The following is a 144179-nucleotide window of genomic DNA, read 5'->3' on the forward strand; positions in this document are numbered from 1 at the left end:
GGTGTGTGCAAGAATGTTTGTGTTCTTCCTGTGTTTTGGGGGGGGGGGTTGTTTTTTTATTAATTAGTTATATGTAAATATTAAGCTAATAAATGATTGATTTGTCATTAATGCAGTTTTATATTTCTTATATTGGTGGGTAGTTTGGTCAATGTCGTATCTTCATCTGCCTGCAAGCATCCGTTGTGGCTTAAAACAATGCCTCCCTTTTACTACATTTTTTATTTTTTTGTAAACTGCAAATAAAGGTAACGGCACAGGCAAAGCTTCAGCATCAGTATATACGGGTACCACAATAAGCTTGCCACTTATACATGCAGAGCACCAAGAATATCAATTCTCTACTCCAGATAAGAGGTGCAGCCAGGATACAGCCTAAAGGCGCGTACACGCGGCGTACTTTTTCAAGGGCAGTCGTTCTGCCGACAGTTGCACGTGTGTATAAGCTGTCGGCAAACTGATAATACTGTTGTTGACTAAGCCACTTTGACTTATCAGTCTGCCGACAGCTTGTACAGTCGCGTGCAACTGTCAGCAGAAAGACCGCCCCGCAGGAAGGTCTGATGGGCTCGTCGTTTGAAAAAGTATGGCATGTGTACGTGCCTTTAAGGTTGAAAAGCCACACACCTAAGGCCCAGCTACCTTTTACCAAATCCAATTAAGCCAGGGATGCCAATGTTTCTCACATTCAGCAGGATTTCCTCTATGGGCAGAAATCTTTCTTCATCCTAACTGTAACTAAGATGAAAGGACAAGATGATTTTTACTTACCTGGAGCTTCATTCAGCCCCCTGTATTGCATCGTTCTGGTCCCCTCCGTTGTGCAACTGTCCACGGCTGAGACGCAAACTACTGCACATGTGCAGTCCTGACCACATGCTCCACTCCATCGCTCTCCCATGGCTTGTAGCATTCTGTTTAGTCTTTAACTACACTTGTGCAGAATTTTCCCTGCCACAAAACAGTCAAGTGTCGCGCACAGCTGGCTACCACACATACCTATTAGTCCGCGACTCGGCTTGTTTGCTGGTGGGGTTGGTCGGCTGAGAGTAAATTGATTGGTTGGATGAGTGTAGTGTGATTGTTCAGGTGACTCAGTGTGATTGGTCAGGTGACAAGCTGTGGCACATACCCTAGCACAGAAGTTGGTTCATTCCTTTTTATGTGAATCTTGCAAACATGGTCTAAAAAAGTCTACAATAGTTTTCCAATATCTATATACCGTATTTTTCGGACTACAAGATGCACCTGACCATACGAAGCAACTAGGTGTAGAGGACAAAAACCAGGGGAAAAAAAATATAAACTAAACCTGGTGCATCTATGGTGAAGGGGCATCTTGTGGATTATGCCCCTTTTGTACCTCTTCTGTCTCCCTGTGTCCTCCTCTGTCCCCCTTGTGTCCTCCTCTATGCCCCTTTGTCCCCCTGTGTCCTCCTCTGTCCCCCTTGTGTCCTCATCTGTCCCCCCCCTTGTGTCCTCCTCTGCATGGGCACAGTACAGGGATTCCCCGACATTGCGGTGGGTTGGAAATTCATATTGGCAGCGTTCACAAGTCAGGAACTCCCTGCATTTGGACTATAAGACACAGTGACTGTTTCCCCCCCTTTTGGGGGAGAAAAGGTGAGTCTTATGGTGGCCATACATGGTACAATTTTTTTCATACAATCTTACCATTTCTATGTAATACAAGGGAACTTCCTATATTATCCTTTCAGTATATTCACTTAATTTACCCTTATACTACATAGAAATGGTAAGATTGTATGAAAAAATTGTACCATGTATGGCCACCCTTATAGTCCAAAAAATACAGTAACTTGGGGCACTTCCAAAGCATTTCATTTTACCTAACAGTGATTTATTTCCCTCACTTTCAGTCTGTAGCCTAAATAATATTTTTACAAGACCTACAAATTTAAATTTTATTTTGAAAAACTAAGAGTCCATAAAGACCTGTTTTGTCACGTTCTGGAGGTGGTCTAGGAGCCCCCAATATCAGATAATACTATGAAGCAGCTCAACTTCACCTCCCCAGCTTTTCATTTCCCTGCAATTTTTGTACCAAAAGCAGTACAATTTTTTTTTTAAGCGTTTCTTTATATTGTAAGCATTTTAGCAAACTGCTTGCAAGTTGCGGTTTTGCAAGCTGCCCGCAAGCATGCGTACAATATAAAAAAAAATAATATATATATATATATTTATTATTATCATTTTTATTAATTTTTTTTTATTTTAGTATAGGTGGCAGATTCATATTTTTGTATTGAATCCAAAACAACCATCTGTATTGGATTCAATATGAAAAATTGTGCTGAAGTTTCCCGGGCTCCACCCCAATCGTGGGCCTTCTGGCTGGGTCTCGGCTGCACAGTACCACCAGGCTCCAGACACCAACGTTGCCTCACTTCTGCATTCCACATTCGCACATCCCAGCCCTACTGGTTTCGTCACTTTCTATGACTCATCAGGGGCATGATGGATACTTCTCCTCACAGCTGCCAATGTGTCTATGCTGCCCCCTCTGGCTCCTGATTACATGACATGCATCTGGTCACCTTCTCCTCCTCCAAGCCGCCATTTGCTCTATGCTGCTTCCTCTGGCTCCTGATTACATGACATGCATATGATCACTTCCTCCTCCAAGCAGCCATTTGCTCTATGCTGCCCCCTCTGGCTGCTGATTACATGACATGCATCTGATCACCTCCTCCCAGAAGTCATTTGCTCTATGCTGCCCCCTCTGGCTGCTGATTACATTACATGACATGCATCTGGTCACCACCTCCTTCTCCAAGCAGCCATTTGCTCTATGCTGCCCCCTCTGGCTCTTGATTACATGAAATGCATCTGGTCTATTCCTCCTCCTAGCAGCCATTTGCTCTATGCTCCCCCCTCTTGCTCTTGATTACATGACATGCATCTGGTCTATCCTTCCTACCAGCAGCCACTTGCTCTATGCTGCCCCCTCTGGCTCCTGATTACATGACATGCATAGGGAGTTGGGCACGCAGCAGAGCAAAACTGTCAGAACTCCAGAGGAGACCCGATTGGAATGGTGCAGGCAAATCTTTTTACACGGCACCCCATTGCGCTCACTCTGCCTCTGCAAGGGAAGAGGAGCGACCTCCCCCCCCCATCCCCCGGCGTGTGGGAGTTCTGCAGGAGGCTTCATGATGTTCTCTTAGCTTGGGGGCCCAGCAAAGTGTTGTTACACCCCTGGAAATGTGGCTTGTGAAAAAAGGGGTCTAAGAAACTGTCACTATCAAAGTTACTCCCTGTGCACCGCTATAGCTGAAATTCCTATTACGGCCTATGGTGGCGCCGGCTGCGCCCAAATCTCCTGCGCTGTTATTACAGCGCTCAACGCAGATGCGCTCAGGGAATCAGCTGTAACATTTCTATTCAGAGACTTAAAGAAAAACCGTGACCAAGAATGTAACTTTATCCCAATCAGTAGCTGATGCCCCCTTTTACATGAGAAATCTATTCCTTTTCACAAACAGACCATCAGGGGGCGCTGTATGACTGATATTGTGGTGAAACCCCTCCCACAAGAAACTCTGAGGACCATGGTACGCCTGACAGTTTCCTGTCTGTGAACCTTGTTGCATTGTGGGAAATAGCTGTTTACAGCTGTTTCCAACTGCCAAAACAGCAAGCAGCAGCTACATCACCTGCCAACAGTAAAAATGTCACCATGTAATAAATGTCAGAATGTAAATTAGGGATTTAAAAGATTTTACAATGGGCAAACACTGACTAAATCATTTATACATAATTATTGTAAAAATGAAGCACTTTTTTTATTACATTATTTTCACTGGAGTTCCTCTTTAATTGCCTCATATCGCTGGAACTGCTGAGATCAGACTTGTTTTTTATTAGTGTGGAGATTTACAGCAATTGTAACAGCTGTGGGTGACAGCTCTGTGACAGGCAGATTGGCAGATTGTGTTTATTTTTGTAGTGAGGGAAAGTGGCATAGCAATAGGGAATGGAGAGATTGCAACTGCACCAGGGCCCCTAAAACTCTTCATTGTTGCTATGTTCATAATAATCACCTCCATATGTGCCCGTGATATTAAGAAAAAAAAAATCACTTTTTTTTTAGTTCTCCCATAAAAACTAACAGTTATTGGGAAAAAAAATTGTTAGCTGATTTTTCTGGTCCATTTTCAAAATATTGAATACTATAGGATAGATTGTCTTTTTTTTTTTTTTAATACACTTAGTGACCCACAGCAAATTTTTTTTTTCGGGGGGGGGGGGGAAGTTGCAGTTTCAGCCACGTGTTTGGCTTGGAACCCACTAGCAGCACTTTTCTGAGCGCTTTGTGATTGAAAAGCTCTTGCTAATGTAATGCTATGGGTGTGATCCCACTTGAGTGATGTGATTTTATAAAAATCCCCCATAGCATTGCATTAGCATGAGCTTCTCAAATCACTAGTGCATAGAAAAGGCTGCTAGTGGGTTTGAGCCCTTAGGCTAATGCAAGTCGAAGGAGAGGATTCTACAGGAGTGATTGCAATCTCCTCAGTATTTTCTACATTTCAGCTTTGAGGAAGCCGTTTACAGCGAATCGCGATAGCAGCAGGTAAGGGCACCCACGGGCTCGCCTTGAGGGTCTTTTTACACCTTTATCTCTACCCTTTCACTCCTATTGTTCCCCGTTGTGGAACATACTTATATTTTACTATATTGTGCGGCTCTAGTTTACTCCTTATCTATTGCACATGGACTTATTGTTTTGCACTGCACTTTAATTTTCTATTCACACGGTCTTTGTGGTGGTCCTTGCCCCACTTTCACTATTGATAACTTTTTGTATTTTTGTACTGTATTGTTTACAGTTCTATTGTAACAGGTAATCTGGTTTGCACTGTGCACTTTATACTATTGACACTTTGTTCCCTCTTATTGAGCTCTGTATATATAATATTGTTATTGGATAATATTTAGTTATTTTTTTTCCCTACCTCTATGATATGTGATTTTAAATGTTTTTATAGTAGTTTCAGGTAGTTTCAAATAAAGATGTGACATATATATTTGGCATAAAACAGTTTGGTGCGGTTTTTTTTAGGAGGTCTTTTTCCCAATTGTTGCAGCATTTTATGTGCGACTGCGCTCCAATACCCAATTAGCCCTTTTGGAACTAAGTGGACCATGCCTTGTAAGGATTTTTCGCCTTCCTCTGGATCAGCAGGGATATGTGAGGGAGCGGGCTGGTGTTGTGCCTTCCTCTGGATCAGCAGGGATATGTGAGGGTGCAGGCTGGTGTTGTACCTTCCTCTGGATCAGCAGGGATATGTGAGGGTGCAGGCTGGTGTTGTGCCTTCCTCTGGATCAGCAGGGATATGTGAGGGAGCAGGCTGGTGTTGTGCCTTCCTCTGGATCAGCAGGGATATGTGAGGGAGCAGGCTGGTGTTGTGCCTTCCTCTGGATCAGCAGGGATATATGAGGGAGCAGGCTGGTGTTGTGCCTTCCTCTGGATCAGCAGGGATATATGAGGGAGCAGGCTGGTGTTGTGCCTTCCTCTGGATCAGCAGGGATATGTGAGGGAGCGGGCTGGTGTTGTGCCTTCCTCTGGATCAGCAGGGATATATGAGGGAGCAGGCTGGTGTTGTGCCTTCCTCTGGATCAGCAGGGATATGTGAGGGAGCAGGCTGGTGTTGTGCCTTCCTCTGGATCAGCAGGGATATGTGAGAAAGCAGGCTGGTGTTGTGCCTTCCTCTGGATCAGCAGGGATATGTGAGGGTGCAGGCTGGTGTTGTGCCTTCCTCTGGATCAGCAGGGATATGTGAGGGAGCAGGCTGGTGTTGTGCCTTCCTCTGGATCAGCAGGGATATGTGAGGGAGCAGGCTGGTGTTGTACTTTCCTCTGGATCAGCAGGGGTATGTGAGGGAGCAGGCTGGTGTTGTGCCTTCCTCTGGATCAGCAGGGGTATGTGAGGGAGCAGGCTGGTGTTGTGCCTTCCTCTGGATCAGCAGGGATATGTGAGGGTGCAGGCTGGTGTTGTACCTTCCTCTGGATCAGCAGGGACATGTGAGGGAGCAGGCTGGAGTCGTGCCTTCCTCTGGATCAGCAGGGATATATGAGGGAGCAGGCTGGTGTTGTGCCTTCCTCTGGATCAGCAGGGATATGTGAGGGAGCAGGCTGGTGTTGTACCTTCCTCTGGATCAGCAGGGATATGTGAGGGTGCAGGCTGGTGTTGTGCCTTCCTCTGGATCAGCAGGGATATGTGAGGGAGCAGGCTGGTGTTGTGCCTTCCTCTGGATCAGCAGGGATATGTGAGGGAGCGGGCTGGTGTTGTGCCTTCCTCTGGATCAGCAGGGATATGTGAGGGAGCGGGCTGGTGTTGTACCTTCCTCTGGATCAGCAGGGATATGTGAGGGAGCAGGCTGGTGTTGCGCCTTCCTCTGGATCAGCAGGGATATGTGAGGGTGCAGGCTGGTGTTGCGCCTTCCTCTGGATCAGCAGGGATATGTGAGGGAGCAGGCTGGTGTTGTGCCTTCCTCTGGATCAGCAGGGATATGTGAGGGAGCAGGCTGGTGTTGTGCCTTCCTCTGGATCAGCAGGGATATGTGAGGGAGCAGGCTGGTGTTGTACTTTCCTCTGGATCAGCAGGGGTATGTGAGGGAGCAGGCTGGTGTTGCGCCTTCCTCTGGATCAGCAGAGATATGTGAGGGAGCAGGCTGGTGTTGTACTTTCCTCTGGATCAGCAGGGATATGTGAGGGAGCAGGCTGGTGTTGTACCTTCCTCTGGATCAGCAGGGATATGTGAGGGTGCAGGCTGGTGTTGTGCCTTCCTCTGGATCAGCAGGGATATGTGAGGGAGCGGGCTGGTGTTGTGCCTTCCTCTGGATCAGCAGGGATATGTGAGGGAGCGGGCTGGTGTTGTGCCTTCCTCTGGATCAGCAGGGATATGTGAGGAAGCGGGCTGGTGTTGTACCTTCCTCTGGATCAGCAGGGATATGTGAGGGAGCGGGCTGGTGTTGTGCCTTCCTCTGGATCAGCAGGGATATGTGAGGGAGCAGGCTGGTGTTGCGCCTTCCTCTGGATCAGCAGGGATATGTGAGGGTGCAGGCTGGTGTTGCGCCTTCCTCTGGATCAGCAGGGATATGTGAGGGAGCAGGCTGGTGTTGTGCCTTCCTCTGGATCAGCAGGGATATGTGAGGGAGCAGGCTGGTGTTGTGCCTTCCTCTGGATCAGCAGGGATATGTGAGGGAGCAGGCTGGTGTTGTACTTTCCTCTGGATCAGCAGGGGTATGTGAGGGAGCAGGCTGGTGTTGCGCCTTCCTCTGGATCAGCAGGGATATGTGAGGGAGCAGGCTGGTGTTGCGCCTTCCTCTGGATCAGCAGGGATATGTGAGGGTGCAGGCTGGTGTTGCGCCTTCCTCTGGATCAGCAGGGATATGTGAGGGAGCAGGCTGGTGTTGTGCCTTCCTCTGGATCAGCAGGGATATGTGAGGGAGCAGGCTGGTGTTGTGCCTTCCTCTGGATCAGCAGGGATATGTGAGGGAGCAGGCTGGTGTTGTACTTTCCTCTGGATCAGCAGGGGTATGTGAAGGAAGCAGGCTGGTGTTGCGCCTTCCTCTGGATCAGCAGGGATATGTGAGGGAGCAGGCTGGTGTTGTACTTTCCTCTGGATCAGCAGGGATATGTGAGGGAGCAGGCTGGTTTTGTACCTTCCTCTGGATCAGCAGGGATATGTGAGGGTGCAGGCTGGTGTTGTGCCTTCCTCTGGATCAGCAGGGATATGTGAGGGAGCAGGCTGGTGTTGTGCCTTCCTCTGGATCAGCAGGGATATGTGAGGGAGCGGGCTGGTGTTGTGCCTTCCTCTGGATCAGCAGGGATATGTGAGGGAGCGGGCTGGTGTTGTACCTTCCTCTGGATCAGCAGGGATATGTGAGGGAGCGGGCTGGTGTTGTACCTTCCTCTGGATCAGCAGGGATATGTGATGGAGCAGGCTGGTGTTGCGCCTTCCTCTGGATCAGCAGGGATATGTGAGGGTGCAGGCTGGTGTTGCGCCTTCCTCTGGATCAGCAGGGATATGTGAGGGAGCAGGCTGGTGTTGTGCCTTCCTCTGGATCAGCAGGGATATGTGAGGGAGCAGGCTGGTGTTGTGCCTTCCTCTGGATCAGCAGGGATATGTGAGGGAGCAGGCTGGTGTTGTACTTTCCTCTGGATCAGCAGGGGTATGTGAGGGAGCAGGCTGGTGTTGCGCCTTCCTCTGGATCAGCAGGGATATGTGAGGGAGCAGGCTGGTGTTGTACTTTCCTCTGGATCAGCAGGGGTATGTGAGGGAGCAGGCTGGTGTTGCGCCTTCCTCTGGATCAGCAGGGATATGTGAGGGTGCAGGCTGGTTTTGTGCCTTCCTCTGGATCAGCAGGAGTATGTGAGGGAGCAGGCTGGTGTTGTGCCTTCCTCTGGATCAGTAGGGATATGTGAGGGAGCAGGCTGGTGTTGTACCTTCCTCTGGATCAGCAGGGATATGTGAGGGAGCAGGCTGGTGTTGTACCTTCCTCTGGATCAGCAGAGATGTGAGGGTGCAGGCTGGTGTTGTGGCTTCCTCTGGATCAGCAGGGATAGGTGAGGGTGCAGGCTGGTGTTGTACCTTCCTCTGGATCAGCAGGAGTATGTGAGGGAGCAGGCTGGTGTTGTGCCTTCCTCTGGATCAGCAGGGATATGTGAGGGTGCAGGCTGGTGTTGTGCCTTCCTCTGGATCAGCAGGGATATGTGAGGGTGCAGGCTGGTGTTGTGCCTTCCTCTGGATCAGCAGGGATAGGTGAGGGTGCAGGCTGGTGTTGTGCCTTCCTCTGGATCAGCAGGGATATGTGAGGGTGCAGGCTGGTGTTGTGCCTTCCTCTGGATCAGCAGGGATATGTGAGGGAGCAGGCTGGTGTTGTACTTTCCTCTGGATCAGCAAGGGTATGTGAGGGAGCAGGCTGGTGTTGCGCCTTCCTCTGGATCAGCAGGAGTATGTGAGGGAGCAGGCTGGTGTTGTGCCTTCCTCTGGATCAGTAGGGATATGTGAGGGAGCAGGCTGGTGTTGTACCTTCCTCTGGATCAGCAGGGATATGTGAGGGAGCAGGCTGGTGTTGTACCTTCCTCTGGATCAGCAGAGATGTGAGGGTGCAGGCTGGTGTTGTGGCTTCCTCTGGATCAGCAGGGATAGGTGAGGGTGCAGGCTGGTGTTGTACCTTCCTCTGGATCAGCAGGAGTATGTGAGGGAGCAGGCTGGTGTTGTACCTTCCTCTGGATCAGCAGGGATATGTGAGGGTGCAGGCTGGTGTTGTGCCTTCCTCTGGATCAGCAGGGATATGTGAGGGTGCAGGCTGGTGTTGTGCCTTCCTCTGGATCAGCAGGGATATGTGAGGGTGCAGGCTGGTGTTGTGCCTTCCTCTGGATCAGCAGAGATATGTGAGGGTGCAGGCTGGTGTTGTGCCTTCCTCTGGATCAGCAGGAGTATGTGAGGGAGCAGGCTGGTGTTGTGCCTTCCTCTGGATCAGCAGGGATAGGTGAGGGTGCAGGTTGGTGTTGTGCCTTCCTCTGGATCAGCAGGAGTATGTGAGGGAGCAGGCTGGTGTTGTGCATTCCTCTGGATCAGCAGGGATATGTGAGGGTGCAGGCTGGTGTTGTGCCTTCCTCTGGATCAGCAGGGATATGTGAGGGAGCAGGCTGGTGTTGTGCCTTCCTCTGGATCAGCAGGGGTATGTGAGGGAGCAGGTTGGTGTTGTGCCTTCCTCTGGATCAGCAGGGATATGTGAGGGTGCAGGCTGGTGTTGTGCCTTCCTCTGGATCAGCAGGGATATGTGAGGGAGCAGGCTGGTGTTGTGCCTTCCTCTGGATCAGCAGGGATATATGAGGGAGCAGGCTGGTGTTGTGCCTTCCTCTGGATCAGCAGGGATATGTGAGGGAGCAGGCTGGAGTCGTGCCTTCCTCTGGATCAGCAGGGATATATGAGGGAGCAGGCTGGTGTTGTGCCTTCCTCTGGATCAGCAGGGATATGTGAGGGTGCATGCTGGTGTTGTGCCTTCCTCTGGATCAACAGGGATATGTGAGGGAGCAGACTGGTGTTGTGCCTTCCTCTGGATCAGCAGGGATATGTGAGGGAGCAGGCTGGTGGTGTGCCTTCCCCTGGATCAGCAGGGATATGTGAGGGAGCAGACTGGTGTTGTGCCTTCCTCTGGATCAGCAGGGATATGTGAGGGAGCAGGCTGGTGTTGTGCCTTCCTCTGGATCAGCAGGGATATGTGAGGGAGCAGGCTGGTGTTGTGCCTTCCTCTGGATCAGCAGGGATACGTGAGGGTGCAGGCTGGTGTTGTGCCTTCCTCTGGATCAGCAGGGATATGTGAGGGTGCAGGCTGGTGTTGTGCCTTTCTCTGGATCAGCAGGGATACGTGAGGGTGCAGGCTGGTGTTGTGCCTTCCTCTGGATCAGCAGGGATATGTGAGGGTGCAGGCTGGTGTTGTGCCTTTCTCTGGATCAGCAGGGATATGTGAGGGTGCAGGCTGGTGTTGTGCCTTCCTCTGGATCAGCAGAGATATGTGAGGGTGCAGGCTGGTGTTGTGCCTTTCTCTGGATCAGCAGGGATATGTGAGGGAGCAGGCTGGTGTTGTGCCTTCCTCTGGATCAGCAGGGATATGTGAGGGTGCAGGCTGGTGTTGTGCCTTCCTCTGGATCAGCAGAGATATGTGAGGGTGCAGGCTGGTGTTGTGCCTTCCTCTGGATCAGCAGAGATATGTGAGGGTGCAGGCTGGTGTTGTGCCTTCCTCTGGATCAGCAGGGATATGTGAGGGAGCAGGTTGGTGTTGTGCCTTCCTCTGGATCAGCAGGGATATGTGAGGGAGCAGGCTGGTGTTGTGCCTTCCTCTGGATCAGCAGGGATATGTGAGGGTTCAGGCTGGTGTTGTGCCTTCCTCTGGATCAGCAGGGATATGTGAGGGAGCAGGCTGGTGTTGTGCCATCCTCTGGATCAGCAGGGATATGTGAGGGAGCAGGCTGGTGTTGTGCCTTCCTCTGGATCAGCAGGGATATGTGAGGGTGCAGGTTGGTGTTGTGCCTTCCTCTGGATCAGCAGGGATATGTGAGGGTGCAGGCTGGTGTTGTGCCTTCCTCTGGATCAGCAGGGATATGTGAGGGTGCAGGCTGGTGTTGTGCCTTCCTCTGGATCAGCAGGGATATGTGAGGGAGCAGGCTGGTGTTGTGCCTTCCTCTGGATCAGCAGGGATATGTGAGGGTTCAGGCTGGTGTTGTGCCTTCCTCTGGATCAGCAGGGATATGTGAGGGAGCAGGCTGGTGTTGTGCCATCCTCTGGATCAGCAGGGATATGTGAGGGAGCAGGCTGGTGTTGTGCCTTCCTCTGGATCAGCAGGGATATGTGAGGGTGCAGGTTGGTGTTGTGCCTTCCTCTGGATCAGCAGGGAGATGTGAGGGAGCAGGCTGGTGTTGTGCCTTCCTCTGGATCAGCAGGGATATGTGAGGGTGCAGGCTGGTGTTGTGCTTTCCTCTGGATCAGCAGGGTTATGTGAGGGAGCAGGCTGGTGTTGTGCCTTCCTCTGGATCAGCAGGGATATGTGAGGGAGCAGGCTGGTGTTGTGCCTTCCTCTGGATCAGCAGGGATATGTGAGGGAGCAGGCTGGTGTTGTGCCTTCCTCTGGATCAGCAGGGATATGTGAGGGTGCAGGCTGGTGTTGTGCCTTCCTCTGGATCAGCAGGGATATGTGAGGGAGCAGGCTGGTGTTGTGCCTTCCTCTGGATCAGCAGGGATATGTGAGGGAGCAGGCTGGTGTTGTGCCTTCCTCTGGATCAGCAGGGATATGTGAGGGTGCAGGCTGGTGTTGTGCCTTCCTCTGGATCAGCAGGGATATGTGAGGGTGCAGGCTGGTGCTGTACCTTCCTCTGGATCAGCAGGGATATGTGAGGGTGCAGGCTGGTGTTGTGCCTTCCTCTGGATCAGCAGGGATATGTGAGGGTGTAGGCTGGTGTTGTGCCTTCCTCTGGATCAGCAAGGATATGTGAGGGTGCAGGCTGGTGTTGTGCCTTCCTCTGGATCAGCAGGGATATGTGAGGGAGCAGGCTGGTGTTGTGCCTTCCTCTGGATCAGCAGGGATATGTGAGGGTGCAGGCTGGTGTTGTGCCTTCCTCTGGATCAGCAGGGATATGTGAGGGTGCAGGCTGGTGTTGTGCCTTCCTCTGGATCAGCAGGGATATGTGAGGGAGCAGGCTAGTGTTGTGCCTTCCTCTGGATCAGCAAGGATATGTGAGGGAGCAGGCTGGTATTGTGCCTTCCTCTGGATCAGCAGGGATATGTGAGGGTGCAGGCTGGTGTTGTGCCTTCCTCTGGATCATCAGGGATATGTGAGGGTGCAGGCTGGTGCTGTACCTTCCTCTGGATCAGCAGGGATATGTGAGGGTGCAGGCTGGTGTTGTGCCTTCCTCTGGATCAGCAGGGATATGTGAGGGTGTAGGCTGGTGTTGTGCCTTCCTCTGGATCAGCAAGGATATGTGAGGGTGCAGGCTGGTGTTGTGCCTTCCTCTGGATCAGCAGGGATATGTGAGGGTGCAGGCTGGTGCTGTACCTTCCTCTGGATCAGCAGGGATATGTGAGGGTGCAGGCTGGTGTTGTGCCTTCCTCTGGATCAGCAGGGATATGTGAGGGTGCAGGCTGGTGTTGTGCCTTCCTCTGGATCAGCAGGGATATGTGAGGGAGCAGGCTAGTGTTGTGCCTTCCTCTGGATCAGCAAGGATATGTGAGGGAGCAGGCTGGTGTTGTGCCTTCCTCTGGATCAGCAGGGATATGTGAGGGTGCAGGCTGGTGTTGTGCCTTCCTCTGGATCATCAGGGATATGTGAGGGTGCAGGCTGGTGCTGTACCTTCCTCTGGATCAGCAGGGATATGTGAGGGAGCAGGCTGGTGGTGTACTTTATTTTCTGGTTGAACTCTTCTGGTTGAACTTATGTCTTTTTTTTCAACCCAAATAACTATGTAACTATGTAATACCAAGTACAGGATTGCGGTAAAGTCGCTTTTCAGTTGTACAAAGCGATTTTGTGGCGATTTTACTACCCAGAGCAGTGACTGGCAGGTTTTAGTGCTCCATATACATTGTTATGTATAGAGTGCTTGAGGTGGCCCCGCATCTACAATTCGCACTGGGGCCCAGATCTCCTTCGCTACACCGCTGCTGGGGGGGGGGGGGGGGGGGGGGACTTGAGATTTTTAATGATTGAGAATTTTATCAGTTTGGATTTTAAATTTGTGATCTGTACAGCGCTACGGATGATGTTGGCGCTATATAAATAAAAAATAATAATAATCTGTATATCTGTGCTCCTTAGCAGTGATACACACTAAGCTGCTCTCTGATGGTTTTCAGCATTTACATTATTTAGATTTCCATGCCAGCCAGACGCATGCTGCCTACTTAAAGGTGTGCTGGCATAATGGTGCTCCCTTTAATATATGCGCATTATAATTCGCCTTATCCTTTCTGGAAGAGATGTATTACCATTTCAAACAATCCCGAGTGATCCCGCGCCTCTGTATTCCCAGGTGCCGGACCGCAATGCAAATCATCTACACAGGTCCAAGGAGGGTTCAAACAACTGTAATCCAGGAAACATCCATGTGCTGCATCACTACATACAGAAGCATCTCTAACCAATCTCCAATGAATGGTTCAGGGCTGCTTAACCCCTTCAGTACCAGCGGTCACTGGCCCCTTATAGCCATTTAAAACCCTGACATAATATTCAATAAAAACGTTTTCCTACTTTTTATATGCCATACGGTTATCATATTTGCATTTGTGCATAAGTATTATTATTCATTTAAATGTTATAGGTTCCCAAAAGTACATTTTTTTGCTTTGTGAGCTGACTTTGCATTTTATTAATAACTGGTTTTAATCATTATGTATTGAAGGCAGACATGCTTTGACTCTCTGTCTGTGTTGAGCAGCTTCTCCACAGTCAGAGAATGTGTCACATTCCTCACTTGATACATTTAAGTAAACACAAGATAACATTATCTAAAGTTTGGATGCGTCCACATTTTACTGCACTGAAATTTCAAGCTCTGTGTGTAAACTTTCCAATGCTGGTCTAGTAAAAAAAAAATGCTGGTTGCATATAATATGCTGTAAATTATGTTTTAGAGCAAAGATGAAATGCAGGGTTATATTCCGCTTTAAAGGAAGCATCAGCCAAAATAAGATTTACCTCGGATCTACTTAACTGGGGCTTCCTCCAACCCCTTGCCACCGATACGTCCAGCGCAGCAGCTCTGCTCTCAGCCACTGACTCACGGTCCCTGTGCACTACATTCCGGACACCGCGGACTTGATTGACAGCGGCGCTCGCGCAGTAGAGGACGACCTCGAGGTTGGCCTCTGCACTGGCGGGGACCCCGGGCCAGCAGCTGGGAGCAGAGCTGCGGCGCTGGACGTATCGGCAGCAAGGGGCTGGAGGAAGCCCCAGGTAAGTAGGCGGGGTGGGAAGCTTATTTTGGCTAATGCTTCCTTTAACTGGCACCCCCCCCTTACAGTTGTCTTTTAACATTTAAAAATAAGAAATATATCAATTTGAAGGATGAGAATACAGTTTAGAATCAATTAAACACATTTATTTTAGTAGAAAAATGACTATATTTAGTAGATCTGTACATCAGTCCTGAAAAAGGGACAAATGAGGGACAGGTGTCCCAAACACATGAATACTCTGTGTATTGGCTCTGATTCCCTGCGCTGCTCCGCTATCAGGAGGCAGGGATCAGGTTCTTGTGCGTATTATTCCCTGGCTGGGTGTGGTAACATGGCCACTAGTGTGGGAGTAGTAAGATGGCCGCCAGTACGGGTCCCGGGCGGGGTCAGCTCCTCCTCGCGTCACGCAGCCTGTCATCAGGCGATCCCTTTACCAGAAGCGTCGACGGGAGACGCGGAGTGCGCATGCGCAGTGTCTTCACACGCAGGACGAATACCGGCTGCGGCGGCAAGGAGGGCCTGTGACCGGCAGCGGAGAGGACAACGGGGGACAGCGACACACCGGCCACACGGACAGCACTGCGGGGACACACCGAGCAAAGCCAGCCAGGTGAGAGGAGGCGGAGCTATTCCCGGGGGGAGGGGGCGACCTATCACTGTGTGTATATATTGGATGTGTGACCCACCTAACATGGCGGCCCCGTGTGTACCGGGGAGACCCCATATCACCAGTGCGGCTGTATCCGTGCATATATCATCCACCCTCCGACACAGGACCGGGTACAGCGCTGGGGAGACCCTTCATCAGCTGATCAGTGCAGGGGAGACCCCCCCCCCCCCCAGACACCCCCAATCAGCTGATCAATGCAGGGGAGACCCCCAGACACCCCCAATCAGCTGATCAGTGCAGGGGAGACCCAACAGTGCACTCCCCCATCACCTGTACAGAACAGGGGAGACCCCCCATCAGCTGATCAACACAGGGGAGAACTTCAGACTCCTTATCAGCTGATTAAGGCCTCTTGCACACTGCACGCGATTCCGATTCAGATTCCGCTTTTTAATCAGTTTTTACATCCGATTCAGATTCCGATTTGCAGTGTGCAGGGAGCAAACTGCAAATCGGAATCTGAATCGGATGTAAAAACTGATTAAAAAGCGGAATCTGAATCGGAATCGCTTGCAGTGTGCAAGAGGCCTAATGCAGGTGAGACTCAGATTCCCTCATCAGCTGATCAATGCAGGAGAGACCCTCCATCAGCTGATTAATGCAGGAGAGACCCTCAGACCCCCTATCAGCTGATCAACATGGGGAGACCAACAGTGCACTCCCCCATCAGCTGTACAGCACAGGGGAGACCCCCAGACACCCCCAATCAGTGCAGGGGAGACCCCCCCCCCCATCAGCTGTACAGCACAGGGAAGCCCCTCAGACCCCCCCATCAGCTGATCAACACAGGGGAACCCCTCAGACCCCCCCATCAGGTGATTAACACAGGGGAGCCCCTCACCCCCCCCCCATCAGCCGTACAGCACAGGGGAGACCCTCTGACCCCCCCATCAGCTGATTAACACAGGGGAGCCCCTCTGACCCCCCCATCAGCTGATTAACACAGGGGAGCCCCTCTGACCCCCCCATCAGCTGATTAACACAGGGGAGCCCCTCTGACCCCCCCCCCCCCATCAGCTGATCAACACAGGGGAGACCCTCAGACCCCCATCAGCCGTACAGCACGGGAGACCCTCACAACACCCCCCCCCCCCCCCCATCAGCATGTAATATCTTGTGCCTGTGTGTATATACAGCATATGTCCTGTTATTATTTACCTTTTCCTTCAGACCCCCTCCCCCAGCTGTACAGAAGGATATACTGTCCCCTCAATCACTGTCACCCCCACAGGGAAATATGTGACCTCATAATTTATGTGCAGCTGACTATCCTGGCTGCATGAACAGGACACTGAGTATTTATATTGCACGTTTCTCCGGGCGGATTCAAAGCACTTCAGGGCTCCAGCTCTCCTTGGCCAAAGACTCCTTACTGTTTTATGTATTGGCTTGAGTTGGGATTCATACCCTGGTCAAAGGCTTACATCCCACATCAAAGGCAGCAACCTTACCGATACACTATCCAGCTGTATAGGATATTGTGTACATTATTAGCTATACACATACAGGTGATTTGTACCCTCCACTGTGCCTCCTCTGCAGCATTTATAGGTCATGGAGTCATCTCATACACTTAAAGAGACACTGAAGCGAAAAAAAAATGATGATATTATGATTTGTATGTGTAGTACAGCTAAGAAATAAAACATTAAGATCAGATATATCAGTCTAATTGTTTCCAGTACAGGAAGAGTTAAGAAACTCTAGTTGTTATCTCTATGCAAAAAAGCCATAAGCTCTACGACTTTCAAAGTCGTGGAGAGGGCTGTTATCTGACTTTTATTATCTCAACTGTAAGTAAACAAATGTCTTTTTCTCTGCCAGAGGAGAGGATCATTAGTTCACAGACTGCTCTGAAAGACTCATTTTGAATGCTGAGTGTTGTGTAATCTGCACATATTATAGAATGATGCAATGTTAGAAAAAACACTGTATACCTGAAAATAAAAATACGAGAATATTTTCTTTGCTGCTATTCTTCTAGTAATTATTCATAGTACACAACCAATTCACTATATCATATATTTTTTTTCGTTTCAGTGTCTCTTTAAAGGGTTACTTAAAGTGAACCTGAACTCTTGCACAGGACACAATGAGAACATAACAGAAATGCACCCTGTATATACTTAACAGAGTTTAGAATGTGTAATTCCCCCCTCATTTGTGTCTATTTATTGTTATTATTGATTTATAAAGCGCCAACATATTCTGTGGCGCTGTACAAAGTAAGAAACAAACATGGGGTACATAATAATACAATAGACAATGATGTACACCAAAATACAAGATGCATAATTAGTGACAAAAATGATACAAAATATAGAATTGGTAATGACAGTGATAAAAGTAACATGATAAATAAAATGTATAATGATTTCCAAGACACAAAAGGGGGAGAGAGGCCTGCCCTTGCGAGCTTACAATCTAAAGGGAATGGGGGAAACAAGAGGAAGGGTAGTATGCAACAAATATATAGAGGCTGTGTGTTTTAGGATACCTTGTAGGAGTGCAATTTGGTCTCAGGACAAAGGAAAGAGGCTTAAGGTAGCTCATATGCTTGTCGGAACAAATGAGGTTTTAGAGAGTGTTTAACCACTTCAGCCTACAGCTTCGAAAATCTTATGCATCCAAGCAATGTTCACCTCCCATTCATTCGCTAATAACTTTATCGCTACTTATCAAAATTAATTGATCTATATCTCGTTTTTTCCGCCACTAATTAGGCTTTCTTTAGGTAGTACATTTTGCTAAGAGCCACTTTACTGTAAATACATTTTAACAGGAAGATTAAGATAGAAATGGAAAAAAAACATTATTTCTCAGTTTTTAGCCATTATAGTTTAAAATTAATACATGCTACAGTAATTAAAACCCATGTATTTTATGTGCCCATTTGTCCCGCTTATTACACCATTTAAATTACGTCCCTATCACAATTTATGGCGCCGATATTTTATTTAGAAATAAAGGTGCATTTTTTCAATTTGCGTCGATCACTATTTACAAGCTTATAATTTTAAAAAATGTAATAAGATACTCTCTTGACATGTATATTTAAAAAGTTCAGACCCTTAGGTAACTATTTATGTAGTTTTTTTTTTTTTAATTGTAATTTTTTTTATTATTTTTTTTAATACAAAAATGTATTTGGGTAATTTTAGTTTGGGAGGTAAATAGCCAATTTTAGATGTAAAATAATGTATTTTTTATTCAATACAGGTATGTGGGTGCAGTTTACTATTTGGCCACAAGATGGCCACATTCAAAAAGTTCCTAGATGCGAACGATGTCGCATCTAGGAACTAAAATGAAGAGAAGTTGTTTCCTGGGGGCAGAAATACCACGCTCTCTGATGAGAAAGCGTCGGTATTTCTGCCGGGGACTTGGATCGGTGAATGGGAATTATATTCCAATTCACTGATCGGGGGGGCAGCGGGAGGCAGCGGGGGCGCGCGCCCGATCGCGCGCACCACACGGCTGCAGCACCACTGCCTATCTGGACGGATATATGCGTCCAGATATGGCGAAGTGGTTAAAGGTAACAAAGGTTGGTGAGTGACGGATGTGTTGTGGGAGGGGATTCCAGAGGAAGGGTAAAGCGCGTGCAAAATCTTCTAAACGTGAATGTGAGGATGTAATTCTAGAGGACAACAGAAGATCATGTGCAGATCTGAGCTTGCGATTGGGTTTGTATCATCTGGAAATTAGTGAGGATATGTACCGTCTAATCACTAGTTGTAATTTGATCCCCTGTGGCAGATCAGCCCATTTGAAAGTACAGGCTGTAAACAATATGTCTGCTTCCATTAACCAGCCTGGCGTTCTATTAAGATCGTTAGGCTGGCGACCGGACGTTAGTTTTCTTTTTATTAATAAAAAAAAAAAAACTATCGTATGCAGCCAACTACAAGTTGGCTGCATGAAAGCCCACTAGGGGGCGCTCCTGTCGCGTACTTCTGATCGCCGGAGGCGATCAGAAGTAACAAGAAAGGCCGCGATGGGCGGCCTCTCTTGTTTTGCTTTCGAGCGAAGTGACGTCAGCCGACGTCCTGACGTCAGCCGCCTCCGATCCAGCTCTTAGCGCTGGCCGGAACTATTTGCTCCGGCTGCTCTGGGCTTGGGCGGCTGGAGGGACCCTCTTTCGCCGCTGCACGCTGCGGCTGCACCTTTTTATTTGACAAAAATTGTCCCAGCAGGGCCTGAGCGGCAGCCTCCGGCGGTAATGGACGAGCTGAGCTCGTCCATACCGCCAGGCTGGTTAATCAAGAAGTAAAAACTGAGATTTATTTTAGGATTTGTATCAGCTGTAGCAAAGAAATGTTTTTTGTTCAAAGGTTATTATGCTGTTGAGTATCTTTTAGAGCAGAGAGGATGTTCTGAGTTCTGGTCCACTTTAAAGAGGAACTCCAGTGAAAATAATGTTATAAACATTTTTTTTACAATAATTATGTATAAATGATTTAGTCAGTGTTTGCTCATTGTAAAATCTTTCCTCTCCCCGATTTACATTCTGACATTTATTACATGGTGACATTTTTTACTGTGGGCAGGTTATGTAGCTGCTCCTAGCTGTTTTGGCTGTTAGAGACAGCTGTAAACAGCTAATTCCTGTCTGTGAACCTTGTTACATTGTGGCAGTTTGCCCAGAGTACCGCGGTCCCAGAGCTTCTTGCGGGAGGGGTTTCAGCACAAAATCAGTCATACAGCGCCCCCTGATGGTCTGTTTGTGAAAAGCATTATATTTCTCATGTAAAAGGGGGTATCAGCTACTGATTGGGATAAAGTTCAATTCTAGGTTGGAGTTTCTCTTTAAGTGGGAAAAAAACAGTTTAACCTCCCTGGAGCTTCTTGCATCCCCCTGCAGTCATTTTGTGCCCGCGCTGTCCTTCTGCGTCGCTCCAGTCATCAGCGGCAAACCCCTCAAAATTGGCTGTTCGCGGCCAGTTGGGGGCTACTGTACATGCGTGGCCCTGAGCCGCACACCCTGGTTGTGCTCACGTTTACAGGAGTGTTCTGTGCATGCGCAGCAGTGATTCCCGTACTGAGCATGCACAGGATGCTGCCATGCATGGAGGTGCGACGAGGGGGTGTGTGGCTGGCTAGCTTTGCAGGGGTCGCTGCTACTGAGCAGAGGGTCTCACAAGGACAGCACGGTCACTGCATGACTGCAGGGTGCTACAAGGAGCTCCAGGCAAGTAAGGGCCTGTACACACTGCTGCGCTTTTAAAATCACGTGTTTTTTAATCGCAAGGTCATTGGAAAATACATGAAAACCGTTAAGACCTGTACACACTGAGCGATGCATTTTTTTTTTTCTATTTTCATGAAGGCTTTGCGATTTTAAAAATCACATGCCATTTTAAAAGCACAGCAGCGCAAGTGCAGCAGTGTGTACAGGCCCTTAACTACCTTTGGTCGGGTGTGACATTATTGTCAGATCTGACAAGACTAGCTGCATGCTTGTTCCTGGTGTGATTCAGACACTACTGCAGCCAAATAGAGCAGCAGGGCTGGTATTGTTTAAAAGGAAATAAATATTGCAGCCTCCACGTGTCTCTCGCTACAATTATCTTTTAAAGAGGAACTTAAAGAGGAACTCCAGTGAAAATAATGTAATAAAGTGCTTCATTTTTACAATAATTATGTATAAATGATTTAGTCAGTGTTTGCTCATTGAAAAATCTTTCCTCTCCCCGATTTACATTCTGACATTTATTACATGGTGATATTTTTACTGTGGGCAGGTTATGTAGCTGCTGCTAGCTGTTTTGGCAGCTATTTCCTGTCTGTGAACTTGTTACATTGTAACAAACTGCCAAAAGTACCACGGTCCCAGAGCTTCTTGTGGGAGGGGTACAACACAAAATCAGTCATACAGCGCCCCCTGATGGTCTGTTTGTGAAAAGGAATAGATTTCTCATGTAAAAGGGGGTATCAGCTACTGATTGGGATAAAGTTCAATTCTTGGTTGGAGTTTCTCTTTAACCTGTTTTGGTTCCTGGACGTAGAAACTACGTCCAGGAACCATGCGCGCTACCGCGCACTCCCGCGGCCGGTCGCGCACGCGCACTCCCGGCCGCGGATTCGGTAGCCAGGCAATCAGTGTATCGGGCTATGGTGCCCGATCACTGATTCCTCTCCCCCGCTGAAAAAGCGACAGCTTCTCTCGGAAGCTGTGCTTTTTCTGGCCGTTCCCTCCCCGATGAGTCACTCTAAGCGTGTGTTACGCTTAGAGTGACGTCATGTAAACAAACTCATGGCCGCCATCTTGTGGCCAAAAAGTAAAACTACAACTAAAATTAAAAAAAAAATTAAACATAACATACAATTACATTATAAATCTATACTTTACATCCCACCCTCCCAAAAATACCCACATAAAATGTTTAATATAAAAAAAATTACAATAAAAAAAAAAACATGTAAATATTTACCTAAGGGTCTAAACTTTTTAAATATCAATGTAAAGGTGAAATATTTCTATATTTTTTTTTTTTTTATTTTAAACTTGTAAATAGTGATGGATGCAAAACGGAAAAAATGCACCTTTATTTCCAAATAAAATATTGTCGCCATACATTGTGATAGGGACATAATTTTAATGGTGTAATAACCGGGACATATGGGCAAATACAATACGTGAGTTTTAATTATGGAGGCATGTATTATTTTAAAACTATAATGGCTGAAAACTGAGAAATAATGATTTTTTCCGTTTTTTTCTTATTCTTCCTGTTAAAATGCATTTACAGTAAAGTGGCTCTTAGCAAAATGTACCCCCCAAAGAAAGCCTAATTGGTGGCGGGAAAAAACAAGATATAGATCAGTTCATTGTGATAAGTAGTGATAAAGTTATAGGCTAATGAATGGGAGGTGAACATTTTTCAAGTGAAAACGACGGAACCTGAATGGGTTAAGTGAAAAAAATGTAATGAATACAATAATTTTTTTTATTTTTTTTTTTACAATAATGATGTATAAATGATTTAGTCAGTGTTTGCCCGTTGCAAAATCTTTCCTCACCTGATTTACAATCTGACATTTATCACAGGTGGCAATATCTTTATGCCTGGTACACACCATGCAATTTCCCGTTAGTTTTCAGGTCGAATAGATCATGTACGACAGGTCCTTTTTAATCGATATTCTGATGACGTCTGTACAAAATTGATCTGAAAAACGATCGGAAATCAGATCAGACCTGTCGGAAATTATAGATTTGACCCGAAATCTGACAGGAAATTATGCTGTGTACACCATGCAATCTTTTGACAGATTTACTGTCAGATCGATTATTTTCAACTTGCTGATCAATTTTTTTTCTTTTTTTTAATCGAATTTCACTTCTATGAAAAATCGTTAGAATCAGATCGGACGTGTTGGAAATAATGGATCTGACAGTAAATCTGTCAGAACACTGCATTGTGTGAACCCAGCATTAGTCCTGTCAGTTTGTCTGTGCATAGAACTCTCAGTAAGCGAACATTCCGCAGAGCGAGATTGGCAGTTGTAAACAGATAATTGCCACAATGCAACAAGCCTGCACAGTAAACTGTCAAGACCATTGTGATGACATCACACTGTGGGAGGGGTTTCACAGCAATATCAGCCATACAGACTCCCCCTAACCCCCATAAATCTGCACCGTTTCTACCAGGGCTGTGGAGTCGGTCCAAAAATCCACAGACTCCGACTCCTCAGTTTAGGATTCCACCGACTCCGACTCCACGACTCCGACTCCTCTAATTTGCATATTACAATTTTGTTGATTAAAAGTATGTAACATGAAATTCGTCTCTTAACTGCCAACGCTTAGGAATTTTACAAGACAACTGAAGTGAGAAGGATATGTAGACTACTATATTTATTCCCTTTAGACTAAAACTAGTCCTTGGTAAGAGTACTTGTAAAAGGTACAAACCGGAACAAAGAACATCTATCAGGCCCTAGGCAATGTAAGTGTGGGTACATGTAAGAATGATGTGCAGGTACTCTGCAGGGGAATGAGGAGATTGTAAACAGACAACACCTCTCTGTTCAATGTGCACAGCATTCTCAGTGGATTCCCTGCAGCTCTGTGGGGAGTGCATATGTAGAGTATAGTACTACTGTGTAACAAAGTAAACCTGAGACAGATGAAATTAAAGTTTTATACATACCTGGGGCTTCCTCCAGCCGCCTTCAGGATAATCAGTCCCTCGTTGTCCTCCTCCACCACCTGGATCTTCTGCTATGAGTCCAGGTACTTGAGCCAGTCAGGCGTAGTGCGCATGCACACACTCCGCCGCCAGGAGCATACTACACCTGTGCAGCACTATTGCGCAGGTGCAGAATGTTCCTGGCTGTGGGAGCGGCATGTGGCCGGACAGCGCTGACTGGCTGAATTACCAGGACTCATAGCAGAAGATCCGGGTGGTGGAAGACAGTGAGGGACTGATTAGCCTGAAGAAGGCTGGAGGAAGCCCCAGGTATGTATAAAACTTTACTTTTCATCCGTCTCAGTTTACCTTTAATTTGTAGTCACCAAACCAAATTTTAATAACATATCAAATTATTTGATTTCATCAGCAAAGGGAGTGCATACATTTGCATAAATCAGCATCAATGCAGAATTATTTCCATCTCATTGACCATCTCTATTAGTGACACAGCTACACATCAGGCTTTATTCTTACAGCATAGATGTTATTTAGTATATATATAAGAGATTCCTGTGTACACATCATATATACAGTCACAATCAGATATGTATATCTGACCTTAAAAATACGGGGACTGCTTTATTGAAGCAGCACAAGTAACTCATTTTGATTGGTTTATTTCATTTTTGTGGACTGAGCACAGCTATTACTGTATATATAGTGTATATATACATTATTTTTAATGACTTTTATCTGAGAAATAGAACATTTTATCATATTTTCTATTTTAATTACAGTTACAAATTCATTAGGAGTCGGAGTCGGTGCATTTTTTCCCGACTCTGACTCCAGGCACCAAAAATTGCCCGACTCCACGACTCCGACTCCACAGCCCTGGTTTCTACTTCCTGATTCATGGAAGCAGACATAATGACAGCCTATGCTTTCAAATGAGCTTATCTGCCATCTCTGCCATAGGCAATCATGTGACACAGGGTAGAGATCAGATTACAACTTGTGATTAGGCACAAATGAGGGGGAATTAAAGAGGTTGTAAATACATACAGGGTGCATTTCTCTACGTATTTCTTCAGTCCTGTGCAAGCGTTCAGGTCCACTTTTTAAGCTCGCATGTCCACCAGCACACGCCTGTGTCCTCTCTATCCCTGTACTCTGTGATGCGACGGCATGTACAGGGTCATGTAATGTATGCTCAGTGTTCTCCCGAGGCTCTTTTAGGTGAGTGCTGCACCCGGCTAGTTTTGATGAGCACCAGGCTGTCATCGGCTCACCTCTTCCTATGCTGTAAGCATAGTTGCTCACAGAAGCACCGGCCCTGTATTCTCTCATCTCGCCCCAACCGGCTAACTTTTCATGCCACCCGGCTGGAAAAAAATTCTGCGGAGAACACTGTATGCTCTATCGGGTCACGGGGTGCAGGTAACCCCTGGGGGGGGGGGTTGCACATTTTAGATGGAGACCGGTGTCTGTCAAGTTGTCCCAAAATTGAATGCTACTATAACCGCGCACCTAGCTGCCCCTTTATGAGTGAGATATTTCCGGCCGACCTCATTCATTTTGGTCTTAAAATTGTGACAATCGTGTAGCCACATTGCGGCAGATTCGATCACAATGATTGAATCTGCCCAGAATATGCAGCACTTGAATGGGCACTTTATACCTCCATAGATTGTACTGTAAAGCTACTCTGATTCATGTCAAGATATCTAAATACATCAGCTGGATTTTCATTTTTTTGTTTTATTCAATTATTCCTGGCTGTTTTGAAAAAGCCAAAGTCAGTGCGAGTGTGACATTGGTCCCTCTGCCACCCAGTTGGAGGATACCACTTTGTCAACAATTGTAGTGCTGCTTGTCCCCTACATCCCCCCCACCATAGAATGGAATGGACCAAACAGCTTGAATGTAGCCAGCAGGTTGTCCTCTGTAATAATGAAAGGTCATTTTGGGCTACATTTCTTTCCTGCTGCAGCAGTGTTCTCCCCAAGCCCAAAACATTCTGGGGAGAACACTGCGGGTATGTTGCTTAGGGGTGCACCTTCTAATGTCCCTACCATAGTCACAGCCTACTGTGCCCCCCTCTCAGGCTGGGGTGAGTGTTTTAGTGCAAGGGTCAGGAACCTTTTTGGCTGAGAGAGCCATAAGCGCCACATATTTTAAAATGTAATTTTGTGAGAGCCATAAAATATGTTCAAAACTGGGACAGTAGGGCTCACTTTTCACGTCCCTGTTGCCATGGTGATCTGTATACAGTTGATCCGCCAGGCAGCAGCAGTGTCAGACACATCTTCAGCTTCTCTTGGGTTTTAGCAATGCAATTTCCTCGAGGGCCAGAGAGAGAAATAACGACTAAGGGCCTTTTTCCACTAGCCTGCGATTTGCGATTTGCTTCTGATTGCAAATCGCAAGGTACATTAAACTAATGGAAACTGCAGCAGCAATTTCCATTAGTGCGATCCGATTGCGATGCGATTTTGGTCAAAGCGCAATCGTTGTCCTGCCGCGTTTTGTATGCGATTGAGCTGGACTATAATGAGTATAGTAGCTCAATCGCAATCGCATGGTGGAAATTGGATCGCGATCGCGATCGGAATCGCGATCGCATTTCATAGTGGAAAAGAGCCCTAACAGCTTGTACAATTAGCTAGCTGACTTGATTCACTTTGGGTTGATTCACTTTGTAGGACGAGATCCCCGCACTTCGGTCCAATAGGCTACCTGTCAAGTGACAGGCAGCCTATTGGCCCAATCAAAGTGCGGGGATCTCATCCTACAAAGTCACTGGACCTCACAGGGTGCAGAGTGGGACAATTGGAGCGGCCGTTCATTTTGGGGGTAGCGCGAGTAAGTTAGTGGTGCTACAGCAGTAATGTGCCTACTTTGAACATGTTACTTGCGCTGCCACACTAAGCTGCGCTTCTTGAGCAATGTAGCTTAGTGAATCACCCCTACTGATTTGTCTGTGAGCCAGATGTAGTCATCACAGAGCCACATCTGCTCCCGAGCCATAGGTTCCCTACCCCTGGTTTAGTGGATGCTAATTTATGAGCTAGTATGTGGTTGTTTTTTTTTGGGGGGGGGGAGATAACCCAGACGTGGTCCTGGCCGGGATAATAAGTGGAGGCTGTCACCCTGCTATCTATAAAGTTATTGGTCATGAGAGATGTTTATATGTACCGATCATGACTTGCCCCTCGTGTCTCTGTGCTGTTTGTATGGTACAGCAAATTCCCATTATCTGAATTGTAGGCAACTGGAAATCTCAACTAACTGGCATCCCTGAGGGATAACGGGGACTTTGGTTTTTGGGTTGTTTGCAGCTTTTACTGGACAACTGTAGTGAGAAGAATGTGGAGGCTGCCATATTTATTTCCTTTTAAATAATACCAGTTGCCTGGCAGCCCTGCTGATCTACTTGGCTGTAGTAGTATCTGAATCACACTAGAAACAAGCATGCAGCTAATCTTGTCAGATCTGACAATAATGTCAGAAACACCTGATATGCTGCATGCTTGTGCAGGGTCTATGGCTAAAAGTATTATGTCTCGTACATGCCATGCAATTTCCCATCAGATAGATGGGTCGATAGATAATTTCTGACAGATCCAATTGGAAATCCGATCGTTTTCTGATCGATTTTCTAAACATTTATATGCAAATCGATCAGAAAAACTATCTGAGATTAAGTCCGATCTGCTGGAAATTATCTATTTGACTCATCTATCTGACAGGAAATTGCATGGTGTGTACCAGGCAAAGCATCAGCAGGACAGCCAGGTAACTGGTATTGCTTAAAAGGAAATAAATATGGCAACCTCCATATCCCTCTCGCTACAGTTGTCCTTTCAATACTCACCAAGCCTCCAGCAATATCTTGCAGCCTTCCTCTTGCTCCTGGCATGTCACGTGACTTGATGCGGGTCAGGTGACACTCCGTCTTCTGTGCACGGGAGAAGATAGCCGCTAGGAGTTAGAGGAAGGCTGCAGGACATCGCTGGAGGTTTTGGGGGGGAGGTTAGTGCTTTTTAGGGATATCTGGCACATGTATTCGGCATCAGGCGATCCCTGCTGGAGCCGGATAGTGGGGACTCTGCTGTACATATTATTATGCTCAGCTTGTCTCCCCTAGCTGCACACAACATAAGGGATATGTATTGTCCTATTATGCCTTATTTACTCTTTATTTGTAACCTGTATAGGAGAAGTATTCAGTGCTGAATCGGTATAACTCTCGTGCAATCTCATTCCCCAAACAGTTATTGGGGCAGGTTCACACTGGGGCGCTTTTTCATGCTTTGCTGATCGCCGGTGATCAGCAAAGCGCTGCTACTAATGTATCCCTATGGATGCATTCACACTGCAGCATTTGTGATTTCGATCAATCGCGAACGCGATGCATGCAGCATCTTTGGGGAGATTACAGAACAGTGTAATGATTTACATATCTTGTAATCTCTATATTTAACTGATGGGATGATATAAACACATGAATGTATAGTAAGAATCCTATACTTAGAAATTCCCAGTGTTTCTTTGTCTTCATTGTGATGGTTAATGACCCACTGCTCCTGAAAACTAAGTTTGCATTGGCCTTAAAGGGAAGGTTAAGGGAGGGTGGGTAAAAAATCAAAATCAATTTCCACTTACCTGGGGCTTCCTCCAGCCCGTGGCAGGCAGGAGGTGCCCTCGCCGCCGCTCCGCAGGCTCCCGGTGGTCTCCGGTGGCGCGCCCGACCTGGCCAGGCCGGCTGCCAGGTCGGGCTCTTCTGCGCTCCAAGGCCCGGAACTTCTGCGTCCCACGCCGGCGCTCTGACGTCATCGGACGTCCTCCGGGCTCTACTGCGCATGCGCAGTAGTTCTGCGCCTGCGCAGTAGAGCCCGGAGGACGACCGATGACGTCAGAGCGCCGGCGTGGGACGCAGAAGTTCCGGGCCTTGGAGCGCAGAAGAGCCCGACCTGGCAGCCGGCCTGGCCAGGTCGGGCGCGCCACCGGAGACCACCGGGAGCCTGCGGAGCGGCGGCGAGGGCACCTCCTGCCTGCCACGGGCTGGAGGAAGCCCCAGGTAAGTGGAAATTGATTTTGATTTTTTTACCCACCCTCCCTGAACCTTTCCTTTAATGGAAATCTGATGGCAAAAAAATGCCATCAGATCGAATTTCAATAGATTTCAAACTGAAATCTATTGGAATTCTATCCTGGTAAAAAATGTTCTAAAAACGCATCAGATAGATCATCAGATGCATTTCTTATCTATCTGCTGCCAATCTGACGAGTGTATGGGCACCTTTAGACTAAGTCGGTTGGAGTCGGATGATTTTTGTACTGACTTCACAGCCCTGGTAATAAAGGTGGCCATACACTGATAGATTTGTATCAGATTCGACCATCAGATTCCACCTGACAGGCATCTGACATCTATCTGTGTACCACACACTAGGAACAGATTTCCAGTAGCTTACAGAATGAAATCTATTGAAAATCGATCTAAATGCATGATTGCACAATTAGATCCAATGCAACTCTATGGGCCATTGATCTGCTCTCAGCTGCAGATCGACCTGGATTTTCCATCCTGTCAGAAAGATCAAATTGATCGAAATTGCCGGAAATCGATCGCTTGGCCAGTGCAATCGTGCATCAATTTGCAGCTGATCGATGGCTGAAATCGCCCAGTGTATGGGCCCCTTAACAGAACACTATTGTGTAGCAGAACAGCCTGCTGTAGTGAATATACAGTGTACAGGTGAAATTTCGAGAAATGTGAATATCATGCAAAAGTCCATTTATTTTAGTGATTAAACATAAAAGGTGAAACTAATACATGAAATTGGAACCCTTTGCAGGTGGTTTGGGATCAATTAGCTGATTAGAGTCGGACACTCTGATCCTAGAATACTGAACCTTTTCACAATATTCTAAGGCCACATACACACATCAGACCATAGTCTTTGGAACATGAAAGACCTCAGACCAGTTTTACCCCCTTCCATGTAGTATGAGAGCCATACCTTCACAGTGTATTCTATAGAGATGAACTCCCCATCAGACAGAAATCTTTGCAAGATGCTGCACACACAGATGCTGTACACATGCAACAGATCAGTATCTGCAAAAGATCTGTTCCTGCAAAAGATCTGTTCCTGCAAAATGCATTCATAGTCTATGATATCTGCAGATCATCATACACACCTTGTCTAACGGACATACATCTGCAGATCAGATCCACCAGGATGGTTTTTCAGATCTGTGGATGATTGCTTGAGTTAAATCATGTGTGTATGATGATCTGCACATCTCATAGACTATCATTGCAATTTGCAGGAATGGATCTTTGGCAGGAACAGATCTTTTGCAGATACTGATATTTTGTGTCTGTACAGCATCTGTGTGTGCAGCATCTTGCAAAGATTATTTTCTGATGTGGAGTTCAGCTCCATAGAATAGACGGTGTAGAGTATGGCTCTTATACTACAGGAAGGGTGGTAAGATTGGTCTGTGATCTTTCATTTTCCAAAGACTATAGTCTGATGTCTGTATGAGTCCTAAAGGGCTGAGATTTTGAGTTTCTCATAAGCTGTAAGGCCACATTCACACTTACAAACGCAAAACACCTGCGGTTTTTGCCAGCGTTTTGCCGGAGGGATTTTTCCGTGATTTCACGCGGAAAAAATCACTGAACACTGCGGCGATTTTTCCGTGATTGCGTTTACCGCTTCTATAGCACCGAAACGCGATCGCCGGGAAATCGCCTGAAAATGGTGCAGGCGACGTGTTTGCGTTTTGGGCGATTTGCGGTGATTACCACAAATTGCCCAAGTAAGAAAGTGCCCATACAGTTTCATTACACTAGCGCTTTTAAAAAGCGCTAGCATTTGAGCAAAATCGCGGCAAAACGCTCTAGTGTGAATGGGGCCTAAGCAAAATTATAACAAATGCTTGAAATATTTTACTTTGCATGTAATGAGTCTATTTCATACATTAGTTTCACCTTTTAAAGAGACACTGAAGCGAAAAAAAAATGATGATATTATGATTTGTATGTGTAGTACAGCTAAGAAATAAAACATTAAGATCAGATACATCAGTGTAATTGTTTCCAGTACAGGAAGAGTTGAGAAACTCCAGTTGTTATCTCTATGCAAAAAAGCTATTAAGCTCTCCTACCAACTTGGTCATGGAGAGGGCTGTTATCTGACTTTTATTATCTCAACTGTAATTGAACTGTTTACTTTTCCTCTGGCAGAGGAGAGGTCATTAGTTCACAGACTGCTCTGAAAGACTCATTTTGAATGCTGAGTGTTGTGTAATCTGCACATATTATAGAATGATGCAATGTTAGAAAAAACACTATATACCTGAAAATAAAAGTATGAGAATATTTTCTTTGCTGCTAATCTTCTAGTAATTATTCATAGTACACAACCAATTCATTATATCATATATTTTTTTTCGCTTCAGTGTCTCTTTAAGTTGAATTCCTGAAATAAAAGCGCTTTTGCACAATATTCTTATTTTCCGAGTGTCACCTGTATACAGCAGGGCAATCACTAATTCCTCGTTTCATTTGCTGTCATCATAGTCTACACTGGTTCAATAAAGAGGTGACATTTCTTTGGCATTTTTTTTTTTACTTTTATGCATGCAGGGCATAAACCTATATTAATTTATATAATGCCATAGAATCTTATCGTAAACTCATTCCCCAGATCCCGTCCATGCGCCTGTATGCATATACAGTTTATGACCAATCCTGATGTAGGACTTCTTGGCCAGGTCACTTTAAGGTTTACTATAAGTGGGGTTTTAATGTATACGGTAATTATGTTGGGGTTGTTATTAATGATATTGGTTTTATTATTCAGCATTTGCTATAGGTACCACAGTGTTCTCCCCAGGCTCTTTTAGGCGGGTGCTGCACCCGGCTAGTTTTGGTGACCACCCGGCTGTCATCGGCTCGCCTTCTCCTATGATGTAAGCAGAGTTGCTCACAGAAGCACCGGCCCTGCATTCTCTCATCTCGCCCCACCCGGCTACTTTTTCATGCCACCCGGCTACTTTTTCATGCCACCTGGCTGGAAAAAATGTCTGGGGAGAACACTGTACCGTGTATGATGATGTAATGATATTACTACCGGTACTGGGATTTGGGCGGCTTGCGTCTCCTGTCCATCGTGTTCTGTTACTGATATCAACTGTCCTTGATTACTATTCAGCATTTGCATTGTGCTTATATTTGCATGTGGTATTAAAGCTCATTTCACACTGTCTGTTGCGGTGCAATAGACTATATCATCTCGTTGAAGCGCGATGCCATTATATTTCAGTGGGTCCTTTCACAATGCCAGTTGTGTGGTGCAACGAGTCCCAATGGAACAAGGCACTGCAATTCCGGGCAATGTGTCGTTCGGATTGCCGGTGCAGTCAAGTCTATTTAAATCTGATCGGAATTTGAAATGATAGCATACGTGTGTAGGCCAGCTTTCTGCTTTATGCGATCAATGTCCGATCTGAATATCGATCTGATCGCTCACTCGAAAAGCATCCGAAGTGAAAATTACATGGTTTGTACCAGATTTTAAGCTAGCTATACATCAGGCGACTTGGCGATACAATTATTATAATCGAATTGGATGAAAATCACTGCCGCCAAGTGCATGCCTGATCAATGATTCAACCAATATCAGGTCAAAATTGGTCGCATTAATCGGTCGGACACTGTGCAAGATGACAGGACGTCGTGGTCGGTTGGGTGTGCGGCAGTATTGGAGCAATATTGGAACGAGCGGCAAACGCGTCAAAATTGTTGCTGTCCCTCCTAATGGTCAATGTGCTCCCCTCGGTGCCCCGTGAATACATTAGGCATCCGCTGCTGCCTCTGGGCGCTGTCCTTCGTCCATTCATGAGCCCTACGTGGTTGCCAGCTTATACATGTGTGACATCACACATGGGACCACGTTAATCTGGCAATCACTTGGGGCGCGTGTGTGGGCGGAGGAGCCCGGAGCCAGTGGTAGATGCGGACAGGTAATGTATAATGCACAGGGGGGGGGGGCACCTTGACCTGGACAGTGTCAGGCCGGCAAGGTGGCAGATACGGATCGGTTTCAACATGAAATTGCTTGGGAATCGGCCTGTGGTGTATGGGCAAGCAACAGATCTCTGTCCGATCAGATTTGATCAGAGAGAGATCTGTCTCTTGGTTGATCTGCACATACATCGTCTGTATAGGAACCTTTACACTTTGTGTTTGCATAGCTGAATAGCTTGACCTGCAGTAGCGGGGCGTCTGGTCCTATCCAAGAATGCTGTGCTGTGTGACAGTGTAACATTACAGCCAGCACAGTGCGGGATTCCTATCCTTCTCTGTGTTTGCACTCTGACCTGCGATAGAGGAAAACAAACTCCCTGGTTGGTGGAGAGTGGTCACATGGCCTGCCTTGCATGCTCTGGGATGGGGGAAGCTGGGTGTGTTGTCAGTGCAGATTGGAGGCCACAGAATGTGAGTGTTCTCTCTGCAGTACTTTATGTTGTCTCTGCTGTACTGTCGCCTGGGACTTGTGCTGCCCACTGGTTAATTTATTAAAGGGAAACACTGCTTTTATTTGAGAAGGAAAAACTTTTCTTATCAGTTGTATTGTATTAGTTGTAGAATGTTTCATACTTTTATCTGTGAGTTTCTGATGTTTTATATAACATGACTTTCTGCAGTTCTTTACTGTATATCTTCCATGAATACAATTGCTTGCTAGGCTCACAACTTACATGTCTAATTATTATTTTGGGTTTGATATTACCAGCATATTCTGACGCTGTAATACAGTGTAGGGCAAATTATGAGGAAGGCAAAAATGTTTTTGGATTGTGGTCCCCGGAGGAGACACCTTGCTAATTTTTATAGTGAAAGCAAGAAAAGGTTTTGGAAAGCCTGCGAATACCCCGGAGGATTTTGTGTCCTCCTCTCCTCACCTCCCACTGTTGCCACTCACAGACCTGAATGCACCCGGCAAGGGCTCGTCAGATATGTTCTGCCATGTACAAGCGTGGTTGTACTGTGCTTGTGCGGCTTCATCTGTGCACTAACCTGAAGATGGTCGTCCACGAGCAGCTATGTGCTGCTGCCTAGGCACAGCTGTATGCGATTGGCCTGCGAGGGGACAGCTTTACAGTAATGGCCTGCACAGCCAAGGCTCTATACTAATGGCCTGCACCGGAGCAGCTGTACCCTAATAGCTTGCGCAGGCGTGGCTGTACACTACCTTAATGGCCTGCACAGGTGCGGCTTTGCACTAATGGCCTGCGCTGGAGCAGCTGTACCCTATTAGCTCGCGCAGGCGTGGCTGTACACTAATGGCCTGCACAGACACTACTGTACTTTAATAGCCTGCACAGGTGCGGCTGTACCCCGGGTGGCCTGGCGCGGGGGCGGCTGTACCCCGGGTGGCCTGGCGCAGGGGCGGCTGTACCCCGGTGGCCTGCACACGCGCGCGGCTGTACCCCGGTGGCCTGCGCAGGGGAGGCTGTACCCCGGTGACCTGCTCAGTAGCGCGGAGCCGCTCATGGACGTAGGAGAAAGCCATGCATAAGCGGTTCTGGGCTGCTGTGCAGGTGCGGGCCCATCCATGCACTGTACAAAGCTGGGAGCGCAAACTTATTCAACTAGCCCTTATCGGATTTGTTCGGAGGGACGCACCACTGGATCGGTGGGGTGAGGAGGATGGGGAAAGCCTCTTGATTATCTGTTTGCAATTCATTTGAGAATTGGCTACATCTGCTCTATGACGATAGCAGAGGCTTCCAGAGGTCGTGACTATAGTCAGTGTATCCATACTATACCTATAGTGCTAATGCTGGGGCTGTTACAGAGTGATCAGACCCGGTGAGCAGCTGGCTGGTGTCTGGGTGAGGACATTACTGACTGTCCAGTTCCCTGGAGAAGAGAGCACTCTGAGAAACCCCAGCTGATAAGTGACAATATGATTGCTGATTCAAGCTCTGCATCCTTCATCTGCCAAGAGCTAACCTTGCTCTCATTTGCATATGTAAACACAGGCGCTGGGGGCTCTATTAGCACAGGAACGCCAGTCACATATATACATGTGACCAGTCCCAGACAGTCAAAGCAAGTAACCAGATCCTCTGCAGAACAATCTGCCTGGAGGAGGAGGGAGATTTCACAATGTTCTGTACGCTAAACGCTGCACTATTGCTATAGCTTGTTCTTATTTAGTATTTATATAGCGCAGACATCTTCCGCAGCGCTGTACAGAGTACATAGTCATGCCATTTAACTGTCCCTCAGAGGAGCTCACAATCTAGTCCTACCATAGTCAAATGTCTATGTATGTAATGTAGTCCAGGGCCAATTTAGGGGGAAGCCAATTAAATTGTGTATGTTTTTGGTATGTGGGAAAGTACCTGGAGGAAACCCACACAGACACGGGGAGAACATACAAACCCTGCACAGATGGTGCCCTGGCTGGCATATGAACCGCGAACACAGCGCTGCAAGGCGAGAGAGTTACCTACTACTAGGGATGGCCCTGCTTAGGAGAAGCATGTGACCAGTTTGATCAGCTGATAGATTTGTAAGGCTCTGATTTGCTGGTCCTGATCATGTGTTAAACCAGGAAGTCATCACAGCAAATCAGAACCTTACAAATCTATCAGCTGATCAAACTGATCACATGCTTCTCCATGAGGTTGCCTAAGCATTGCCATCCCTATCTACTACACCACTGTGCTGCCTGATGGCTGCACAGAAGTGGGAGTTGCAGTTCCTGTTGGTTTTCGCTCTGCCATGTATGGGGTCAGCCTGCTTTCTGGCTGCTGGGATATTCTGCACATTGCTGTATAACATGAGTCTGGCTTGGCAGCTCTTCCTTCTCCCGCCATGAATGAAGCTGAGCCAGACTCCCTTCCTTCCTGCGCTGGCAGCTGTCCTGAATGTCGCCAGAGCCGCTAAAGTCACAGCTGAGGCCGAGATAGTGACCTTTCACTTTCTGCTGAGCATATCCTGGGATTTCACTGCAGCCTGTGGAGAGGGGTCGCCTGTACACTAAAGCGGACCTGAACTCAAAACCTCCTCTCTGCTCTATAAGTAACAGCATAATAGACTTTAAAGTAAAAAAAAAAAAGCCCTCTTTGATACAGATCATGCAATATATCTGCAGTGTGTCTATACCAGCTGTATCCTGTGCCCAAGTCTCCCGGCGGCGATTTCATATGTATGCCTTTGTTTGCTCTCACAATTGCCCTATAGCAGTTGCAGGTAAAAGGTTCATTCATAGGAACAGCCATTCACCAGGGAAGAGGCCTGCTTTTACTACAGGTGTGGCCACGGAGGTATAAAGTAAATGTCCTCCTTCTCTCTGCCTGGTACACACCATGCATATTCCCCATCAGATTCTGATCCTGACTCAAAACTTCTTGCTTATTATGATGTATTTACATTGCAGACTTTCGCTTTAGACCTCAGCTCAGCATAGCGATGTGTTGGATTGCAGCAGCCAGATTTGTTCTGTGCTGTTTAGCAATGACTTCCTGTCCCAGTTATACTAATTAGAGCTCTTATTCTTATGCAGACAGGTCTATTTATTATTCCTGACAGTTAGAGATTTAAGACCCAACTACACCCTAAACTGAGCAAGTGACGTTCTAATATGATTAAGAAGGTAAATGTAAATCGCGTGTAGAAGCGAAATGAATATCTGTTTCATGTGATCATCTGTATTTCACAGCATGTATGTTTAAAGGACACCTAAACTAAGAGGAATGGGGGCTGCCAAATTCATTTTCTTTTAAGGTGTACCAGAGCTGGATTACATTAAACGTTTACACATACCTGGGGCTTCCTCAAGCCCCATCCGCTCTGATCGTTCCCACACCGCCGTCCTCAGTCTTCTGCAGGGCCGGTACCGAGTCCAGCAGCTGCTGGAGAGATACGTAGAGGGCACACTTCTTACGCCAGACTGGCTCTGACTGACAAGTGCGGGGACCTGGTACCAGCCCTGCAGAAGACTGAGGACGGCGGCGTGGGAGCGATCGGAGCGTATGGGGCTGGAGGAAGCCCCAGGTGTGTTATAAACGTTTAATGTAATCCAGCTCTGAGTCCCTTCAAACTATGCATATTGCCTGGCATCCCACTAATCTCTTTAGTTGCAGTAGTGTCTGATCCACACACCCGAAGCAAGCATGCAGCTAAACCAATCACACTTCAGTCAGAGCACCTGATCTGCTGCATGCTTGTTCAGGGGCTGTGGCTGAAAGCAGAGGATCAGCAGGACAGCCAGGTAACTGGTATTGTTTAAAAGGAAATCATGATGGCAGCCTCCATGTCCCCCTCAGTTCAGGGGAAGCCTCATTTCTGCATGAGAAGTTGGGAGCTCACAGGAAGTATCATTTTTCGGACCCTAAGACTCTCCTGATCATAAGATGCACCTAGAATTAGAGGACAAAAGCCAGGGGATAAAAATATACTAATCCTGTCCAGGGTATGGGGGTGTCCTGTGGAGCTTCTCCCCTCGAGCTGGTGGAATTTAGAGTCCCCTCTCTATGAAGATTGACCCCACTAGTGCAGACCAGGCCGGGGGCAGCAAAGTCGTCTCTGCAAAGGAAAGCAGCCTCGGGAGATCCAGAGTGGCCCAGGAGAGGTCCAGGAGGTCACGAGCCTAAAACAAATATTGCGGCCTAGTATATTAAGCCGAGGACTCGCATAGTTGCTGTGACCCAGGTAATGGCTTCTGCTACACACTGCACTTGCTTGGGAGGGGGGGGGGGGAAGACACCTGGCCACATTCAGCCCATAAGGGCTGTTTCTCACGGACATCTTCCCAGCTTCCAGCGGCATCTCAGTGGTGTAGCGTACAAGCTTTCGGTGGCTTCCCGTTGCTGTTGGCGGTTTTCAACCCCATAGGGGGAGACTAGATGCAGAGGTTAAGCATCCAGGATCGACTCAGACGGGTAAAATCGCCATTGAACGCTGTGTTAACACAACCACTGGTAAAAGCCTGATACAAACACTCCCATTGAAGTCAAGCGTCTGTGTGAACCAGCCCTAAGAAGAACGAACTCTTAACACCCCCCTACTTTTCAGGGAGAAAAATCTTATGGTCAGGAAAATACGGTAAATAGTGAACATTTGTAAGACCTTTGGCTGCTTATAAGAAACAAAGCAGACAGGAGGGTTCATAGAGAGGAACTGTAAATTGCTAAAAAGCAAACAGTTTCACTTACCTATACAATACAATAACATTTCTATAGCTATTTTCTCCCATAGGACTCAAAGCGCTTAGGCTCTCTCAGATTCAGTAATTAGTAGGATGAGGTATTCACACAACAAAAGTTATATTTCTGCAAATGCCAAACTGAACAGGTGGGTTTTCAGTCTGGATTTAAACACGTCCAGAGATGAAGCTGTCCTGATCTGCTGAGGTAAGGAGTTCCAAAACGTAGGGGCAGCATGACAGAAGGCTCTGGGACCAAAAGTTTCCAAGTGGACTCTGGGTATGACTAGATTATTAGAACCTGTTGATCTGAGAATGCGGGGATTGCTACGCAGCTGCAACATATCTTTCATGTATCCATGGCCTAGGTTATTCAGGGATTTAAATGTCAGTAGGCCGATCTTGAGTAGGACCCTCCATTCTATGGGTAGCCAGTGAAGGGAGTGCAGGACTGGCGTTATGTGGCAGTGACGGGGTTGGTTGGTTAGCAGTCTGGCAGCAGTATTCTGTATCAGCTGTAGGCGGTACAAGACCTTTTTTGGAAGGCCAGTGTAGATAGCATTACAGTAGTCCAGTCGGGATGTGATGAAGGCGTGGACTAAGGTTGGCAGATCTTCTGGGGGGATGAGGTGCTTGATTTTTGCAATGTTCTTCAGGTGAAAATAGGATGATTTCACCACAGCAGAGATTTGAGTTTTGAAGTTTAAATCCCCATCAATTAGAACTCCCAGGCTACGCACATGATCAGAGCTGCGTAGATCCGTGCCTCCTATTCCCAGTGGTGAAGACTGCAAGTTAAGTTGTTTTGTTATCATGCTCTGCCCTCCTATCAGAAGGACTTCAGTTTTGTCTGCATTTAGTTTCAGCCAGTTGTCATTCATCCAGTTCTGTACCTGGGGCTTCCTCAAGCCCCCAGCAGCCATCCTGTCCTGCGTCGGTACTCCACGATCCTCAGTTCTCCCGCCACCAGCTAGTTTCGTTACCGCCGACTTGTAAGTCGACGGCAACTGCACGCCCCGGGCTATGCAAATCTTTCGCCGCCTTCCAGCCCACAGTAGCGTCCTAGCTTTTACTGATAGATTTTGAAAAGTTCAGTGTAAGGCCTCTTGCACACTGCAAGTGATTCCGATTCAGATTCCGCTTTTTAATCAGTTTTTACATCCGATTCAGATTCTGATTTGCAGTGTGCAGGGAGCAAACTGCAAATCGGAATCTGAATCGGATGTAAAAACTGATTAAAAAGCGGAATCTGAATCGGAATCACTTGCAGTGTGCAAGAGGCCTCAAAGGTATTACCATATATCACCGAAGATGAGCCGACTATTTCGAGACAATTTTTGCGGCTTAAAGTTTGGGAGTTCGGCTTAGTCGCAGGTGATATGTGTGCGGAACCCCCTATGCCAGTGTTTATTACACCTGTCCTTTGGCTCCCCAATGGTGCATGTTTTGCCGGCAGCCTCACCTAAGGACAGGTGGGGTAATTACCTAGGTGGTTTCCATGTAGCTGAGACACTAATTACACTACCTGTGCATAGGTGAGGTTTCCTGCAAAACATGCACCATTGGGGAGTCGTGACAGGTTGGAGAAACCCTGCCCTATATAGAGCAGACTGGAAGTCCTTGCATCTCCCTGGCAGGATGGTACTTGCCACTAGAGCACCAAAGCACCAGACTCCCTGCGGTCACATGACAGTGAGCCTGCAGTTCTAGCGGTGAGTTATGAAGGATTGAAGCGAGGAGAGGTAGCTATGATTTCCAGTATACTTCCAATGACTGCTTTGCATGGGGGGCTAGGACTACACATTGGGGGAAGGGGGCCTGTTAGTCCCTGCTTTTTTTTAGGGGTGGGGTGGGGGGGGGGGGGTGCAAAAGCGAGTAGGTGGGCTTATTCATGGATCGGCTTATCCATGAGTGTATGCGGCACAAATAGTGTACAGGAATCTGCAGCATTCATCTTAGAATTTTCCAGATTCAATGTATGAGTTTAGTTGGACTTAAAGAGACACTGAAGTCTCTTAAAAATCCCTTTTTTATTACAAAATGGTGTTTAACATATTAGCCCTAACTAAACCGCCGCATCCCCGCCGCTGTACACTATGTAAATCCCCCCAAACTCGCCCTCTCTCCCCTGCAAAATCCACGACTTTCTTGGTCGTGGATTTTGCTGCCCTGTGTGCTTCCGTGTGAGGCAGAGCTATGAGCCGCAGCTCTGCCTCCATGCACCGTCTATCAGCGGCAGATCTCTGCCTCTCCCCGCCCCTCTCAGTGAAGGAAGACAGAGGGGCCGGCGGAGGCGGAGATCCGTGCTGACTGACACGCTGAGAGGCAGAGCTGCGGCTCATAGCTCTGCCTCACACGGAAGCGCTGCCCGGATTGCCCTCCGTGGAGTTTGGGGGGATGTAGTTAGATTAGAGCGGCGGGGATGCGGCGGTTTAGGTAGGGCTAGTATATTACACATGATTTACAATGAAAAGATTTATAAGAGACTTCAGAGTCTCTTTAAAGCGGACCTGAACTCAGATCTTCCTCTCTGCTCTGAAAGATAAGCAACAGCATAATAGCCTTTAAAGAAAACCATTTCTTTGTTACAGCTGATACAAATCCTGCAATAAATCTGCAGTGTCTACTTCCTGCTTTCAGGAAAGCAGACAAAGGGTTAACATCCTGAGTTTACATATTTGCTGCTGTGCCAGGACTGCTGAATTTCTGTGCTGACACAGCTGAGAGATCAAATTGCACTTGTGATTAGTCACAGTGTATTAGACAGGCTGTTCTCCCTAAAAACACGCAAGGTGCATTTCTCTGTGTTTTTTTTGTCCTGTGCAAGAGTTCAGTTCCACACTTTTTTCCACTCCTCAGCTTTTCAGGGACATCAGCGTGAATGTGGAGGCTTGAGGCGGGATCCCATGCTGCTCTGGATTACTATAAATCCTTTTACTTGTGACTCATTCAGTGATGTCATCAGTGGTTCAGCCTATTTCTGGAGAGCGGCGATGTCACTCTGTATATTTAGACGGGGAATGTCAGCGCTGGTCACATGACTCATGCCCAGCACTGGGACAGAGGATAGCTACAATGCTTCTGGATAGAGATGCCAGTGCCTCCAGCTTACATGCAGGTCTCATGCAGCCTGACATTGGGCCAATCAGGATTGACAGGAAGTTGATTTGATTGGCCAGTTTTAAGCAGCATACGATTTGTATGAAGATTACTTGCAAGCTGGAATTAGCATTTTATTGACCCTCTGTATTTCTGGAAGGGGGTGATTGAGATTTATTATTATTTAGCATTTATATAGCGCCGTCATCTTCCGCAGCGCTGTACAGAGTATACTGTCTCGTCACTAACTGTCCCTCAGAGGAGCTCACAATCTAATCCTACCATAGTCATATGTCTATGTATGTATCATGTAGTAGGCGTGAACGATTTTAGAAAAAAATTGAATTGAGGGTTTTCTGTCTGAAATTGCGATTTCGATTCACGATTTCCGTTTCTCTTTGTGCCCCCTTTGCCTCTTTATGCCTCCGCCCTTCTTCAAACTTCCCCCATGTGGACATGGTGTGATCGCGATAATCGCCGCTTTGACGATTCCGAAATTGTGATCTTGGTGATCACGATTTTGGTTTAAATTCGATTTATCTTTAAGGCTTATCATGTAGTGTATTTTAGCCTAGGGTCACTTTAGGAGAAAGCCAATTGACTTATCTGTAGGTTTGTATGTTATGGGAGGAAACTGGAGTGCCTGGAGGAAACCCACACAGACACGGGAAGAACATACAAACTCCGTGCAGATTGTGCCCTGGCTGGGATTTTAGCGAATGTGCTGCATTTGGTCCATTTTCAAGCTACGTAACATTTGCATAATTATGTATTTGTATCTTATTTCTGGTGATTGATCTGGCCTCTTTCTCTGTGTGCAGCTGATAAAGGGATTTTCCTGTGTTATTTACCGGAATGATTGAGATTTGATCTGCGGAGGTTGAAGGAAAAGCTCCGGAATGTTTGCTGTGGCAGGCTGGTAACTGCTGGGTGAATTTATTTTCTTAGCGTCTTTCTGCATCATCACTTTAAAATAGCGTTGTGTTGCGTGTGCGGAGCCTGCCTGACGTGGTGGCTGTATTGAGCCTGAGAATGGCGGTTTATAGCGTGTGGCGTCTCTTGAGGGATTAGCTATAACCCGATGTGAGGACATCCTTCTCATTAGTGAGCGGAGACTGGCAGCCGTGACTCATCAGCCCATTCCTGGAGCTCCCGGGAGACCTGGCACATCGCTCTGCTCATTGATTGTGTCATTAGTGCTGTCTGTGTGCTGTGAGGTCACCGCTGCCTGCTGACAGCGAGGAGGAAGAGCTCCGGAGAGATCTGGCACGTCGCTCTGCTCATTGTGTGCTGTGAGGTCACTGCTGCCTGCTTATAGCGAGGAGGCGGAGCTCTGGAGAGATCTGGCACGTCGCTCTGCTCATTGGTTGTGTGCTGTGAGGTCACCGCTACCTGCTGATAGCGAGGAGGAGGAGCTCCCGGGAGGCCTGGCACGTCGCTCTGCTCATTGATTGTGTGCTGTGAGGTCACCGCTACCTGCTGATAGCGAGGAGGAGGAGCTCCCGGGAGACCTGGCGTGTCACTCTGCTCATTGATTGTGTGCTGTGAGGTCACCGCTACCTGCTGATAGCGAGGAGGAGGAGCTCCCGGGAGGCCTGGCACGTCGCTCTGCTCATTGATTGTGTGCTGTGAGGTCACTGCTGCCTGCTGATAGCGAGGAGGAGTAGCTCCCGGGAGACCTGGCACGTCGCTCTGCTCATTGATTGTGTGCTGTGAGGTCACCGCTACCTGCTGATAGCGAGGAGGAGGAGCTCCCGGGAGACCTGGCGTGTCACTCTGCTCATTGATTGTGTGCTGTGAGGTCACCGCTGCCTGCTGATAGCGAGGAGGAGGAGCTCCCGGGAGACCTGGCACGTCGCTCTGCTCATTGATTGTGTGCTGTGAGGTCACCGCTACCTGCTGATAGCGAGGAGGAGGAGCTCCCGGGAGACCTGGCACGTCGCTCTGCTCTTTGATTGTGTGCTGTGAGGTCACCGCTGCCTGCTGATAGCGAGGAGGAGGAGCTCCCGGGAGACCTGGCACGTCGCTCTGCTCATTGATTGTGTGCTGTGAGGTCACCGCTGCCTGCTGATAGCGAGGAGGAGGAGCTCCTGGGAGACCTGGCACGTCGCTCTGCTCATTGATTGTGTCATTAGTGCTGTCTGTGTGCTGTGAGGTCACCGTTGCCTACTGACAGCGAGGAGGCGGAGCTCTGGAGAGACCTGGCACGTCGCTCGGCTCATTGATTGTGTGCTGTGAGGTCACCGCTGCCTGCTGACAGCGAGGAAGAGGAGCTCCCGGGAGGGGAGACCTGTCACGTCAATCTACTCATTGATTGTGTGCTGTGAGGTCATCGCTGCCTGCTGATAGCGAGGAGGCGGAGCTCTGGAGAGACCTGGCACGTCACTCTGCTCATTGACTGTGTGCTGTGAAGTCACTGCTGCCTGCTGATAGCGAGGAGGAGGAGCTCCCGGGAGACCTGGCGCGTCACTCTGCTCATTGATTGTGTCATTATAGCTGTCTGTGTGCTGTGAGGTCACCGCTGCCTGCTGATAGCGAGGAGGAGGAGCTCCGGAGAGACCTGGCGAGTCGCTCTGCTCATTGATTGTGTCATTATAGCTGTCTGTGTGCTGTGAGGTCACTGCTGATAGCGAGGAGGAGGAGTCTCTGAGAGACCTGACACATCACACTGCTCATTGGTTGTGTGCTGTGAGGTCACTGCTTCCTGCTGATAGAGGAGGAGGAGCTCCTGGGAGAGATCTGGCACGTCGCTCTGCTCATTGATTGTGTCATTAGTGCTGTCTGTGTGCTGTGAGGTCACCGCAGTCTGCTGATAGCAGAGTAATGAGAGAACAACATGGCTGCCTCCATGGTATGCACAGTGTGGAAGGCCGCAGTGTGTTTTTTTTTTTTTTTTTTTTTTTGGTTTGTTTTTTTGTTTTGTTTTTTTATTTGAAGATACCAGTCCAATTTTTCAGTTGATTGAGGAGTTGTTTGAGGTACCACACACGTGTATTCAAGACTGCCGCAATTTCATAGACAAAAGATAATATATAGTGAATAAGTTACTTTGATTGAAAACTTTTCACTCAATCAACTTTTGATTATTAATTTTTTTTTATATAAAAGCCTTTTAATTTATATGGATTTTTAAAATGTAACATCTCAGTACATCTATCAGTATCTCCTGCTATCATCATTCTCTGTTTAGCATTACAATCACCACTGATCACCACATTGCTGCTTACAGGGGGATGTAACATCTCTGTACAGCTATCAGTATCTCCTGCCATCATCATTCTCTGTTTAGCATTACAATCACCACTGATCACCACATTGCTGCTTACAGGGGGGTGTAACATCTCTGTACAGCTATCAGTATCTCCTGCCATCATCATTCTCTGTTTAGCATTACAATCACCTCATTGCTGCTTACAGGGGGATGTAACATCTCTGTACATCTATCAGTATCTCCTGCTATCATCATTCTGTGTTTAGCATTACAATTACCACTGATCACCACATTGCTGCTTACAGGAGGATGTAGCATCTCTGTACATCTATCAGTATCTCCTGCCATCATCATTCTGTGTTTAGCATTACAATTACCACTGATCACCACATTGCTACTTACAGGGGGATGTAACATCTCAGTACATCTATCAGTATCTCCTGCCATTATCATTCTCTGTTTAGCATTACAATCACCACTGATCACCACATTGCTGCTTACAGGGGGATGTAACATCTCTGTACATCTATCAGTATCTCCTGCCATCATCATTCTCTGTTTAGCATTACAATCACCACTGATCACCACATTGCTACTTACAGGGGGGTGTAACATCTCTGTACATCTATCAGTATCTCCTGCCATCATCATTCTCTGTTTAGCATTACAATCACCACTGATCACCACATTGCTGCTTACAGGAGGATGTAACATCTCTGTACATCTATCAGTATCTCCTGCCATCATCATTCTCTGTTTAGCATTACAGTTACCACTGATCACCACATTGCTGCTTACAGGAGGATGTAACACCACTGTACATCTATCAATATTTCCTGCCATCATCATTCTCTGTTTAGCATTAGTTACCACTGATCACCACATTGCTACTTACAGGGGACGTAACATCTCTGTACATTTATCAATATCTCCTGCATTTATCATTCTGTGTTCAGCATTACAGTTACCACTGATCACCACATTACTACTTACAGGGGACGTAACATCTCTGTACATCTATCAGTATCTCCTGCCATCATCATTCTGTTTAGCATTACAATCACCACTGATCACCACACTGCTACTTACAGGGGGATGTAACCTCTCTGTACATCTATCAGTATCTCCTGCCATCATCATTCTCTGTTTAGCATTACAGTTACCACTGATCACCACATTGCTACTTACAGGGGGGTGTAACATCTCTGTACATCTATCAGTATCTCCTGCCATCATCATTCTCTGTTTAGCATTACAGTTACCACTGAACACCACACTGCTACTTACAGGGGGATGTAACCTCTCTGTACATCTATCAGTATCTCCTGCCATTATCATTCTCTGTTTAGCATTACAATCACCACTGATCACCACATTGCTACTGACAGGGGATGTAACATCTCTGTACATCTATCAGTATCTCCTGCCATCATCATTCTCTGTTTAGCATTACAATCACCACTGAACACCACACTGCTACTTACAGGGGGATGTAACATCTCTGTACATCTATCAGTATCTCCTGCCATCATCATTCTCTGTTTAGCATTACAGTCACCACTGATCACCACATTGCTGCTTACAGGGGGATGTAACATCTCTGTACAGCTATCAGTATCTCCTGCCATCATCATTCTCTGTTTAGCATTACATTTACCACTGAACACCACATTGCTACTAACAGGGGGATGTAACATCTCTGTACATCTATCAGTATCTCCTGCCATCATCATTCTCTGTTTAGCATTACATTTACCACTGAACACCACATTGCTGCTTACAGGGGGATGTAACATCTCTGTACATCTATTAGTATCTCCTGCCATCATCATTCTCTTTTTAGCATTACAATCACCACTGATCTCCACTCTCTCCAGTGTTGGCACATAGCGGGCAGTGACTGGTGCTGTGGGTGTGGAATGTGTCAGGGCTGTGTCTGGAGGGACAGAGCAGTGTTCTCCCCAGGCTCTTTTAGCAGGGTGCTCCACCCGGCTAGTTTTGTGACCACCCAGCTGTCATCGGCTCACCTCCTCCTATGCTGTAAGCATAGTTGCTCACAGAAGCACCGGCCCTGCATTCTCTCCTTTTGCCCCACCTGGCTACTTTTTCATGCCACCCGGCTACTATTTCATGCCACCCAGCTGGAAAAAAATCCTGGGGAGAACACTGCAGAGAGTCTCCTCTCTGCAGGATGAGTGGGTGTCGGCTCTCTCCGGTGTTGGCATACAGCGGGTAGTAATGGGTGTGAAGGGTGTCAGGGCTGTGTCTGGAGGGACAGAGGGTCTCCTCTCTGCGGGGGATGAGTGGGTGTCGGCTCTCTCCAGTGTTGGCACACAGCGGGCAGTGATGGGTGTGGAGGGTGTCAGGGCTGTGTCTGGAGGGACAGAGGGTCTCCTCTCTGCGGGGGATGAGTGGGTGTCTGCTCTCTCCGGTGTTGGCATACAGCGGGCAGTGACGGGTGGTGTGGAGGGTGTCAGGGCTGTGTCTGGAGGGACAGAGGGTCTCCTCTCTGCAGGATGAGTGGGTGTCGGCTCTCTCCGGTGTTGGCACACAGCGGGCAGTAATGGGTGTGGAGGGTGTCAGGGCTGTGTCTGGAGGGACAGAGGGTCTCCTCTCTGCGGGGGATGAGTGGGTGTCTGCTCTCTCCAGTGTTGGCACACAGCGGGCAGTGATGGGTGTGGAGGGTGTCAGGGCTGTGTCTGGAGGGACAGAGGGTCTCCTCTCTGCGGGGCAGGAGTGGGTGTCGGCTCTCTCCGATGTTGGCACACAGCGGGCAGTGATGGGTGCTTTGGGTGTGAAGCGTGTCTGGGCGTGGCACACACATGGCCTGTCACCTCACTCATTTACTGTCGGGAAGCTTGTCTGGCAAGGAATTCTGGGAATCCTCCGCAGCTAAACTGTCCTGGGTGACTTTCCTGCTCGCTAGTGAGACACAACTGTGACTGCACCAGACTCTTAAAGTGTGACTCCAGCTGCAGACAGTGGGACAGAGTTTCATTCACAAATGTAGTATTGCTCTCTCTATCCACCTGCCCGACCCTAAATCTCCAACCCACATGTAAGATGTTTCTGAGGGGGATTTGGAACAATGTCTTGTTTGGATGAGGGATGAACTATTTGTCCCAGATGAATATGAAGGGTGTACCTAGTTTACGGTAATTCTTATTCATGCCTAGGAATTTTACTTTCCAAAATCAGAAGATTATATTTAAAGTGTACCTGAGAGGATAAAAAAAATGTATAACTACCTGGGACTTTTTCAAGCCCCCTCCAGGCTGATCGCTCCCTTGCTGTCCTCAGCCGCCTCCTGCTGGATCTTCTGCGATCAGCCCCTGTAAGTCATTCAATAGCACAGTCTTGCCTCGCACACTCCCCTATTGCATCCCCATGGCCAGGAGTGTTCTGCACCTGTGCTGTAGTACTGCGCAAGCGCAGGGTGCTCCCGGCGACAGGAACACAATGGGGGTGCGTGCACAATACACCCCAGACTGGAGGACTTACCGGGGCCGATTGCAGAAGATCCATGAGGCCATGGATAATAGCGAGGGGGCTGGCGGAAGCCTCAGGTAATATACTTTGCATCCCCCATGACAAGATAGATTAGTTCCAAAACAGTCAGCTCTGTTAGCTGTTGCAACCTACAGAATGTTTGTTTACTGAGTCTTAGAGACTCTGTAACTTTAAAAAGTGCCCCTAGGGGTTACTTACCTCGAGAGGGAGAAGCCTCTAGATCCTATCGCAGCTTCCTCCGTCCCACGGTGGTCTCGCTGTGCCCCTCGTAAGCCACAGCCGACAATTTGTCAGGCTATGGTACGCTGTGGCGCAGCGCCTGCAATATTTACCTTCCCTGGCTCCAGCGTAGGCGCAGTAGCGGCTCTCAGCTCAGGATCAGGCAAGTCCCCTGCGCAGTAGAATGAACCTGACTGGGATCGGCTATTTCTGCCTGATCCCGAGCCGAGTGCTGCTACTGCGCCTGCGCTAGAGCCGGGAAGGTAAATATTTACATGGTCGCAGTTCGGAGCTGCCAAGTGAGACCGCAGTAGGACGGGGGAAGTTCGATAGGATCCAGAGGCTTCCCCCTCCCAAGATAAATACCCCCCAGGGGCATTTTTTTAAAGTTAGATTCTCCTTAAAGCCAGTAGAAAATATACCTGGTTTCCCAGAATGCTGGGGGGCTGGGTTACATACAGATTTAGGAGATGTTTCTGGCACTGCAGTCAGGAGAATTACCATAAGGCTAGGTCCACACTTGTGCCCTGCAGAACAGATACGTTTTTGTAAACTTTTTTTTCTCTCCGTTTTGAGACAAATGGGTATTTTTGCAGGAACGATTCCAGTCCGTGGAAACGTCTCCTGTCCTTGCCGTTGGTGGCGGGGGCCGCCATGCTGAAGGGGAGAGCAGGCAGGAAGGGGGCAGCGGGGGGAGGGGGGTCGGTGTCCCCCCTCCATCACCTGGATCCCCCCTTCCCCGCTCCCCCTCCAGCTAGTTTCAATCATTTAAAAATCGTCTAAAATCAATATAATGTAGCAGGCAGCGAGCGGGGAACTTAATTCCTTGCGCTCCACCACTCGCCGCGTCACTTCCTGTAATGCCATCCAATAAACATCAGATGACGGCATTGCAGGAAGTGACGCGGTGGGACGCAAGGAAGTAAGTTCCCCGCTCATCGCCTGCTACATTATGTTGATTTTAAACAATGTTTAAATTATTTGAAACAGAAACGGATCAGTTTCTGTGTCAAAATTTGCCTGCGTAGAGGGAAATCCGTTTTCCCATTGCCTGCCACTACCCCTGCGTGTATCAGGGTCCAGATCCGTTGCGTGAAAATGCAGCAAATCCGGACCTTCCGATCAGATTTTGAAAACGGGTCACTGCAAAACGCAGACGGATCTGGTTTTTTTCTTGGGTGAAGACGGCTGCTATTTTTAACATTAGTATCCGGGGCTCCGTTTTTAACCACTTCGGTCTATCTGGACGGATATATCCATCCAGATAGACTGTGCAGCTCCTGCTGCCTGAGGCGCGTGATCGCGCGCGCTCCCGCCGCCTGCCGTTAGCCCCCGATCAGTGAATGGGAATATAGTTCCCATTCACCGATCTAAGTCCCCCGCAGAAAAACAGACTGTCTCTTATCAGAGACCGTGGTTTTTCTGCAAAAAAAAAAGTTGCCCGTCCTCATTCTGGTTCCTGGAAGCGTGATCGTACGCTTCCAGGACTTTTTTGACTGTGGTCATCTTGTGGCCAAATAGTAAACTGCACCCACATACATTTCTTATTAAATAATGACATTACTTTACATTTAAAATTAGCTGTTTACCACCCACACCAAAAATTACCCAAACACATTTTTTAATTAAAAAAAAAATTAAATGAATAAAATTACAATTAAAAAAAACAACAACAAAAAAACTACATAAATATTTACCTAAGGGTCTGAACTTTTTAAATGTGCAAGTCTAGAGAGTATATTATATATTTTTTAAATTATAAGCTTGTAAATAGTGATGGATGCAAATTGAAAAAAATGCACCTTTATTTCTAAATAAAATATTGGCGCCATAAATTGTGATAGGGGCATAATTTAAACTGTGTAATAACCCGGACAAATGGGCAAATAAAATACATGTGTTTTAATTACGGTAGCATGTATTTATTTGAACTATAATGGTCAAAATCCTGAGAAATAATGAATTTTATCCATTTCTTTCTTAATCTTCCTGTTAAAATGGATTGAGAAAAAAATTAATTATTAGCAAAATGTACCACCTAAAGAAAGCCTAATTAGTGGCGTGAAAAACAAGTTATAGATCAATTAATTGTGATAAGTAGTGATAAAGTTATTGGCGAATGAATGGGAGGTGAAATTTGCTCGGATGCATAAGGTGAACAACACTGTAGGCTGAAGTGGTTAATCAGGGCTGAAAAACTAGGCTTTAAAGTGGATATTCTATCTTCTGTGCAGGACAAGGCATGTTCTGGGCAATGTATATTACAGTGGACCTGACCTCTTGCACAGGACAGAGGGGGAAAAAAAGAGTCATGCACCCTGTATGTATTTAGAGTTTAGCCTGTCTAATCCCACCTCATCTGTGTCTAATCACAAGTTGTAGTTTGATCTCTCAGCTGATCTCTCTGGCCTCTGCCATGGCAGAATAACTTGTTTGTTAACCCTATGTCTGCTTCCATGAAATCAGGAAGTAGACACACTGCAGATGTATTGCAGGATTGGTATCAGCTGTAACAAAGAAATGTTTTCACATTAACCACTTCACCCCAAGGCGGTTTTTACCCTAACGGACAAGAGAGATTTTCACCTTTCAGTCATCCCTTTCATTTGCCAATAGCTGCATCACTACTAATCACAATGAAATGATCTATATCTTGTTTTTTCACCACTAATTGGGCTTTTTGCGGTTGATATTTGTTTTCAGTAATTACTTTATTTTCTATGCATTTTAAAGGGAAATACAAGGAAAAAATGAAAAAATACACTTTCTCTAATTTTATCCCCTATGGTTTTAATATACGGTAAACACTGCTACTGTACATAAAACCCACACATTTTATCTGCCTATCTGTCCTGGTTATCACAAGATTTTAATTATGTCCCCCTAGTACAAAGTATGGTGACAATATATCATTTGGAACTAAAGGTGTATTTTTTTATTTTTTGTGTTTTTTTTTTCACTATTTTCACGTGCACGTACCCGCAGGAGCACGCACGTGTACCCACGGGAGTGCACGTGCACAGCAGCAGCAGAACTGTCTGACTTATTAAGAGGCTCTAGCAGGACGCAAGTCCGCATGTCATTAAGTGGTTATAGGTTATGTTGTTGCGTATCTTTTGGAGCAGGGAGGAAGTTCTGAGTTCAGGTCCGCTTTAAGAGGACTAGTGAATTGCTGCCGATGTGTGCTGTAATGGGCTTGCTGGGATGGTAGATTAGATTATGAGCCCCTCTGAGGGACAGTTAAGTGACATGACAATATACTCTGTACAGCGTGGCAGATGTCAGTGCTACATAATAATGCTGTGCAGCCCGTATAGGAGTGTGTGTATAGATATGCAGAATAAAGGCAGAGTAGCTGTTTACTGTAGCAGAGATCTCCCCCTGCCTGGCCCCAGCAGCAGCTCATGCTGTTTATCACATGCCAGCGTGTTTGTGTGTCCCAGCAGTGATGCAGCACAACGAGCGGCGTGTAACCGGAGACCTGTCAGGGTGAGATCGCTCTGCAGCCCAGCTTCCTGTTACAGCGTTGTCAGGATTTTATGGCTGCTTGTTTCCTGGTTGGGGGAATGCCCCTCCTCTCTGGGCTGGCACAGACAGTCATGCAGACCCAAATGACTTGTTAAAGGTTTTTATATCCGCTGCCTTTCCCTGAGTCATATCGGCTCTCAGCTAAGGTCGCTGAAAGGTCAGCAGAATGGTGCTACTGTATGACTGCATCCCTGCGTACAACACACACAGCAACAACGCCAGCTGGGTGCAAACAGGGGAGGAGCTTGTGTTTAAAGGGAACCCCCTCTGATCCCTTCAGCTTGCAGGGGTTAAAGTGGAGCTGAACTCTCGCACAGGACAGAAGGAAATCCTCGAGAAATGCACTCTGTATGTATTTAGAGAGTTTAGCCTGTCTATAATTCCCCCTCATCTGTGACTAATCACATCTGTAATTTGATCTCTCAGCTGTGTCAGCGGGCTGCCATGGCAGAGAGCTAATTGGTAAACACAGGATGTTAACAATATGTCTGCATCCATGAAAGCAGGAAGTAGTCACACTGCAGGTTTATTGCAGCATTTGTATCAGCTGTACAAGAAAAATGTTTTTTCTTTAAAGGTTATTATGCTGTTGCTTATCTTTTTGAGCTGAGAGGACGTTCCAAGTTCAGGTCTGCTTTAAATAGATTGTATCAAAGGAATCTCCTCCTAAAGGGGGAGGTTCATGAATCGTGTCGGCTGGGGGGTGTCCAATCTGGTTTCCAGTCGCTTTTCTGATCGATTTTCTGATCATTGTTGTACAAAATTGGTCAGAAAAACTATTGGAAATCAGATTGGACCTATCAAAAATGATAGTTAACCCGTCGATCTGCTGGGAAAATGCGCGGTGTGCACCAAGCATAATACTTTTGGCCATAAGCCAGTTACACACACCCAATTGTGATTGGCTAATCCGTTCATAGTATTCAAAGTTTATTGGCCCTCATGAACCGAAGAGGTGGTAAAATTGGCCATAATTGGATGCGTGTACCAGGCTTTAGCCCCTGAACAAGCATGCAGCAGAGCAGATGTTTCTGACTGAACGGTGACTGGATTAGCTGCATGCTTGTTTCAAGTGTGTGATTCAGACACTACTGCAGCCAAAGGGATCAGCAGGACTGCCAGGCAACTGGTGTTGTTTAAAAGGTAATAAACAGGGCAGCCTCCATATCTCTCTCACAGGTGTCCTTTAATTACTGGGGGGGGGGGGGGGCGGTGCTGCTGCTTCCTGGCCCCCTTTCTGTATTTGTCCCACCATCTTGTGTCTGCCCACTGCAGCTGCCTCAGTCCAATGTGGCTGTGGTGATATTGTGCAGAATATCACCGGGAGACCTGCGGCTGTGAGACGCAAGATGGGGAGGAGGGCTGGGGATCAGCTCTGCACAGAGGGAATTAAATTTCTTGCTGCCAACCCAATAACCCACACTATTTATCAGGGCTGTGGAGTCGGAGTCGTGGTTTCATAAACTGAGGAGTCTGAGTCAGGAGTTGGAGTCGGATGATTTGTGTACCAAATCTAAAGCCCTGGTAAGTATTAGACTAAGGAGTCGGAGTCTGAGCCATTTTGGGTACCTGGAGTCGGCTTCATAAACTGAGGAGTTTGTGTCGGATGATTTTTGTACCTACTTCACGGCCCTGCAATTTATGAACCTCCCTTAGGCCTGGAACCCACTGAAAACCGCAAACGCAAAACGCAACCGCTAGCGTTTTGTCTGAGCGGTTTGCAAGCGGATTCATGCGCGTTTTTGGTCGTGTTTTGCAACATTGTATTTTTTTGCCCAGCGGGTGCGTAGCGTTTTGCGTTTTTATCCTGATTGGTCCTGTGAATTATTTTTCATTTTGTTACAGTGTGCTGAACCGCAAAACGCTAGCAAAACCGCTCAGTTTAGGTTTTGCTGAGCGTTTCCGCTAGCGGTTCAATACTTTACATTGAAGCGCTAACGCTCCCAAAATGCTGCAGGTCCTGCGTTTGCGTTTCTGAGAAACGCAAACGCTCCTGTGGAAGTTGCCCCATCCATAAACATTAGCCCAGCGTTTTGGCAAACTGCTAGCGTATCGCAGTGCTGCCAAAACGCTGCCAAAAGCGCTCCTGTGGGTTCCAGCCCTTAGGGGTGATTCATTGCTGCTGTGGAGATTCCCTTTAGGACTTGTACACTGAGAGGTGGAGGGCTGTCTGTGTAGCAGTTCCCTGAGCTCTGCATGCTCTGCTCTGTGTGGTGCTGCAGAAAAGCTGTGCCAAGCATGGGGCTCTGTACACTGGGGACCCAGCGCTGCAAGACGAGAGCGCTAACCGATATGCCACCGTGCTGCCGAGATGACATGTGACATGAGATAAACCTGTATAACCAGTGCAGAGCACATTAATAACTAGACTGTTTTACTTGCTTTATTTTGCTGCCTAAAAGAGGTTATTTCTATGCATGGAAGTGACAGCTTCTGTCTTGTCTGTACCTTGTCGGCAATATAATAAACATCACTGATAAGCAAATTAAAGCCATAAACGTTTTCCTGGTAGATTACGTCTGAGGGCAGGGAGAGATAAAATACATGAACTTTTGACCATTTTCTAACCCAGGGACACTTAATAGGCTGCCACTAATTAGAGACAGTAGAGCATACAACCTACTTTCTAAATGTTTAAATATAAAACAAAAACCCTGGGATATCTAAAAATAAAAACATTTTTTGCAGTAGGAGGATAAATACAATTGTTTATCTCATCATCCGTTTATTTTCACTTCGGGTTCACCTTAACCTTTTGGGGACCGCCTGCATGAGATCCTACGCTGCAGGTGTGGCTGTTCTAGCCTGATGCGGCGTAGGATCTACGCCGCCCGCCGTTTCCGCTCCTGATGCGATTGTGCACACCCGAGAGCGGAGATGAAACGATCATATGACAGCTGACATCTCCCCTCAGTGATCAGAAGCCATCGCATATAGCTCCTGATCACGTGATCACTACAATCGCGGGAGGATTGTAGTGATCACTAGTAACGGGGGCTTAGAAGAGGATCCACTCACCTTCCTGCCGTTCCCGCGACGATCGGCGCTCCCCACCGCTCTTGCCGGCATCTCTGCTCGTTGTGACGTAAGTCCCGGGCCACGGCTTGATGACCTCATCAAGCCGCAACCTGGGACTTAGCGTCAGTACGAGCGGGGATGTCGGCGAGAGTGGAGGGGTCCACAGCGGCTCATCGCTGGTGTCTGGAAGGTGAGTGAAAGCTGCTGCTGAAAGGGGGGACACCTGGCCACACAGGGGAGACACGGCCCAGCAAGAGGATCAGGCTGCCTGACCCCCCCCCCCCAAACGCGTGCCCCCCCCCCCCCCCCCCATGCAAAAGTGCCTGGGTTAGGCGGCCGGTCCTGAAAGGGTTAAAATGCCTCTCGAGGTACACGGCAAAGCCCTCTTTATTTCATAGGAGCTGCTGTGCAATAACTCTCTCCATACTCCTTATGTGATAAATGTATTAAGGATTTGGATTTCAGGGATGGAGGGCTTTTCCCTCAGTTGGGACACTTGTCCAGTGAGCTGCTGAGATCAGTGAATAGAATACTGTAAGTTCCTGGGATGTAATGCCTTCAGCAATGCTTGACCTATATGAGAAGTCGCTGTGAGTGCTGTGAGTGCGCCCGGGGCCTGCAGCGTATTCACGCTCTTTGTCCTCCTGAGCTGATAATAGCCCAGCGCTCTCCTCCATTCACTAGTCTCTTGTTTCCAGACCAGCATCAGAACCACTTTCTGTATTCCTGTTTAGTGCAGACCCAGCAGCCCTAATAACATGCTTGTGTTTCCCTACAGAGACCATGACGAGCTCAGGAAAGGAGAACTCCCGCATGAAGAGCTACAAGAACAAGTCTCTCAATCCGGATGAGATGCGGAGGAGGCGGGAGGAGGAGGGGCTACAGCTGCGCAAACAGAAGCGGGAAGAGCAGGTGAGTGACAGTGGGGAGGCATTTATGTTCAGTTTGCTTCACACGATCTACTTTATTTAGCCACAGTGCACAGGTGCAAGCAAATGCCCCTGGTCTACAGCTGTGTATAACACGCCTCTTCAGGACACGTGCCCCGTGTTTCTCACCCCTCCCATCTACCTATATAGAGGTGTCAATGTTTGCCCACCCACTGGGGGAGGGAGGGGACAACAGCAGTATAATAAAACCACCTGAGAACACATCAAAGGACGACTACTTAAAGGGGAACTTCAGCCTAAACAAACATACTGTCATTAAGTTACATTAGTTATGTTAATTAGAATAGATAGTTAATATAATCTGTTACCCACCCTGTTTTAAAAGAACAGTCAAATGTTTGTGATTCATGGGGGCTGCCATCTTTGTCATGGGGGCAGCCAGCTTTTTGGTTGAAAGGAGGTGACCGAGAGCATGAGACACAGTTCCAACTGTCCTGTGTCCTGATCACCCCTCCCAGCTGCACACCCTAGGCTTCAAATATCAAATTTAAAATGTAAAATAAAAAAAATTGCACCAAAACAGCAGAATGAGAACAACAACATCAGAATCCCATCATGCTTTGCACAGCATCAGGGGGAAAAATGCCCGGGCAGTTTTCTTCTGTGCAGCTAAAAATGAGGCTTGTATAAGAGAAACAAAGTTCTGATGCTGTGAAACTGTTAAACACTAGGCCTTTTCAGTTCTGCTGAGCAGATTTTTAGTCTGGAGGTTCACTTTAAAAAATGCATTGACTTCATTCCTCTCGTTGAAGCCCAGGTGCATCCGTAGGTGAAATCATGGTGGCTTCTCTTTTTAGGAGTGTCTCACCCCTTGAGCCACCCCTATTATCGCTTTCTACCACTTCTAAACCCGCAAAGGATAAGCAGCTCACATTGGCCCTATGGGCCTTCTTCGTGTGTTCCATTAGATGGGTTGTTCTCACACCGGTTTTAATAGATCTCTTGTGTTGAAGAAAGAGTTCCTTCGGGGGTTGAACCGTTTTGCCAATATAACTTCAGCAAGGACAGCAAATAGAAAACAACGTACTTTGCGTTCTACTTGTATTCAGATTTTGTGTAAAATGCATCTTGAAATTAGACCAGGTTTAATAATTTTGTGTTAATTTGTATTGGTCCAATTTCAAGCTGTGTCCAGTTAACATGAAATCTGAATGTGAGTGGAAATGATTTGCATCTCATTAGCAGCAGTTACTCTGTGAGCTTTGTTCCTGTCCAGAACTGCCGGTGCAGGAGTCATTTAGCTGCATAGAGCACAAAAAGAAAAACCGAGCGCTCCTCTTTGTGCATTTGCTTCATTAGTTTCAGCAATAGCGCTTTCAGTTACACTTACAGTGTTCATGCGATGTTAAAGGCGTTTCATAGGCCTGTCGGCAAGTCCTCTCTCCTGCGCTTGGCCAGAGCTGCAGGAGTGATGTTCAGCTTGGAGCAGTGGGCGGGGCCTGGTCGTGCTGGAGCCATCTCACGTCATGACGCGTTTCGGCGTTAGACCACACCTTCGTCAGGTGACGCGATGGCGGGGACGACTAGGATCTGAAGGACTTATACATACTGCCGTCTGCAGACACCCGGCTACTTCCTCTACTGCGCAGCTTGTCCACACCCTCGGGTCACCTGACAAAGGCGTGGTCTAACGCCGAAACGCGTCGTGACGTCAGACGGCTCCAGCGCGACCAGGCCCCACCCATTGCACCTCGCTCCAAGCTGAACATCGCCCCTGCAGCTCTGGCCAAGCGCAGGAGAGGACAGAGGACTTGCTGGCAGGCCTATGATGCGCCTTTAACATCGCATGAACACTGTAAGTGTAACTGAAAGCGCTATTGCTGAAATTAAATGAAGTTAATGCGCAAAGAGGAGCGCTCTGTATTTTTTTGTTCTCTTAGGTTAACTGGAGCCACCCAGCACCAAGAGCTGCACCCAGGACATTAAAGAGACACTGAAGCGAGAATAAATCTCGCTTCAGTGCTTCTATTCAGCAGGGGCACGTGTGCTAAAACGCTGCTATCCCGCGGCTAAACGGGGGTCCCTTACCTCCCAAATCCCCTCCGTGCAGCGGGGGATCACTTCCGCATTCAGGCAGGGCTAATGGCTGCAGCCCTGCCTCACGCGCGTCTGTCAGCGCGTATCTCCGCCTCTCCCCCCGCCCCTCTGTCTTCCTTCGCTGAGAGGGGCGGGGGAGAGGCGGCGGTGCGCCGCTGAGAGGCAGGGCTGCAGCCGTTAGCCCTGCCTGAAGAGCAGCAAATTCTACAACCAAGTTGGTCGTTGATTTTGCGGGGGTTGGGGGTGAAGGGACCTCCGTTCAGCCGCGGGATAGCGGCGTTTTAGCATATAAGCACTGAAGCGAGATTTATTCTCCCTTCAGTGTCCCTTTAACTTATCGCATCACCATCCTTACCACCAAGGCAGCGCAGGGTCATCTTCCCCTTTTAGCTGCATAGAGCAGGAGCCGTAGTTACTCATTTTCAACTCCCGCACTAATCCATTGACTGGCATGTTTGACACTCCTATAATAACTGTAAATACTCAGAATAATGATTGCTTTTAGTCCTTTCTGCTTCCTCTCTCTGATGTGTTATTTTCTCCCCCAGCTGTTCAAGAGACGGAATGTGGCCAACGCAGAGGAGACCCCTGAGGACGAGGGGATGTGTGACGGGAACTTCCACGACACGCAGACCAATAACATGGAGATGGCTTCGGTGAGTGCAGAACCCCGGCTCTACAATACACGAGACCTGAGGATGAGACAGCAGCCCATTGGTGCAGAGCTCTGTGACTAATACAGGAGACCTGATAATAGGACAGCAGCCCATTGGTGGAGAGCTCTGTGACTAATACAGGAGACCTGATAAGACAGCAGCCCATTGGTGGAGAGCTCTGTGTCTGTAATACAGGAGACCTGATAATAAGACAGCAGCCCATTGGTGGAGAGCTCTGTGACTGTAATACAGGAGACCTGATAATAAGACAGCAGCCCATTGGTGGAGAGCTCTGTGACTGTAATACAGGAGACCTGATAATAGGACAGCAGCCCATTGGTGGAGAGCTCTGTGACTGTAATACAGGAGACCTGATAATAAGACAGCAGCCCATTGGTGGAGAGCTCTGTGACTGTAATACAGGAGACCTGATAATAAGACAGCAGCCCATTGGTGGAGAGCTCTGTGACTGTAATACAGGAGACCTGATAATAGGACAGCAGCCCATTGGTGGAGAGCTCTGTGTCTGTAATACAGGAGACCTGATAATAGGACAGCAGCCCATTGGTGGAGAGCTCTGTGACTGTAATACAGGAGACCCAATGATAAGACAGCAGCCCATTGGTGGAGAGCTCTGTGTCAGTAATACAGGAGACCTAATAAGACAGCAGCCCATTGGTAGAGCGCTTTGTGTCTGTAATACAGGAGACCTGATAATAGGACAGCAGCCCATTGGTGGAGAGCTCTGTGTCTGTTATACAGGAGACCTGATAAAGACAGCAGCCCATTGGTGGAGAGTTCTGTGTCAGTAATACAGGAGACCTGTTGATGAGACAGCAGCCCATTGGTGGAGAGCTCTGTGTCTGTAATACAGGAGACCTGATAATAAGACAGCAGCCCATTGGTGGAGAGTTCTGTGTCAGTAATACAGGAGACCTGTTGATGAGACAGCAGCCCATTGGTGGAGAGCTCTGTGTCAGTAATACAGGAGACCTGATGATTAGACAGCAACCCATTGGTGGGGAGCTCTGTGTCTGTAATACAGGAGACCTAATAAGACAGCAGCCCATTGGTAGAGAGCTCTGTGTCTGTAATGCAGGAGACCTGATGATGAGACAGCAGCCCATTGGTGGAGAGCTCTGTGTCAGTAATACAGGAGACCTGATGATGAGACAGCAGCCCATTGGTGGAGAGCTCTGTGTCAGTAATACAGGAGACCTGATGATGAGACAGCAGCCCATTGGTGGAGAGCTCTGTGTCGGTAATACAGGAGACCTGATGATGAGACAGCAGCCCATTGGTAGAGAGCTCTGTGTCTGTAATACAGGAGACCTGATGATAAGACAGCAGCCCATTGGTGGAGAGCTCTGTGTCAGTAATACAGGAGACCTGATGATAAGACAGCAGCCCATTGGTGGAGAGCTCTGTGTCAGTAATACAGGAGACCTGATGATAAGACAGCAGCCCATTGGTGGGGAGCTCTGTGTCTGTAATACAGGAGACCTAATAAGACAGCAGCCCCATTGGTAGAGAGCTCTGTGTCTGTAATGCAGGAGACCTGATGATGAGACAGCAGCCCATTGGTGGAGAGCTCTGTGTCAGTAATACAGGAGACCTGATGATTAGACAGCAGCCCATTGGTGGAGAGCTCTGTGTCAGTAATACAGGAGACCTGATGATGAGACAGCAGCCCATTGGTGGAGAGCTCTGTGTCAGTAATACAGGAGACCTGATGATGAGACAGCAGCCCATTGGTGGAGAGCTCTGTGTCGGTAATACAGGAGACCTGATGATGAGACAGCAGCCCATTGGTGGAGAGCTCTGTGTCAGTAATACAGGAGACCTGATGATAAGACAGCAGCCCATTGGTGGAGAGCTCTGTGTCAGTAATACAGGAGACCTGATGATAAGACAGCAGCCCATTGGTGGAGAGCTCTGTGTGAGTAATACAGGAGACCTGATGATAAGACAGCAGCCCATTGGTGGAGAGCTCTGTGTCAGTAATACAGGAGACCTGATGATGAGACAGCAGCCCATTGGTGGGGAGCTCTGTGTCAGTAATACAGGAGACCTGATGATAAGACAGCAGCCCATTGGTGGAGAGCTCTGTGTCAGTAATACAGGAGACCTGATGATAAAACAGCAGCCCATTGGTGGAGAGCTCTGTGTCAGTAATACAGGAGACCTGATGATAAGACAGCAGCCCATTGGTGGAGAGCTCTGTGTCAGTAATACAGGAGACCTGATGATAAGACAGCAGCCCATTGGTGGGGAGCTCTGTGTCAGTAATACAGGAGACCTAATAAGACAGCAGCCCATTGGTAGAGAGCTCTGTGTCAGTAATACAGGAGACCTGATGATGAGACAACAGCCCATTGGTGGAGAGCTCTGTGACTGTAATACAGGAGACCTGATGATGAGACAGCAGCCCATTGGTGGAGAGCTCTGTGTCTGTAATACACGAGACCTGATGATGAGACAGCAGCCCATTGGTGGAGAGCTCTGTGACTGTAATACAGGAGACCTGATGATAAGACAACAGCCCATTGGTGGAGAGCTCTGTGTCTGTAATACACGAGACCTGATAAGACAGAAGCCCATTGGTGGAGAGCTCTGTGTCTGTAATACAGGAGACCTGATAAGACAGCAGCCCATTGGTGGAGAGCTCTGTGTCTGTAATACACGAGACCTGATAATGAGACAGCAGCCCATTGGTGGAGAGCTCTGTGTCTGTAATACACGAGACCTGATGATGAGACAGCAGCCCATTGGTGGAGAGCTCTGTGTCAGTAATACAGGAGACCTGATGATAAGACAGCAGCCCATTGGTGGAGAGCTCTGTGTCAGTAATACAGGAGACCTGATGATAAGACAGCAGCCCATTGGTGGGGAGCTCTGTGTCAGTAATACAGGAGACCTAATAAGACAGCAGCCCATTGGTAGAGAGCTCTGTGTCAGTAATACAGGAGACCTGATGATGAGACAACAGCCCATTGGTGGAGAGCTCTGTGACTGTAATACAGGAGACCTGATGATGAGACAGCAGCCCATTGGTGGAGAGCTCTGTGTCTGTAATACACGAGACCTGATGATGAGACAGCAGCCCATTGGTGGAGAGCTCTGTGACTGTAATACAGGAGACCTGATGATAAGACAACAGCCCATTGGTGGAGAGCTCTGTGTCTGTAATACACGAGACCTGATAAGACAGCAGCCCATTGGTGGAGAGCTCTGTGTCTGTAATACACGAGACCTGATAATGAGACAGCAGCCCATTGGTGGAGAGCTCTGTGTCTGTAATACACGAGACCTGATGATGAGACAGCAGCCCATTGGTGGAGAGCTCTGTGTCTGTAATACACGAGACCTGATGATAAGACAGCAGCCCATTAGTGGAGAGCTCAGCCATATAGAGCTAGCAGCAGCCAGGGGGCGCTCTAACGTGCAAATACTGATGTTACTTGGCAGTGTATCCTCTGCTCTCTCTTATTGGTCAGTGAGGCTGTCCGTGTTAATGATGGGCCAATAATCAGGCTGATGAGGAGAGAGGGGTAATACGTGTTACTGTATGAATAGCTGGTGTGCAGAAAACAGAGAGGGCCTAATAGGTGCTGATAATTCTATAGTTGGGGTATGATAATGTCAGTGCTAGTTGTTGGGTAATGTGAACCTGTCTGCTATGGTTTATGGAGCGACACTGAGACCTGAGATGTAAATAGTGCCCGCCCCTTCCTGCCTCACTAAGCTGCTCCCATTGGCCAGTGATCACTGGACTGGCACTCAGTCATTTCTCCTGCATATCCTATGTAAAGAGATACTGACAGTTGGGCAATGGGAGCAGCTTATTGAAACGGCCTGTTACAATGCACTTTATCGTAGTAATGCTCACGGTATTGGAGTACCACGAGTTGCACTAATAGTGTAATCCGCGGTACGCTGCTGCAGTAGTGCCGGTGATATTCCCATGCACTGTCTGTGCATAGTAATATTTACTGCAGTTACGGCATCCCCATTGCCTCCGATTATTTGAGCCTGCATTTCTGTATTTAGGATAGAACTGGTTGCCTTTGCGTGCGTTCCTCTTTGCCCCGTCCTGCAAAATCTCACTTCCAGGTAATGGGATGGCATCTCAATATTTTTTTCTTTTGGTGTATGTAACATGGTCTCATCTCTCCTTACAGAGCGGAGTCATCACACCGGATATGATAGAGATGATTTTCTCTGAAAACCCAGAGCAGCAGCTGTCCGCTACACAGAGATTCCGCAAGCTCCTATCGAAAGGTAAACTCGCTGTGTATGTATGTATAGTATATCTGTATGTAGGCACACAGTGTTGTGTAACAATAGCTATTACAGCTATGCAGTTACTGTGGGCCACAGTGACTGTACCTGTCTGTTCAGGCCACTCCTACCACCCCCCCCCCCACACACGAGGCTTGACAGTTCTTTACGCTAAGTCAGGGGTGTCAAACTCAAATACAAAGTAGGCCGAAATCGAACAGTAGGACCAAGTTGTGGGGCAACCTCAATGTCTACTGCCCACCTTATAAAGTTCCCTGGTCTCTAATCCCCCCCCCCCCAACCACTATGCAGATCCCTGGTGTCTAGTGGTCCTCCTCCCTCCCCTATACAGTTCCCTGGTGTCTAGTGGTCAACACCCTCCCTATACAGTTCCCTGGTGTCTAGTGGTCAACACCCTCCCTATACAGTTCCCTGGTGTCTAGTGGTCAACACCCTCCCTCTCCTATACAGTTCCCTGGTGTTTAGTGCTTTCCCTCTACCTTTCCCACATGGCTATCCTGTTGATCTAGTGTGGGCCAAACATAATGCAAAGTAGGCCAAACCACTTGAGGGCCAAATTGTAATGGCTCTGAGGGCCAGATTTGGCCCGCGGGCCGGAGTTTGACATGAATGCTCTAAAGGAAACCTGAATTGAGAGGGATAGAAAGGCTGACATATCTATTTAATATTAAACAATACCAGTTACCTGGCTGTCCTGATGTTCCTCTGCATCTAACGGTGGCCATACATACGTAGACTTAACTGATCGACCATCAGATTCAATAATTATTTAATCTGATGATCTGTTCAGCCAAGAGCATGTCCGATCGACAGGTCGACCAATATCAGGCTGACAAACCCATGTTACGTGGGTATGTACACACTGCTGGGCCACAGAGAACAGGAGCTGAGATGGGAGAGACCCGAGCGGGGCAAGGAGCGCGCCAGCCGGAGACAGGTGATGGGGGGTACTCTGCAGGGGCCCAGGGTAGCAGGGGCCACAGGGTGAAAACTGTGTGTTGTGTGAAGGGCTGTGGAGTCGGAGCAATTTTGGAGTTGGAGTCGGGAGTCACAGGGCCAGATTTATCAAGAGTGTCTGAGACAAAATATTAGTAGGTTTTTATAAGTCCGTGCAGAACTGTCTCAGACATCCTAAGAAATCACTAGCTAGTGCAGACTCCTTCTTAAACTGCTAGGAATAGAAGGAGTTAGGAAGGTCTCTCAGGCAGTGCAGTGTGTGAGGGGAATTGCTGTTGCTGAGGTAACTAGCACACCTGCTGTCAGCAGGCTCTGAGTGAAGGGGGAGGAGCCCTTCACAAATCACATCTAGCCTGCACTGTCTTTAGAATGGCTAATGAGCACTTCTTATCTGCAGCAGTTTAGGAATGGAGTTGCACTTTTCTTAACTGTAGTGCAGCTCTAGAAATCCACACTAAACTGCCACAATTACATAGGCTTTGGGAAGTTTCTTACTATCATGCAGAACTGTTCTTCTGCTGGTTAGAACAGTTTTTAGAAGAAAAAACTGTCGGTAATGCTTTGATAAATCTGGCCCAGAGAATCAACAGGAGAGCCAGGCAATCTGCATTGTTTAAAGGAAATTAATATGGTAGCCTCCTATCCCTCTCACGTCAGGTACCCTTTAAGTAAAATCTACTCCCGTCCTGTGAGTTTCCCCCACCCTGATTCTGCTCCGTTCCCTCCAAGGCCCGGCCAGTAGCAGGCTGAGTGAGGCACGCAGGAGGAATTAAGCAGTTCAGCAGCTTAGTGATGTCAGTGTTTGTTCTTCCCGGAATGGGGCAAAGTCCCGGCGTCATATACACTGCGAGTGACACAGTGACCTCCACACATCATTTATATGGTGTATTAGCAGGCTGTGTTCCCTGTGCTGTCACATCCCAGTCATGTAGCAGCTGTCATTCTGTATCCTGGAGATACTGCCTGTGGGCTGCTGCACCATGTGACGTCCGTGCAAGTGGAGGAGCATGCTGGAATATGACTAGCAGAAGTGGTCATAGTCAGTTTTGCTATGCAAAAATTCAATATTGTGGAAAGCGGAATGTACCATTAGTTGTAGGGGTGACTTCAACTGATCAAACTTTTTAATTTTGGTTACTGCAGAGCAAGCAGTTTGTAAAAATCTGTAATATACCATCATTTATGGAATGAATCTTCACCTTTTAGCAGCAGGCCTCTCCTGTTGTTCTTAAAGGGACACTTAAGCCAGAAAAAAAAATGAGTTTTACTCACCTGGGGCATCTACCAGCCCCCTGCAGCAGTCCTGTGCCCTCGCAGCCACTCACTGCTCCTCTGGTCCCACGCTGCCAGCTAGTTTCGTTCTTGCCGACAGGCCCGACATTACTGGCTACGCGTAGCTTTTTACATTCCCGACTTTAATTAGCACTATTGCGGGACGCAACGCATACGGAGATACGCGTTGTCGCATTACCTACGCATAGATATGCGGCAACGCGTATTTTTGGACGCGTTGCGGCCCGCAATAGCGCTAATTACAGTCGGGAATGCAGAGAAAGCTACGCATGGCCAGTCCTGTCGGGCCTGTCGGCAAAAACGAAACTAGCTGGCAGCGGGGGACCAGAGGATTAGTGAGTGGCTGCGAGGTGCACAGGACTGCTGCAGGGGGCTGGTTGAAGCCCCAGGTGAGTAAAACTCATTTTTTTTTTCTGGCTTAAGTGTCCCTTTTAAGACATCTTTACAAATGGCTCTGCAGCTTTCAGATGTAAGAAATACGGTAAGTTGTAGCCACTCCTGCTGCTAATGGTACAGTCCTGTTTCCACAACACCAACATTTTCTGTAGCCAAGCAGACTGAGTCCTGGCCCTGCTGGAGAGCTTTTAGCTGTGCTTTGGGATCGCTGACGCTGATGAAAGTCAATGGTGGTGAACCCACAGGACCAAATCCGTACCTTCCGCGCTACCGCCGCTGTCCGCGCTCCCGCCGCTCGTGCGCGCACACCCGCCGCTCGTGCACGCCGCCGCTCGCTCGCCCGGAGATCAATGAACGGGAAAATCCATTCCCGTTCGTTGATCTAGCTCCCGCAATGATCTGCTGCTTCTTTCAGAAACAGCGAGATCATTGTGCGTCTCCCAGCCTCCTACTGCTTCCTGTAAGCGTCCTTCCGGACGCTTACAGGTCGCATGTAAACAAACACTCTGTGGCCATCTTGTGGCCAAATAGTAAACTACACCCTAAAAGCATTTTACATAAACAAACATTACATTTACACAATAAATTAACTCATTACCTCCCACACTCCCCAATTATTATTTTTTTTTTTTGTAATTAAAAAAAAAAAAAAATACAATAAAAAAAAAAACATAAATAGTTACCTTAGGGACTGAACTTTTTAAATATTTATGTCAAGAGGGTATAACACTGTTACTTTATAAACTGCGGGCTTGTAATTAGGGATGGATGCAAAACTGAAAAAAATGCACCTTTATTTCCAAATAAAATATTGTCGCCAAACATTGTGATAGGGACATAATTTAAATGGTTTTATAACCGGGACAAATGGGTTAATACATTTCATGGGTTTTAATTACAGTAGCATGCTTTATTTAAAAACTATAATGGCCGAAAACTGAAAAATAATAATTTTTTCCCACATTTTTTCCTATTTCCCCATTAAAACACATTTAGAATAAAATAATTCTTGGCATAATGTCCCACCTAAAGAAAGCCTAATTGGTGGCAAAAAAAACAAGATATAGTTCATTTCATTGGGATAAGTAATAATAAAGTTATAGACGAATGAATGGAAGGAGCGCTGAAAGGTGAAAATTGCTCTGGTGGTCAGGGGGTAAAACCCCTCAGTGGTGAAGTGGTTAAACTACTTGCTGGATACCCCCAGGTCTGGCTTCCGTCACATAGCACCGCCCCTACCATAAGGGGGTCATCTGCGTTTTTCTAATTGGATTTATAAAAGCGCCTATGACCTTTTGTGAAAGAGGGCGGGGTTAAGTGCCAGAAGCCGGTGAAAAAAGAAATGGGGAGAGGTAAGGAGTTTTTAAAGTATTTTGTGCAAAAAAAAAAATTAAAAAAAAATGTTAATCGGAAGGGCTGTGGAGTCGGAGTCGAAGAGTTGGAGCAATTTTGGGTACCTGGAGTCGGAGTTGGAGGTTTCATAAACTGAGTCAGAGTGGGAGTTGGATGGTTTTTGTACAAACTCCACAGCCCTGGTACAATGTCTGACAGTAGTTTATACAGCGCTTCCAACATGCCAGATAACACGTCGGGGTTCCCTGCACAAAGTGCAAGCATAGGAGCGACCCCCAGTGGGCCTCGGGCCCTACAGATTTTAGGGAGTAAAGGCAAATATTTTGCAAAGCAGTGCGCTCTTTTGTGATGGTAATAGTATACAATACTTGTTTATTTTGTGATAGATGCCCTTTAACCCCTTAGCTGCCAATTTATTTTTAAATTTGCAAGTGCTCCAGGCCAAGCACACTTTTTTTTTAATTCTTATATTTCCTTGCTACTAATTAGTACTGCTGTCACGTGTATTTATGGCCACTTGTCACTAGGGGGCAGTGTGAGACAATAACAGAGGACTTCTGCTTTCAGTTTCTATATTTTCTGCTAGCAGAGAGAGATCAAAGCATTCCAAGAATTTACAGCACAACGAGTTCTGCTGACTAAGGTCACAAGCTGTGCACTCATCTTACACAAGATACATTTAATTCCTTTGAAGCTCCTAATGGGTTAATTGTATTGCACTCTTTACTGCTCCATCCAAGCTAATTCTGCTGTAAGGAGCGATTCCGTGGTGATCGCCACACCTTTAATCCAGAATGTTAACATGGTAACTCCTTGGGTTATAATGATAGTGCAGTGTTAATAATAGTTACTTGTAGATCCTCCAACACAGCCAGGCTTAATAATAGATCACAGATGGAAATGATTCACTCTGCAGTGCCAAGTATGTCTGGCGCTCCTCTCACCCTCCTTACATACCTGAGGCTACTCCTGTGTTACACCAACATTGAGGTTACTTATATGCTTGAGAAAAGGTTTCTATCTGTAAGCCCTGTACTAGGGAGAGGATCATTTCTATCTGCAGTCTATTGCTCAGCCTGGCTGCATAGTACATCTATGAGTATCTGTAATGTAAGCCCTGTACTAGGGAGAGGATCATTTCTATGTGCAGTCTATTGCTCAGCCTGGCTGCATACTACATCTATGAGTATCTGTAATGTAAGCCCTGTAGTAGGGAGTGGATCATTTCTATCTGCAGTCTATTGCCCAGCCTGGCTGCATAGTTCCTCTATGAGTATCTGTAATGTAAGCCCTGTAGTAGGGAGTGGATCATTTCTATCTGCAGTCTATTGCTCAGCCTGGCTGCATAGTTCATCTATGGGTATCTGTAATGTAAGCCCTGTACTAGGGAGAGGATCATTTCTATCTGCAGTCTATTGCTCAGCCTGGCTGCATACTACATCTATGAGTATCTGTAATGTAAGCCCTGTACTAGGGAGTGGATCATTTGTATCTGCAGTCTATTGCTCAGCCTGGCTGCATACTACATCTGATTATCTGTAATGTAAGCCCTGTAGTAGGGAGTGGATCATTTCTATCTGCAGTCTATTGCCCAGCCTGGCTGCATAGTTCCTCTATAAGTATCTGTAATGTAAGCCCTGTAGTAGGGAGTGGATCATTTCTATCTGCAGTCTATTGCCCAGCCTGGCTGCATAGTTCCTCTATGAGTGTTATGATCATGTCTGCAGCGTTTATTGCTGGCTGCAGTGGTATTGTAACCCAAGCAGTTCTGATGTCATTACATGCATTTTCTTGCATAGTTTGGTTTGCACTTGAACTAGTTGCTGATTCCATCTGCAGTCACTCTGAAATTAATGACAGTTTGACATGCTCTTGTGTAAACAAACATTGTCTGCTGCAGTGGAGGGGCAGTCCCTTTCCTGCAGGCTGCATATCATTGTCTGCCTTTTCCTGCTATCAGCCTGTGATTAATTACCATTCACTTGTGTGGGAATCTGCAGGTCTGCTCCCATTGGATGACCTCAGTATAAAGAACTGCTTCCTGCAATGTCTCATGGGCTACCATAGTCTCAGACTCTATCTGTTACTCTGCTCGTGCCCCACCTCGTTCCTGGTCCGTGTGGACTGCGCTGACTCCTGCGAAGGGGTCAGCGAGTCCTCCTAGTTCTGCTCTTGTTCTAGAAGTTGTTACTTGCTTGTCTTGTGTCATATGTTGGTTCATCGCCAATATATACGCATACTTGCGCATTTTGTTATTTTCCTTGTATCCGTGTTACGTTGATATATCAGTGTTGCTGATATATACGTACACGAACTGTTTATTTCCTGTGTTCAGTTAGTCAGTTTTCCAGCACGTTTTGGTAGTTTGCGCGTATCGTGAACACCCGTGCTGAGCTAGTTATCCTGTTCCTGGTCCTGTTTGTGGATTGCGTTCATCTCTGCGAAGAGATAACGAATCCTTCTGAATCCTGTTCTGTTACTGTTTGTGGATTGCGTTCATCTCTGCGAAGAGATAGCGAATCCTTCTGAGTCCTGTTCCCTGTATTACTCCAGTCCTAGTCAGCGTTCCTGCTTATGTCATATATCGGTTCATTGCCGATATATACATATGTTAGTCAGACCTTACAAATAGTTTCATTGATAGCTGTAATTGTAATACGCTAGGAAAACATACTTATTGTATATTTATCTGTGTTACGTTCATCTATCTCGATCCTGCTATTTCCTGTCTCTCCTGTCCTGTCTTTGTGAGGCACGCCATCGCCGCAACGCATTGGCTGCCTCATTCCAGTCTGTCTGGTTTTGGACGCTTGCTGTCGCTAAGGAATCGCTAGCTAGCAAGCGTTCATTCTGTCTACCTGTCCTGATCTCCTCAGTCCTGGTTTATGCGCTCAGCGCTACTTTGCGCTGAGACGTTATTACGAAAGTGTTTGTGGCTGTTCAGATCTGCACCGGCTCTGTGCACCACAATCTCCTATTGGAGTCAGTCCTCTCCTCCACTAAACTGGGGATATCCTGATCCCTTGTGCTGGTGTGTGTACCTCCTTCACGTCAGCTTATGTGTTGTATGCTGACTGTGGAGATTACACCCCCAAGCTTAACATTATGGTAGCCCCATTACCAATCCCCATTGTGGGGGGGGTTCCCAGCAAAAATGACACTGTTTGTTATGGTTCCTGTTCCTTTAAGAAATTTGAGAAGCTCAATTCTGAAACAGAAAATGAGTTTTTTTCTGAATGTGCCAGGTTCCTGGCCAATCCTGAGCTCCAGGCTACTCCTGTTTCAACGTGGGCCCCCCAGCTAGTTTATGTTTTGATTGTTTCAGTGGGCCTACGATGTCTTGGATCATACCAATTTAAAAGAAAGACCACTGGAATTTCTAGCGTTTGTGATCCATAACTGGCTGCGCAAAACCGATTTGCCTAGCCCTTTTGATAAGCTCCTGGCAGCTTGTCAATCAGCTGCTCCTTCTACTGCCTACAAAAATAATCAGCAAGCAGATAATTGTTCTGATAACTTTTCTTCTGCTAAGGCAGCAGGGTCTAAAGCCAAACGTAAACGCTCCAAAAGAAAAGCGTTACAATCAGCGGAGTCGTTGCCCTTGGCGACTGCGCATCAGATCTGTAATGAGACTTCGCCAGTAGCAGATAATGAAATTCAGTCACCATTCAGGGGAGTCAAATGGACCTATGAAACTACTAATGAACTTTCATTGCTAGCCAGGGAAAATAAAAGTTCTTGTTTAAATGAATTATCTGAATATGATTATGAAGATATATTACAGAGTATTGAACAGATCAATTTATTCGTGCAGCAAGGGAAATTTGCATACACTACAGTTCAACACTTGCTACAGGTATTGGAGATCCTTAGGAATAAGAAATCGGCCAATCACCTGCTAAATAACCCAATGTATGTTTCTGCCACTAACACATTTGCAAACTATGATCAGCCGGAATGCTCAGCTGTTAAATATGCATGGGATCCTCCATTTGAGAAGGGAGAGATGGAAGCCCTGGTCTATGAATGGAAGAAAGATGCAAGTTCATTTTGTCAGTTTTACAGTGCAAAAAGTGAATTAGTATTGAATGCATGCATTAAGTCTGCCTATAACCTAATAAAAACTGGTGTGTGTGGGTATGACTTTGTGGCTCCATTGATCGATGTGTGGAGAATGATTCTGGACGAATTTTATGCGATTCAATCAGTTGATACCAGGGAAGACACACTGTCAAGTGGAGATTGTTCCACTTCCTCAGTTCCTGAGGACTCGCCTGCTTCAGCACCTTTGGCTGATTCAGCGAGTGATTCAGAGCTCCTTTTGTGTGAAATTGAAGTTCCTGTAATTCCACCCTGTACCATGGATAACTCAGTGTTACTTCCCAGTAAGACAGAAATTACTAATACTTCCTTAATCTTGCCCTGCACAAATTTCTCAGCAGAGGACCCAGAGGTCCTGCTGACTTCTGAGTCCAGCCTAGCCAGTACTCATGAGTCTTTGTTCAGTGAAACAGACACCAGAAAAATCTTGCCTGTCTCTGCAAACACTTCTGCAGAAATTACCTGTGTTAATAAAGTTCAACTCCTGTCTGATCCAGCAGATGCCAATAGATGCACTACATCAGTTTCTGAGTCCCAGCAATCCTGTCCAGAAATCTCAGAACCCCAGCATCTGAATTTTCCAATTTCACAATTGAATGGTGATTTAGATGCGCAAACATTGTGTTTTGATCTTCCTGTTTCTACACCTCACTCTAGTTTCATGAATAACTCAGAGCGTCTGCTATGTGAGTCCGAAATCGCAGAATTATTACCGTGTTCAGAAAATGTTCCAGTGAACTTGCCCTGTACCATGAATTGTGCAGTAGATCTCTCCAATGAAACTCAGGTCACAGAATCATTATGCTGTCCAGCAGGTGCTTCCATGGTTTTGCCCTGCAGTGTGGACTGTTCGGTGATCCTGTCCAGTGAAGCTGTGGTCACAGAGTCTTATGCTTCACCTAGTACTTTGGATACTTCAAACCCTCTAGCAGAACAGTCTGAGGCACTGCTTACCTCAGTTGGTGTTGCAGTAATATTCACTTGTCTAGCAGCTGTTTTGGAATTACAGTCTGCTCTAATAAAACTTGATGAATTTCTGCCCAGCGAAGCAGAAGCCATTGAAATATTGTCCTCGTCAGCAAGTGTGTTAGATACCTTGCCCTGTACACAGTCTGATTTAACCAATGTTGTTGAGTCCCTCTCCAGTGTTGTAACAGCCGAGGAACTCCAGCCCTGTCCTCTGAATGTTTCAAAAGTCTTGCCCTGTAACATGGATAATTCTGACTCGCTGGAAAAAATAATAGAAATCTCAGAATTTCAATCCGGGTTAATGAGTGTTTCTGAAACCCAGCCCTGTATCCTGGAAAATTCTGGTTCTCTGGCCGGTGTGGCAGAAGTTCCTGAGTCCCCTTCCTGTCCAGTGAGTTACTCAGTTTTGCCTAGTTCAGTGGGGATTGCTGCACTACTGACTTGTTTTGCAGCCCTTCATGAGCTCCAATCCAGTGTATTTGATGAGTCTCTGTCTAGTCCAGAAGAAGTTATGGGAACCCTGTCTAGTTCGGTGCATACATCAGAAGATTTGTCCTGTCTTGTAAATGCCCCTGAACATGATTTGTTAATAACTTTGCTGGAATCAGAGACATCTAAGTCTAATCCTGCATTTTTTAGTGACAATCCAGTAACTGTGAAGTCTAGTCATGATGATTTTTTTTTGCCCAGTCCTGGTTTCGGTCCTACCTTGACTGACTTTGAGGTTTGCAGTTCCTTGACATGCCCAGAAGTCTCTCTTGTGCCAGTGTGCCCAGATGTGCTTCGTATGCCAGAGTGCCCAAGTGTGTCTGTGTTGGCGTGCTCACACGCTTCCCTAGTGGAGACATGTTCTGATGTTGCCGGTTGGCCTGCATGCCCGGAGATGGTTCTGGTCCCTAAAAACCCTGATCTTGATGTTTGTCCTTGTGACCCTGACTCTAGAGTTGCCCTGGGTTCCATAGGGGTTCTTGATGGTTCTCCATGTGAACCTAAGGGGCGTTCTGACCTGTGGGGATCTCTTTGGAGCTTCCAAGTGTTCTGGGAGATCTCTGAGGAAACTTGTCCTGGTACCTTGGACTGGTTCAACGGTGGGTTTTGTGTTGGTGGGGACAGTTCCGGTGGGCATTGCAAAGGCTTTGGCGTTTTTGGACAGTCCCGAGAAGGCGGTGGGTATCGCTCAGAGAGTTTCTGGGGGCTTTTCTCTGGAAGTCGTGGTTCTGATGGGTATCACACTGAGGCTTGTGGTGCTGACGGGCATGGTTCTGTAGGTTCTGGTTCTGATGGGTCCAGTCTTGTGGGGACTGATTCTGGAATTTGGTCTTGCCGGGCTGTCCCGGTCATCATGAATTATCAGTCAGATTGTTTTGTTGGGAATTTCAGTTTCAAAAAGCGTCTGGTATCCGCTTTTAAGGGGGGGGGGGGGGGGGGGGTAATGTTATGATCATGTCTGCAGCGTTTATTGCTGGCTGCAGTGGTATTGTAACCCAAGCAGTTCTGATGTCATTACATGCATTTTCTTGCATAGTTTGGTTTGCACTTGAACTAGTTGCTGATTCCATCTGCAGTCACTCTGAAATTAATGACAGTTTGACATGCTCTTGTGTAAACAAACATTGTCTGCTGCAGTGGAGGGGCAGTCCCTTTCCTGCAGGCTGCATATCATTGTCTGCCTTTTCCTGCTATCAGCCTGTGATTAATTACCATTCACTTGTGTGGGAATCTGCAGGTCTGCTCCCATTGGATGACCTCAGTATAAAGAACTGCTTCCTGCAATGTCTCATGGGCTACCATAGTCTCAGACTCTATCTGTTACTCTGCTCGTGCCCCACCTCGTTCCTGGTCCGTGTGGACTGCGCTGACTCCTGCGAAGGGGTCAGCGAGTCCTCCTAGTTCTGCTCTTGTTCTAGAAGTTGTTACTTGCTTGTCTTGTGTCATATGTTGGTTCATCGCCAATATATACGCATACTTGCGCATTTTGTTATTTTCCTTGTATCCGTGTTACGTTGATATATCAGTGTTGCTGATATATACGTACACGAACTGTTTATTTCCTGTGTTCAGTTAGTCAGTTTTCCAGCACGTTTTGGTAGTTTGCGCGTATCGTGAACACCCGTGCTGAGCTAGTTATCCTGTTCCTGGTCCTGTTTGTGGATTGCGTTCATCTCTGCGAAGAGATAACGAATCCTTCTGAATCCTGTTCTGTTACTGTTTGTGGATTGCGTTCATCTCTGCGAAGAGATAGCGAATCCTTCTGAGTCCTGTTCCCTGTATTACTCCAGTCCTAGTCAGCGTTCCTGCTTATGTCATATATCGGTTCATTGCCGATATATACATATGTTAGTCAGACCTTACAAATAGTTTCATTGATAGCTGTAATTGTAATACGCTAGGAAAACATACTTATTGTATATTTATCTGTGTTACGTTCATCTATCTCGATCCTGCTATTTCCTGTCTCTCCTGTCCTGTCTTTGTGAGGCACGCCATCGCCGCAACGCATTGGCTGCCTCATTCCAGTCTGTCTGGTTTTGGACGCTTGCTGTCGCTAAGTAATCGCTAGCTAGCAAGCGTTCATTCTGTCTACCTGTCCTGATCTCCTCAGTCCTGGTTTATGCGCTCAGCGCTACTTTGCGCTGAGACGTTATTACGAAAGTGTTTGTGGCTGTTCAGATCTGCACCGGCTCTGTGCACCACAATCTCCTATTGGAGTCAGTCCTCTCCTCCACTAAACTGGGGATATCCTGATCCCTTGTGCTGGTGTGTGTACCTCCTTCACGTCAGCTTATGTGTTGTATGCTGACTGTGGAGATTACACCCCCAAGCTTAACATTGAGTATCTGTAATGTAAGCCCTGTAGTAGGGAGTGGATAATTTCTATCTGCAGTCTATTGCCCAGCCTGGCTGCATAGTTCCTCTATGAGTATCTGTAATGTAAGCCCTGTAGTAGGGAGTGGATAATTTCTATCTGCAGTCTATTGCTCAGCCTGGCTGCATAGTTCATCTACAAGTATCTGTAATGTAAGCCCTGTACTAGGGAGAGGATCATTTCTATCTGCAGTCTATTGCTCAGCCTGGCTGCATACTACATCTGAGTATCTGTAATGTAAGCCCTGTACTAGGGAGTGGATAATTTCTATCTGCAGTCTATTGCCCAGCCTGGCTGCATAGTTCCTCTATGAGTATCTGTAATGTAAGCCCTGTAGTAGGGAGTGGATCATTTCTATCTGCAGTCTATTGCCCAGCCTGGCTGCATAGTTCCTCTATGAGTATCTGTAATGTAAGCCCTGTAGTAGGGAGTGGATCATTTCTATCTGTAGTCTATTGCCCAACCTGGCTGCATAGTACATCTATGAGTATCTGTAATGTAAGCCCTGTAGTAGGGAGTAGATCATTTCTATCTGCAGTCTATTGCTCAGCCTGGCTGCATAGTACATCTACGAGTATCTGTAATGTAAGCCCTGTACTAGGGAGTGGATCATTTCTATCTGCAGTCTATTGCTCAGCCTGGCTGCATAGTTCATCTACAAGTATCTGTAATGTAAGCCCTGTACTAGGGAGTGGATCATTTCTATCTGCAGTCTATTGCTCAGTCTGGCTGCATAGTTCATCTATGGGTATCTGTAATGTAAGCCCTGTATTAGGGAGTGGATAATTTCTATCTAGTCTATTGCTCAGCCTGGCTGCACAGTACATCTACGAGTATCTGTAATGTAAGCCCAGTACTAGGGAGAGGATCATTTCTATCTGCAGTCTATTGCTCAGCCTGGCTGCATAATACATCTATGAGTATCTGTAATGTAAGCCTTGTACTAGGGAGTGGATCATTTCTATCTGCAGTCTATTGCTCAGCCTGGCTGCATAGTTCATCTAAGAGTATCTGTTCTGTTCTTAAATCAGCACTTTCATCATACCATAAGAAGTTCCTGCTTTATATTGTGTGGTAGTGATCACTGCAGAATTGCTCCTTACATGTACTCATAAATCGTCCTGGGGCTGCCGCCGCCGTGTTCACGCCAATTGGCGTGATGCGGTCATTAAGTAGTTGAACAATGCACCTTGCCCGGCTGTCCTGCTGATCCTCTGCCCCTAATACGCTTAGCGATAGACCCTGAACAAGCATGCAGATCAGGTATTTCTACTAAAGTCTGTCTGGATTAGCCACATGCTTGCTTCAGGTGTGCGATTCAGACACTACTGCAGCCAGAGAACTGGTATTAGTTGTAAGGAAATAAAAATGACTTCCTCCATAGTTCTTCAGTTCTTGGGTGTGTTAAACGATATCTCCGCAGATTCATGTCCAAGATTGCTCCAATGTGGCCCCCTCAGCTGAATTCTGTCTAGGGTGTGTATACAGTGTTGTGCTCCACTCCATGTACCCTCCCACAAGGGGGTGTGGGAAGTTGGTCTTCTACCTACATCTACAAACCAAACGTCCTAATCGACTTATATGTAGTGCAATCCCTGTGCATAGTTTTAGCCTCAAAGTTTTCTGCCATCTGCAAATCCTATAATTTTTTACCAGCTATTACTGGTCCTCTTCCATGTATGATGAGTTTTCTTTGTAATGGCTTTGCTATGATCTCTCCTTTACCCATCATGCCTTGTGTTTCCACAGAGCCCAACCCACCTATCGACGAGGTGATCGGCACACAAGGGGTTGTGGCCCGCTTTGTGGAGTTCCTGAAGAGGAAAGAAAACTGCACGTTACAGGTAGTTACCTCTTCCAGCATTGCGACGCCTGCCTTTATAAGTGGTCAGAGACTTGTAAATAACTCATGAAAGAATAAAGTTACGTTAAAATCAAGCACACCATTATTTTTCTTGTGAAATTTCCAATAAGTTTGATGTGTCACATGACCCTCTTCCTATTGAAAAAAACAAAAGTTGGATTCAAAATGGCCGACTTCAAAATGGCCGCCATGGTCACCACCCATCTTGAAAAGTTTCCCCCCCCCTCACATATACTAATGTGCCAAAGACAGGAAGTTAATATCACCAACCATTCCCATTTTATTAAGAGGTGTGTGTGTGTGTGTGTGTGTGTGTGTGTGTGTGTGTGTGTGTGTGCGTGCGTGCGTGCGTGCGTGCGTGCGTGCGTGCGTGCGTGCGTGTCCTCAGAAGACCTCCATTTGCCTGCCACTCCCACCCTTCTAGTTAGTATGAAGTCGGGCTTTCTGATTAACTTCGCGGAGGCGTGGCTTCAGCTCTTACCCATGCTTGGCTTTGTGACTAAATTGGGAGTGAGCAGCCATCTGTGGGTCTCTGAGGAGGAGTTTAGTTGGCACGGCAACTATCTTTCTTTTTAGCCCAAAAAAAAGTTACTTTTTTTTAAAATTATTGTTATTATTTAAAGCGGAATATAACCCTGCATATCAACTTTGCTCTAAAACATTATTTACAGCATATTATATGCAAAAAGCATTTTTTTTTTTACTAGACCAGCATTGGAAGGGTTAAACACAGAGGTTTCAAGTTCTGTGGAGAGATATGCAGAAGTTCAGACTGTTACATTCTATTTAGTTAGATGTATTGATAAATGTTACACAATCTTTGGCTGTCCTCCAAGCTCCTTCTCAGTCAGAGAGATGAGTCACATTCAACACTTAGATACATTTTGTTTACATAAATGTATCTATTTCAGCTTCGGATGCGTCTGCAGAAATCTCCAGGAACTTTAAAGCCCTGTGTAACTCTTCCAATGCTGGTCTAGTAAAAAAAAAAAAAAATGCTGGTTGCATATAATATACTGTAAATAATGTTTTAGAGCAAAGTTGAAATGCAGGGTTATATTCCGCTTTAAAATGTATTAGGAAGACGAACTGATTTTGTCAGTATGGAGATATATCTGTTTGGTGGATTTGTTGAACTGTTTTTTTCTTTTTTTTCTCCTCTCTCGTTAGTTTGAAGCGGCTTGGGTGCTGACCAATATCGCCTCTGGGAACTCCCTGCAGACCCGGATAGTGATCCAGGCCGGGGCCGTTCCCATCTTCATAGAACTGCTCAGCTCAGAGTTTGAAGATGTACAGGAGCAGGTACTACTGCACCACAACGCCCCATGCTGCCACGTCTCTGATCTCCCAATTCGCCTCAATGCCTGACGCCGATACATCACTCAGCGCCTCTGATCTCCCAGTGTGCCTCAATGCCTGACGCCGACATGTCACTGACTGCCTCTGATCTCCCAGTGTGCCTCAATGCCTGACGCTGACACATCACTGAGCGCCTCTGATCTCCCAGTGTGCCTCAATGCCTGACGCTGACGCATCACTAAGCGACTGATATTCCAGTGTGCCTCAATGCCTGACGCCGACACATCACTAAGCGCCTCTGATCCCCCAGTGTGCCTCAATGCCTGACGCCAACATGTCACTGAGTGCCTCGGATCTCCCAGTGTGCCTCAATGCCTGACGCTGACACATCACTGAGCGCCTCTGATCTCCCAGTGTGCCTCAATGTCTGACGCTGACACATCACTGAGTGCCTCTGATCTCCCAATGTGCCTCAATGCCTGATGCCGACACATCACTGAGCGCCTCTGATCTCCCAGTGTGCCTCAATGCCTGACGCTGACGCATCACTAAGCGACTGATATTCCAGTGTGCCTCAATGCCTGACGCCGACACATCACTAAGCGCCTCTGATCTTCCAGTGTGCCTCAATGCCTGACGCCGACACATCACTAAGCGCCTCTGATCCCCCAGTGTGCCTCAATGCCTGACGCCAACATGTCACTGAGTGCCTCGGATCTCCCAGTGTGCCTCAATGTCTGGCACTGACACATCACTGAGTGCCTCTGATCTCCCAGTGTGCCTCAAAGCCTGACACTGACACATCACTAAGCGCCTCTGATCCCCCAGTGCGCCTCGATGCCTGACGCCGACATGTGACTGAGTGCCTCTGATCTCCCAGTGTGCCTCAATGCCTGACGCCGACACATCACTGAGCGCCTCTGATCTCCCAGTGTGCCTCAGTGCCTGACGCATCACTGAGTACCTCTGATCTCCCAATGTGCCTCAATGCCTGACGCCGACACATCACTGAGCGCCTCTGATCTCCCAGTGTGCCTCAGTGCCTGACGCATCACTGAGTGCCTCTGATCTCCCAATGTGCCTCAATGCCTGACGCTGACACATCACTGAGCACCTCTAATCTCCCAGTGTGCCTCAATGCCTGACACATCACTAAGCGCCTCTCCTATTCCAGTGTGCCTCATTGCCTGATGCCGACACATCACTAAGCGCCCCTGATCTCCCAGTGTGCCTCAATGCCTGACACTGACACATCACTAAGCGTCTCTGATCCCCCAGTGTGTCTCAATGCCTGACGCTGACACATCACTGAATGCCTCTGATCTCCCAGTGTGCCTCTATGCCTCACGCTGACATGTCACTGAGTGCCTCTGATCTCCCAGTGTGCCTCAATGCCTGACGCCGACACATCACTGAGCGCCTCTGATCTCCCAGTGCACCTCACTGCCTGACGCCGACACGTCACTTACCAAAGTGTTCCAGACAAAGCCACCATTTTTTTGACCCCCGTCGGTACCACCCACCACTGTCCACATTGTATTCACACACCAGACAAACAGCGTCACCCCGCTACACCTACACTTCTCTTATCTGTTGATGTTTTTGGACTGTAATAAATGGTGTTTCTTTGTCTTGTGTGCCAGGCGGTGTGGGCTCTGGGGAACATAGCCGGAGACAGCACAGTGTGCAGAGACTATGTGCTGGACTGCAACATCCTGCCCCCTCTGCTGCAGTGAGTACTCTCCCCTCCCTGCTGCATTTCTGTGGCCTTCTCTCTTCTGCATTTCTTACGTCTAAATGTATGCTTTTCAACGTATGTCTCGTATCAGTGCCACAGTTTATATACACATTTAAAGGAGACCTTAACTCAGGGGTCAGGAACCTTTTTGTCATAGAGCCATAAACGCCACATTTTATAATGTAATTCTAATATTGTAATGTAATTCTGTGAAAGCCATACAATATGTTTCAAACTGGGACAGTGGGGCTCACATTTCTGTTGCCATGGTGATGTGTATACAGTTGATCCACCAGGCAGCAGAAGTGTCAGACACGTCTTCAGCTTCTCTTGGGTTTCAGCAACATCTGCAATTTCCCCGAGAGCCAGACAGGAGGAATACCGGCTAACAGCTTGTACAATTAGCTAGCTGACTTGGGGGTTGATTCACTTTGTAGGAAGAGATCCCTGCACTGCAATCAAAGTGGTAGGATCTCCTCCTACAAAGTCACTGGACCTGACAGGGCCCAGAGTGGGACAATTGGAGCAGCTGTTAGTTTTGGGGGAGCGCGAGTAAGTTAGTGGTGCACGTTACAGCAGTAGTGTACCTACTTTTGATAATTTTACTTGCGCTGCCACACTAAGCTGCGTTGCTTGAGCAGCTTAGTGAATCAACCCCTAATTGTGAGCCAGATGTAGCCATCAAAAGAGCCACATCTGGCTCTTGAGCCATCTAACTAATAGTAAAAAAGCAGTTTTACTTACCTGGGGCTACTACCGGCACCCTGCAGACGTCCTGTGCCCCTGCCGGTTCTTAACAATTTTCCCACCCTTTTAATGCTTGCCTGACAATGGGATAAAGCAGGCCTCTCGCCAGAAACTGCATAAAATGTTGTGGACAGTAGCTTTAGTTTTTGCACCATTTATGTTCTTTTGCTTTTGCTCATTTTAATGACCCGTAGCTGGTCTCCTGATAATGTGTCGGCAAGATGGTGCCTAACGGCTGTTTCACACCATGGGTGCTTTTATAGAGCTTGGACAATTACTATTTGCCCTAACTCATAACTGGATGATAAGACTGTTTATTGCATCCTGTTTACCTTAATTGATAATTGAAAAAAAACTTTTTTTTGTTTTTTAACAAAAAACAATCTATGCTGTGATTGAAGAGCTGTGCATTGCATTGATATTTAGTTCCATGTCTCCACTAACCCTGCATGACAGAATATTATGCTGATTACATGTTTCTATAGCCCACTGTCATGGTTATCCTGATCTTACCTGTATTTGTTCATCTCCAGGCTGCTTTCCAAACAGAACCGGCTCACGATGACCCGGAATGCGGTGTGGGCTCTGTCTAACCTGTGCCGGGGGAAGAACCCACCGCCGGACTTTGCCAAGGTGAGAGATGTGTAAAAGGATGTGGAGGCGTTTATACCATTTCGCGCCGTATAAGACGCTCCGGAATATAAGACGCACCCAAGTTTAGAGGGCAAAAACCTGGGGAAAAAAAATATATTAAATCTGGTACGTCTATATTCTAGGAGCGTCTTTGAACATGTTGTGTCCTCCTGTGTACCTTATCTCTCCACCTGTGTGCCCCATCTGTCCTTCTGTGTGCCCCATGTCTCCCTTCTGTGTGCACCATCTGCCCCATGTGTCCTGTGTGCCCCTTCTCCCCATGTGTCCTCCTTTGTCATGTCTCCCACATGTGTCCTCCTGTGTCCTGTCTCCATGTGTCCTCCTGTGTCCTGTCTCCATGTGTCCTCCTGTGTCCTGTCTCCCTGTGTCCTGTCTCCCTGTGTCCTGTCTCCATGTGTCCTCCTGTGTCCTGTCTCCATGTGTCCTCCTGTGTCCTGTCTCCCTGTGTCCTGTCTCCCTGTGTCCTGTCTCCCTGTGTCCTGTCTCCCTGTGTCCTGTCTCCCTGTGTCCTGTCTCCCTGTGTCCTGTCTCCCTGTGTCCTGTCTCCATGTGTCCTCCTGTGTCCTGTCTCCATGTGTCCTCCTGTGTCCTGTCTCCCTGTGTCCTGTCTCCCTGTGTCCTGTCTCCCTGTGTCCTGTCTCCCTGTGTCCTGTCTCCCTGTGTCCTGTCTCCCTGTGTCCTGTCTCCCTGTGTCCTGTCTCCATGTGTCCTCCTGTGTCCTGTCTCCATGTGTCCTCCTGTGTCCTGTCTCCCTGTGTCCTCCTGTGTCCTGTCTCCCTGTGTCCTGTCTCCCTGTGTCCTGTCTCCCTGTGTCCTGTCTCCCTGTGTCCTGTCTCCCTGTGTCCTGTCTCCCTGTGTCCGGTCTCCCTGTGTCCGGTCTCCCTGTGTCCGGTCTCCCTGTGTCCGGTCTCCCTGTGTCCGGTCTCCCTGTGTCCGGTCTCCCTGTGTCCGGTCTCCCTGTGTCCGGTCTCCCTGTGTCCGGTCTCCCTGTGTCCGGTCTCCCTGTGTCCGGTCTCCCTGTGTCCGGTCTCCCTGTGTCCGGTCTCCCTGTGTCCGGTCTCGCTGTGTCCGGTCTCGCTGTGTCCTGTCTCGCTGTGTCCTGTCTCGCTGTGTCCTGTCTCGCTGTGTCCTGTCTCGCTGTGTCCTGTCTCGCTGTGTCCTGTCTCGCTGTGTCCTGTCTCGCTGTGTCCTGTCTCGCTGTGTCCTGTCTCGCTGTGTCCTGTCTCGCTGTGTCCTGTCTCGCTGTGTCCTGTCTCGCTGTGTCCTGTCTCGCTGTGTCCTGTCTCGCTGTGTCCTGTCTCGCTGTGTCCTGTCTCGCTGTGTCCTGTCTCGCTGTGTCCTGTCTCGCTGTGTCCTGTCTCGCTGTGTCCTGTCTCGCTGTGTCCTGTCTCGCTGTGTCCTGTCTCGCTGTGTCCTGTCTCGCTTTGTCCTGTCTCGCTGTGTCCTGTCTCGCTGTGTCCTGGCTCCATGTGCCCTCCTGTGTCCTGGCTCCATGTGTCCTCCTGTGTCCTGGCTCCATGTGTCCTCCTGTGTCCTGGCTCCATGTGTCCTCCTGTGTCCTGTCTCCCTGTGTCCTGTCTCCCTGTGTCCTGTCTCCCTGTGTCCTGTCTCCCTGTGTCCTGTCTCCCTGTGTCCTGTCTCCCTGTGTCCTGTCTCCCTGTGTCCTGTCTCCCTGTGTCCTGTCTCCCTGTGTCCTGTCTCCCTGTGTCCTGTCTCCCTGTGTCCTGTCTCCCTGTGTCCTGTCTCCCTGTGTCCGGTCTCCCTGTGTCCGGTCTCCCTGTGTCCGGTCTCCCTGTGTCCGGTCTCCCTGTGTCCGGTCTCCCTGTGTCCGGTCTCCCTGTGTCCGGTCTCCCTGTGTCCGGTCTCGCTGTGTCCTGTCTCGCTGTGTCCTGTCTCGCTGTGTCCTGTCTCGCTGTGTCCTGTCTCGCTGTGTCCTGTCTCGCTGTGTCCTGTCTCGCTGTGTCCTGTCTCGCTGTGTCCTGTCTCGCTGTGTCCTGTCTCGCTGTGTCCTGTCTCGCTGTGTCCTGTCTCGCTGTGTCCTGTCTCGCTGTGTCCTGTCTCGCTGTGTCCTGTCTCGCTGTGTCCTGTCTCGCTGTGTCCTGTCTCGCTGTGTCCTGTCTCGCTGTGTCCTGTCTCGCTGTGTCCTGTCTCGCTGTGTCCTGTCTCGCTGTGTCCTGTCTCGCTGTGTCCTGTCTCGCTGTGTCCTGTCTCGCTGTGTCCTGTCTCGCTGTGTCCTGTCTCGCTGTGTCCTGTCTCGCTGTGTCCTGTCTCGCTGTGTCCTGTCTCGCTGTGTCCTGTCTCGCTGTGTCCTGTCTCGCTGTGTCCTGTCTCGCTGTGTCCTGTCTCGCTGTGTCCTGTCTCGCTGTGTCCTGTCTCGCTGTGTCCTGTCTCGCTGTGTCCTGTCTCGCTGTGTCCTGTCTCGCTGTGTCCTGTCTCGCTGTGTCCTGTCTCGCTGTGTCCTGTCTCGCTTTGTCCTGTCTCGCTGTGTCCTGTCTCGCTGTGTCCTGGCTCCATGTGCCCTCCTGTGTCCTGGCTCCATGTGTCCTCCTGTGTCCTGGCTCCATGTGTCCTCCTGTGTCCTGGCTCCATGTGTCCTCCTGTGTCCTGGCTCCATGTGTCCTCCTGTGTCCTGGCTCCATGTGTCCTGGCTCCATGTGTCCTGGCTCCCTGACATGTCCTTCTTTGACTGGCTCCCCCGAGTGCCTCACTTCTCCCCCTCTATTTTCCTCCTGCCCCCCTCCATGTGCCCACCTCCCCCGTGTCTCCAATATGCCCATCTCCCCCCCCCCCCCCATCTCTCGGTATGCCCACCTCCTGTGTCTCCGATATGCCCCCCGTGTCTCCGAGATACCCACCGTAAATCCTTCCCCCCTCCGGGTCTGCAGCTGTAGCGGCTTACCTGATACATGCCGCCGCGAAGTCTGCAGACACCCGGCTACTCCATATGTTTCCTCTACTGTGCGGCTACTGATGACGCAATCAGTACAAGCCGCGCAGTAGAGGAAACATATGGAGTAGCCGGGTGTCTGCAGACTTCGCGGCGGCATGTATCAGGTAAGCCGCTACAGCTGCAGACCCGGAGGGGGGAAGGATTTACGGTGGGCATCACAGGGGGGCATATCGGAGACACGGGGGGAGGTGGGCATCTCGGAGACAAGGGGGGGAGGAGGTGGGCATATCGGAGACACGTGGGATGTGCGCACATGGAGCGGAGCAGGAGGAAAATAGAGGGGAAAAGCTGTGGCACATGGGGGAGCCAGGCACAGTGATCGCCCACACAGGCAGGGAATCCCCAATGGCGGCGGTTTATATCGGCGGGCATTCGCAAGTTGGGGATTCCCTGCCTTTGCCGTATAAGACGCAGGGACTTTTTCTCCCCATTTTTGGGGGAGAAAAAGTGCGTCTTATACGGCGGAAAATACGGTAAATATTATCGTTCAGGGACCAGTGTCATTCTTCATAGCAAACCATGTCAACCAGAGGCTTTTCAGTGGTTATTTCTTCTATTTATAAAGCGCCAACATATGACGTGCTGCTGGACATAACATGCATACAATGATACATGGATGACAGATAAAACCACAACATAGGAAAAGCTTTACAAGGCAAACGAGATACAGGATCATGTGATTTGGGCTGGTTAGGTAGGCCCAGTAATACAAGTATGAGGCAGTCATAGGAAAGGAGCACATGATCATGTAGAATACACTAGGGAAGGGAGAGGGTACAAGATATATGATCATGTGATTTGGGCTGGTTAGGTAGGCCCAGTAATAGTACAGGCCGTCATAGGAAAGGAGCACACGATCATGTAGAATACACTAGGGAAGGGAGAGGGTACAAGATACATGATCATGTGATTTGGGCTGGTTAGGTCCAGTAGTACAAGTACAAGGCCGTCATAGGAAAGGAGCACACGATCATGTAGAATACACTAGGGAAGGGAGAGGGTACAAGATACATGATCATGTGATTTGGGCTGGTTAGGTAGATCCAGTAATACAAGTACAAGGCTGTCATAGGAAAGCAGCACATGATAATGTAGAATACACTAGGGAAAGGAGAGGGTACAAGATACATGATCATGTGATTTGGGCTGGTTAGGTAGGTCCAGTATTACAAGTACAAGGCTGTCTTAGGAAAGGAGCACACAATCATGTAGAATACACTAGGGAAGGCAGAGGGTACAAGATACATGATCATGTGATTTGAGCTGGTTAGGTAGGCCCAGTAATACAAGTATGAGGCAGTCATAGGAAAGGAGCACATGCTCATGTAGAATACACTAGGGAAGGGAGAGGGTACAAGATACATGATCATGTGATTTGGGCTGGTTAGGTAGATCCAGTAATACAAGTACAGGCTGTCATAGGAAAGGAGCACACGATCATGTAGAATACACTAGGGAAGGGAGAGGGTACAAGATACATGATCATGTGATTTGGGGCTGGTTAGGTAGGCCCAGTAATACAAGTACAGGCTGTCATAGGAAAGGAGCACATGATCATGTGGAATACACTAGAGAAGGGAGAGGGTATAAGATACATGATCATGTGATTTGGGCTGGTTAGGTAGGCCCAGTAATACAAGTATGAGGCTGTCATAGGAAAGGAGCACACTATCTTGTAGAATAAACTAGGGAAGGGAGAGGGTACAACATATATGATCATGTGATTTGGGCTGGTTAGGTAGGTCCAGTAATACAGTAAGAGGCTGTCTTAGGAAAGAAGCACATGATTATGTAGAATACACTAGGGAAGGGAGAGAGTACAAGATACATGATCATGTAGAATACACTAGGAAAGGGAGGACCCTGCCAAAGGCTTACATTCTAAGGGACCGCTCCCTGTTTGTTGTCTGTATCGCTGTTGGGCAAAATGCACCTCACTTTCTGTCCTTATAATGCCAAGTCACCTGAGTCCATGGTGTCACCAGGAAGTGATGCGAGTGACGGCAGGAAGAAGCTCTGTGTGCATACCTCCCACCTCGTGTAAAAATCTTTAGTTGATTTGTTCACTGCATCAGTGGTAAGCCACCATTGTCCTGTAATAACTGTTATATGATTATACCCTGTCAGAGGCGTATCTAGGGATGACGGCGCCCATGGCAAGCAATTCAATTGCGCCCCTTTTGGGAATGGGGGGGGGGGGGGGGGGGGGCGGGGGTTTGATGCAATTTTTCCTGGACAAAAGGTTAAAAAACGTAGACAATTTTTTTTACAGACGGGTGGAGTCATTAACTCGGTAGGTATTTTTCATTGGGGGGAGGGGTTGTGGGAGTGGGCAGGGTGTGCATGGCCTGACTGAGGCCCTCAAGTGATAAATGCAGCTAATGTGAGGCCTCCCAAGCTATAAATGCAGCTTCCCCAAGTGACAATTGCAGGTAGTGTGTTCCCCAAGTGACAATTGCAGGTAGTGTGAGGCCTTCCCCCCCCAAGTGACAAATGAAAACCACACACAGCACTTCAGATCCCAAACACAGCACTTCAGATCCCAGACACACCACACACACAGCACTACAAGTCCCAGCCACACCGCACACACAGCACTACAAGTCCCAGCCACACCGCACACGCAGCACTACAAGTCCCAGCCACACCACACACACAGCACTACAAGTCCCAGCCACACCACACACGCAGCACTACAAGTCCCAGCCACACCGCACACGCAGCACTAAGAGTCCCAGCCCAGCTACACCACACACACAGCACTACAAGTCCCAGCCACACCGCACACGCAGCACTACAAGTCCCAGCCACACCACACACACAGCACTACAAGTCCCAGCCACACCACACACGCAGCACTAAGAGTCCCAGCCCAGCCACACCGCACACACAGCACTACAAGTCCCAGCCACACCGCACACGCAGCACTACAAGTCCCAGCCACACCGCACACGCAGCACTAAGAGTCCCAGCCCAGCTACACCACACACACAGCACTACAAGTCCCAGCCACACCGCACACGCAGCACTACAAGTCCCAGCCACACCGCACACACAGCACTAAGAGTCCCAGCTACACCACACACACAGCACTACAAGTCCCAGGCACACCACACACACAGCACTACAAGTCCCAGCCACACCGCACACGCAGCACTACAAGTCCCAGCCACACCGCACACACAGCACTAAGAGTCCCAGCTACACCACACACACAGCACTACAAGTCCCAGACACACCACACACAGCACTACAAGTCCCAGCCACACCACACACACAGCACTACAAGTCCCAGACACACCACTCACACACACAGCACTACAAGTCCCAGACACACCACTCACACACACAGCACTACAAGTCCCAGACACACCACACACACACACACAGCACTACAAGTCCCAGACACACCACACACACACAGCACTACAAGTCCCAGCCACACCACACACACAGCACTACAAGTCCCAGGCACACACCACACACACACAGTACTACAAGTCCCAGACACACCACACACACACACAGCACTACAAGTCCCAGCCACACCACACACACAGCACTACAAGTCCCAGGCACACCACACACACAGCACTACAAGTCCCAGCCACACCACACACACAGCACTACAAGTCCCAGGCACACACCACACACACACAGCACTACAAGTCCCAGGCACACCACACACACAGAGCACTACAAGTCCCAGGCACACACCACACACACACAGTACTACAAGTCCCAGGCACACCACACACACACAGCACTACAAGTCCCAGACACACCACACACACACAGCACTACAAGTTCCAGGCACACCACACACACAGCACTACAAGTCCCAGGCACACCACACACACAGCACTACAAGTCCCAGGCACACCACACACACAGCACTACAAGTCCCAGCCACATCACACACACAGCACTACAAGTCCCAGCCACACCACACACACAGCACTACAAGTCCCAGCCACACCACACACACAGCACTACAAGTCCCAGCCACACCACACACACAGCACTACAAGTCCCAGCCACACCACACACACAGCACTACAAGTCCCAGCCACACCACTCACACACACAGCACTACAAGTCCCAGACACACCACACACACACACAGCACTACAAGTCCCAGCCACACCACACACACAGCACTACAAGTCCCAGCCACACCACACACACAGCACTACAAGTCCCAGCCACACCACTCACACACACAGCACTACAAGTCCCAGACACACCACACACACACAGCACTACAAGTCCCAGCCACACCACACACACACAGCACTACAAGTCCCAGGCACACCACACACACACAGCACTACAAGTCCCAGGCACACCACACACACAGCACTACAAGTCCCAGCCACACCACACACACAGCACTACAAGTCCCAGCCACACCACTCACACACACAGCACTACAAGTCCCAGACACACCACACACACACAGCACTACAAGTCCCAGCCACACCACACACACAGCACTACAAGTCCCAGCCACACCACACACACACAGCACTACAAGTCCCAGCCACACCACACACACAGCACTACAAGTCCCAGCCACACCACACACACAGCACTACAAGTCCCAGCCACATCACACACCTCACTACAAGACACAACCCCCCCCCCCATCCTATCCTATCCTATCCTATCCTATTTACATACACCTAGTAACTTACGAGTACAGGATGTTTCCTTTTGTGGTGTGCAGTGGGCGGGCTCAAGGAGGAGGCTGCGGCTGTGGGCAGAGACTGAGTGCCATGCTGTGCACATCTGATCTCACTCACACAGCAGACTGGAGAAGGCGGAGAATTCTGGGCGGGGCTTCTGCAGGAAATACAAGGAGGCTGTTTCTAGCGTGGCTGTATACAACTGATGTGATAGAGGAAATTAGGTGCCGATCACTTGCTAATGACGGCGCATGTGATAACTATGAATGATATAGTCAGTCTGCGCCCCTAGTTGTCTGGAGAAGCGGGCGCCCAGGGCAAATGACATGTGCATGCTGGTAGATACGCGTCTGTACCCTGTATGCTGTTGTACAGCGCCACGGAAGATGCTGGCGCTATATAAATATCAATCAATCTATCAATAATAATTATAAATGGATCCATAATTGATCACATTTTAGCCATAGTATCACCACAGCCACCACCATGCATTGTTGGGACCCCAGCTTTGGAGTGGAGGTAGGGAGGATAAGTGCAGATAGATTGTGCTGTAAAAGGAGGGGGAATCCTCTCCTTGTGCTGCAGTCGCTGGTACTATTCAGGGTTAGGCTGATTTTGTACCCCCAGTCTGAATGCTGTTGTATTCCTCAGGTGTCACCGTGTCTGAACGTCCTGTCATGGCTGCTCTTCGTTAGCGACACGGACGTTCTTGCCGACGCCTGCTGGGCCCTCTCCTACCTGTCTGACGGGCCCAACGACAAGATCCAAGCTGTCATCGATGCTGGAGTGTGCAGGAGGCTGGTGGAGCTACTGATGTAAGCAGACATGATGTACTCTCAATACTCAGGGGGTGGGGTTTCACAAAAGATGCAAAGCTTGCTGGGTTTTCCTGTTGAGGCGGCGTGGCAATGTCCACATGCCTGGAGACTCCTTCCATAAGCGTGATAAGCAGGAGAGTCCCTGTCAGGTTATCTTTGCAGTGTTTGGCTGGAAAAACACACAGCAGAGTGCTTTTCGGATCGTCTTTGTTTTTTACTTTGACTAGCATAAAAATCGTGATTGCAGATATTTTGCCATGATTTTACCATGGTTTTAATGCAAGTTAATGGGAGCATTTTTTTTATAAAACTATACGAAAAGTGCTCTGTGTTGTTTCTCCAGCCATAGTCTACCATGTGTATTAACTGTTTCGGAGCTGCAATTGTTCTGAAAGAATGCACAGAGTTCATAGAGAACCAAAGTGCCACATGAGTAGTGAGATCAGGTTTATTCTTTATTAAACTGGGCTCAAGTCACTAAGACACATTCAGTAATAAATAGGTTGGTAAAATCCTGCATTTGGTAATCTAGCCTTTTTTCCCCTAATTCACAAAGATTTCCACATATGCGGTAATAGTTCACGAAGACCTGTTCGGTAAAACGTAGAAGTCTGACCAGCTGTGGAGAAGGTCTCTGCAGAGACAGAGATGTTCTCCCAGAGTTGTGATGATTCTCTAGGTCAGGGGTCAGGAACCTTTTTGGTTGAGAGCCATAAATGCCATATATTTTAAAAATGTATTTTTGTGAGAGCCATACAATATGTTTCAAACTGGGACAGTGTGCATGCGTAGCAGAGGGCCATGTTGCCATGGTGATGTGTATACAGTTGATCCGCCGGGCAGTGGAAGTGTCAGACACGTCTTCAGCTTCTCTTGGGTTTCAGCAACATTGGCAATTTCCCCGAGAGGCATACAGGAGAAATACCGACTAACAGCTTGTACAATTAGCTAGCTGACTTGGGGGTTGATTCACTTTTTAGGACGAGAACCTAGCACTTTGGCCCAATAGGCTGCCTGTCAAGTGACAAGCAGCCTATTGGGTCAATCAGTGTGGGGATCTCGTCCCTACAAAGTCACTGGACCTGACAGTCCAGAGTGGGACAATTGGAGCAGCCATTAGATTTGGGGTAGGGCGAGTATGTTAGTGGTACATGCTACAGCCAAATGTTACTTGCTCTGCCACACTAAGCTGCGCTGCTTGAGCTGTGTAGCTTAGTGAATCAACCCCTAACTGTGAGCCAGACGTAGCCATCAATAGAGCCACATCTGGCTCCCGAGCCCTAGGTTCCCTACCCCTGAACTAAGTGATCTGCCTGAAACCATGAGCTGTTCCTTTGCAAGAGCTGCATGTGACAGTGTACAAACAGTAATCTCCTTAGATACCACCCTCTCTCTGTTTATCAGTCTATAGATGGGCACATCTACAGGAGACCGGAGAAACTTCTATGAATGTGCTCTGATCCTTCCCCCCCCATTTTACTTTTTGATGTCCCGCCCGGCAGTACATCAACACCAATGGAGTAAGAGAGGTTGAAAGGGCGCTGGACATTTGAGCTCTGCCATGGGCTCAATAGTCCACCCTCCCCATGGCTGAGACCAGCGAACTACCCTACTCTGTGTATAAATAGGGATGCTTGTGTGTATGAGAAGTCCTGAAGTGTCATGTGATCAGTTTATAGGTGTGCAAGCCTCTGATTCGCTGAGAAAATGTCCTGTTTCCAAGCCGTGTATCCCACCTAATGTAATTACAGAATGTGGCTGCTCACTAACGGCTGACATGTATTTTCAGGCACAGCGATTACAAGGTGGTGTCCCCGGCTCTGCGGGCTGTGGGGAACATCGTGACCGGCGATGACGTGCAGACGCAGGTGAGGAAACCTCTGTACCGGGTCCCCAAGAGATGAGCTCCGACCGGGATTCTGTTTGTCAGCAATCTTTTAGAAATGAAATAATCTGCTCGTGCTGAGTAGTGCTGCCTAACTGCATGCACAGGGAGGGCCAAATGTTCTTCAGACTACACGGTGGAGGGGCAGCTGCAAAAGATTTAATTCTCACGGTACAAATACTGGGGGTATTAAAAAACCAGCAATTGGTCAACTCTCTAACCCCACCCCAAAAAAACCTAATTAGGCAGCATTTACCTCTAAAAAATGCAATTTGTTGGGTAAAAAAGGAGAGGCAGCATAGCCTCAAAAAACCCAAACACATAATTAGGCAATTCCCCCTTTAAAGCACATTGGGCAGCCTCTTCCCTCCAAAACACACAATTAGGCAGAGTTTCCCCTTAAAGACACACAATTAGGCAGAGTTTCCCCTTAAAGACACACAATTAGGCCTAGTGCACACCAGAGCGGTTCGGCTGCGTTTTGTGATCCGCTTGCGGCTGCGGATCCGCTAGGGTAATGTATTTCAATGGGCTGGTGCACACCAGAGCGGGAGGCGTTTTGCAGAAACTCATACTCCCGGGCTGCTGCAGATTTTGGATTGCGGAGGCGTTTCTGCGACCAATGTAAAGTAAAGGAAAAACGCAAACCGCTCTGAAAAACGGCAGTTCAGAGCAGTTTTGCAGGCGTTTTTGGTACAGAAGCTGTTCAGTAACAGCTTTACTGTAACAATATATGAAATCTGCTACACCAAAAACGCTTCCCAAAATCGGAAAATGCTAGCTGAAACACTACAGAAAAAGAAGAAAAAGTGTTTCAAAATCTGCTAGCATTTTGCGGATCTGCTAGTGGTTTTTGGTGTGCACCAGGCCTCAGGCAGAGCTTTCCCCTTAAAAACACATAATTAGGCAGAGTTTTCCCTTAAAGTGAACCTTAACCTGCTGAGCGGTCTGGACGAGCTCAGCTCGTCCATCACCGCCAGAGGCTGCCGCTCAGGCCCTACTGGGCCGATTTTAATGAAATAAAAAGCAGCACACGCAGCCGGCACTTTGCCAGCTGCGTGTGCTGCCTGATCGCCGCTGCAGCGCGGCGATCCGCCGCGTGCAGCGGCGAAAGAGGGTCCCCCCAGCCGCCCGAGCCCAGCGTAGCCGGAACAAACAGTTCCGGCCAGCGCTAAGGGCTGGATCGGAGGCGGCTGACGTCAAGACGTCGGCTGACGTCCATGACGTCACTCCGCTCGTCGCCATGGCGACGAGGTAAGCGAAACACGGAAGGTCGCTTATTGCGGCCTTCCGTGTTACTTCTGGCCGCCGGAGGCGATCGGAAGAACGCCTCCGGAGCGCCCTCTAGTGGGCTTTCATGCAGCCAACTTTCAGTTGGCTGCATGGAATAGTTTTTTTTTTAATTAAAAAAAAACCCTCCCACAGCCACCCTGGCGATTTTATCAGAACGCCAGGGTGGTTAAGCCAGAAAAAAAAAGTTTTACTCACCTGGTGCTTCTACTAGCCCCCTGCAGCAGTCCTGTGCCCTCGCAGCAACTCACTAATCCTCTGGTTCCCCGCTGCCAGCTAGTTTCGTCTTTGCCGACAGGCCCGTCAGGACTGGCCACGCGTAGCTTTTTCCGCATTCCCGACTGTAATTAGCGCTATTGCGGGCCGCAACGCATACAAAAATATGCCTTGCCGCATATCTATGCGTTTGTAATGTGGCAACGCGTATTTTTGTACGTGTTGTGGCCCGCAATAGTGCTAATTGCAGTCAGGAACGCGGAAAAGGCTACGCGTGGCCAGTCCTGACGGGCCTGTCGGCAAAAACGAAACTAGCTGGCAGCGGGGGACCAGAGGATTAGTGAGTGGCTGCGAGGGCACAGGATGGCTGCAGGGGGCTGGTAGAAGCCCCAGGTGAGTAAAACTCATTTTTTTTTCCTGGCTTAAGTGTCCCTTTAAGAACACACAATTAGGCAGAGTTTCCCCTTAAAGACACATGATTAGGCAGCATTCCCTGCACATGACTATAAAACATGGTTAGGCTGTAATGGAGTCTCAGCTGATGCGGTCTGAGTGTATGACTCTGCATCACCTGGGCTGCCATTACAGCCGTCCTAGCCAGGTGACATCGCTCCTCTGTCACTCTGCATTCCAGGAGGAGGGAGGAATCGTGTTTTTAGGTGGGAGGAGGATTGACAGCAAGCGGTGAACGGGCTGCAACAAGGCCGCCAGCTGCACAGCACTGAGACTATAACATCAGTGATCCTTATCTGCCCTCTAGTGGTTACATTACATAACAGCTGCCAATATGTAGTGTTCTGAAATATTTCAGGATTATGTTCTCTGTTACTCTGCTCAACAGTACTGCACATGTTCCACTACCCTTTGCATATTAATACACTTTTCTGATTTCCATCTGTGCTATGCTGTGATCGCTTAAAGTCGCATGTTATAAGATACTTTAACGCAGAGTAACGCACAGCAATGCAAAGTCTGTGCGACATTCACAGTGCACACGTTGCGTTAGTGTGTAACGTGTAGCGTTATTAAAGAGTGCTGCATGCTGTGCGTTTAGCAATAAATCTGCTGCGTTACTTGTGTGTTGCACATGCTCAGTAATGGTTTGTTTTTTCCTTTTTTAAAATCTTTTGCATGCCCTGTTTTCGTTCCATAGTAAATACAATTTATAACGTGCAACTTTAACGTCGCACTGTGAAAGTGTATATGTGTTGCGTTAGGGCCGTGTTGTGCCTTAACGTCGGATCAAATGCAACGTCCTACTATGTAAGTAGCCTTAGAGTATTGTAAGAGCATTGCGCAAAAGGTGGATCAGCGGTTATGTGTATGCTCGGTGTGTATTTTATCCCACAAGTGGGGCTTGCACTCTCTTGCAGGTAGGCACTAGTCTGTTTTTAAGTAGCGCTGCTCATTTCTTTGCTATTTTAAGAGCATATTTGGATTTGTATCTCTAAAAACCTAATATGGTAAATATCACACACCTGAAACAAGCATGTGCATTATCCAGTCATACAGCTGCATGCTTGTTCAGGGGCTATGGCTGAAAGTATTAGAGGCAGAGAATCAGCAGGGCTGCCAGGCAATGTGCATTATTTAAAAGGAAGTAAATATGGCAGCCTCCATATCCCTCTCATTTTAGTTGTCCTTCAAAAGGAACCAAGGTGGGAGACCTATGGAAGCCGCCATATTTATTTCCTCTTAAACAATACCATTTGCTTGGCATTCCTGCTGATCTTTCTGGTCAGTAATGTCTGAATCACACACCTGAAACAAGCATGCAGCTAATCTTATCAGATTTGTCATAGACATCTGATGTTCATGCTTGTTCAGGGGCTATGGCTAAAAGTATTAGAGGCAGAGGATCAGCAGGACAGCCAGGCAATGTGCATTTAAAAGGAAATAAACATGTCAGCCTCCTTATCCCTCTCACTTCGGGTTCTCTTTAACCACTTAAGTACCACAGGCTTCTCTCCTCCCTCCCCCTGGCTATTTTGTATTAATTAGGCCACTGCAGCTTTAAGGCCTCGCTGCAGGGCCATACAACTCGGCACACAAGTGATTCCCCCCCTTTTCTGCCCACCAACAGTGCTTTCTGTTGGTGGGCTGCTGGAGTGTTTGTTTGTTTTATAAATATTTGCTTTTTTTTTTTTTTTTTAGTATTATTTTCTATCTCTCACTCCCTCCCATGCCAATCCCCCACCCCCTCCCCCGGCCAGCCAATCACAGCAGATTGCTCATTTGCCTTAAGAGGGGACAGCCGTGTCATAAAGGTTTCCTCAGTACAGTGCTGTCTTAGATCGCAGCGCTGTACCATGTAAATAGACAGCCATCGCCATCTAACAGTCTCCTAGTGGCGACCGCCGCTGGAAGACTGATGGCGGACCGGAGCTCACTCATTCAAGCGGAGATACGTGCGAGGTCTCCTGCAAAACCCCGCCCAGGACTTCATGCCAATTGGCGTTGAGCGGTCCTAGGGCCGTTGCAGTGTCCACGCCAATTGTCGTGGAGCGGTGGTTAAAAGGTTAAGGTCACAGGAAGGGGAGGAGCCACTAGTAATGGAGAGTGTCGGGGAGTGCAGAAATCTCACCATTTCCTAAAACCAGAAAACTGTTAGATGATTGAAAACTCCAGCCTCCCCCCAAACACTGAGACACCAGTTGTGGGCGGAGTAACTGCATAGACATCGTGTGATCTTCTCTCTATCTCTCTGTGTTGCTCAGGTGATTCTGAACTGCTCAGCACTGCAGAGTTTGCTGCACCTCCTCAGCAGCCCTAAAGAGTCCATAAAGAAAGAGGCGTGCTGGACGATATCCAACATCACAGCGGGAAACCGGGCGCAGATTCAGGTAAACGTCCCTTGCAGAGGTCGGGGCCTCATAAGTACAGCGGAGCCTTTCACTCCAGAAACGTGCTTGTAATACAAAGCACTCTTCATTTCACAATCCAAAAACATTCACAGAAAAATATTTAAAGTAGACCTGAATTCAGAACTTTCTTTCTGCTTACATGGAAGCAGACATATTGTTAACATCCTGTGCTTTCAAATGAGCTTATCTGCCGTGGCAGTCAGCTGACTGCTGTTAGATCAAATTACAACATGTAATTAGACACAGATGAAGGGGAAATAGAGAAACTAAACCCTCTGAGAACAGTACAGAACAAAAGTTTGGACACACCTTCTCATTCAAAGAGTTTTCTTTATTTTCATGACTATGAACATTGTAGATTCACACTGAAGGCATCCAAACTATGAATTGCCACATGTGGAAGTATAGTACATAACCAAAAAGTGTGACACAACTGAAAATATGTCATATTCTAGGTTCTTCAAAGTAGCCACCTTTTGCTTTGATTACTGCTTTGCACACTTTTGGCATTCTCTTGATGAGCTTCAAGAGGTAGTCACCTGAAATGGTTTTCACTTCACAGGTGTGCCCTGTCAGGTTTAATAAGTGGGATTTCTTGCCTTATAAATGGTGTTGGGACCATCAGTTGCGTTGTGGAGAAGTCAGGTGGATACACAGCTGATAGTCCTACTGAATAGACGTTAGAATTTGTATTATGGCAAGAAGAAAGCAGCTAAGTATAGAAAAACGAGTGGCCATCATTACTTTAAGAAATGAAGGTCAGTCAGTCCGAAAAATTGGGAAAACTTTGAAAGTGTCCCCAAGTGCAGTCTCAAAAATCATCAAACACTACAAAGAAACTGGCTCACATGCGGACCGCCCCAGGAAAGGAAGTCCAAGAGTCACTTCTGCTGCGGAGGATGTTCATTCGAGTCACCAGCCTCAGAAAGCGCAGGATAACAGCAGCTCAGATTAGAGACCAGGTCAATGCCACACAGAGTTCTAGCAGCAGACACATCTCTAGAACTGTTAAGAGGAGACTGTGTGAATCAGGCCTTCATGGTAGAATATCTGCTAGGAAACCACTGCTAAGGACAGGCAACAAGCAGAAGAGACTTGTTTGGACTAAAGAATACAAGGAATGGACATTAGACCAGTGGGAATCTGTGCTTTGGTCTGATGAGTCCAAATTTGAGATTTTTGGTTCCAACCATCATGTCTTTGTCTGACTTAGAAAAGGTGAACGGATGGATTCTACATGCCTGGTTCCCACCGCGAAGCATGGAGGAGGAGGTGTGATCGTGTGGGGGTGCTTTTCTGGTTACACTGTTGGGGATTTATTCAAAATTGAAGGCATACTGAACCAGCATGGCTACCACAGCATCTTGCAGCAGCATGCTATTCCATCCGGTTTGCGTTTAGTTGGACTATCATTTATTTTCCAACAGGACAATGACCCAAACTACACCTCCAGGCTGTGTAAGGGCTATTTGACCAGGAAGGAGAGTGATGGGGTGCTGCGCCAGATGACCTGGCCTCCACAGTCACCAGACCTGAACCCAATCGAGATGGTTTGGGGTGAGCTGGACAGCAGAGTGAAGGCAAAAGGGCCAACAAGTGCTAAGCATCTCTGGGAACTCCTTCAAGACTGTTGGAAGACCATTTCAGGTGACTACCTCTTGAAGCTCATCAAGAGAATGCCAAGAGTGTGCAAAGCAGTAATCAAAGCAAAAGGTGGCTACTTTGCAGAACCTAGAATATGACATATTCAGTTGCTTCACACGTTTTGGTTATGTACTATACTTCCACATATGGTAATTTATAGTTTGGATGCCTTCAGTGTGAATCTACAATGTTCATAGTCATGAAAATAAAGAAAACTCTTTGAATGAGGTGTGTCCAAACTTTTGGTCTGTACTGTACATACAGGGTGCATTTCTCTGTTTTTCTTCCGTCCTGTGCAAGAGTTCAGGTCGACTTTAATACAAAATACTGTATAAAGTAAAAATGCAGTAATACTAATGAAACTGCACATTACTTCAGAAAATAATTGTTGCTGGTGGAAACAGGAGGATGAAGATTACTGTGCAGGAAGACTTTCATTATAACACAATTGTGGCTCACCCCAATCTCTTTTCTTTTTGTGCCTTTTATCCAATGACAGTTGATTTTGCTTCCTTTTGAGGATTTCACAGTAATGTGACGCTATACAGTCATTACACTCGCATTAAGTACATTCCTGATGTGTCAGAGACAAGAGCCATTGGCTCAGTTGTGGTCACGTGACGCGCGTATGCGCTCTGTGCTTGTACATCAAGACGTGGCTTGCTCATCAAGTCACAATTTCAAAAAAGTTTTTGCTTGTCTTGCAAAGCACTCTTAAAGAGAATCTGTACTCTAAAATGTTTACAGCAAAAAGCATACCATTCTATTCCTTATTTTCTCCTGTGCCCCTCTGTGCTGTTTCTGCCACTCTCTGCTGCAATCCTGGCTTGTAATTAACAGTTTTAGGCAATGTTTACAAACAAACTAACCAGCTTGTGATAGGCTCACATAAGCAGAGTGTGTGAGTCATACAGAGCCTGCAGGGGGGCTGCAGAGGGTGTGTATCGCTTCTATCCAATCACAAGCAGCCCTGCACATTCCACACATTCAAGCCTTAGCCCGACAGACACGACAGAGGAAAGGAGATAAGATTTATTACAGAGACTGTGCAATTAGAAAAGGCTGCAGTAAGCCAGAGCCCATTAGAACAGGCAAAGGAACTTATAGGATAGAAGAACTAAGGCTGAAAAGTTTGTTACAGAGTCTCTTTAAGGGGCCCATACACTGGTAGATTTCAGCCATCGATCAAAAATCAATTCTATCAAATCTAACAATCGATTTGTGGCTGATTTCGATCGATTTGATCTATCTGACAGGATAGGAAATCTAGGTCTATCAGCTGCTAGCATCAGATGGATGGCCCATAGAGTTGCATTGGATCTAATGGTCCAATAATGCATTTAGATCGATTTCCAATAGATTTAATTCTGAAATATTTTGGAAATCTGTTCCTAGTGTGTGGCACACATCAGATACATTCCTGTCAGATTCCACTTGACAGGCATCTGACAGAAATCTATCTGATGGTCGAATTTATCAGTGTATGGCCACCTCTAAACCAAGTTACCTACAATGTAAGGTTTTTCTGTAGATGTTTCTTATGCAAAAATGTTTCAATCTATAAGCCCCTAGTTTAGACCTTATTCCATGTACTATGCCTCCGTGCCACTGGGGGAGCTATTATCATGCACCCCAATAAAACACACCCCCTTCTCTGTAGGAAACAGGATGGAGCCCCCTGCTGGTGTCATACTTGTCTGCCCAACCTCTCCATGTTCTCCACACTCACTCTGCTTCTTGTCTTACCTGTTTATCACCTGCATCACTGTCACATGACACAGCAGTCACATGACCATCATGTTGCAGAGGTTTGCCTTGGGTACACAAAGCGGACCTCAACTCAGAACTAAAAACATTTTTGTTACAGCTGATACAAATCCTGCAATAAATCGGCACTGTTTCTACTTCCTGCTTTCATGGCAGCAGACATAGAGTTAACAGCCTGTGTTTACCAATCAGCTCTCTGCCATGGCAGTCAGCTGATACAGCTGAGGGATCAATTTACAACTTGTGCTTAGTCACAGGTGAGGGGGAATTAGACAGGCTAAACTACATGCATACAGGGTGCATTTCTCTCTGTTTTCGTTTTGTCCTGTGCAGGAGTTCAGGCCCACTTTAAGGACAGCTATTAACCACTTTACCCCCACGCGTACGGATTTCTCCGTCCCTTTTTCCATCCTTTAACCCCCAGGGACGGAGAAATCCGTACTTTCCGCGTTCCCGCCGCTGCCCGCGCTCCCGTTTGTAAACACGCCGCCTGCCGCTAGTAAATTAGCCGCCGCCCGCTCGCCCAGAGATCAATGAACGGGAAAATCCATTCCCGTTCGTTGATCTAAGCCCCGCAATGATCCGCTGCTCTCCGATGGGCAGCGTGATCATTGTGAGAAAAATCAAACACTTACAGCCTCCTTGTACTTCCTGCGAGCGTCTGGAGGTCGCAATAAACAAAAAGTTACTGTTGCTATCTTGTGGCCAAATAGTAAAACTACACCCTAAGAATTTTTTACATTGAAATAAATGTTACACAAAAAATTAACTCATTACCTCCCACACTCCCCAATTTATTTTTTTTTGTAATTAAAAAAAATTTACAATAAAAAAAAATACATAAATAGTTACCTTAGGGACTGAACTCTTTAAATATTTACGTCAAGAGGGTATAACACTGTTACTTTATAAACTATGGGCTTGTAATTAGGGATGGACGCAAAACTGAAAAAAATGCACCTTTATTTCCAAATAAAATATTGGCGCCAAACCTTGTGATAGGGACATAATTTAAATGGTTTTATAACCGGGACAAAAGGGCAAATACATTTCATGGGTTTTAATTACAGTAGCATGCATTATTTAAAAACTATAATGGCCGAAAACTGGAAAATAATTATTTTTTTCCCACATTTTTCCTATTGTCCCATTAAAACACATTTAGAATAAAATAATTCTTGGCATAATGTCCCACCTAAAGAAAGTCTAATTGGTGGCGGAAAAAACAAGATATAGTTAATTTCATTGCGATAAGTAATAATAAAGTTATAGATGAATGAATGGAAGGAGCACTGAAAGGTGAAAATTGCTCTGGTGCTCAGGGGGTAAAACCCCTCAGTGGTGAAGTGGTTAAGCATTACAGACACCTGATTGGCTGATAGAATGTGACTTTGCATGGAGCGGGTTACTGACCTGTGTGATGTATTTATCTCTCTTGCAGACTGTGATCGATGCTGACATCTTCCCGGCCCTCATTAGCATCTTACAGACAGCCGAGTTCAGGACAAGGAAGGAGGCCGCCTGGGCCATTACAAACGCCACCTCCGGGGGCTCCGCTGAGCAGATCAAGTGAGTGTTTCCCGTCATACCTGCTTGTGTGATACTGTAGCTGTAATTGTGATGTTTCTTGGCCAGTATCATAGATTCAGGTCTACTCTTTTATTCAGTGTTGCTGCTACATAAGTGATTATATAATTTATTGTATTTATAAAGCGCCAACATATTACGCAGCGCTGGACATTAGTTTAGGTTACAGACAATATTTAGGGGTGACAAACAGCAATATGACAATACAGGAATACAATAAAGACCAGATCATGCAATACAGTATGAGTACAAGGTAATGCTTAGTCACTGGATGGAGCATGGAGATCACACAGCGCAGTATGAGTACAAGGTAATGCTTAGTCACTGGAGGGGAGCATGGAGATTAGGCACGTTAGGTTCACTCAGATGCATAGCATGGGTTCACAGTAATGGAGGTGCAAGATCAGGTAGGACACAAAAGGAGGAGGACCCTGCCCAAAGGCTTATAATCTAGAGGGAGAGGTAGGGACACGAGAGGTAGGGGACCAGAGTTCGGCTGTGGGCTTAGAGCACTTGTGAGGGGTAGTAGGCCAGAGTGAAAAGGTGAGTTTTGAGGGCCTTCTTGAAGATGTTGAAGGAGGGGGCTGCCCTAATGGGTGGAGGTAGGGAGTACCATAGTGTTGGAGCAGCCCTTGAGAAGTCCAGGAGGCGTGGGTGATGCGGCGGGGGGGGGGGGGGGGGGTCAGACGAAGTTCATTGGAGGAGCAGAGTGAGCGGCTAGGTGTGTACCTCTGAGTAAGATCGGAAATGCAGGTTGGGCAGGTTTTGTGGACAGATTTGTAGGTCAGGCACAGTATCTTGTGATTCATATTATACAGAAGAATCTCATCATAGTGAGCTCTGATATAGTAAAGCTCTGGCTATTAAACTCAATCCCTACGTCCTGACCATTCGTATGTTTCCTATATACTTAACAAAGGATGTATTTCTGCACAGACGCACCTGCGTGCGCATATCACAACTGTGCTGCCGGCCAATGCCTGCCTACATCCACACCAAAGCCTGCGCGCCCATAGTGCAACTGTGCTGCCAACCAAAGCCTGCCTACATCCACACCAAAGCCTGCGCGCTCATAGTGCAACTGTGCTGCCAACCAAAGCCTGCCTACATCCACACCAAAGCCTGCGCGCCCATAGTGCAACTGTGCTGCCAACCAAAGCCTGCCTACATCCACACCAAAGCCTGCGCGCTCATAGTGCAACTGTGCTGCCAACCAAAGCCTGCCTACATCCACACCAAAGCCTGCGCGCCCATAGTGCAACTGTGCTGCCAACCAAAGCCTGCCTACATCCACACCAAAGCCTGTGCCCATAGTGCAACTGTGCTGCCAACCAAAGCCTGCCTACATCCACACCAAAGCCTGCGCGCCCATAGTGCAACTGTGCTGCCAACCAAAGCCTGCCTACATCCACACCAAAGCCTGTGCCCATAGTGCAACTGTGCTGCCAACCAAAGCCTGCCTACATCCACACCAAAGCCTGTGCCCATAGTGCAACTGCCGCCGTCAACACTGACTTAGCCATCGCACAAAGTGCAAGTTTCAGGCAATGGGAATGTGCAAAACAAGCGCACAACCACAGCTCAGAATGCAATAGACCGTGCGAGCAATCTGTGATCTCTGACAGATTTGTGATTTGAGAATGGGAAGCTCAGATTTGTGATTGTTTTGAAAATATTTACTGCTGAATATACAATGATCTTGTAAACTTCTTATTACAATGTCCTCAATGAGTGACGAAAGTGACTGGCAATCAAAATTTAAATGCGACAGCTGTGAACGAGAGGGGGGAGGGGAGTGTCGTTAACATACCGATGCGGCAGTCTGATCCGATGCATCCCACGTCATGTTCCATGTCACTCCTATGCTTCCCTCTTCTGGGTTGGAGGAGGAAGCGTGGGAGTGACGTTGAATGCATCTGATCAGGCGGCTGTCCCTCATTTCCTGATCTCAGCAGGGCCGGTTCTCTCATGAAGTAAGGTGAAACATTTTCATCAGGTGCAGAGATTTCAGGGGCAGCATGTTTGTATTGTATAGCTTGAGATTTGATGTTTTAATACTGGATATGTCCTAACTATAAAGAGGATTCGTGGCGAATTGGTGCGGACCTTCCTTCTGTTGGAGTATCTCTGAGGTCTTGCTAACCTGGTCCAGCACAACCATCCACTGGTGGGGTAGAGCGGTGTTCCCTCTACTACTGAGGAGGAATGGAGTGGCTGACAGCCAGGCAGTGTGCTATTGTGTTGAGCTGCAGCATGTCATGTGAGAACTTTAAATGAAGTCGAGTAAACTGTCGGGTGCTGCGCAATCATTCCAAATCCGGAAGGGGGTGGGGTGCTTCATCACAAGTTTGCCTCAGGTAGCAAAAAGTCTAGAACCGGCCTTGGGTCCCAGGGCATTCAATGGACAGTAGGTGGGGAAAATCCCTCCCATGGGGACAGAGGACCTAAATAACCCCCCAAATGTATTTCTATACTTTTCAGAAGACAGTTTGCTGGACTTGGGCTTAGACTTTATCATACTCATGTTGCTTTCTGTCTTCCAGGTATCTGGTGGATCTGGGCTGCATCAAACCACTTTGCGACCTCCTTACTGTCATGGATTCCAAGATCGTCCAGGTGGCATTGAACGGCCTTGAAAATATCCTGCGGCTGGGCGAGCAGGAGGCGAAGCGCAATGGTACAGGCATCAACCCTTACTGTGCCCTCATCGAGGAGGCTTACGGTAAGCACTCGAATAAATATAGCCAGAACCTGGGGGAACGCTGGAGAACGTGAATGACGGTCATGCTTTCTTCCCTCCTCCAGGTCTAGACAAGATCGAGTTCCTGCAGAGTCACGAGAACCAGGAGATCTACCAGAAGGCCTTCGACCTCATCGAGCATTACTTTGGCACAGAGGATGAAGATAGTAGTATTGCGCCACAAGTAGACCTCAACCAGCAGCAGTTCATCTTCCAGCAGCGAGAGGCTCCTATGGAGGGATTCCAGCTCTGAATTAAGGCTGAAGGGGGCTCCGCATGCCTAATCTCTATGTTCTCCTTCCAGATCCTTGCTCAACTGTTTGCCGTGTGCGCAGTACACGTTTCTGACCCCTCGTACTCCCTTCTTTTACTTCTCATCCCTCCTTGCTTCCTTTTACTTTGCACCCTATAGCAGTAGCTTTTTGTTTTATTATTTTGTTCAGTTTTGTTTTTATTTTGCTATTCCTCTCCCCCATCCCCACCTGACTTCCTCCTTGTTTTCTCTTTGACATCTGGCGCTGTCAGTGGACCCAGGAGCTCTTCTCCTGGCCAGTAAGAGCAAAGGGGGCTCCACCCCTTAGCCTCTGCACAACACCATAGCGATACATGGTGTTGCCCATCTGATGTGCTTTAACATATCTCCATTTCACCTATGACTTGAATACGTACGCTACAAGGACGTAGTTTGACTCCAGTGACAAAGAAGAAACAAGACCAACCGCCTACCTGACTACCGTACTACCGACTGGCAACATCCAGGACCAGAGGAGACCTATTGTCAGGACACGTACGACACATAACAGACGCGTTGGTGTGACGAAGAGAGATTCATCCTCACAATACCGGCAACCCAGCTTCACGTCGCCTCAAGTGGAAGTCGGAGGGAACGATAGAGACTTCATTTTCCGAGACGTGCCAAGTCTGGGCCGGAGAAGACTTCAGTGACATTTGGGAAATAAATATGAGGAGTTCAGTTTAGAGAACTGTTATTCCTCTTCAAAAGCCTTCAGTAGGATCGAAGACAACCTTTCCGTCAATCTTCTTTCTGACCATCTCAATCCGTGGAAAGGGTGGTTCAGCTACTTTGTTTATTTTTCAGGCTGCCTTGAGTTTTTTTTCGATAAACATTTTTGTGTCTCTCTCTCTCCCCCTCGAATTCCCCAATTTTTTTTCTTACCCACCTTCCTCGTCCCTATGAGACTTTGGACTGCCGCTGTCCTTAACACTCTCCCCAGAGACACATGACGGACTACAAATTCTTTGTGAAGACTTTTCTAGTGACTCTTTAAATTAAAAAAAAAAACACTGAAAAAAAGTTTAAAAAAAAGTTTCCCACCCCAAACACTACCCTGGATACTGACCTGCAAGAAATGTGATGAGACTGATCGTTCTTCTACACGCCGCCATTTCAGGTCATCGTCTCCTGAATCCGGGCTCGGAAGGCAAAGTCTTCTCTCCCACCCCACCCCTCCTCCCTTCATATATCTGGTTTACAGAGGAATTCCCTTGTAGTTTTAGAGTATATATATTTTTATTTTCACAGATGCAGCAATTTTTATTTGCTGTGTAAATTATTGCATTATTTTAATGTATACATTGTGTATGTTCCTCCCCCCCTCCCCACTTTTTGAGTCCATATTTTTTCGTTAAGGTCACAAGGTGGTGACCTGTTCTAACAACTCTCCACAGACAAATGCACGTTATGCCCAGGAGGGGGCGCTGCTAAATGTTGTGCTCCTTTCGGGCCGACAACCATTTTTAAAGAATACCTGACAAAGTTCCTCCAAGTCCGTACTATAATCTCTTTGTGGATCATTGAAGCACAAATCATGTCGCTTGGCCTTTTATCCATTGTCCACATGTTTCTGTACGGTACATCCCACCAAACATTCTCACGTTTCCTTTTTTTTTTAAATCTAACGTTACCACTAAAAGCCAGAATTTTTGAAATCATTTAATATATATGATACAGTATGTTTCTTTTGTGGTCCTTTCTCTGTCCTTGTTTTTAGTGAAAAATCATGTTCAATCGTTAAAGGGGGTGTGAAAAAAGTGTTTTTGTTAAAAAGACAAAAATCCCATCTCTAGCTTTATGGTAATACCTTATATACTCGAATACAAGTCCACCTCGTGTATAAGTCGACTCCAATATTCAACCCTCTTAAGCTGGAAAGTTTTATTGACTCAAGTATAAGTCAACCCAACAAAGTTAATGGCTGCACTGGGGGCTCTGGAGGGGTAATGACTGCACTGCATACAGTATTGCAGCCATTAGCCCTTCCTGTCCTTTAAGTGCAGCCAATATCTCCAATAGACCCCCCAAGTGCTGCAATTATTCACTCCCTTTTATGCAGCCCAATATTTCCCCCCTGCCCCTTTCCTTGGTAATTGTTGTGGCCAGGACTTTCAGATCTGTGTTTTCTTGTCATTCCCTTTTATCAAGAAAGTCAATTGCTGCAAATGGGAATGTCACGAATAGTACACACATTACTCAGTGTGCTCAGTGTTGCCCCTGACTCATGTATGAGCCGACCCCTATACTTTTATGAAGTGAATCAGACCTAAATTTCTAGACTTATACTCGAGTATATTACAGTATGTCTTTTAGACAAAATGCAATAGCCCTTATGCAGTGCACTTTTTCTCTTTCACCTTTTTATCTTCTTAACTTCCTTGGTGGTATGATTATTTCCGGATTTTAGGGTCTAAAGTGGTGCAATTTTTTTTGCACGCTTTTAGACCCTAAAGCCTGGTATACACCATGCAATTTACCGTCAGACTGGTCAAATGGATCATTTCTGACACGTCCAATCTGATTTCCAATCGGTTTTTCTGATCGACTTGCATAAAAGTGATCAGAAAATCTATCAGATAAACTATCGGGGATCCTATCGGATCGGTTGAAAATGATCAACCTACCTACCATATTATATTATATGGGTTGCAGTGGAAAGGAAGTGTTTGAAAACAGAAAGACTGAGAGGCGTATAATGAATAAAGTGTTATAATTGCGCTATTGTTCAGGGAGCATTTGGATGAGGAAAATGATTGGTTCTCACGTCACTGTGGGCACGGAGTTACCCAGCCAATGTCCAGGCACATAGGTGCAGCTGCAGTAGTCAGGAATACAACATACGTTGTAGAGGTGTCCTTTGGTTGGCAGACAGAGTCTGGCAGAGGTGAAATGGTAAACTTCAGCGATACTGAAGACTTTCTGAAGAGAATTGGGTATTTATAAGCCCATGTATCGGCTCTTGTTTTGCACCTGTGACCAAGAAGTAAATAGGAAGCCAATGATGAGTAAACATTTTCAACTTAGAGCTCCGCCCACCTATTTCCTGTTAAACATCACCGATTTGTGGACAACAGGAAGAGGGGGGTGGAGCTTCAGGAGAGTCCCAAGTCTCCATTAATTTTGGCTCCTTATCTCAGTATCTAAAGTTCAAGAAAAGGTACTTTCATTTCACATAAGTAACATGCTCGGTTCATTACCTGCAAATAATTGGGTCTGTGCACTAATATCAGAAGTATTCTTATACCTCATTAAGTGAGGTAGGAATGATTCGCCAGTATTTCATGCCTGTGCAATCCAAACTTTAGTGAGGGGAGAAAAAAGGCCAACTCGCCTAAGGAGAAGGAAGGCTTTGGATCCTATTGAGCATTCCCTGTACACTCTTGGTCCCCTCATTCCAGCATTGTTCCCAAGTGAGTTTACGCCGTCTCTGTGAGCCTTTGGAAGACTTTGGCACACTCATCCTTGAGGACAAGTATGCCAAAGTCTTCCAAAGGTTCATGGAGGCGGCGTAACCTCACTGGGGGACAATGCTGGAACGAGAGGACAGGGAAGGCCCAATAGGATCCAGAGCCTTCCCTCTCCGTACGTAAGCATGTGACTTTGTCTGACTTACAGATTTGCTTTAAAGCTCGCGTACATCCTTTTGGACTTGGGTTGAGACAGCCGTGTGTTCACAGGAAAACTACCTTATATGGGTGATGGGATAGGGGGTGGGGTTTCGAAGAGCTTCTTTTCACTCCAGCCAAGCAGCATCTGACATTTACACAGGAAGTCAACATTACATACGAAGATGGGTAATTAAAAAATTATGGAACCTCATTCAGCTTGAAAATGAACCAATCAAAGGCAGTTCTTGTGGAAATTGATGGGTCTGTTTTCAAACCTCATGAATTTCCATAAAATAAGATATAATTGTGCATCTTGCAGACCATGCCTATTATAGTGTATACCTTGTGCCATATAGGGAACCTGTGAGGTAGCTGTGTCCTAGCTTTGCTTCTAGTGGTTTGCCAATAGTGTTCTGTGACACGTCAGGAGAGTATTGGTCAGGGCTGGACAGGGTGTCGTACAAATGTTTGCATATTTTTATTTTTTATTTAAATTGTCTTAAATCAATAATGTGGCAACGGTGTGGAAACGTGACACAATTTCAGATCAATAATTTTTTTATACACAGTTGTTTAAAGGGAATCTAAAGTGAAAGTAATGTGCCCAGTTTAACTTACCCGGGGCTTTTTCTAGCCCCCTGTGGTCCTTTTGGTCCCTCCCTGGCATTCTGCTGCGTTCCAGGCAGCCGCTGTACGCATCAGAAAGCTGGACAACTGGGCCAGTCCCAGGCAGCTGCACATGCGCAGCTATGGCCATGCGCTTCCTCGATCACGCTCTCATAACTTGGAGTATTTGGCCCATGCAGAGTTGCAGTTTTTACAATCTGTGCAAGTGCAGAATGTTCACGGCTATGGGAGCGCAATCAAGGAAGCCCAAAGATGGAACAGAGTGGAACAACAGCGAGGGACCAGGCTGAAAGAAGTCCCAGGTAAGTCAAACTGGCCACATTACTTCCACTTTCGGTTCCCTATAAAGATTGAATGCTTCATTTTTTCATGTATCCCTCCTGATTGGACAATTCTCTCCAACCAATCATCTTCCTCCACAGCATGTCAGATTTGAACGGACCAGTGATAAAGGTAAATTCTATATGTGACGCCTGTTGAGAAAAGTTATGACAAGTGATGGCATTACTGTCCATTTCAGCCTCGCGTCACTTCCGCACATTGTTGTTCCGGTGAAGGGGGCGGCGGGGTGGGATGTACCCTGCAGACTTCACAATGGATAAATTCTAGCAATAAGGCGCAGTGCTATCTCTGAAACCTCACGCCCACATTTCCCATCTCGCCCTGCCAAGGAAACGTCCGCTCTTTGTTTTATTTTTTTCTTTGTGCCACAGACTGTAACCTGTGCTTTCCAGAGGCACAGACCACCTCGCATCCTTCCATGTATTTTGTCATTTTACCTGCTAAACTTGAGGAAAAAAAACAAAACAGACTTTTCTGATCAAGAGCCAAACTTCAAAAGGCCAAGCGTTTTCACCAAGGGGCAGGAGGAGCAAGTCCCGCCTCCTGCGCCCGCAACACTGCACTACGGGGAGAAGCAAAGGACAAAACACACAGCAATTCTTAACCTTGACTGCACTTTCAGCTCTGTTGGACTGGACCCGCGTCCTTTCTTAGGGAAAACAGAATTTTATTTCTCTTTTGTTCTTGTTTGGGACTGATGTTCATTCGGACATAAACCTTCCAGAGTTATTACACTGCTGAATGTCTGTGGTACATGTCTTTACCTTCCTCCGCCGTCACTATCAGAGGGACCTTCGCTGCTGATGTCGGTGTCACTGGGTGCCCTCCTGCCCCACATGGGAGTTGCTTGCTAATTCTGTATTAGTGGGGCTGAGGTATCAAGAAAACTGGATCATTGAGCAGCTTTCCAGAACAGCCAATCAGAACTCCTGTTTTGTGTAGCAGCTGAAACCTGATTGGTCAGTCTAGGAAATTGCCTCAGTTTTCTTTGCACCTGACTTATAGGACACCTGAAGTGAGAGAGCTATGGAGGCTGCCTTATTTACTTCATTTTTAGAGCTGGTTCATATTGGACACTTTGGTAGCGTTTTGCTGATCGCCCTCTGCTCCTAATGTATCTCTCTTTTCATACATTCTCACTGCAGATTTGTGTCAGTCGCACACACATTGCATGCAGCACTTTGGGGGTGAACGCAATTTGCGCTTTAAATGTGAACTAGCCCTTGGCAATACAAGTTGCCTGGTTGTCCTGCTGATACTCCGCCTCTAATACTTTCAGCCATAGACCCTGAACAAGCAGGCAGCAGATCAGGTGATTCTGGCATTATTGTCAGATCTCACAAGATTAGCTGCATGTGATTCAGACACTAATGCAGCCACATAGACCAGCAGGACTTGTTTAAAAGGAAATATATATATATGACCACTTCCATATACTTCTCACTTCAGTTGTTCTTTAATAAATCAGTCATACCATTACAAAGTTGTTAAAACAAACCTGTTCCCCCGCACTCGTGCCTGGGCAGTAGCAGAGATGGCAGCGTCCACTCAGCTCCGTGTTAGTGTGCAGGCATGAACCACCTGTGCAGTCTGGGTGAGCTCTGTCAGCGGTGATGGGCTTGTGGGGGGGGTCTCTGCGCTGGAACTGTGAGGAGGAGGGCAATGAGGAAAGTCCCTGGAGGATCTAGAGCAGTGATAGCTAACCTTGCACTCCAGCTGTGACAAATCTACAAATCCCATAATGCCTCTGCCTCCCCGAGTTATGCTTAGAGCTGTCAGAGTATTGCAATGCCTCATGGGACTTGTAGTTCCACCACAGCTGGAGTGCCAAGGTTAGCCATCACTGATCTAGAGGCTTTCCCCCGCCTGAGGCAAGTACCCATATGGGTGTGTGTGTGGGGGGGTTATACTTTGAGGTGTACCTGAGGCGACATGATGAGATAAACGTGTGTATGAACAGTGAAGAACAGATTAATAACCAGGCTGTAACTTTGCTTTATTTTGCTGCCTGAAAGAGTTAATTTCTAGGCATGGAAATGATAGCTTCTGTCTTGTCGGGAATATAGCAAACATCACTGATAAGCAAATTACAGCCATAGCGATTTTCCTGTCAGAATACAACTTCTGAGAGCAGAGTAAGACTGAATAAGGTCAATAGTTGATGCATTTTCACTTAGGGACACTTAATAGGCTGCCACTGAGCAGAGACAACAAAACATTCAATCTACTTTGTAAATGCTTAAATATAAAATAAAACAATAGGATATAAAAACAAGTAATTTTTAGGAGTAGAAGAATAAATACAATTGTTTATCTCATCAGTTTATTTTAATCTCGGGTTCACTTTAAGCATCTTTTTCACTCTAAAAATCACTGATCTCAGTCACAGTAGAATGTGATTTGTGGTTCATACATTTAGACGTTTACGTTTGCACTCACATCAATTCCTTACCAGCAGAGAAGAGGCAGCATTATTATTTGGATAGGAATCTAATCACACTGGTGTGAAGTGGTCACTAAGATTCCTTACATACATTGCAACTGGCAAAACGTGTGCGATTCAAGACATGGATGGAAACGCATTGGGTGTGATAAGGCCTGTCATTTGCTCTGGGTAAAATAATGTCTCCCTTCTCCCCCACTTCTATAGTATTACACATAAGTGCCATGTATTAAAAAATACATTATCTGCTACCAATCGGTATTGCAACCCCCCCCCCCCCCCCCCCCCCCTGTGTAGTTGGGGTGTTTTTTAATTGCATCTGAATGACTGGTGGGCGGGGCTGCCTGACAAGCACCCAGTTCAGCCACCTGCCTAAGGCCTCTTTCCCACGGGCAGACAAACTGTGTGCTCAGCAAGCAGTAGTGAGCAGTTGCCAGGCATTAGCAAGTAGCAAGTAGTTGTGAGAGTTTTCCGTGGAAAAGAGGCCTGAAGCAGTCACCTGACTTGTCCTGCTGCCTGTCATTGGGGATGATCAATGAGATGCAAATATTTCCGAGTTCATGCAAAACCTTGGTGGGACTTGACTGGTCCATTTTCAAGCTGCATAAATTTGCATGCCAATTTACATAACTGCATGATCTCAGAAATCTTTGCATGTCATTGATCATCCCCACCAGTCATACTTCAGGGACAGGAGACAGACACTTCAGGGACAGGCAGCACTTGGCACCCAAGCCCTTTAATTACAGCGCAGGTAGATTTGGGCGCAGTAGCCGCTGCCACCATAGGCCGTAATAGGCATTACAGCTATAGCGGCACACAGTAACTTCGGTGCCGTCAGAAGACGGAGCTGAAGTTACATTTAAAACACAACAATTTGGCTTCCGGCAATTGCTGGAAGCCGAATTATTTAATTCCCCACCGTCTATGGCGGCCTGGAGGGGGAGTAGTATTTAGCGTGGCCGGGACTTGTGCAGCAGCAGGATCAGCCATATACCGGCCGTATCCTGCGCCCAAGTCTACCAGCTGCGATTTTATATGTATCCCTCGGCACTGCCCTGGAATCTGCCTGTCAAAACCACACCTCCTTCTTTAGCCACACCCTTCCCCTTGATCAAGGTCAGTTGAAGAAGGGAGGAGTGAGGATGAGAGATGGTCAGTGAGGAGCTAATGTCCCATTGTTGTTGCAAATTGTATGCAGTTTGGAAATGGTCCAGATGAAACTGGCAGACAGAAAACATGATTGGTCCCATTCCAAACTGCATGAAATTTACATGCAAGTCAGGATTATTTGCATCTTATTGACAATCTCTTGTGGCAACACATTCCTGCTGCATCATTGGAGGTGATGCTGGAGAGGGAGGGGAATAGCAGGGTAACCACACCCCTATTCTGAAAGGCATTGTGAGGGAGGAGGAGTGGTTGCTATTACGTGGCAAGTGTTTTACAACCCAGGAGGGATAGTTGGGCAAAGAGCCTTAGGGGTCTGCACACATCCAATTTTCATTGGCCAATTTTACCCCTTCCATGTAGTATAATGCTTACCTTTACAATTTATTTGTAGTATTTAAAATCTGTAGGCCCTCATCCTACATGGAGGTGATAAATTTGGTCAATTAAAATTCGATGTGTGAATGCACCCTTAGAGGACAATGGAGGCTGGTATTTTAGCCGCCTCCTAAAGGCGTGTACACACATCCAACAAAGTGCACGACAAATTGTTTACATGACTTGTTATTTCTGTGCACCAACCAAAAGAATGGCCAACTCATTTAGATTGCACATGTAAGAGAAATGAGAGACCACACTATATGGTCTTATTCAAAACAAGTGCATGCGCTCAAACAACGTACACACATGGACAACTGAACGATATTAGCCCAACAACCGTGTGAGTAGATCCGCTGGATGGATCGGGTAAACTGCATGTTATGAGTTGCTCATCTAGTCGTTTGCCACTCGTACACATGCCTGAGTGTCCAACAAACCAAATTCAGACGACAATTGGGTGGATTTGTTGAATGTGTATAAAAATATACATACCTGGGGCTTCCTCCAGCCCCATCCGCTCTGATCGCTCCCACGCCGCCGTCCTCCGCTGCCCGCAGCTACGAGAACCGGGTCTCCGCACTGCTTTGTTGGCTCCAGTCTACGCGGGACAAGTGCGCTCTTTGCGTATCCAGCAGCTGCTGGAGAGATACGTAGAGGGCGCAGGTCCCTTATGTCATGACGGCAGTGTGGGGACCCGGTTCCCGAAGCTGCAGACATCAGAGGACGGCGGTGTGGGAGCTATCAGAGCGGATGGGGCTGGAGGGAAGCCCCAGGTATGTATAACACTTTTTGTTGTTGAGAGCTCTGGTTTCCTTTAAGAAATGCTGATCCTCCTGCACCAGTGACTGGTAAATCAGTCACGTGGAACAGGGGGGCAGATCAGGTGTTCTAATTTCGTGGGACTAGGCTTGCTCATACTAAGTAGCATACAAGTATGTAGCTACTAGGTATAGAAACTTAAATTAGCCAGCGTTGACCGGGGAGAGGGGGCTGGGCTATAACTTACCCATGCCGCCGCCTGGATCTGATGTGCTCCACGTCGTCCACTCTGACATTTCCTTCTTCTATCCAGGAGGAAGCGTGGGGGTGATGTGGAGCATAACTGATCCAGACAGCATGGGTACGTTTTTTTAGGGAGAGTTCTGACTTCCTGCCGTCCCTTGCCCAGGAAAGTGAGGGTGAATACTTCTACTAAAGACGCTGTGTGTTTGATTAGAGGAGCGGCCTGTGTCAGAATTTCAGGGCTGCTTGTGTCCACCACGGAGAGGGTCTCTCACTGTTCTGTCACCAAAATTAGGAAGTAAAGGGGAAATCCAACATGCCAACACAACCAGACGTCAGCTTAGATCAGGGGTCCCCAAACGTTCTGGGTAGAGGGCCGGGTCTACATACTTCAGACTGCTCGGGGACCGGAGGATACATAAAATGATGTAGAAGTCTTTGTGGTCCAGACAGTGTAGCATACCCAGGTGACAACCTGCAGTCCAATTGGACAGCAGTGTCACCTGATATTGAATTTGATTGGAAACCAGCGAATTACTGCTTTCTGGCTTCCATGTGGATGGGTGGTGCCAGCACTGCTATTCCATATGCAGACCACCAATATTTAAAGATGTAGCTGACCGCATCTATGAGTAATACATTTTGTGTGTGGGGGCCGATAAAAAAGCCTCAGGGGGCCACATTCGGCCCGCGGGCCTTAGTTTGAGGACCACTGGCTTAGATGTTATGGAAAGTAATTGGCTGTCATATTTGTAGTGCAGTTTTGCACATTCTTCCTTTAAAACTTACAGGAAACCTGAGACAAATAAAAGCAAAGCGTTTATACTTACCTGCAGCTTCATCCACCCCCCTTCAATCGGTGTGGTCTTTTGTCGCTCCGATCCTCCACGGGCTGTTCTGGTAAGCTTTTCCAGTTGCGCATGCATGGCCCCATCGCGCTCCTGTGGTTGAGTGGTGGGCCATACGTGCATGGCTGGAGAAAGTTCCCAGACCGACTAGCAGAGGATCGGGGAGACGGCGAGGAATTTCCAGGCAAGTATAAATTCTTTGCTTTTATTTGTCTCGGGCAAACTTTAAACCCAAAATGAAAACAGATTTTCATAACTCAAAATAGTAAGTGGATATAAACAGTGCCTAGAAGTGCTGGACAGAAAATGTTTCATGGACCACATGTGCTTGCCACTGCAGTGCAGCTTACTTCCTCTCCTCTGTGGATGCAGCTGCTGCGTGGCTCATGTGTGACCATTTAGTATTTGGACCAATCAAAACCGGGAGGGAGTGTATCTGGTCCAATTCCAAGCTTAAAGAGACTAACAAAAAAAAAATAATCCCCTGGGGGGTACTCACCTCGGTGGAGGAAAGCCTCAGGGCCTGTTCAGACTATCTGCGTATGAAGAATGCGTTTAAAATCAAAGAAACGCAAGTTGAAAAACGCATGCGTTTTTCTTGCGTTCTAATGCATATTCTATTGCGTTTTTCACACACATGTGACCCAGGGGAAAAAAAAAAATTATGGGAACCGCAGAGGAAAACGGACGCTAAAAACGCAATAGTACGCGTTTTTGATACGCGTCCATAGACTTTCATTGCGTCCGTTTCTATGCGTGGCGCACAGAACTGCATGCAGCATTGCGGATGAGAAACGTATGCGTCTCATACGCATACATGTGAACTAGCCCATTCAAAAGCATTAGGAGCCGTTTCTATGCGTTTTTGGTACCCAGACAAGTTCCCTGAAAACGTCTAGGAACGCGCATAGTCTGAACAGGCCCTCAGGGTCCCAATGAGGCTTCCCCCACCCCTGTAGCTGCAGGCAGTCCAGTGCTAGCTCCCCCGAAGCCTCCCGCAATCCTCCCTCGACAAGCCTGACAAGACTTGATATATTTACCTTCCCTGGCTCCAGCGAGTGGCGCTGTTGCGGCTCTCGGCACGAAATAGCCAATCTCTGTCGGGTCCGCTCTACTACGCAGGCGCAGGAGACACAGTAGAGCGGCCCGACAGCGATCGGCTATTATTGCCTATCTCTGAGCGGAGAGCCGATACTGCGCCTGCGCTGGAGCCGGGAAGGTAAATATTTACATCCCCGCTATTCGGAGGGGCACAGCGAGACCACCGTTGGACACAGAAGGACGGGGGAAGCCTCAATAGGATCTGGAGGCTTCCCCCACCCGAGGTGAGTACCCCCCAGGGGAACTATTTAAAGTTACAGGTTTTCTTTAATCTGTATGCAGTCTGGAATTATTAACATGCTATTGAACATCTCTGGCGTCACCTATCCCTTTCATACAGGCCACAGGCAGCTTGTCCATAGTGAAGTCTCATGCACTTGCCTGGCAGCGATCCAGGTCAAGCCTTCAGAGCCCACTAGTGTACACATGCGCTACGAGCCTGCAAGCTAGTGATGTCTGTTACTATGGAGAAGGGGCGGAACAATGACAAGGTGAGTGAGATGTGCAGTGCACTCGGGGTCACCACTGATCCAGACGGCCGCTGTACATGCTAGACTCCAGGCTGAGGCAATGTTTATCTTTTTTATTTTTAAAAATATTAATGAAAGGCAGTTGCTCGGTCCAACTGCCAAAATAGTGTGCAGCGAGCAGGGAGGCTGGCCAGCATCTTTGTATAAATCTTTTTCAGGGAATGTCTTTATAAAGAATAAAGGCCATGCTAAGAATCCCTCATGAAGAGATGGACTAACCCAAAACCTGTCGATAATGTCAGATTTATACTACCTACTGTAAGTGACAGCAACATAAGAGAAAAGTATTTGTATGTGTTTTAAATTTTAAGATTTTTGCGACAGTTCCTCTTTAACCACTTGCCGACCGCACGCTTATACCGTGCGTCGGCAAAGTGGCAGCTGCAGGACCAGCGATCGCGCGAGCGGCTGCTTCCTGTCAATTCACGGCGGGGGGCTCCGTGAATAGCCTGCGGGCCGCCGATCGCGGCTCGCAGGCTAAATGTAAACACAAGCGGAAATAATCCGCTTTGTTTACATTTTGTACGGTGCTGCTGCGCAGCAGCGCCGTAAGGCAGATCGGCGATCCCCGGCCAATCAGCGGCCGGGGATTGCCGCCATGTGACAGGGGACAGCCTGTCACTGGCTGCACAGGACGGATAGCGTCCTGTACAGCCCGGATCACCAGGGGGGCCAGGTAGGAGAGGGAGGGGGGGATTTTGCCGCGGAGGGGGGCTTTGAGGTGCCCCCCCCCCCCCCCCCGCAACACCCGGCAGGCAGGAGCGATCAGACCCCCCCAGCACATTATCCCCCTAGTGGGGAAAAAAGGGGGGCGATCTGGTCGCTCTGCCTGCACCCTGATCTGTGCTGGGGGCTGCACAGCCCACCCAGCACAGATCAGCTACAACAGCGCTGGTCCTTAAGGGGGGATAAAGGGTGGGTCCTCAAGTGGTTAACGGATTTATTCACCTTGAAAAGGCAATACCTAGCAATGGTACAGATGGTCAATGACTAGGGATAATCGGTGAGATGCAGATTATTCAGAGTTCATGCAAATCTATGCATGTTGAAAATGGCCCTGTCAAATGACACCTCCGCTTTTTTCAATTTTCAAGCAGCATACATTTGCATACAGAACTTAACAGGGCTGTGGCTAAGGGCCTGTTTCCACTACACGCAGATTCTGCATGCAGAAAACTGACTCCAATGAATGTCTATTGGCCTGTTTCCACTGAACGTGATTTTTCTGATGCAGATTTCCCATAGGCATTCATTGGAGTCAGTTTTCTGCATGCAGAATCTGCGTGTAGTGGAAACAGGCCCTAAAAGAATTAGACACAGGATCAGCAGGAGGGTCAGGCAACTGGTATGTTTAAAAGGAAAAATCCATATCCTCAGTTTAGGTTCCCTTTAAATAATCCTACATCAACTTGGAATCTATTTGCATCTCATTAATCATCCCTATCAAGGAGATGCTAATAATTAATAATTCCTGCTTGTATGCAATTTTCAGATACATTGTAAGCAGCTTGGGAATGAACCAGTCAGATGCTTGGCAATTTTGGTTGGCCCTATTCCAAGCTGCTTACATTTTGCTGGGGGGTACTCACCTGAGGTGGGGGAAGCCTCCGGATCTTATCGAGACTTCCCCCGTCCTCCTCGGTCCCACGGCGGCGGTGATAAAGCTCCCAGAATAGCAGGGATGTAAATATTTACCTTCCCGGCTCCAGCCCAGGCGCGCAGTATCGGCTCTCTGCTCGGAGATAGTCGGAAATAGCTGATCGCTGTCGGGCCGCTCTACTACGCAGGCACAAGTCTCCTGCACCTGGGCAGTAGAGCGGACCCGACAGCGTTCGGCTATTTCCACCTATCTCCGAGTGGAGAGCTGCAACAGCGCCCCCGATGGAGCCGGAGAAGTAAATAAATCAGCGCTTGTCGAGGGAGGATTGCTGGACACTCCGGGGGAGCCAGCGCTGGATTGCCTGCAGCTACAGGGGAGGGGGAAGCCTCATTGGGACCCTGAGGCTTCCCCCTCCTGAGGTGAGTACCCCCCAGGGGAACACTTTTTTTTGTAACAGGTTCTCTTTAAATCTGTATGAAAGTGTAAATCATTAGCATCTCATTGACCTTCTGTACTAGGTACCCTTAACTACTTAAAGACCGCCACACACCAATGGGCGTGACCGCGGCGGCAGCCCCAGGACCGCCAATTGGCGTCAAGTCCTGGGGCTGCAGTTTCCCAGGGAATGGCCGCGCACATGCGTGATCGTTCCCTGCCCATTCACGGAACAGAGTTCCGTGATTAGCCTGCTAGCCGCCGATCGCAGGCTGCTTGTAAACGAAAGGGGAAAGAAATCCCCTTTGTTTACATCCGTACAGCGCTGCGGTCCCCAGCAGCGCTGTACGAGATCGGCGATCCCCGGCCTCTGATTGGCCCGGGGAGCGCTGTCCTCTTATAGGCTGATGGCTATGAGAGGCGGAACAGGACAAATCGCCGTCCTGTTCCAATTCTGCTGACGGAGGGGAGGGAGAGAGAGCCTCATAGAGGCTGGAGAAAAAAAAAAAAATAAACGGCCGCAGCGATCGGACCCCTCCGGCGGCATGTCCCCTTAGGGACAAAAGAGGTGAGTCCGATCGCTGAGCTCCTAAGCTGGGCTGTGCAGGAGGCTGAAAAGCCCAGTGCTGCAAAAAATGGACTGGTCTTTGGAGGGGGGGGGGGGGTTAGCACTGTGGTCCTCAAGTGGTTAAGCCTGGTACACACTATCAATTCTGATTGGCCAATCGCTGACCAATTTTACCATCTCCATGTAGTATGATGGTCAGCAGATATTGTATACTATGAGCAGATTGTGCAGGTAAACCCAGATACCGGTAGTACATAGAGGTGGTAATATTGGTTAGTGGTTGGCCAATTATAATTGAACATGTGTACCAGGTTTAAAAAACATCTAAGGCAAAGGGATATGGCGGCTGTCATATTTATTTCTTTTTAAGCAATACCAGTTACCTGGCAGCCCTGCTGATCCTCTGCCTCTAATACTTTTAGCCATAGACCCTGAACAAGCATGCAGCAGGTCAGGGGTTTCTGACAGTATTGCCAGACCTAACAAGATTAGCTGCATGCTTGTTTCTGGTGTTATTCAGACACTACTGCAGCCAGATAGATCAGCAGGGCTGCCAGGCAACTGATATTGATTAACAGTAAATAAATATGACAGCCTCCATGTCCCTCTCACCTCAAGTGGGCTTTAGTATGAGTTATTAGATTCATTTCTACTGTGATGAGTGTCCAAACATGAAGGGAGACAACATATAGATCAGCCACAGCTTTACAAGCCCGATATCACATTTATTAAAAATATGTATATTTACAATCCTCGTCTCCCCTGATTCTCTACAGTCTCATTAGTACCTGTATAAGTAATTTCTGCACACATTGTTAGATAAATAAAAGGAAAAATAAATAACGTAATAGACAAAATTATCCAGCCTTACAGCCTTGATCCATGAGTGGGTGCTGGCTGGGGGCTCATTCCTTTAGTGCATTATTCATTGGAGAGGGATGAGGAGGTTGTCTTGTGATGTGATTGTTCTATCGGTCTAGAACTCCGGCACGTGGGCGAAATCAGGACCACAGAGCCATCAAATCTGGCCCATAAATGCTTTCCCCACTTTGCATCATGTTTGGCCCACTCTAGATCATCAGGGAAGCTATACTGAAGGTGAAGTCCTAGATCACCAGGGAAGCCATAAGGGGAGGGAGGGGGAATGCACTAGACTCCAGGGATGGAGGGGGCCACTAGACATCAGGGAACTGGATAAGGGAGGGAGGAACACTAGGCATCAGGGAACTGGTTAAGGGAGGAGGCATTGGACACCATGGAGCTGTATGCAGGAGGGCCACTACACACCAGGGAACTATATACAGTAAAGAGGAAGGCCACTAGACACCAGAGAGCTGTATAGGGGAATGGAGGGTAGCCACTTGACACAAGGGAAGCGGGGCATTAGACACCGGGGAACTTTATAAGGGAAGGAGGTGGCCCCAGACAGTTAAGACAGTGAGGTTGGCCAGCGGACTTGGTCCCAATGTTCAATTTTGGTCTACTTTGTATTTGAGTTGGACACCCCTGGTCTGGAATGATTCCTTCTCCTGTACACTGCTATTTTGGCGGATCTCCCAATGTTCATTTGAAAACAGTCCATCTCTAATTCCCATTACTGTCACTTAACCTTAACCCTTCCCCCTCCTTTCCTTACCTAAAGGTGACCCACTTCCTGCCTTACCTCCCCAACACCTAGCCCCCAGCCTTCAACCTGTCCTGACGCACAACAGTAAGGCCCACCCACCCCCACATTTATGCCTGTTTATAAAACTAACCGTCTTTTACTCCATATCCTAACATCACCCCTCCTGAATAATGTCTAGCTTGAACCAATACACACGATTAGCCATTATATTGCTGAAGTGCCGGCTGTGAAGAGTTCAGCGCTGCCGGCAGCGCTGAACTCTTCACAGCCGGAACTTCAGCAATATAATGGCCAAAACACTTATACTGAAGCTAACTGCCCACTGCCAAACCTTTGGGACCAGCATCAGCTGTACCATTGCCAGAAGAAGGTACTTAAACCTATATCAATCTACTAATGGCTACATCATCATAGCTGATCTCTGCCACAAATTCCTACAGACACCGCCACCAAACCTACCACGACTTATTAAACAGCTTCTAGACTTCAACTCCGTTTGGAGTGAAGAGCCCTGTAAATGTGTTCCAACTGAAACATTATATCACCAGTGACCTTCAGTGAATGATTAAACTGCTATCCCACAAAGGGGTTTCAGTTTCACATTCCAGAACCCCGACATCCTCCCCAGTCTGAGGTTTATTGAGCTGTGCGGCATCATTTGGATCCTTTACATGTGTAGAAAGACTGTACTGATGTTCCTTTAACTAGTCAACTTTAGTCAGTACTTCCTTGTAGGTTCAAATCTGTCCATGGTGCTGTATTCCGGCCAGTCTGCGAGCTCCCAGGTCCGCTATTTGTACCAATGTCTCTACGTTTTGCAGAGTTAATTTTTTACCATAGCTGTCAGATTCTTTCGTAGATCTTCCAAGTTGTACAGCAGATCTTTTGACAGTGCAAAGAACCCTAGTTCAGAATGTACTGGAGAAGCACTAGGCAATGCTATGGAAGCTGCTGTAAATCGTCCTGGGTCAATATCCACCACACAAAAACCGGTACCTTTCGGTGTGCCAAGCGCCGCTAGTGGGGAGGTTGCCCAGCAGCCATTTACTATAGAAAGTGGAATCCTGAAGCACTCTGGGACCATCTGACTGTGGAACCCAGAAGCACTCTGGGACCATCTTCTGAGAAGACCTTTTAAGTTGAACATTTCGTCCTACACAGAAGCTTCACGTGCATGGAGTGGGCGTCTTCACCGTGATCTGCTGCTCGGCTGACCTGCAATAGGTTGCAGAGTTCAGTGGAGACACGTCTGTCTCGTTCCTGCTCTGCTCATGCTTGCCTTCAGTCTGTTTTTTTGATTTTCCTTTTATAAGTGAAGTCCTCCTGAGCCTCTTTCCATTGAGCCCCCTGTCATTCAGGAAGCGGCGGATGGTGCGATCGGACACCGATGGACCTTGGCCTTCGAGTTCAGCTTGGATCTCTTTGGAAGTGGTCAGTGGCTTTTTGTTCAGCATCCTCTCTATCTTTCTGCCCATTCTGGGGTCGATTTTACTCTTGCGGCCGCGTCCAGGCAGGTTGGCCACGCTCCCGTGATCCTTGGCCTTTTTGATAATATTTGCAACGGTCGTCACGGGAATATTGAGCTGCTTGGAGATGGTTTTATAGCCTTTGCCGTTAATGTGCTTGTCGATAATTTTCATTCTGAGCTCTTCTGATAATTCTCTCCTTTGCTTTTTCTGCTCCATGTTGCGTGTGGGACACAATGATACTGAACAGCAGAAAGACTACTTTACTGAACTCAAACAGTCTGAAAGAGTGATTGTATGGGGACACAGGTGACACTAGTAGAAGAAACCAGCTGGTATGGAAGAAATCACTATAATCCCATTTATTATCTTTACTAAAAGATACCAAGAAATGTGACGAGGGCCAATGTAGTTTCTTTGTTGAATAACAATACTTTTTCTCTGTTTAACACTTGATTTTCTTCTCTATGGTATATCAGCAGCATTCAGGAATATATTTGACTATTCCTTTTCATTTTATCACTTTTAAGGACGCATAAAGCACTTTTTTCACTGAGCTGTATGGGTACCAATAAATATGTCCACAGCTGTATGAGTCACATGTTCTGGTGAATGGGAAAGAGGGTCACATGATGTCATAGCCCAGTGCTGCTGCTCTGCAGTGTGATTATCTCCAGGGGGTGTGTCTCAGACCTCCAGGCTGTCCAGGTTACAGGAATGGGGGACATCTGCCGGTTTCCTGTGGACAGAACAGAGGAGATTAGAGGGGCGGAGGCAGGAAATATCACACAGGAGGGAATGTTAAGGCACGACACTTCCTGTCTCTACACTACAGTTATACATTTCTAGTGACATCCCAGCTATTCCATAAACCAGACATTACCCACAATGCCGCTCCTCATACTACATGTCCACCTTATACACTGATACAGCTCATTACAGATACACCCTCCTAATGTAATGCTCAGGTCATTTAATATGGTGATTTCATAAAGGAGAGATTGCAGCGAGGTGAGAGGGATGCTTACGTTGCATGTATAATCTAAGTTACGCTATTTAACAGTCGGTGACAAAACTTCACACTCTGTAAAGCACTGTGGAAGATTTCAGCGCTATATAGATCTTAAATAATAATTGACCTAAATCGCATTACGTAGTTTGCAGAACTCCACTGAAACTTTCCAAGTGCAGTTTATATTGCAGTAGTATACACCCTTTCATTCCCACTCCTGCTCTGCCACCTGACGGTAAACAATATAGTTGAGTGTAATACACTGTACATGGGAGTACAGTAAGGATTAATTAGTAAATGTGAGGTGTGATTGAGGAATAGGATATTGGGGGAGCTCAGTGAGGCAATACTCAGGCTACTTTCAGTTAGCGTTACAGTGCAGCATAAGGGGCGCTGTGTAACGCAGCTTCATGCACCACCTATGTGACTTTCACACACGTTAACAGTTACAGTGAAGAATGCTTTTCAGTGACCACTTCACAATGTGCATATAATGTGCAGCGCTGCTTTCCTGATCTGCTGCAACGGCCGCTGTGAACCTCATCTCAAAGTAAGCCCAATGAGAGTCTAAGGTGAAAAAAATGGCTACATAAAGAAAATCTACAACTAAAAAACAACCCTCTGGGGGATAGCCTCTGGATACTAACGAGGCTTCCCCCATCCTGCTCCGTCCCTCCATTTAATTGCTGGTACCCCTGAAGAGTGGTGATGTAAAATTTACCTACTGCGATCCTGCGCAGGTGCACAAGCTGCTCTTCCTTCGGGATAAGGCGGAAATAGCCGAACCCGTTCGGATCCGCTCTACTGTGCAGCGGCGAGTCCTTTGTGCCTGCGCAGTAGAGCGGATCCGATCAGGTTCGGCTATTTCCGCCTTATCCCGAAGGAAGAGCAGCTTGTGCGCCTGCGCTGGATCCTGGAGAGGTAAATATATCATCCCTTGTCAGGCCTGTCGGGGGAGGATTTGTGGATGCCAACGTTGGATTCCTGCTATCTTCAGAGGACGGGGAAGCCTCATCGGGACCCTGAGGTAAGTATCCCCCAGAAGGGTTTTTTGTGTTACAGGTTCTCTGTAAAGGACAAATGTAACTTAAAAAAAACAAGTTAGATACGCATTTCCAGGCCTTTGAGTACTTCCAAAGACGAGCGGCTCCATACTGCACACACGCGAGCGTGGACTCCCATGTGCACAGTACTGAGCCACTCGTCTTTGGAAGAACTCGGAGATCAGAATCCGAGATCCAACACGCTCTTGTAGGATGCCTTTCAACTGTCCTAGTGCAGCAATAGGGGGGGGGGGGGAGGGGGGAACAGGAAGTGGAAAGTTTCTTTAGGATCCACAGGCTTCCTTTTTTGTATTTTCGTAGGCAAGTATTTAGTTTAACATCAGTTAGTTCACTTTAAAGAGAAAATCCGACCAAGAATTGAACTTTATCTCAATCAGTAGCTGATACCCCCTTTTACATGAGAAATCTATTCCTTTTCACAAACAGACCATCAGGGGGCGCTGTATGACTGATATTGGGGTGAAACCCCTCCCACAAAGAAATTCTGAGTACGTATTCTGGTCAGTTTCCTGTCTGTGAACCTTGCTGCATTGTGGGAAATAACTGTTTACAGCTGTTTCCAACTGCCAAAAAAGCATGCAGCAGCTACATCACCTGCCAACAGTAAAAATGTCACCATGTAATAAATGTCAGAATGTAAATCAGGGATTTAAAAGATTTTACAATGGGAAACACTGACTAAATCATTTATACATCATTATTGTAAAAATGAAGCACTTTTTTTTATTACATTATTTTCACTGGAGTTCCTCTTTAACTGTGTCTCTCCAAACTAAAGCATTACGCACAAGCTAGATGGTTATTGGCCACATCTACGTGTGTACAGCTGCCACCAATGGCATTAGTGAGAGATCCGACTTGTGGATCATCTCAGCTAAGTGCAGGCCTAGGCCCTCAACACTGTCGGCCCTCCTCCTAACCAACAGAACATGCTGCTAGCCTCTAAGCTAACACGTTGTCTGTACAGAACTCGGCCAGGGACCTAATGCTAAGTACACACTGTGAGATTTTCTGGCAGATTTACTGTTGATTATTTCCAACATGTTTGATCTGATTTCCGACTGTTTTCCGTTCATTTCTATCAAATTGAAAGAAAATCAGATTGGACGTGTTGCAAATAATCGATCTGACTGTAACTCTGCCATTAGATCTCATAGTGTGTACCCAGCATAAAACAGTCCAGATCCCAGCAGGTGATAGTCATAGGAAGCTTTATTAGGATATTTATTTGTGACAGAGATAAGTGAGGTGTGATTGGGGGAAGACAGCAGAGAGCTCACAGGGCACTCAGGACTAGGATTATACTATTGTAATACACTGCAATGCTGACAGGCAAGAGATGCCAAGGCCTGCACCCATCACAATAAGGCTACTGGTTGGCAGGAGGAAGTGAAGAAGTTAGAGCGACTCCAAACAAAATGTCACAGCGCCACCTGCTGGCTGGACGTGCTCCCTGCTGGGACACATACAAGAAGCCGCAATCCCCGCTCAGGGCGGGCGGCTTTCAATCAGCCCAGCCAATCCGCGCTCGCCTCACCTCAGGCTGGTTGCTATGGGAGACAGAGCCCCGCCCTCACCTCCTGTAGGGTCCCGGCGCTCACCTGTATAGCTCTGCCGCTCAGCCCCGCCTGTGAGATCCCCGGAGCCTCCTCAGCGCTGGGCCTCCGTACATCTGTGATCGGGGAGCGCAATCTGTCCGTACACTGACAGCTGTCTCCTCCAATCACTGCTGTCCCGCCCCCTGCAGCAGAGCCAATCAGAGGGGGGAGGGGCAGCAGCTCCTGAGTGTGATCTCTCTTTACGAGACTGCTGCTGCTTACAGAGCCGCTGCGATGCGAAGTTCGGATCTTTTCAATGATCCGGATCAGGCACGTGCACAGGGGGGTGCTCTGGGTGCCCAGGCACCCCCCTTTTTTAAAATCTTCAAAAAAAGGCCCCTCTCGCGTGCAAAATAAGCTCCGCCCCCAGCCGCGATAAGCCCCGCCCACCCGCGGGAAGCTCCTCCCCGCCTGGGACACTTTCAAGTGAAGAGGCCCAGACAGAATTCCTAGTTTGGCATACTGACCTCTCCCTCCACCTAGGACCCATACTGACCTCTACCTCCCCCAGCACCCATAGTGACCTCTCCCTCCACCTAGTACCCAGTGACCACTCCCTCCCCTAGCACTCACAGTGACCTCTCCCTCCACCTAGGACCCATACTGACCTCTACCTCCCCCAGCACCCATAGTGACCTCTCCCTTCACCTAGCAACCACAGTGACCTCTCCCTCCACCTAGCACCCACAGAGACCTCTCCCTCCACCTAGGACCCACAGTGACCTCTCTCTTACCCAGCACCCACAGTGACCTCTCCCTCCATCTAGCACCCACAGTGACCTCTCCCTCCACCTAGCACCCACAGTGACCTCTCCCTCCACCTGGGACTCATAGTGACCTCTCCCTCCCCAGCACCCACAGTGACCTCTCCCTCCACCTAGCACCCACAGTGATCTCTCCCTCCACCTAGGACCCATACTGACCTCTACCTCCCCCAGCACCCATAGTGACCTCTCCCTTCATCTAGCAACCACAGTGACCTCTCCCACCTAGCACCCACAGTGACCTTTCCCTCCATCTAGCACCCACAGTGACCTCTCCCTCCACCTAGCACCCACAGTGACCCCTCTCTACCCCAGCACCCACAGTTACCTCTCCCTCCACCTAGCACCCACAGTAACCTCTCCCTCCCCAGCTTTAGCAGTGATCCTGCCTTTCCTCCAGCACCCATACTGACCTCTACCTTCCACAGCACCCACAGTTACTTCTCCCCCCAGCACCCACAGTGACCTACCCTTCCCCCATCAACCACACTGACCTCTACCTCCCCTAGCAGCAACTATGCTATTCATAGCAGTACCCACAGTGATCTCCCACCCCCTGCACCCACAGCAATCCCACCAATATCCAGCACCCACATTACACTCAACTAGTAACCCCCACTATAGCAAGCACCCAGTACTTGCACCAAGCACCCAGTACTTGCACCAAGCACTCTGCATCCAATACTCACATCTGGCATCAATATGGCACTTAGAACTTGCATCAAACAGCCACATGGCACCCAGTACCTGCACCCCTTCACCCTATAGCTGTCACCCAGTACTCACACCCACATGGCACAGTACTTGCACCCAGCCCCAACATGGCACTCACTAACACCTGCACACCGCCTTCACATGGCATCCACTATCTGCACTCACATAACTAGTACTAGCACCTAAAGTACCTGCACTCAGAACCCACATGACACACAATGCCCACCCATAGCTAGCACCCAGTGCAGGCATGGCACCAAGTATTTGCACCTATGTGATACCCAGTACCTGCACCCAACACCCACATGCTTCATCTGCAGTAGTTCCAGTTGCACTAAGCCACCACTTGGTGCCCAGCACAAACACCAAGCACTCACATGACATCCAGTACATGCACCCAGAACTCACAAGGAACTGAGTACCTGCAATCAACACCTACATGATGGTTGATACACACCCATATAGCCAGAATCCACATGACACCCTGTGCCAGCACCCAGAACCCACATGGCACCCAGCATCTCCCTTTAGCACCCACATGACAACTAATACCCCACTAGCCAGCACCGATCACCCAGATGTCACAATGTACTCACTCTCAGTACCCACTTGGCACTCAGTATTTGCACCTAAGACCCACATACCCCCATAATCAACACCCACATGGCACAGTACTCACACGTCACCAAGTTCCAAAGTCATTATAGTACCCATCCTTGGCCTGAACCCGTATGAGACTCAAGACTCTCCCATGGCACACAACCAGACCACACATGGCACTCCCTACTCACATGGCTCCCTGTACCAATTAGCACTCACATGGCACCCACTATTGTTTATCACCATCTGCTACTCATTCAGCACCCAATACTGCATAGCACCCACTGCAAATATACACCCAATACAAACTGGACCTTGGTACACAAAGCAGCTTGACACAGACTTTACTTTGGCATCTCAGCACCCACTGCAACTTAGCACACAGTGAACCTTTGCGTCTTACCATCTACTGCATCTGGGCAGTGGGCACCCACTGCACCTTGGCACTTACTGCAGTTTTGCATCTACTAATGCTTAGCAACCACTGCATATTGGTAACCACTTCTTCTTTGCCTGAAAAGAGGATTGGGTGCTGATCAAGAGGGACAGAGGTCCCAGTAATGAAAGGTGAGTCTGTGCCTCCACTGTGGGCTCCACTGTGCCCACTCTAACCCACTAACAGTGGGCACCTATCACTGCTGATTTGAGGGTGGTAGCATCAAAAGAGTTGGTTGGAAAGAGACACAAAGTCTGCCTGATACTGCTATAAAGGTGTGTGTGTGTGTGTGTGTGGGGGGGGGGGGGGGGGGTATGTGGGGGAAGGCATTGCCAGGCCCCTTTTTTAAATTTGAGCACCCCCCACTTAAAGACCCTCTGCACGGTCCTGATCCGGATGATTCGAATTGGATCATTGAAAAGATACGGATCTTTGATCCGAATCTCGGATCATTTTACTACCGAAGCATTCGGGGTGAAATGACTAGCAGGGCAGGTCTGTGGACAGGAGAAGGGGAGGGGGGTGGACACACAGAGAAGGGGAGAAGATGGACAGAGGACAGAGATGGGAGGAGGGGTGAGCAGAGAGCAGAAAAGTTTGTTTGCACGTAATACCCACATGCTGCAATCATATGCTTTACATGTATTTCACCTATACGCTCATCTGTGTACCTTGAATGCAAACGTCGCACAGTGAAAGAAAGCATTCCCAGAAGATTAGTGCAGCTGTTTAGAGCGAGTGCAGGAGGATCATATTGCGCTGCAATCACAGTGCCTGCAAAGTTACTGAGCTGTGCTGAGCCAAAAGCTTCCAATGTGATCACTGTGCACAACTAGGGAACAGACAGCCTATAATGGGCAGCACGTTATAGCCAGTATGTGTGCTCTACACATATCTGGCAGTGGCACCCATGTCCCCTCTACCTGTCCCTGCAAGGCTGCCTCCCCTGAGTCCCCTCCAACAGAGCGATCTATCTCTGCTCTGCTTCCAGGACCCTGCTGCCCGCTTAGAGGGGGCGTGTCGCTCCTGGCCCTGCCCCTTTTGCGATCCGAATCACTCATTTTGATGATTCGGATGAGAGTGATTCAGATGGTTCGACTCACAAAAGAGATTAGGATGAAAGATCCGAATCGTTCATGATCCGGACAACACAACTGGGTAGTTATTTGTCTATCAGTATTTATTACAGTATAACCTCTGATATAGTAAACCTATACAGTATCATCTGCAGCCAATGCCAGTTCCAGGGCTGTAAACAGCCCGTCTCTTCTGCAGCCAATGCCAGTTCCAGGGCTGGACACAGCTTGCCTCCCCTGCAGCCGATGCCAGTTCCAGGGCTGGACACAGCCCGTCTCCCCTGCAGCCGATGCCAGTTCCAGGGCTGGACACAGCCCGTCTCCCCTGCAGCCGATACCAGTTCCAGGGCTGGACACAGCTTCTCTCCCCTGCACCCGATGCCAGTTCTAGGGCTGGACACAGCCCGTCTCCCCTGCAGCCGATGCCAGTTCCAGGGCTGGACACAGCCCGTCTCCCCTGCAGCCGATGCCAGTTCCAGGGCCGGACACAGCTTGTCTCCCCTGCAGCCGATGCCAGTTCCAGGGCCGGACACAGCCTCTCTCACCTGCAGCCGTTGCCAGTTCCAGGGCCGGACACAGCCTGCCTCCCCTGCAGCCGACGCCAGTTCCAGGGCCGGACACAGCCTGCCTCCCCTGCAGCCGACGCCAGTTCCAGGGCCGGACACAGCGTGTCTCCCCTGCAGCCGACGCCAGTTCCAGGGCCGGACACAGCGTGTCTCCCCTGCAGCCGACGCCAGTTCCAGGGCCGGACACGGCCTGTCTCCCCTGCAGCCGACGCCAGTTCCAGGGCCGGACACAGCCTGTCTCCCCTGAAGCCGACGCCAGTTCCAGGGCTGGACACAGCCTGTCTCCCCTGCAGCCGACGCCAGTTCCAGGCCTGGACACAGCCTGTCTCCCCTGTAGCCGACGCTAGTTCCAGGGCTGGACAAAGCCTGTCTCCCCTTCAGCCGACGCCAGTTCCAGGGCTGGACACAGCCTGTCTCCCTTGCAGTCAATGCCAGTTCCAGGGCTCTGCAGCCGATGCCAGTTCCAGGGCTCTGCAGCCGATGCCAGTTCCAGGGCTGGTCACAGCCTCTCTCCCCTGCAGCCAATGCCAGTTCCAGGGCTGGACACAGCCTGTCTCCCTTGCAGTCAATGCCAGTTCCAGGGCTGGACACAGCTTGTCCTCCCTGCAGCCAATGCCAGTTACAGGGCTGGACACAGCCTGTCTCCCCTGCAGCCAATGCCAGTTCCAGGGCTGGACACAGCCTGTCTCCCCTGCAGCCAATGCCAGCTCCAGGGCTGGGCACAGCCTCTCTCCCCTGCAGCCAATGCCAGTTCCAGGGCTGGACACAGCCTGTCTCCCCTGCAGCCAATGCCAGTTCCAGGGCTGGACACAGCCTGTCTCCCCTGCAGCCAATGCCAGCTCCAGGGCTGGGCACAGCCTCTCTCCCCTGCAGCCAATGCCAGTTCCAGGGCTGGACACAGCCTGTCTCCCCTGCAGCCAATGCCAGCTCCAGGGCTGGGCACAGCCTGTCTCACCTGCAGCCAATGCCAGTTCCAGGGCTGGACACAGCTTGTCTCCCCTGCAGTCAATGCCAGCTCCAGGGCAGGACACAGCCTGTCTCCCCTGCAGCCAATGCCAGTTCCAGGGCTGGACACAGCTTGTCTCCCCTGCAGCCAATGCCAGCTCCAGGGCAGGACACAGCCTGTCTCACCTGCAGCCAATGCCAGTTCCAGGGCTGGACACAGCGTGTCTCCCCTGCAGCCAATGCCAGTTCCAGGGTAGGACACAGCGTGTCTCCCCTGCAGCCAATGCCAGTTCCAGGGCAGGACACAGCCTGTCTCCCCTGCAGCCAATGCCAGTTCCAGGGCTGGACACAGCCTGTCTCCCCTGCAGCCAATGCCAGTTCCAGGGCTGGACACAGCCTCTCTCCCCTGCAGCCAATGCCAGTTCCAGGGCTGGACACAGCCTGTCTCCCCTGCAGCCAATGCCAGTTCCAGGGCTGGACACAGCTTGTCTCCCCTGCAGCCAATGCCAGTTCCAGGGCTGGACACAGCCTCTCTCCCCTGCAGCCAATGCCAGTTCCAGGGCTGGACACAGCCTGTCTCCCCTGCAGCCAATGCCAGTTCCAGGGCTGGACACAGCTTGTCTCCCCTGCAGCCAACGCCAGTTCCAGGGCTGGACACAGCCTGTCTCACCTGCAGCCAATGCCAGTTCCAGGGCTGGACACAGCTTGTCTCCCCTGCAGCCAATGCCAGTTCCAGGGCTGGACACAGCCTCTCTCCCCTGCAGCCAATGCCAGTTCCAGGGCTGGACACAGCCTGTCTCACCTGCAGCCAATGCCAGTTCCAGGGCTGGACACAGCCTGTCTCACCTGCAGCCAATGCCAGTTCCAGGGCTGGACACAGCTTGTCTCCCCTGCAGCCAATGCCAGTTCCAGGGCTGGACACAGCTTGTCTCCCCTGCAGCCAATGCCAGTTCCAGGGCTGGACACAGCGTGTCTCCACTGCAGCCAATGCCAGTTCCAGGGCTGGACACAGCCTGTCTCACCTGCAGCCAATGCCAGTTCCAGGGCTGGACACAGCTTGTCTCCCCTGCAGCCAATGCCAGTTCCAGGGCTGGACACAGCCTCTCTCCCCTGCAGCCAATGCCAGTTCCAGGGCTGGACACAGTCTGTCTCACCTGCAGCCAATGCCAGTTCCAGGGCTGGACACAGCGTGTCTCCCCTGCAGCCAATGCCAGTTCCAGGGCTGGACACAGCTTGTCTCCCCTGCAGCCAATGCCAGTTCCAGGGCTGGACACAGCCTCTCTCCCCTGCAGCCAATGCCAGTTCCAGGGCTGGACACAGCTTGTCTCCCCTGCAGCCAATGCCAGTTCCAGGGCTGGACACAGCGTGTCTCCCCTGCAGCCAATGCCAGTTCCAGGGCTGGACACAGCTTGTCTCCCCTGCAGCCAATGCCAGTTCCAGGGCTGGACACAGCTTGTCTCCCCTGCAGCCAATGCCAGTTCCAGGGCTGGACACAGCCTGTCTCACCTGCAGCCAATGCCAGTTCCAGGGCTGGACACAGCGTGTCTCCCCTGCAGCCAATGCCAGTTCCAGGGCTGGACACAGCTTGTCTCCCCTGCAGCCAATGCCAGTTCCAGGGCTGGACACAGCCTCTCTCCCCTGCAGCCAATGCCAGTTCCAGGGCTGGACACAGCTTGTCTCCCCTGCAGCCAATGCCAGTTCCAGGGCTGGACACAGCGTGTCTCCCCTGCAGCCAATGCCAGTTCCAGGGCTGGACACAGCTTGTCTCCCCTGCAGCCAATGCCAGTTCCAGGGCTGGACACAGCTTGTCTCCCCTGCAGCCAATGCCAGTTCCAGGGCTGGACACAGCCTCTCAACACACCTACTATCACATTCTCCGTACTTATTCTTTTATTTCCCCTCACAACCCCACAGGAGATGTGATCCCAGGAAGGTCTTATAAAGGCCTCTGGATGTGTTTTTTTTTTCTTTTGAAACTGATGAAAAAAACCCACAAAAAAATACACATGAACAACACAAACCAGCAAAAACAGTATCTGAAAAACCCCGAACGCATAAAAAAACGCACCTAAACACAAACGCACGCTTTCCTGCATGGACAAGTGTGACCCCAGCCTTCACATAAATAAAGCAAATCGCGAGGCGTTGTACACCGCGGTGCAATGTGAGTTTTTTGGGGTTTTTTTATAATTTTTTTCATGAAGAATTTGCTATAAAAAAAGAATTTGCGATGACATTACTTGTAGAGTGAAATTGACATCAGAGGACCTGTGGACTAATATAACGGAAAATTGTATACTCACCTACGGTAATTTTCCTTTCCTGATGCATCCATGTCGGCACAACGGGTATTGGCCCCGCCCAATGACCTCACCGGACATATGTGTATAAAAGTTTGTTCCACCCTCCCATACATGTCTTGTAACTAGTGCCTCACCGAACAGTGGGCGGGTCCCTTGTGCTGACATGGATGCATCAGGAAAGGAAAATTACCGTAGGTGAGTATACAATTTTCCGTTTTCCTAATGCCTCCATGTCAGCACAACGGGATGTAACTAGACAAAAAGATACTGGAGGGCAACTGGAGCAGGTGAAAACAAATTCTGTTTAATTACATCACCAAAGACACATAAACAACTGTAATTATACAACAGAAGCCAAAGAGGTGCGTGTGTGTGTGTGTACGGCTTGACCGATTTGAATGAAACTTGGTACACAGATCCCTCACTACCTGGGATGATATGTTCTGGGGGTCTCGCGGCCCCCCTGCACACGTGGGCGGAGCTACAAACAGCAAATCAGATTTCACCCATTCAAGTCAATGGAAAAAATGTAAAAGGCTGCCATTCTCACAGTAATCAAGCCAGAGTCCCCACACTTGGCACAGTTGGTCACTTGGTGACCGAGGTTAAAAATCCAGGAAAAGTGGGCGGAGCATAAAACATTGGCAGGGTTCTCAAACATGACACAGTTGGCCACTAGGTGACTGGGACTAATATTCAGAAAAGTGGGTGGAGCCTACAGCAGCCAATCAAAATTCACCTTTTGATTTTCAAGGGGAATATTTACATTGCTGCCATTCATGCAGTCTTAATGGCAGAGGCCTAACATCTGCTACAGTCAGTCACTGGGAGACTGGGGTTTAAATTCTGAAGGGAGCGGGCCAAAAACAGCCAATCAGATTTATTTAATTTCAATGGTAAAATGCAACTTATTGATGCCAAAGACCCCAAAGCTCATAAACTTGGTCATTAAGTGATTGTATGTCAAGATTAGAAATAGTGGGTGGAGCCAAAAACAACTAACTTTTTACATGGGGAAATGTAAACTGCAGCTTTTCTTACACTGTTAATGGCAGGGTTCTCAAACTTCACACAGTTGGTCACTGGGTGACTAGAATTAATATTCCGAAAAGTAGGTGGAGCCTACAAGAGCCAATCAAAATTCACCTATTGATTTTCAAGGGGAATATTGAAACTGCAGCCATTCTCACACTGTTAATAGCAGAGGCCTCAAACCTGCTACAGTCGGTCGTTAAGTGTTTGGGGTTCAAATTCAGTAAAGGGGCGGAGCCAAAAACAGCCAGATTTCTTTGCTGGATAAACTGCTTATATTAGCACAATTTTGATGCCAGGAACCCAAAAGCTCACAAACTTGGTCATTGAGTAGTGACTGTGTGTCAAGGTTACAAAAAGTGGGTGGAGTTAAAAACAGATTTTTCTGGGAAATTGTAAACTGCAGCCCGTCTTCACTGTTAATGGCAGGGTTCTCAAACTTAGCATAGCTGGTTACCGGGTGACTGGGATTAATATTCAGAAAAGTGGGTGGAGCCTAACAATGCCAATCAAAAATCACGTCACTTTTCAAGGAGAATATTAAAATTGCTGCCATTCTTGTACTGTTAATGGCACAAGCCTCAAACCTGGTACAGTTGGTCATTGGGTCACTGAGGTTCAAATTCAGAAAAGAGGACAGAGCCACAAACAGTGAATCAGATTTATTTAATTTCATGGGAAAATACAAATTATTGATGCCAAGGACCCCAAAACTCACAAACTTGGTGGGCGGAGCCAAAAACAAATTTCACTGGGAAAGTGTAAACTGCAGCCCTTCTTACACTGTTTATTTCAGGGTTCCCAATCTTTGCCCAGATGGTCACTGAGTGACTGAGATTAATATTCAGGAAAGTGGGTGGAGCCTATAATAGCCAATCAAAATTCACCTGTTGATTTTCAAGTGCAATATTTAAATTGCTGCCATTTTTACACTGTTAATAGCAGATGCCTCAAACCTGCTACAGTTGGTCATTGGGTGACTGGGGTTCAAATGCTGGAGAGGGGTGGAGCCACAAACAGCCTATCTGATTTGTTTAATTTCTATGGAACCAGGGCCGGCCCGCTCATGAGGCGGGGTGAAACATTTGCCTCAGGCGGCAAACTTCTAAGGGCGGCACCCGCCCGGGGGAACTGGCCGCTGAGCCAGAGGGGTAGCGGGCAGGTCGGGGGTATTGGGCCTAGCGGTGGGGAGGGGGGTCGGACCCCCCCCCCTCCCTCGCCTGGGTCCCCCGATCTGCGCTCCCCTCCAGCCTGTAATTAGTAAGCCGCTGCCAGATCGTAAGAGGCACGGGTGGGGAGGACTCACCTTTTCCGCGTTCCAGCGAGCGCTCCACTGACGTCACTTCCTGCATCGCCGCCCACTGTATTGTAAGTGGATGGCGATGCAGGAAGTGACGTCAGTGGAGCGCACGATGGAACGCGGATAAGGTGAGTCCTCCCCGCCCGTGCCTCTTACAATCTGGCAGCAGCTTCCTAATTACAGGCTGGAGGGGAGCGCAGATCGGGGGACCCAGGCGAGGGAGGGGGGGGTCCGACCCCCCTCCCCACCGCTAGGCCCAATACCCCCGACCTGCCCGCTACCCCTCCGGCTCGGCGGCCGGCCCCCCCGCACCCACGGACGGGGGGGGGGGGCGGCGGCAGCAGCAGCTCTCTCCTAAATTTGCCTCAGGCGGCAAAAAGTCTAGGGCCGGCCCTGTATGGAACTATACAAATTATTGATGCCAAGGACCCCAAAGCTCACAAACTTGGTCATTGAGTGTTTGTGTGTTAGGGTTATAAAGTGGGCGGAGCCAACACCAGTCAAATACATACCCGGGCAACGCCAGATCATCAGTGGGTGGAGACAAATACAAATTTCACTGGGAAAATGTAAACTGCAGCCATTCTGTTAATGGCAGGGTTTTTAAACTTTGCACAGTTGGTCACTGGGTGACTGGGATTAATATTCAGAAAAGTGGGTGGAGCCTACAAAAGTGAATAAAACTTCACCTGTTGCTTTTCAAGGGGAATATTTAATTGCTACCATTCTTGAACTGTTAATGGCACAGGCCTCAGTACCTCAGACCTGGTACAGTTGGTTATTGGGTGACTGGGGTTCAAATTCAGAAAAGGGGGTGGAGCCAGACACACCCAATCAGATTTGTTTCATTTCAATGCAGATTATTGATACCAAAGACCGCAAAGCTCACAAACTTGGTCAGTGAGTAATTGTGTGTTAGGGTTAGAAAAAGTAGGCGGAGCCAACACCAGCCAAATACATACCCGGGCAACGCCGGGCAATCAGCTAGTGTTTTATAAAAGTATTTATGGTGCTCCACTTGGCTGCTTGACATATCTTAGTAGCGGAAATGTTAGCATGAGCTGCCCAGGATGCGGCCAGTCCTCTGGTGGAATGTGCCCTTATTTCACTAGGAGGCTCCTTCCCTGCTGCCCTATAGGCTCCCTGAATTGTGCGGACTAGCCAGGAGGCTATAGTTCTTGAAGAAGCTGCTTCCCCTTTGCGATAGCCCGAAGGGACAATGAACAACCTGTCTGTTTTTCTGAAATCTTGTGTTGCTTCCAGATAGGATCTCAATGATCTCGCTACATCCAGAGATGCTGAGATTGGAGAATCTTCCTGAGTGAAAGAAGGTAAAGACCATTCTTGATTAATATGAAGAGCTGACGGAACTTTAGGTAGGAACCCCTTCACTGGACGTATCTGTACTCTGTCTGGATAGAAAGATAAATATGGTTCAAGATGACTGAGGGCCTGAAGTTCTGAAGACCTCCTTGCTGACGTAATTTCCACTAAAAATACAGATTTTAGCGTCTTGAACCAGAGTGAACAGTCCTCCAGAGGTTCAAATGGAGACTTGGTTAAGAAATCTAGTACCAGGGGCAAGTCCCATTGTGGAAAGATGGATCTGGAAGGAGGCCTAAACCTCATCACCCCGGCAACAAATTGTTTCACTAAGGGTTCCAAGGCCCATCGATGCCCTGTCAGGGCTGAAATTGCTGAAATTTGCACTTTCACGGAATGATAGGCTAAGCCCTTTTCAAGACCTGTTTGAAGAAAGGCCAAAACTTGTTGAATTGGTGGATGTAGAGCATCAAACTCCATGTTAGTCGCGTACTCTATATATCTTCTCCAGATTCTATGGTAGTTCGAGTTCGTCGTGTGCTTTCTTGATTTGAGTAGTGTAATAACTGCCTCACAACATCCCAATTCCTTAAGTTTCCTCCTTTCAATTTCCATGCCTTCAATTTCAGACGAGAGGGATTCGGGTGTAATATTGGTCCCTGATAAAGGAGAGATCTGCTCACCGGTATCTGCATCGGCTGTGCTATCGCCATCCGAGATATCAAAGGGAACCAGGGTCTCTTTGGCCACCATGGAAGTACCGCTAATAGAATTACTGGCTCCGACAGTAACCTCTGTAACAGTCTCATAATCAAGGGTATTGGTGGGAAGACATAAGCCACTTGAAAAGACCAAGGAGCAGTTAGCGCATCGAATGCTTCTGCATCCCTCTCCTGATAACGACTCATGAATCTTAGGCATTTCCTGTTGGCCTTGGTTGCCATGAGATCCAATTCTGGTTTCTGCCAGTGGGTACAGATCATCCTGAAGACTGAGTCCTCCAGTTCCCATTCGTTGTTCGAGATGGTCGTTCTGCTCAGGTAGTCGGGTACTATGTTCGAGGACCCTGGGATATATGTTGCCGTTAGAGACTTTACCTCTCACTGCTAAGGCAAATATCTGGGAGGTCTCTTCCATAAGTGACTGACTTCGAGTGCCCCTTGATTTCTTATATAAGCCACCGCCGTCTGGTTGTCCATTTGCAGTAGTATATCCTTTCCCTGAATCTGGTTCTGAAAATGTCGAAGAGCACACAGTGCTGCTCTTAGCTCCAGCTTGTTGGCTGGCCAGTCTTTCATGGATAATGGCCATCTCCCCTGTATTATTCTTGACCCGCAGAATGCTCCCCAGCCCCTTGTGCTGGCGTCCGTACCTATAATCAGTGGCTTGTTCGGCTTCAAAGGTAAAGTCTTTCCGAGGTTCTCTGTCTTCAACCACCAAGGGAGATCCCTCTTCATGTGCGCTGAGATCAGTATGGACTGGCGTAAGTTGACTCCATCCCATTGGGCTAGGAAACCTGTCTGTAGGCTTCTCAGGTGCCAGTGGGCCCAAGGAATTAATGGAATTGTAGAGGACATTGTTCCTAATACCCTGAGGCAGTCCCTTGCCGGTACCACTGTTGAGAGGAGCAATTGGAGAACTCTCTGAGTTATTACTGGAATCTTTTCCTCCGGTAATCCTACTGTGTTGTTCATAGTTTGAAATCTGGCCCCCAGGTAGACTAGATCCTGAGTTGGCTGAAGGTGACTTTTTGCATAATTCACTAGCCATCAGAACTGTTTGAGAGTGACCAGCAGTATATCCCTGTGAGTTGCACAGTCAGTTTTTGAGTTTGCCAGCAGCAGGATGTCGTCCAAATAATGGAAAGCACGAATGTTCTGTAGCCTGATAATCGCTATGACCTCTAGCAGAAGCTTTGAAAAGGTCCTGGGCGCTGTGCAGATGCCAAACGGTAGGCACACAAACTGAAAATGTAGATTCCCCACTGCGAATCTTAAGTACTGTTGAAGGTTGTCTTGGATGGGAACGTGGAGGTAAGCATCCTCCAAATCTACCGATAGCATGTAGTCCATTGGCTCCACTACTGTAATTATTGTGCTCAGCTACTCCATTTTGAACCGATCTAGGTGAATATATGCATTCAATTCCTTTATGTCTAGTACCGGCCTGAGGTCGCCCGACTTCTTTTGTACAAAAAAGAGTTTGGAGTAAAACCCCTGGTGTCTTTCTGCTGGGGGAACAAGAGTAATTGCTCGTTTGGAAATGAGTTCTCGAAGATATTTTTCCAGTATATCTCTTTATTCCGGAGAAGAGGGTACGCTTGTAGCTTTGAAATGATTTTTGGGGGGAAGTTTCTTGAATGTCCAGAAGTGACCTGTCATGACGGTACGTACTACCCAGGGTGACTTTATTAGTTTTCTCCAAACCTGACTGAACTGTCTCAGTCTGGAACCGACTGGCTCACTCTGGACACGGAAACTGTCAAAAGGACTTCTTAGGGGCTGGTCCTGGCTGGGAAGCCTTCTGTCTAGCCAGCTTCCCTATTGATGCCTGAGTAGTCTGCCAATTGCCTCTATTGCTCCTTCCGGGTCTATAGGATCTTGCATTCCTGTATCTTGAGCCTTGGTATTGCTGTTGCGAGGTGTTACCCCTCTTCTTAGGCCGTCTATCCTGGGGTAGCAGGCCCGACTTCCCGCCGGTCACTCTGGAAATAGCAGAGTCTAATTTTTCCCCAAATAAGGCGTGTCCGTCAAAAGGAATCTTGCACCAAGACTGGCGGGAAGTCGGGTCCGCCGCCCAAGACTTAAGCCATAATGCTCGTTTCGCAGTGACTGAGTACAGCATCGATTTGGCCGATCCTCTCATGATATCAATAGCTGCCTCTCCAACGAACTCTCCCGAAATTTTAAGGTCTTCTAACTTCTGGATAATAACATCCTTATCCACCTCCTCCATCACTGCCTGCTCAATATTCGCCGTCCAGGCCTGGATAGCCTTACCCACCGCTGTGAGCGCTATGGCGGGTTTACATGTTCCTCCACAAGTAGTATAGATCTTTTTCAGATCCAAATCTTGTTTCCGGTCCAGAGAGTCGATGAAGGAGATTGAGTCCTCGATTGGCAGTGTAACATGCTTTGCCAGTCTGGCTACTGCTGCATCTACGACTGGTGCCGTATCTAGGGTCTTGGTCCTCTTTTCTGGAAGCGGATATAGTTTGGAAAGTCTATTTGCCAACGGCACTTTTTTCTCCAATTTCTGCCATTCTTCCTGTATTATAGCATCAATTTCATCCATAACTGGAAAGGATAGCCTGGTCTTATCAAGGTGTTTGTAGTAGCTTTTCTTAGGCTTCTTTTTCTCCTCGGATTCTTCATCTGAATCCTCCCAATCAAGGGCCTCTCGTACTGCTTTAACGAAAGGATCGACCAAGGCAAAGTCGAACCCGATATCAATATCACTTTCCATAGGCTTGCCGGATGAGGCTGACGGTTGATCGCTCACTGTAACCGGCTGCGCTGGGAGACTGGCAATGTAACTCTTCATCGAGTCCTGCACCGCTTTCTGGATGGCCTCTGTTATATCAATAGGCTCAGATGACGGTTCTTTATTGAGGTCATGGAAGCAAGTCGCACATACAAGCTTTCCTGGTACCACCTGCTTGCCACAGGCCCAGCAGGGTTTCTCTCTGCGTCTGTAAGGAGGAGTCCTGGATCTGGACCTTGATCTTCTACGAGATCTGCTGCGAGATCGCCTTCTATAATGATCCCTTGAAGGGGAGCGTGAGTACCTCCGTAGTCTAGCTCCAGGGCTAAAAAAATTGCTGCACGCAAAGAATCTTCTGTGAACACAATTAAGTGTGCCCCCCCCTTACCACGAGAAAGAGCGCTGATCTATGAGGGGCACGTGGGCATCCATAAGGCAGCTGAAATTATGCTGCAAGGAAGAAATACAGAGAAGCAAATTCAAAAAACTTGTCCTAGTATGAGAAAAACAGAGTTAACTGCCAGACCGGCGCCTACCTTGCTGAAGTTCAGGAACAGCAGAAAGCGTCCATCCGCCTGGATCGTGAGAATAGGACGGTGGACGCTAACCTAATTCATTTAAATATGCCCGGCGCCGATCCGCACGCCACCCACCCGGCGCCCAGCCGCTCCACCAATGGGAAACCCGGCAAGTGCGCAACGTCACTTCCGCAACGTGGAACGCGGCTGAAACGCCGCTATGGAGCGCACGCCCGGCCGGCCACCAAGCAGAGAGGAGCGCGAGTCCCATCCACTTCCGCGTATTGAAACGCGACTTGAACCGCTTGCCGAGACTGAGGGAAAGGGAAAGGGAGGAAAGATGCCCGCCCAGAAACCACTTGTTTAGAGTAAATACAATTGAGAACGAAGGTATGCATAAATTTGCCAGCCACCAATTGTGGGCACGGCAGACGCATCCTAGTGGACCCCCAAGATCAGCAGAGTGGGGTCCCCACCTAGAAGCCTGTTTAAGGCCTGCCAGTGGCATCGCAACAGGGGAGGTGCCTGTGCGGGATAGGCTACATAATGCAGCCGGTAAGGGGGAAAATCCCCCCAAAAAACCTGCAGGAATCACCTGCGACGTCCTGTGAGGTGAGGGACAGAAAAAAAAGACATGTATGGGAGGGTGGAACAAACTTTTATACACATATGTCCGGTGTGGTCATTGGGCACGGCCAATACCCGTTGTGCTGACATGGAGGCATTAGGAAATTCTGCTGCACTCCGATCCAACCATCTGTGAGGGTGGAGAGAAGCTGCGGTATTTAGCAAACCACAGAATTGTCAGCTTCTCTGAGGTGATATGTGGAGGAAACGAAGCTGACTAATCTGTGGTTTTTCTAACATTCACATATCACACGTCCCCATATCAGTACACACAACACAACGGGTTATGTGGTTAGAAGTTCAGCCACATGTTTTCGTGTAGGCAGAGATCACAGTAGTCTCCATCGGTTTTCTACACTTTTCAGAAAGACAACTTGTGACCCCTGCTAAATACTGCAGGCTTCTCTCCGCCCTCGCAGAGGATTGGATCTGGATGAGTGCGGCAGACAGCAGTATATATATAAGTAGCGGATCTCCATGCAGGTGGCTGTGACGGGACTGTTCTGTATCTCTACAGAGATGGCACAGCGGGTCCCCAGGTGTTCCTCCTCCTTCTGCCTCCTCCTGGCCATGTTACTCTCCAGCCCGAACCCTTCAGGTGAGTGAGGGAGAGGAGGGTATGCTGATTCAGCGGGTCCCAGCTAGGTCCATACATCAGGGAGCAGCAGCAAGTCAGAGATGAGGACAGATTCCTGTTTGTATGGCGATTGGCGAGTTCCCCGCTGTGTGTACTGGGAGCATCATGTGTGGTTCACTCTATTCTGCGGGGGGGGGGGGGGGGAAGGGTCACTCTATCCTACTGGGGAGGAGGGGGGGTCACTATCGGGGGGGGGGGTCACTCTATCCTGCTGAGGGGTCACTCTATCCTGCTTGTGGAGGGGGGGGGGTCACTCTATCCTGCTTTTGGGGGCGGGGGGTCACTTGATCCTACTGGGGGGAGGGGTCACTCCTGCTGAGGGGCCTGTCTGTCCTGCTGGGGGGGGGGGGGTCACTCTATCCTGCTGGAGGGGGTCTGTTTATCCTGCTGGGGGGGGGGGGTCACTCTATCCTGCTGGGGGGGGGGGCGGGGCTGTCCAATCCAAAAAAGCTTTATTGGCAGGACCAAATACATTTAGCATTGCCAAAGCACAACATTAACATGGGGAGGGGGGATTGTGGGAATAAGGGCAGGGCCGGCGCTACCATAGAGGCAAAGGGGGCAATTGCCCCAGGGCCCCAGAGCTTGTAGGGGCCCCCAGTGGCTACAAGAGGCGTTTTTGAGAAAATCGATTTTAAAGTTTCAAAGGAAAAAAAATACACATTTAAAAACCCGCTGACTTTAATGGTTAATAGCAAATCCCCCTTAAATGCTAGAAACCCTAAATTTGCAGGATATGTTAAGGAGATCATTGGGGATAAGAGGTAAAAAACAATTTTTCAAAAAGACCTTATAGTTTTTGAGAAAATCGATTTTAAAGTTTCAAAGGAAAAAAGTATACTTTTAAATGCGGTAAATGTCACTTTTAGTAGCAAACCTAACGGTAGTGTAATTTTACAGGCATCAAAAGAAAGAGTAATAAATTTCCTGACGGGGTTTCCAGGGGGTCCATATGCAGCCGCAGCGCTTTGGCCAGGGATCGCTATACAGCCGCAATATGGCTGTATGAAGATCCCTTACATTTTTTCCTATTTTCCCAATTTTTTTTTTATGTTTAGAGTGTGGGAATTTTTTTTTTTATTTTTTTTTTAATTATGTGGGGTCCCCCCTCCTGAAACTTTTTAACCCCTTGTCCCCCATGCAGGCTGGGGTAGCCAGAATGTGGAGCTCCGACCGATTGGGGCTTCACACCCTGACTATACCAGCTGCAAAAAAGGTCCCTTAATGCCGATTTTTGTTTCGGGGTATCTGTTGGGGGGGGGGGGGGGCCCAGGTTTATTTTGCCCTGGGTCCCCATTGTTGCTTAAACCGGCCCTGAATAAGGGAATGGTATAGGGGGTTTGGGTATATAGTCCATAGGTGTGTGGAGGGTGTAAGGGACAGTATGGGGGACTGGGATATACAGTCCATAGGGGGGTATTGGGGGTATACAGTCCATGTGGTATCATGTTCCTCTCAGTTGGTGGCAGGCTGTGACATATCGGGCAGCTATTTGCACGGTTGTTTCCTCCTCCCCCAGTAGGATGTAGAGTTTCTTCTCCTCATCTGTGGAGGTAAAATCCTGGATGTGGGCGGAGAGTCTCTGGAAGTGGACAGTCCTCACAGGTGCGTATTTGCTGCAGTGTAGCAGGAAGTGGGCCTCATCCTCCAAGACCCCCTGTTCACCTTGTCTGCACAGTCTCTCCTCCCGGGGCTTCCATGTCTGTCTGTGGCGCCCTGTCTCTATCTCCAGGCTGTGGGCGCTCAGACGGTACAGGCTCAGGGTCTGTCTGTCTTTGTGGTGGTGTAGCCTCTCCAGATATGGAGCCATTGTGTACTCCCTCTGTAGTGATTGGTAGAGTTTCTGGGAGTTCTTTATGTCACTTCTCCATTACTCAAGTATTGTTCCTTGCAGCTTTCTATCGTCTCTTTTATTTGGACTTTTGTCAGCCTGTGTTGGTGGCCTTGCCTGGGCTGGCTGCTGATGCTTTGCTTGAGAGCTTGTGGTATGGCCTCACCCCCCTGGCTCAGTGAGGCTTTATGGTGGTAAGTGCTGGGGCTGCTGCTCTGTATATGCGCCCAGTATGAGAGTGCACTCTGCTGGATAGTCAGCCATAGTGGTATGGCCTCACCCCCCTGGCTCAGTGAGGCTTTATGGTGGTAAGAGCTGGGGCTGCTGCTCTGTATATGCGCCCAGTATGAGAGTGCACTCTGCTGGATAGTCAGCCATAGTGGGAATGTACGAGTTCGAGGTGCTGCGATGGACTTGGAGGAGATACTTGCAGAACTCTAGATGGAAGATTTCTGTTGAGCTGGAGTCCCATTTTGATTGGTCTGGGTAGGTGACCGGGCCCCATACCTCACTGCTATAGAGCAGGATTGGGGTGATGATGCTGTCGAACATCTTTACCCAGACTCTCACTGGTGGTTTTAGGTGTAAAGCTGTCTTCTGATGGCATAAAATGTTCTGCAGGCTTTTTCTTTCAGGAGCATTTACTGCCGGTTTAAAGCTTCCTGATTGGTTGATCTCCAGCCCCAGGTAGGTGTAACTGTTGGTGGACACCAGTGGGGAGCCATTTTTTTTTTTTTTTTAAACAAAAAGAAGTTTATTGAACAGAATTTTGCATAGTGGGGAGCCATTTAATATAAATGAGGAGGTGGGGGTTTTATTTCCACTCTTCCTCTGGTACACCATCACTTTCGTCTTCTTTGGGTTGATGGACAGTGTCACAGACCGCAAGGCCGGTCTGTGGGCGGGTCAATCGATCAGAGTCAGAAATCCTCTCACACTGTCATGTTGCCCATCACGAAGCGTAAACCTGACTTCGCAGTTTGATGAACTGACTAATGGTGGGAGCGTTCAGACGCCAAAGGATTCACCACACACATACAATTCAAAGATCTGCCACCAAGCAGGTTACACAGCCCGCTACTGTAATTATGCTGATACTTTGAGAACGCTCTGCTAACCCTTTGCAGTATGCAGGAATCTGGGTCAGATCTGAACATCTGTGCCGGTTTCACGCATACGGGTTATAAATGTACACTTCTATTAAACACAGGGTAGCGGTTTCAGGAGAATAGGTACGATTGTGTATGTTCAGCAACTGGTCATAACCGCTAAACGATTTGTAACACGTTCAATAACAAAAATGCATTACATACAGTTATATACACCAATTAACATATACACACAAAGCTTAAAAATAAAAGTGATAAAATTAGAAAATTCTTATTTAGTTACAGCTGAGCAGTCCACTTGGAGAATGAAGAAAAAGAGTCCAGTTTAAATCAGCTTTAAGAAGCCTTGGGAGACTGCATGCGTCGGTCCTTCTGTGGAACGCATGCTCCGGGCTCTTCTTTAGCAGATGAAATGAGGAAAGACAGGGACGGGCTCTGCT

The 144179-nt window shown here is 48.0% G+C and overlaps 2 protein-coding genes across 2 annotated transcripts in view; both read left to right on the forward strand.

Annotated features, from left to right (window-relative positions):
* The window catches only part of TAF13 (TATA-box binding protein associated factor 13), a 13840-nt gene extending 13729 nt beyond the window's left edge, over positions 1-111 (forward strand). Inside the window, exon 4 of the mRNA XM_068270932.1 lies at positions 1-111. This exon is cut by the window's left edge and continues 248 nt beyond it. The gene's annotated coding sequence lies outside the window, so the exon portion shown is untranslated.
* Positions 112-14914: 14803 nt separating this feature from the next.
* Positions 14915-104234, forward strand: KPNA1 (karyopherin subunit alpha 1). The gene is made up of 14 exons (XM_068270935.1): positions 14915-15098; positions 54906-55039; positions 57663-57770; positions 61952-62051; positions 75757-75851; positions 77042-77173; positions 78814-78902; positions 80189-80288; positions 88599-88762; positions 90555-90633; positions 94874-94999; positions 99873-100000; positions 102562-102740; positions 102824-104234. The coding sequence occupies exons 2-14, from the start codon at positions 54911-54913 to the stop codon at positions 103009-103011; spliced, it is 1617 nt and encodes a 538-aa protein (XP_068127036.1). The 5' UTR covers positions 14915-15098; positions 54906-54910; the 3' UTR covers positions 103012-104234.
* The last annotated feature ends 39945 nt before the right edge of the window (positions 104235-144179 follow it).

Source organism: Hyperolius riggenbachi, chromosome 2 (genome assembly GCF_040937935.1).
Source record: "Hyperolius riggenbachi isolate aHypRig1 chromosome 2, aHypRig1.pri, whole genome shotgun sequence".
NCBI classification, from domain to species: Eukaryota; Metazoa; Chordata; class Amphibia; order Anura; family Hyperoliidae; genus Hyperolius; species Hyperolius riggenbachi.

What these genes read in the sequence shown, in the direction of transcription:
- KPNA1 (XM_068270935.1), top strand. Translation starts at nt 54,911, where the DNA reads ATGACGAGCTCAGGAAAGGAGAACTCCCGCATGAAGAGCTACAAGAAC. An exon ending in AAGAAAACTGCACGTTACAG is followed by an intron (nt 75,852 to 77,041) that starts GTAGTTACCTCT and finishes CTCTCTCGTTAG; the next exon opens with TTTGAAGCGGCTTGGGTGCT. An exon ending in AGGCTGGTGGAGCTACTGAT is followed by an intron (nt 88,763 to 90,554) that starts GTAAGCAGACAT and finishes ATGTATTTTCAG; the next exon opens with GCACAGCGATTACAAGGTGG.